Raw genomic sequence first — 132306 nt, forward strand, 5'->3', positions numbered from 1 at the left:
CGACAATTCCGAAGCACTGGAGGGGAGGAGACCTGGTGGTGAGGCTGAGCAATGTGTCATCAGTATACATGTGCAAACCAATGCCGTGTTTCTGGATGATGTTGGTATGGGGAAGCATGCAGATGAGAAATAGGAGAGGGCCATAGGTGTGGGTATCCAGAGAGTGCGGTGCAGGAAGATCTGACGATCCTCTGCACACGAGTGGAAATAAGCAAATGGATCAAGGCACGTGTACCCATCCAGAAGAGGCACTGGAAGAAAATGCCTTCTTCTCCATTATGGCACTACTTAAAGCTTATATTCTCAATGAACCTTGAAGTCATCGATCCTGTGGCTGGTTGTCAAATTTTGTTTATCAATACTTTTGTGAAGCATGTTGAGACATTTGACTGGAATAAAGACAATCCTTAAATGTAAGTTGCTTCTTAATTATCAATTTGTATTCATAGATGTTGCAGTTTGTATATCTTGGAATGTCATTTACAATAATGATAGACCTTTTCTCCTCACTTTGTAAATACACCCTTCTGTTAGTGCTGACTGGGTGCCAGTGCTGTTGTTCTGTAGCTTCCTCTTCAGCTTTTGAACACAGCAGTGGAAAAAGCCTTACTCCACAACAAGGGATACCAAGAGATCATTGCGTGCTGTTAGCTGTGGCCTGATTTCTTCTGGCTGTGGCCATAATTCTACTGGGACTTGTGGCTCTTTATAATAATTCCAACTTTCAGAAATCTACCGGAAATCATATGGCAAGCGTTGAAGGACGTTTTTGTTCTACTTCAAGGCTTCTCCACAAACCAGTTCCTTCTGGACACGGGTGCATTAATAGGTATAATCCTTGCCATATGGCATAACTGAGAGAATCAGTTAATGTTTTACTTGGGCAAACTTCTGAGTGAGAGTGGAGAGGGGCTCACAGCAGAAGCTTAACCTGCTCAGGGAGTTCAGAAAGTAGTTCTCTATCTTGGTTTTCATTGGGAAACAACGTATGAAATGCCTGCAGCTTATTCTCTTACGTTCACCCCCTGCTTCAGCCATTAACCCCAGGGCAAGCCAATGAACTTTGATGTGCCAGGCTCCTTCCAGATTGGAGTAGCAGGTAGAGAAGGGAAAAAAATAACAACTTGATTTTTCAAGAGCTCATAATTTATAAGATAAGATATCTTTATTAGTCACATGTACATCAAAACACAAAGTGAAGAGTGTTCTGGGGGCAGACTGCAAGTGTTGCCACACTTCCTGCACCAACATAGCATGCCCACAACTTCCTAACCTGTACGTCTTTGGAATGTGGGAGGAAACCGGAGCACCCGGAGGAAACCCATGCAGACATGGGGAGAACGTACAATCTCCTTACAGACAGTGGCCGGATTTGAACCCGGGTTGCTGGCACTGTAAAGCGTTACGCTAACCGCTACACTTTTCAAAACTCTGAGTAAATGTAACTATTTCTTAGGAGTAACTGATGCTTATAGGGGTATAATAATAAGAAACTTTCATCTCGTGTATCAGCTGCATGAAGTGTTAATGCTGGCACATTTAAGGATCCTGTGTTTCTTTTGTGTTATTTACTGCTTTGTCGTTGCATCGTAAGTGTGAGGTATGCTTTGAAAGTAAAATAAGGAGCTAACATATTAATAGGAAATAAAAAATCTAAATGGATGCAAGAATATAGGAATTTGAGAATACAGAAGCATTAATCACTGACTGTAGATACAAGTTTAACAGGATGATAAATAAGGAAGGTCAAGTGTGTTGATTTATTTCTAGAGAGATGGAATTGAAAAGTAGACGGATGTTATCTTAAATGTATCACAACTTAATTTGAGAGTCCTGGAACACTGTGTACAACTTTGGTCACCATGACATTTAAAAAGTACAGAGGCACTGGAAGGATGCAAAAATAATTATCAAGATAACATGAAAACTGGTAACTTAAAGCTGAAGAATGAACAAGCAAAACTGAGTGATGACTTATCAGAGGTCTTTAAAACTCTACAAAGTTTTCATTAATTGACACAAAGAGGTAATTTTGACGCAGGGAGGAACAAAATTAGAGGCCATCAAAGTAAGACAGACTCCAAGAAATCAAGTAGCAATCAAATCAAATCCAGGGAGAAGTGTGGAACTTGTTTCCTTGGTGGGGTGGAGGAGGAGGAGGGGATAGCTGTTATGGTGAATAGCATAGATTGGAAGCCAGGTAAGCATATGAGGAATGAGAGCTATGCTGACAGAGTTAGATGAGGATATGTGGAAGGAGGCTTGAACAGAGCATAAATTTTGGTATGGATTGGTTAAGCCAAATGCATCTGGCCTGTATGTTATATGTCATTCCATATGAATCCTGGCTCACCTTGACCAAAGGATCTTGCTGATTAATGTAGAACACAACATCAATAGTTCCCAGTCAGATACCTGGCATTAGTTAGCATCCACACTTTTCATATATTTCATGTCTGCAGAAGAATTAAAGAACAAATATGGGTTATTTATGTGAGCAGTAAAATAATATGATGGTGTAGCGGCTAGCTACACACTACAAAATGAAGACACAGAGTCGCTGGTTTGAAATCAGAAGTCGAATGAACGACAGGGGCGCGGTGCGCCTTTAATATCCCAAAACTTCCCGCGCTACAGTTCCCGCGCTGACGTCACGTGCGGGTCACCTGACCTTCCCGCGCGTGGGCTTTCCTAGCCCGACGATGGGGAAGAAGGAGGGCCCCGCGCCATCTTGGATCGGGGCCTCCAACGACGTTCGCGATGTTGGGAGCCGGTTCAATGCCGGTGCGGTGAGTCACTACATAACCTCCCCCCAGAATCGGCAATACCGTCGCGAAAACCAGAATTAAATAAACTATGACTTGGGTGGCCTGCCGCTGCGCTGCGCTCGCTGGACCACCATGGGTTGGTCCAAGTCTAAATGAGCCGGCTTCAGCCGGTCAATCGTAAACACCTCCTCACGCCCCCCAATGTCCAGCACGAATGTAGACCCATTGTTCCTGACGACCTGGAATGACCCTTCATACGGCCATTGCAGCGGTGATCGGTGCGCGCCCCTCCTGACGAAGACAAACTTACAGTCTTGGAGGGAAGTCGGCATATGGGTCAGGGCCTGTCCGTGTCGCGAGGTGGGAATTGGGGCCAGGTTTCCAAGCTGCTCGCGCAGCTGGTCGAGCGCCGTGGCAGGTTCTTCCTCTGGCCCCCGAGGGGCTGGTAGGGACTCGCCCGGGACGACTAAGGGTGTTCCGTAGACCATCTCCGCAGACAAGGCATGCAGGTCCTCTTTTGGCGCGGTGCATATCCCCAGCAGGACCCAGGGGAGTTCGTCTACCCAGTTGGGCCCCTTAAGGCGGGCCATGAGTGCCGACTTCAGGTGGCGATGGAACCTCTCCACCAGCCCATTGGATTGCGGGTGATAGGCAGTGGTGAGGTGGATCTGGGAACCCCACAAGTCGGCGACAGCAGACCACAGGCCGGAGGTGAATTGAGCTCCCCTGTCTGAGGTGATATGTGCCGGGACACTGAAACGGGCCACCCAAGTTGACAAAAGGGCCCGTGCGCAGGACTGGGCGGGGGTGTCTGCGAGGGGAATGGCTTCAGGCCAGCAGGTAAAACGGTCGACAATCGTGAGGAGGTACCACGCTCCTTGGGAGACTGCGAGGGGGCCGACCAGGTTGACATGGATATGGTCAAACCTCCAGCGGGTAGGTTGAAAATCCTGCAGGGGGGCCTTGACATGCTGCTGTACTTTTGAGGTCTGGCAGTGAGTGCAGGACCGGGCCCATTCAGAAACCTGTTTACGCAGGCCATGCCAGACGAACTTGTCTGACATCATCTGGACAGTAGTCCGGATGGATGGGTGTGCAAGGCTGTGGATGGTATCAAACACCTGTTGGCGCCAGGCAGCTGGGACGATGGGGTGGGGTCTACCTGTGGAGATATCGCAGAGTAGGCTGCACTCACCGGGGCCTACCAGTAGGTCTTGCAGTTGTAGGCCCGAGACTGCGGTGCGATAGCTGGGCATCTTCACGTCCGTTCGCTGTGCCTCCGCCAAGGCGCCGAAATCCACCCCCTGGGACAAAACTTGGATGGTGGGCCGTGACAGTGCATCCGCGACCACGTTCTCTTTCCCCGACAGATGAAGGACGTCAGTGGTGAACTCTGAGATGTATGACAAGTGCCCCTGCTGCCGTGCTGACCAGGGATCTGAGACCTTGTTGAAGGCGAAGGTCAACGGCTTGTGGTCGGTGAAAGCTGTAAACGGCCTGCCCTCCAAGAAGTATCGGAAGTGTCTGATGGCCAGGTACAACGCCAACAGCTCGCGGTCGAAGGCGCTATATTTGAGCTCTGGTGGTCGAAGGTGCCTGCTGAAGAACGCCAGCGGTTGCCAACACCCTTCGATAAGCTGCTCTAGAACGCCTCCGACTGCTGTGCTGGAGGCGTCGACCGTGAGGGCAGTCGGGACGTCCGTGCGAGGACGCACCAACATGACCGCGTCCACCAAGGCCTGCTTGGTTTCGACGAATGCGATGTGAGCCTCTTCTGACCAAATGATGCCCTTGCTTCCGCCTGACAGGAGAGCAAACAACGGGTGCATGATGCGGGCTGCGGATGGTATGAACCGGTGATAAAAGTTTACCATACAGAGGAATTCCTGAAGGCCCTTGATGGAGGTGGGTCTGGCGAAATGTCCAATGGCGTCGACTTTCGCAGGCAGGGACGTGGTGCTGTGTTTGTCGTTCTGATGGCCCAGGAAATTGATTGTCTCCAGCCCGAATTGGCATTTGGCTGGGTTGATGGTCAGACCGAAATCCCTCAGGTGAGAAAAGAGTTGGCGGAGGTGCATGAAATGTTCCTGGCGGTTGTTGCTGGCGATCAAGATGTCGTCAAGGTATATGAAGGCGAAGTCAAGGTCGCGCCCGACCGCGTCCATCAGTCGTTGGAAGGACTGAGCAGTGTCCTTGAGACCAAAGGGCATCTGGACGAATTCAAAGAGGCCAAAAGATGTGATCAGCGCCGTCTTCGGAATGTCGTCTGGATGCACCGGGATCTGGTGATACCTGCGGACAAGGTCAACCTTAGAAAAAATGGACCACCTGTGCAGGTTGGCAGCAAAGTCCTGAACGTGCGGCATGGGGTACCGGTCCGGGTAGTAATGTCGTTGAGGCGTCGGTAATCACCACAGGGTCGCCAGCCTTTGGCTGCCTTGGGAACCATGTGTAGCAGAGAGGCCCATGGGCTGTCTGACCTGCGGATGATCCCCAGCTCCTCCATTTTTTTGGAATTCCTCTTTCGCGAGGCAGAGCTTGTCTGGGGGTAGCCGCCGGGCGCGGGTGTGGAGGGCAGGGCCCTGGGTGGGGATGTGATGCTGGACGCCGTGCTTGGGCAAGGTGGTGGACAACTGGGGCGTTAGTACAGACGGGAACTCTGCCAGGACCCTGGCAAACCTGTTGGTCGACGTGGTGACGGAGTCGAGGGGTGGGGCTGGTAGCTTGGCCTCACCCGACGAGAACGTTTGGAAGGTCCTGGCGTGTACCAAACGCTTACCCTGCAGGTCAACCAGCAGACTGTTGACGCAAAGGAAGTCTGCCCTGAGGACTGGTTGTGCGACGGCGGCCAGGCTGAACCTCCAAGTAAAGTTACAGGTGCCAAACTGGAGGTGTAGCAAATGGGTGCCAAAGGTCCGAATGGCGCTGCTGTTGGTGGCTCTGAGGGCAGGTCCAGGTGTGCAGTTGCGAGTCTCGCGGCTGTTGGGAGGCATGACGTTGACTTCGGCTCCGATGTCTACTAGGAACCGACGTCCGGAACGCCTGTCCCACACAAGCAAGAGGTTATCCGGGTGGCCAGCCGCCGTAGCCATCAGTGGCGGCTGGCTCTGGCGTTTCCCGGACCTGCATGGTGGCCGGCATCTGCGGGCGTCAGCACCCCACCACTGGTGGTAGAAACACCATTGGTTGGTTCGTGTTTCAGACCTGGTGGCAGGTGGGGTGCATTCGATTGCCAGGTCTGGCCTGCTGGGCCACTGGATGCCTGGCGTGGCAATGAGCTCGACGGATGCCCCACTCTCCTTTCTCGCCCGCCAAAGGACATCCACCCAGGCAGCCACCTTCCGGGGGTCGCTGAAATCAGCATCCGCCAGGAGCAGGTGGATGTCGTCGGGTAACTGCTCCAGGAAGATCTGCTCAAACAGCAGGCAGGGTTTATGCCCATTTGCCAGGGCCAACATCTCGTTCATGAGCGCAGCGGGGGGTCTGTCGCCCAACCCATCGAGGTGGAGGAGGTGGGAGGCCCGTCCGCGTTGGGAAAGGCCGAAAGTCTCGATAAGGAGGGTCTTGAACTTATCATACTTCTCCTCCTCCGGGGGCGCCTGGTTGAAGTCCTCGACCTGGGCTGTGGTGTCTTGGTCGAGGGCGCTCACCACGTAATAGTACTAGGTGTCGTCCCTGGTGATCTGGCGAATCTGGAACTGGGCCTCGGCCTGGTCGAACCAGACACGGGGCTGGAGGGTCCAGAAGGTGGGCAGTTTAAGGGCTACTGCCTGAACCTCTTGCTGTGCAGACATCATGGGTCCAAAAATGTTTGGGCCCATCGGGGTCACCAATGTAGCAGCTAGCTACACACTACAAAGCGAAGACACAGAGTCGCTGGTTCAAAATCAGAAGACGAATGAACGACAGGGGCGCGGTGCGCCTTTAATATCCCAAAACTTCCCGCGCTACAGTTCCCGCGCTGACGTCACGCGTAGGTCACCTGACCTTCCCGCGCGCGGGCTTTCCTAGCCCGACGATGGGGAAGAAGGAGGGCCCTGTGCCATCCTGGATCAGGGCCTCCGACGACATTCGCGATGTCGGGAGCCAGTTTGATGCCAGTGCGGTGATCCGCTACAATGGCATCAGTATAACACTCCAACACAACAGAAGGGGGCAGCATCATCCTTAAACCCATTATAGCAATTGGCTGGAATATATTCATAAGATCCTTATGCAAGATGATTCATAGAATTATTATAAATGACATGAAAAATTATTGAAGGTACGAAGTGTGGATAATGAGTCGCTTTCATAATTTAGAATAGGATAAAGGCAGGCAGGATAATGTCAATAGCCAGGATTAAGGATTTCATTGGATAGAAAAAAGATACTATGGGAACATGGAAATGGACCAAGGTGAACATCAGAAATAAAAGCTATTGTCTCTCTGGAGAATATAGACCCTGTCTTCTACATATGGTCCTACCCCTCCCAGGAAATGAGGAACTTGCTCCCATCCACCCCAGGAGTTAATCTGGTGAATTTTACCAAACTCCATCTATAACACATACACTCTTCCTTTGTTTGGGAGACCAGATCTAGACAGAACATTCCAGTTGCAGTCTCACTTGGGCCTGGTATAATTGCAGCAAGATGTCTTTACTCTTGTACTTAAATACTCTTGTAATAAAGGCCAATATACCATTCGCTTTTTTAATTGCTTGCTGGACATTCAAATTGCCTTTCAGTACAAGGGTGCCCAGAGAGCTCTGAACACCAACACCTTTTGAATTATCAACCATTTGAAAATTATTCCCCTTTTCTATCATTTCTTCCAAACTGGATGATCTCACATTTTAGCACATCAAATTCCACATGCTACATTCCCCCCAAGTAGCCTGTCTATATCCCTCTGAAGCCTCTTGTATCTTTGTCACAACTCACTTTGCCACCCAATATTGAACCATCAGCAAACTTGGCCATAACACAGTTCATCTCTCTCTATAGAATATAGAACAATCTACCTGGAACATGCTGCCAGGGGAAGTGGTGGAAGTAGAGACGACAGCAATGTTTAAGAGGCATTTGGACAGGCACATGAACAGGCTGGGAATGGAGGGATATAGTCCATGTGCAAGCAGATGAAATTAGTTTAAATTGGCATCATGGTTGGCACAGACATCTTGGGCTGAAGGGCCTGTTCCTGTGCTGTACTGTTCTATTTTCTATGTTCTATGTAATCTATAAGAAAAATAATGACCCAATATTTCAAATGTTCATAATTTTCAAAGTTGTACCTATTACTTGGTTCTTATTACAATATGCTTAAAAAATTTAGTAATAAGAAACTTTCATCACAAGTTTCAACTGTATGAGTTGTTTCTGATGGCACAGCAGTACTGGCAAAATTCATGTTTCTATCTTTATTTTATATTTCTTTATAAACTTTTTTTATAGCATTTTATTTTTTCTGCTTTCTTTGCTGGCTTCTATTTTAAAATCAAATGTATTTCTGTATGTATTGAAAGATCTGTTTAGGAAATGCAAAAGCATCTTCACAGTATAATTCTGAGTCAATAATAACATGTGAACCAGATGTCAGATTTAAACTCTTGTCGAAAATAGAGTCCACTGTAAATACCTTCACAGGCATAATGATATTTAGTTGTGCTCATAAACAAGCTAGGCAATATACTTTGTGGAAGTTGACTTCACAGTCTGATTTTGTTACCCTAGACTAATCCCAATTTTCCCTAGTAACCTGAAACAGATATTTGTTCCTCTGTTCATATCTAACCTCCACCACTAGATTTACCATTTAGTCCAGCACCAGATGTAAATTCCCCGAGCTGAGGAACCAGGGGACTTGCATTATTAATCACACAAGCCCATCAATTTGAATAATTAGGTTAACAATTAAAGCATTTAGTAGTTTGTTTTCCTTTATTTTAGTTTATTTTTATATTGTTGATTAATTTTTAATAGAGTTTTTTCAAATGACTTTTTTGTTTTTTAAATCTATTTGAAAGGGTTTTAAATGTCTCTGATTAAAAGCGGTTAGAAAGGTCTATGCCATCAGGGCACTGCAGGGGCTGTCATTCTCAGGATCTGCCGGCTGAAGCCCAGTCACCACATGTAACCCACTCTGTCTCACACAGGGACCATGGCATCAAGGTCTCCGGGTCAATGACTCCACAGAGTCACAAAAGATACATGCAGCTGTGGGAGAAGTGTTGAGTGTGAGTACAGCAGTGGGCCAGATCAACACGATCAGGCTCATTATTCTGCTTTCTACCAATGCAGATGACCTCACATTTCTCCACAGCATTGTCCATCTTCCCTTTTTTGCCCACTCATTTAATCCACAAATAAGCCGCTGGCTGTTTGTATGCACCTCACAAATTGTTTGCCCATCCACCTTTGCATTGTCAGGTAGTTTGAATACAATTCATACAGTTCCTTCATTTAAATTTCAGGGTTTCAGTGTGAGAGCATTTTGGGACAGTGATCATAACTCCTTAAGTTTAAAGGTAGTTATGGATATGGATAAATCTGGACCTCGGAAGGTCCAATTGGGAAAAGGCAAATTACAACATTATTAGGCAGGAGCTGGGAACAATTGATTGGGATCAGCTATTACTGGGTAAGTCCACAACTGACATGAGGGAGTTATTTAAAGGACAGCTGATCAGAATTCAGGACTGGAATGTTCCAGTGAAGAAGAAAAACAAGGATGGCAAGGTTCAGGAATTTTGGATGATGAGAGATGTTGGAAATTTAGTCAAAAAGAAAAAGGAAGCATATCTAAGGTTTAGGAAACTGAAATCAGACAAAGTCCTTAAGAAATATAAAGAAAGCAGGAAAGGACTCAAACAGGGAATCAGAAGGGCCAAAAGGGACCATGAAATGCCCCTGATGAGTAGGATTAAGGAAAGTCCCAAAGTATTTTACACATACATTGAAAACAAGATGGTAGGACCACTCAAAGACAAAGGAGAAAGTACATGCCTGGAGCCAGAGGAAGTGGGCGAGGTACAAAATGAGTTCTTTGCATTAGTATTTACCAAGGAGAAGTACATGGAGGCCAGTGAGATCAGTGTTGGGTATGCTAATATTCTAGGGCATGTTGATATGAAGAAAGAGCTGGTATTGGGTCTCTTGAAGAACACCAAGGTGGATAAGTCCCCAGGGCCTGATGGGATCTCTCCCCAGGTTATTGAGAGAGGCATGAGAGGAAATTGCTGGGGCCTTGACAGAGATCTTTGTATCCTCTCTAGCCATAGGCAAGGAGAGTGGCCAATGTTGTTCCTTTGTTTAAGAAGGGCTATAGGGATAATCCAGCAAATTATAGGCTGGTGAACTTTAATCAGTGGTTGTGAAGCTATTGGAGAGGATTCTTAGGGATATGATTTACTTGCATTTGGAAAAGCAGGGGCTTATTTGGGACAGTCAGTATGGCTTTGTGTGGGGCAGGTCATATCTTACGAACTTGACTGAGTTTTTTGAAGAGGTGACAAAGATAAGGGTAGAACTATGATGTTGTCTATGTGGACTTTAGTAAGGCATTTGACAAGGTCCCTCATGGTAGGTTAATCCAAAACATTAAGACACATGAGATTCATGGTGACTTGGTAGATTGGGTTCAAAATTGACTTGGTCATAGAAGACAGAAGTAGGGAGGAGTGTTTCTCTGACTGGAAATCTCTGACCAGCGGTGTTCCACAGGTTTCAATGCTGGGACCTCTGTTGTTTGTGATATGTTTTGGATGAAAATGTGGATGGGCTGATTAATAACTTTGCAGACAACATGAAAATTGGTGGAGGTATGAATAGTGAAGAAAGTTATCAAAGGATACAGCAGAATATAGAATATTTGGAGATATAGGTGGAGACATTGCAGATGGTGTTTAATCCAGACAAGTGTGAGGTGTTGCACTTGGTGAGCTCAAATGTAAGAGGAAATTAAACAGTAAATGGCAGGACCCTTAACACCATTGATGTACAGAGGGATCTTGGCGTGTAAGTCCATAGCTCCCTGAAAGTGGCAACACAAGTAGATAGGGTGGTAAAGAAGGCATACAGTATGCTTGCCTTCATCAGTCAAGGCATTGAGTGTAAAAGTCAGGAAGTCACGTTGCAGGCATATAAGACTTTGGTTAGGCCACATTTAGAGTATTGTGTGCAGTTCTAGTCACCACATTATAGGAAGGATGTGGAGGCTCTGGAGAGGAGGTTCAAGAAGATGTTGCCTGGATTAGTATTAGTTTTGGTTTATTATTGTCACGTGTACAGAGGTGCAGTGAAAAGCTTTTATCTTGCATGCCACCCAGACAGATCATCCCATACATAATTACATCAAGGTATTACAGAATGCAGAATATAGTGTTGCAGATGCAGAGAAAGTGCATTGCAGATAGCCAAATAGAGTGCAATGGCCACTATGAGGTAGATTGGAAGATCAAGAGTTCAAGTTCATTTTTTAGCATATGAGAGGTCAGGGCAAGAGACTGATAACAGTGGGATTGAAGCTGTCCTTGAGTCTGGTGGTTTGTGCTCTCAGAAGAGGGAAGAAGAGAGAATGACTGGGGTGGGAGGGGTCCTTGATTAGAGACTATTAGCTAGGAGAGGTTGGACAAACTTGATTGTTTTTTCTAGAGTGCAGAGGTTGAGGGGAGACCTGATAGAAGTTTAGAAAATTATGAGAGGTGTAGATAGGATAGATAGTCTGAGACTTTTTCCCCGGGTGGAAATGTCAAATACTAGAGGGCGTAGTTTTAAGGTGAGAGGGGGAAAGTTTAAAGGAGATGCGCAAGGCAAGTTTCTTTACGTAAAGAATGGTAGGTGCCTGGAACTTGCTACCAGGAGGCATGGTGGAAGCAGATGCAATAGTGATGTTTAAGAGGTATTTAGGCAGGTACATGAAAATACAGGGAATGGAGAGATATGAATCATGTGTAGGCAGATTGGATTAATTTAACTTGGATTATGGTTGGCACAGGCATTGTGGGTTGAAGGACTTGTTCCTGTGTTGTACTGTTCCATGTTCTAAATAATTAATGCAGATTCTAACTGATTATAGACTTATAGAGTCATACAGCAATAGAAACGAGCCTATCGTGTCCATGCCGACCATTCTATACATCTGCACTAATCACATTTACCAACGCTTGGTCTGTGGCCTGGCATCGTGTTGGCATTTCAGTTGATTATCTAGATATCTACGTGCCTGTTATGCTGCTGCAAGTTTTTCATTCTACCTGTACCTCACCATACTGTAAACAATAGACTTGATTTCTTAAATGTTGTGAAATTATAACTTGAGGCCTCACTACTGATCCTTGGCACGCAGTCAGTACAATTGTCAACCTGAAAATGATCCGCTGTCCTAACTCTCTGCTTTCTGTAATTTAGCCAGCTCTCTATCCTTGCTAATATTTTACCCCCAGCACTGCCAGCTCTAATCTTGTATGGTAACCTTTTATGTGGCACCTCAACAAAGTTCTTTTGGAAATCCAGACACAGCACATCTACCACCTCTCCTTTATCCACACTGCTCAGCACCTGCTCAATGAACTCCAATGTATTTGTCAAAGTTCCCTTTCATAAATCCATGTTGAATCTGCTTAATTGTCCTGCTGCAACTTCATTTCAGCAATTTCCGACTTACAGTTGTTAGGCTAATTGGCCCAATTTTTTCTGCTTTCTGTCCATCTTTCCTTACTAGAGGTTTACAGTGACAGGAACGTTGTCCATCCAGCGGGCAGCTTAGTCCTGGATATGTCGAGATAGTTGCACTGTCAACAATAATTTAATTCCACTCTCTGACTGAAAAGAATAGCTCATAAGTGATGCTTTGGTAACTAACCACTATCTTTGTGGAGACTGAGTTTCCTGGGCTTGTTTCGCGTGTGGACCTTACGTTATGAGGGAGATGAAATCAACGATATTAGTCTGTGTTAAATTTCAGATTCTTGGATGGAAGAGCAATATATTGTTATTCCCACTGCAATGCCTAATCCACCCTAAATTAGGAGTTATTTTAAATTTCGTATTAATTCCACAATTGCAAACCCTATATGAAACCATGGAAACAATTTTCACTCATTCACCTTCTTCACTGTTGGTATATGTTGATATATTTCTATGTTAGTTTACTTGAACTTGTCCGAAAATCATCCCGTTACTGATTGATCTGAGATGGAAACCACCCCGGACAGACTACAAATCCCAGAGCCGCCTGCGGCTCTGGAAGAAACCATTGTATTCGGCAATTTCTTGCGAATTCAACGAGAACGAAACAAACAGTTGAACAGTGCTACAATTACAAAAGGGTGATATTGACCAGAGTATCCATTGCATTAAGGTGCCTTGTGCTTGGAGACAATGTACGGATCCTATGATTTGATTTAATGAGTACTTCCCTTCCCCCCCCCTTTCACTTGGGGGCGGGGGCAAGTGTCCATGTTGACCGAGCTGGAAAGGCGGCAGCCGGCGGAGACTAGCAGCGCGCATTCTCGTTCATTTATTGCACGGAAACGCAATGGAAACGGCAGAAACAGAACAGCGACCTGTGAGTAGCAAGCCATTCGTATTATGTCTGCATCTCTTTCAGCCTGCAGTTGTTTTTTTGAGGGGGGAAAGGGGTTTAATTGGCGGGGTGGTGGGTGCTGCTCCCCATGTTTTGAAGCTGTCAATCATCGGGCGGGCGTCCTTTGTTGTCTCCCCGGCGGATACATTGTTGCAAAAATAGTGTCAGATACAATTTGTTACAGTGGTTCGTTCATTCTTAAAAATGATTTTTTTTTGTAGATAGATTGATTCATCAAATATTTTAATGGTATTTCTGCGCGCCTTTCCCGTTCTCCTAAAGTCCTTGGGTGAATTAACTTCAAATTCGATGCGCACTCGGCTGTGTTAATCATCGCAGTGATACCCGTGTGCTTTAACACGCAGCGACCTGGAGGTTGAGCGCTGCGTATGCTACTCGCAGCAGGTGCCCGCTTTCCGGTTGCTCTCATTCAAGTGGCTGATCTTTTCCCTCCAGTTTCTTTGGGGGGTTGTAATTCTGCGGCAAAGGAGTATTTAAAGTTCCAGCATTTCTCAGCTCTTCTCCAGTTTGCACACAAATCTCTCTGCATCTCGTATTATTTTCTGCACGTTAAATGCTTTGTTGGGTCAGTTGTTGGACTTTAAAACTTTTCTCCTGCGAATGTCAGTAAATAAAAGGGTTTTATGCACGTCCTTGCTGGAGGGATCCGGTAGAGGCTGAGGCTGCGTCAGTATGAATGAAATAGAATGGATGTAACATCCATTTCAAAGTTGAACACCTCGTCATTCCCCTAGCGTTTGTGCCACAGTTTAATTTGCTACTGCAAATAATAAATAATGGTAATGGCACACCTTTGACCTTCTTATTACCTTAGCCATCTGTACTGCGTCTAAGACGGGTGTGATCTGTGATGAACTAACCGACGTGCCTTGCGTTTATATAGCGCCCTTTGCATAATTAAATGCTCAAAGCACTTCATGGTAGATTACCGAACCAAATGTGACACAGGGCCACGAAATAGTGGAGAGGTTGACTAAAGCTTGATATTAGAGGTAGGGGTTAAGGAACATTTTAGAGGATGTGAGACAGAGGTTTTAAGAGGGAGTTCTGTGAGGTGGTAACTTTTGGGGATGGCAAGGAAATGAGCATCAGACAAATTCGGACATCTCCGATGGTGGTATGGGTGGTGCAGACGAGAGACGGAAATCTGAGACCATAGAAGGATTGAAGACTAGGTCTGAATTTGACGTTGATAACGGCACTTTTGATACGCGTTTAAACTGCTGCAAGGAGACAATGCAAACATTGACACAGTGCCTCACCGTTCCAGTGACCTGACTCTGGTGCCCTGTTCTCTCTGACTACATGGGTTTCCTTCGGGTGCTCTGGTTTCCTCTCGCATCCCAAAGGTGTGAGGGTTTTGATAGAATTGCTACTGTAAATCGCCCCTTGTAAATAAATGATTGGTAGAATCTGGGGAAAGTTTACAGGAATGCAGGGGAAGCATTGGATTACTGTTGAATCAGTGTGGGAGGATATTTAACGGTTGGAACAGGCTCAGTGGGCCGAAGGGCCTATTCGTGGTCTCTGTCACACTACAGTCTTGTGGCAAGGCTTGGGCAACTGGCAGAGTTGGAGTCTTTCCTATTTTTAAGGTACTCTCTCAAAACTGACCCTTCAACCATACTTTGTAATCTGCCCTAATGCATTTTCATGAGGCTTAAGATGTTTGGGGGGGGGGGGGAGTTATCTTTCTTTGAAACACTTTGGGCTCTTTTGCTGTATTAAGGGTGTTTAAGTACAAGTTAGGATAATTTGGATCTGTTTGCTCATTGCCCTTCATCTTGCTGGAGCAACACACAAAATGCTGGAGCAACTGAGAGGGTCAGGCAGCATCTATTGGAGGGAAATGGACAGTCAAGGTTTCGGGTCAAGACCCTTCATCAGGACTGCCCATTTCTACTTCCAATCCTGATGAAGGGTCTCGACGTGAAACGCCGACTGTCCATTTCCCTCCAATAGATGCTGCCTGACCCGCTGAGTTCCTCAAGCATTTTGTGTTGCTCCAGATTTCCGGCATCTGCGGTCTCTCTTGTGTCTTCATCTTGCTGAGCTGTTCTGCACATGTTAAATTTTAAATTCTCTCTGTAGTTCTCTACATGGGCTTACTCTAACCAATTTCTGCGGTTTCTTCCATTTCATTTCTCTCCTCCCCAGAAAGCTGCATTTCTATGACTTTCCCAAATTTAACCACCTGTTCCACTTGCAGCCATGCCATTCAACTGATTCTTTCCTAACTTTTCCTCCCTAAATTTTTCCAGCTTTCTCCTTCAGGATAATCCTACATTGGTAACCATGCTATCTGACTCCTGTTTTGGCTTTGGATTTTTGGCAAATTGTGCCTTGTGAGGCATTCTCAGACATTTTATTAAGTTTAAAAATGGCATACAAGTACAAGCTGTTCCTGTATTTTGTGATTCCAGCAATGGAAGAGTGGTTGTAACTCAAATTACTGGGCACTTTGGCGCCTTGAGGCATGAGATTGCCTTAAGAAGACTGCCTTGAATTTAAAAATAGTGAAGTACAATTTCAGCAGCATATGTTGTATTTAGAATATTACATACCTGGGAATGAATTGTATACTGGGATATAACGTTGGCTTGTAAGTAAACTGGTGCAGACTTAAGTGTTTATTACTGGATATTTTAGCCATTGGACAGGTTTAGTATTGTAGACCAAGCACAATGCAGAAAAAGAATGGAGGAACAAAAGCATTAAAAGAACTTCTTTTCATTGAAAAAATGAGAAACATTTGCGTGTCTGAATGATGTTTCGAAGTAGATTGATGAACGTGATTTGGGCAAGCTTTTCATTAAGGCTTTCAAATACTTGGATCAGCATTTTTAAAATTTTTCTCTCCCTACACTTCAGTTATACTGAAATGTAGGAAAAGGAAAAAAAGTAAGGCAAGCATTTATTTAGTTTTTTTTGTTGCATCCCTTTTTCAGGCTTCCCAAAGTATTTTAAGCCAATGAAATGCATTTGAAAAGTTATCACTTTTCAAGTGTTGAGAATAGAGTGGACTCGATGTGCACAGCAAGTTCCCCCAAATAGCAATGTAATAACTACCAAATACTTAATTCAACATTACTAAAGTAAATTATTGGTCTAGGCACCCGGGATACTCTCTTGCTCTTCTTCAGCCAAGTGTCATGGAAATTTTTGCATCTCCACTATTCCCTTGCACAGCCCATCATGAGGGAAAGGAAATGGCACCTTCTGCTTAACATCTTGTCTAAAAGCAGATGTATTTGCCAGAACAACTTCCTTGTAGTGCACTAACCTATTTTTTCTTAGCTCAGATCTAGTGAGAATGGGAAGATTCAGTATTTTGTTCCCATCCAGACACATTTCACTAGAGCAAGGTTACAGACATTTGACCTCAGTCTCTGTATCAAGGAAGGATTGATCACTTCTGTTCTCTGTTTGGGGACTTCTGCCACTCATGCACATTAGATGAGGATAAATTATGTTTGACCATGATGACTAGCCTTTCAGCTCTTGTGTTGAGGTCTGTTTGTAAAGATTGGTTGTGAAACCAGAAGAGAATGGAGAGGTAGTTCAGTGGAACCATACTCCAAGAATTTTTTTCCCTTTCAAGTAGGGCAATAACAGGTTAAATGAAATGGAATAAAGACTGAAGACTGATTTGTTCCTTCAAAAATTTATAAACTGATGGGCATCAATTACCAAGCAAAACTACTTGAAATGCACAATAAAATTCTGTTTTGGGGACAGAGGGATTAAGAGATGCAACTAAAGCATGTTTTTGATCTTTTAAAAGTTTTTTTTTGTGAGTATCATATTGCGCTTTAAATTTTGCCCCAGAACTCTGGCCTTGTCACAGTGGTAGAAGCCTGCTGGATTCAAGTCCAGTGCCTTGCAGAAATGTTTTGCAACATCTTCCAATTTACTCACATTAGCAAAGATTTTACTTTGTATGTACATTTTGTGCTCTAGTGTTAGAAATACCCCACAATAAATCATAGGCATTTAAAAAAAATGTACAAGGAAACATTTCTGAATCCCTTTAACAGTCAACAGTTATGATTTACATAAAATATTTTGGAATGCTGACCTTTTTTCCTGTGGTGTCTGGCGTCACATCAAGCTCGGTCTGAGAGGATGAAAGTCTCTGCTGTGAAGATGGCCACTTGCTGTAAAGAGCTATTAATAAATTCTTGTTTTAACAATTGGTGGGAATTATGTTTTGCAGATGCCTCTGCTACTTGTGTGTCTTGTTCTTTTTTTTAAACCAGTTGCTTGAGATCTTTATTCAAGAGGATTTTCTCTTGAGTGTGAGATTGTGGAATTGCCCTATAATTTGTGAATCATTCCAGATAGCAAACCTTTCTTACTTAAGTGCTGTAAAAAATTTTAATTACAACTAGTTTTACCTCAATTTTCCTTGTGAATTCTAGATAATAGCATTTAAAGATTATGATTACCACAATGTGCATTAGCAATATTGACAGTCACATTAGTGGGTGAAACAAAAAATTGCCATAACACATTACAAGTGCATAATTCAGAGTGATTTTGTCATTTAAAAAAAATCAACATAGTCAACTCCATGCTTTATTAAGAATGAAATAGCTTAATATCCCTTGCATCGCAGTTTGTGATATGCCCATTATCACAATTGGTATTTGTTATGGACAAATTATTGTCATTTCCATAGGCCAGTAAGATTATTGCACCAATTTGGTAGTAATGTTTGTATTTAGGATACCCACAAAACAGTATATACTTTCTTCCAGCACTGTATAGGGGGAGGAAAATTTGGGGAGTACAACATTCATTCTTAATTTTGAAGAAAAAATATACATACAGATTATATTAGCATAAAGACCATAGAGTAAAGCAGTTCTTACTTTTTTTTCCACTGCTGGTAAGAATCTTTGTAAATCCTGGAAATGCTCCATAAAAAAGCATTGGGGACTGTAACTTCAGATGGCTGAGAGTTGTTAGATTCTGGAAAACCGCACAAAGGGCTGGGAAGTCTCCATCACCAGCTGTTTGTGTGGTTTCCAGGATCCAATGGCTCCCGAGCCTATTTAAATTGTTTTTTTCCTATGCATTTAGCATGCATCCATCTCTTGCACCTAGCAGGGAATGATACCAACTCGAGGATTTTTTTAAAAAATAAGCAATTAAAATTAACACTTTAAAATTCTTTCTTTAAAATCTAAAATGTATACTTTTAATAGCAGTATTCACTGTACTTTCACAAGATATTTGTAGATGAGACAATTTGACCCAAGTTAATGTATTCTTTGAGAAAGATTCTTTACTTGTATCTATTATGGATGTCTTCTTGGATTAATATCCGATCTGATGAGGAGGCCTCATTTGCAATGAAGAGTAATCATAAAAGAACCCATGCATGAAGTAAACCTGGTGTTCTGGTCAATACTGATTCTTCAACATAAAAGATTTTCCGGTCATCATCCTGTAGCTACTTTTGGGAGCTTCCCATGTACCAACTGGCTTCCATGTTACGACGATGATGACTCTTAAAAGTACTACCTTCATTGTAATGTGCTTTTAATGTTCTAAAAGGGGTGCATAAAAACAAGTTTCTTTTTCCTTTTAACTTCATCCAGACCCAGAATTATGCATTTTCCCCTATCAGTCCTTTACCATCCTGAAGAAGGGTCCTGACCCAAAATGTTGACCGCCTGCTTTTCTCCATGGATGTAACTGGTCTGCTGAGTTCCTCCAGCGTCATAGTGTCTTTCATCTAGATTCCAGCATCTGCAGTCCTTTGTTTCTCAAGTTGCATCATTACATGGTTCGCCTTGTTTCCTGCTCCAATGAATCTCATTGAAACTTGCAAAATGTTTACAAGGCTCCATGCGATGGATGCAGGGAGGACTTTTCCCCTGGTTGAAGGTCTAGGACAAGGAGTCAACATCTCAGAATAAGCGTCCATTTAGAAATGAAATGAGGTGAAATTTCTTCACACAGAGGTGGTGAATATTTAGAATTCTATTTAGAATAGCCTGTGGAGGCTAACTTCTTGAGTTCATTCAAAACAGATCAATAGACTCTTGGATATTGATGAGAGCAGAATATGTGGACATTGTGCAGAAAAATGGCACTGAGGTAGAAGATCAGCCATGACGGTGGATGGCAGAGCAGGCTTGAAGGGTCAAAGCCTACATCTACTCCTAATTTTTATGTCCTTAGCAGTATGAAGAGCACATAAAACACTTTGAACAGACAATATTCCTCTTATTTAGAGAGTGATTGATTTCTGCAAGTTCAGGGAAATGGGGAGAGGGCAGGAAAGCAGTGTTGAGTGAAAAGAATAGCCATGATCTTGTCGAATTTTGGAGCAGATTCGATGGGCCAGATGGTATATTCCTGTCATTTCTTATGTTTTTATGTTCAGGTTATTGCCAAAACAAAGGAACAGAGTGATTGTAGAATGGTTCCTGGAAATAATTAAAAGAGTAATCTGCCTCGAGTGATTATAGTGTACTGTGACATTTATTTTTAATAAAGTGTAATGATCAATTAGCCATGGTGATTTGGCAGATGGGGACTGGTGATCATTTCTGCAGTGAAGTGCTGCTCTGGTATTGTGTGATGATACCCACTGTAATTACTGGGAAGTGATCATTAAATGTATAAAAGTTTAGACTCCCAACAGGTTGTGTTGACTGTCTCACTATAATATTTCATGTAATGTTATGAATGCTATAAATAACATAGTTATCAAAACCCAAGCTAGATTTGACTTGAGTTTTCTCAGAACTCCTATGGTTTCTAATCTGTCAGTGGCAGATGTTCCAGTCTGACAGTACCAATCTGCACATACCAATTAATCAAGTTCCCTTGGCATTTGCTGCTAGCTTCTTGAAATTTAAACAATAGAATTTAGTTTTAACCCCTATGTGTTAATGTCTCCTATCATGACACAATAATGGAGCATTGTATTTGTTAAAGTAAAGATAATTTATTTTAAGATCTGCTTGGTGTATTTTCTTTTGCTTCTGTGAAGTATAGCTTCACTAACTTGGTTCGGAGGAACCTTATCATGGCCTTTGATGCGTTTAACCATGAAGAGTGGCAAATTTTAAATGATACTCCAATGATCAAAGTGAGATTTATCTTGTGTGTTACCTAATATGGCTCATGGGTTGCTGTGCAACTTTTGAAACTACCGGTAAAGGAATATAACATCAGTTACTTTGGCTTTATCAGGTTTGTTTGTGGTTAATTTTCTCAGTAAGAATTGGGTATGCAGGGAAGGCTGTAGAACCAGCAAGTATTTAAAATCTACACAACTGGTGATTCACTCCAAACCACTGATCTGCTAGTTCACTCAAAATGGAGGCTATTTAATGGGAAAGGAATACCACGTTTCTTGTGTTTCTGAAAGGAGAATTTCCCATTGAGTGAAATAAACATGTTACGGTTTTTCCCCAGCATGCTTTTTAAAAAACATTTCCAAGCAATGCCTGTTTGAAATTATTCTGCCGTTTGAGCTGCGTTCTAGGGTTGTGGACATGAAAGATGACAACCAATGTATCCGCTAAAAATCTTTAGATTTTAGAATGGTTCCCATAGATTGAAAAATAGCAAATATAAGTCCAGTATTCAGGAAAGAAAGGAAGGCCAGCATAAACAAAGAATCACTGGCTCAAAATTGCCACTCTTTTGCACAACAGCAATGCAAAACCTTACGAATAATTGATTTTGTACAAATAAATTCATTCAAAGATGCAGAACATGCAACTAAAAATGGGATGGGATACAACCCTAAAACCAAAACAAAATGTGGTGCTCAATCTCAGAAAATTAAAAATGCTGAAAATTCTGGGCAAGTCGGACATTGCTTGTGGAGAAGGAGACAGTTAACTTTCCGTATCATTGATCTTCTTCCAAGAGAACCGAAAGAAGGGACGCACGAGGTGAGACAAAGGGATGGGGAAGGAAAGAAGAAATAAATGGGCAATATCAGAGGTCTCTTTAAGATCTTGGCATGTCATATCTATGGTGCTACAGTTTAGTCCATCTAATTTTGCATGCACCTGAAATCTTTCAGAATTATGTCAGGAAAATATACCAACGCGCCAAAAATGTTAAGCCATTCACTGTACTCAAATTACTTTTTTTTGATAAGTGTTCTTATATCTTGTGTTTTCTTTCCTCCGTCACTACGCTGTATTCCTCCCCATCTTTCGCCATTACTCTCAGCCACTTGCACATACATTAAGGCATGAAATTTGTAGCTTTACTGAAATGTAAAAGCAGTTTCAACAAATTAGCTGACCCACAAGAAATGTTTTAGGTGTAATAAATTTGACTTGAGGCCTAAGCAATATTTGCAACTTGGCCTTTAATTTGGTTCTGAGGTTTTTGTCAATCTTGTATTTTTGGGGCTATCCTGAAAATAGCAGATTCTCTTTTTCTCTCCAGAGTTCCTGTCAGTTGCTGCCTTTGCCTTGTCCATATCTTTTTCACCATGCCTTTAGTCTTGCTTACGTTGATCTAGTTTGCTTTTGACCTGAAATGCTTTTGTTTTTGGCACACTTCTGTTTGAGTGACCTGAACTTGTTGAAACCATATCTGGCTGCTTGCTTGACTGAGCCTTTATTTGGTGTTACATAACATTCATAAGTTAATAGCCAAACCTGGGTTGTACAACTTTCACTACTTCATATAGGACCTTGATATATCTGTGGTGAACTTTGTATGTTCCTGGAGAACCCCCATGTCATGAATAATCCTTTCTGCATCTTTTTCCATTTTCTCTCCTACCACCTTTCCTAAGCACTCAAGTGTTGTACTATCTTTTCAGCTAGGTTGATCTTTCTGCATGCTAAGTAAAGGGACCTATAGTTATTAAAGCTAGTAATTTGCTATTTTTTTAATGGGAAGTGGAGATGGATGGTTGACCTCACAGTACTTGTTTAAAAAAAAATTCCCAGAGACTCGTGCAATAACATGTAAATTTACTTACTTAATCAGCATACATTGGGCATTGCATTACAAAAAGTCTTTTGTTTTGAAACAAGGTGTTCAAATTGCCATAACACAAACCCCAGGAGATAAACAGAATGCTGGTAATCAAACAAAGCAGAAAATGCTAGGAATTCTCAGCAGGTCAGACCAAATCTGTGTAAAGCAACCTTTCAAGTTGGAGACCCTTCTTCAACTCGACCTGAAACATCAACTCTGTTTTTCTTCCCACAGATGCAGCCCGAACTCCTGAGTATTTCCAGCATTTTCTGTCTTTGCTTTAAATTTCTAGCACCTACAGTTTTGTTTTGATTTGCAAATTCTGATAATCACCTGCAATTTATTCTAATGAACTTCACTGTTCGTTCCCACCAGCATTCTATTATACGTAAATTCTTGGGATATTATTGCAATTTTGTGAGGGGCAAAATCTTCCCAATTACTAGAGGTCCTAGGGAACAGGAAGTCCTCAATTATAAAGCTGCTAGTCAAGAAACAAGGGAGTCGGAAAGCAGGAAACTAACTGAATATCTGTCATTGGAGAATTGCTAGAGTCCATTGTTAATGAGGTAACACTATGGCATTTATAAAAGCATAAGACAGTTAAACAGAACTTTATACAAGAGAAAATATGTTTGACAAATTTGCTTGTTTTTTGAGAATATAATAAACAGGGTCGATGAATGAGAACCAGTAGATGTAGTGTATTTGGATTTGCAGAAGGCATTTGGTAACGTGCGCAAGACACAAGAGTGCAGAGAGTTGGGAATAATGTATCGATGTGGATTAGGGAGTGGCTAGTAAAAACAGCTTGAAATAAAGAGGTAATTTTCATACTACTCTGTACCTATGTGCATGAGATGCTGCTGCAAGCAAGTTTTTCATTGTACCTCACCATACCTGTGCACATGACAATAAACTAGACTTGACTCTATATTGGCAATCAGAAAATAATGGGGTGCCACAGGGATTGTTGCTATTTGTAATCTATATCAATGACTTGGGTAAAGGGACTGGGTGTACTCTAACCAACTTTGCTGATGATATAAGGATAGATGGGTTAACAAGTTGAGGAGGACACAAATCGCCCGCAAAGGGATAGAGATAGCTTAAATAAGTGGGCGAGAAGTTGGCAGATAGAATATAATGATCATCCATATAAGATAGTGATGACGTGGAATTTCTTCTCTTCGTGAGTCATGAATCTTTGGAATTCTCTACCTTAGAATTATGGAGGCAAAGGTTGAATGGATTCAGGATGGAGATTGACAGTCATTTAAACTAAATATAAGTCGGGGTGTATGGGCACAGAGCAGGAACGTGGTATTGAGGTCAAGATGGGATCAGTCACAATCCTATCAAATGGCTCAGCAGGCTCAAGCAGCCATTTGTCCTGCATTTGCTCTTATTTCTTACATTCCTATGTACTAATTATATCGAGGTCTTTTTCTGATGTAGGAAATGTGCTGCCAACTTTTCCACACAAAATTCCCGATGGAGTTTGGTGTGAACAGGAAGGTTGATAATGGCTACATCTTTTTTTTGCTAGTTAAAGGATTACTAGTGGGGGCACCAGGAAGAACTCCACTCTTCAAAATAATGACACACAATTTTTATTTGATTCCACCTGTTTCCAGGTGGATGCATTGGTATAGTGACAATATCTCCTTTGAAGATGTAGGATGTCCTCAGAACTGCACTGGAGTTCTACACTGGATCATATTCTGAATTTCCTAGGATGTGCTTTGAACCGATAACCTTGTGACTTGGATAAAGTGCCTGAGTTGTCCAGTTATTTTCTTCGCACTGTAATGGCTATCTTCATTACTATATTATTGGCAGTTCTGCAGTACTTGCATTGCAGTATCTTGGAAATTTGTGGGTTTTTTTGATGAGAAGAAACTTTGATTTCTTTTTTTACTGTACACTTTGGGAAGATTGTGGAAGTTATCACAGATTTTCTGATTATTATCACAGGCCTGATTGTAGGATATTATAGTAAATTGGTTGCCTTGTTTGCTATGTTCCTTCTGAAGTACTTCACAAGCTGGAGAAGTGCTTTGGAAATTCTTAAAGCCATAAAATGTGCTATAGGAATGCATATGTCAACCTGTCTGTCTTGATATGGGGAATTTAAGCAATATCAATTGATTAAATATTCGTGTGTTAAAAAGAGCAGCAGATTGAATTACTCCCGCAGGCTTGTATTGAGTTAACTACTGAACATCTAGCCAGCTAGCAGTTGTTGGAAACCATTTCAGATGAGTTGATAATTATTTGTTAGAGAAATCCAAGGGCAATGGAAGATAAAGAATTTTGGTTCCATTGATGAGTCAGTTGAACTTTAACCCTTGATGCTTGACTGTAAGATAGTATTCTTTGTTAATTAATATCCCCCCTTCAATGGACTACAGTAAATCTGTGCAGTATTTTTCCAGGAATTGTTGGGTAGATTTAAACACTGAAATATTTTGTTTGTCACACCTCTCTGATAATTTATCAAAAGAAATTACAAGAACATGATCTAAGTAGCTTTTCCCCTGATGCTCATCTATCCAGGACTCGAGTTCTCTGTTTAGCATCCAGCTGTAACCTGAATGTTATTGTAGTTTGCTGATCTACTGCTTTGAAAGGGGGATTCATCAGAGGCTGTGATTCTTCAGGGTTGGATGATGACTTCAAGATTTTTTATTTTGATGAGTCATTGGGTGACTGAAGAGTCTGATCCTTAAGCCACAGACACATTGGCAATTGTTGTCGTGTTAGACAGTAGAATTAGGCTCGGATTCCTTTGCAGCATTTATTTGCCTTTTCTGGCATTTGTCTGTAACCAGGGCAGGGCGATTTTTCCTCTAGTGATCATTCCAATCTGAGACAAGTCTACACCAAATTGTCTTGCTCTGGGCCACTGTCTTTCAGTTCATTATTACATTGTCTCATCTCTTAACTTTTGTCTTGAGGGCATCTTTAAAGTGTTTCTAAACACCCCCCCCCTCCCCCGTACTCTCCATTGGTGGATTGGGTGTGCAGCAATTGTTTTGGTGGGTGTGTATCAGGCACACGCTATTGATGTAGGTTATTCAGGGCCTCCTAATGAGGGTACTGATGTTACCATGACGACAATCTGTTTATGTTGCAAATCTTTCAAAGAAAGTGGTAGTGTTGCCATTCTGGGTTCCCCGAGTGTTGTCTGTAAGTCACTCAAGTCTTGCAACTACAGAGGAGCACTGGATTACCATTGCTTTGTCAATTTAAAATCTGCTATGCGTTCTACTATCGTTAGTGAACACCCAGTGAGACAGTCTGCCCAAGTCAAGGCTGGCACAACTGATTTGGTGCTGAATCTCAATGCCACTGGGAGAGTTTGCCACCAAGGCAGGCAAAGTTTTCCATATTCTGATCTCGCAGTCAGTGTAGAACTTATTAGCTGGATTCAATTAATTTGACGAGGTCTAGGTTAGTGTGATGTTGAGGGTTATCCCTCACCTGTTGTAAGCTTCAGAGAAGTAGTTAAGACCGGTTTGTAGATGCTCCTTTGTACAACTACAGCACAATCATTTGCGTACGGAGTTTGAGTACTGTTACTGATGATGCTTTAGTTCTTGCACCGAGTGAGAAAGAGTGAAGAGGTTGTCATCAGTCTAATATTGGTATCTAATACCCTGTTGTTGAATGTCTTGGATTAATGTTTACATAGTTGCCAGAAAAATGAAGGTGGTTGCCAGTGCACAACCCTGTTTCATAACAATTTGGATAGCAAATCCACTGGATAGAGGCAGTCATCTGATCGTGGAGGAGTCTTGCAACAGGTAAATTTATTTGGGTAAACAAATTTTGACATGATTTACCACAGCATTTCACAATTGAAGGCTCAATCACTGAAGGTCAAATCACTGAAGGCCAAATCAATGAAGGCCAGATATAGCTCCAGGGATTACTCTTGACACCTTTCCTGGATTTGTCTGGCTGCATAGCTAATACCAGTCGCATCATATGGTCTGTAGCTGTACTGGATTCAAGGAATACTTCCTCTGCAAGGTGGAGTAGGGAGTTTAGTAAAATTCTGGCATTGGTCTTCCCGGGGATGGAGGAGAGACCATGGTATCACAGGCGACTGTATGTCATTTTTAAAAAGGAAGAATATTAGCATTGTGTAAGTTAGTAGGGGTTTCTTCTGTGTAATATGTTAGATTTTAAAAAGCCACACATGGAGCTTGGTGTTTCTCCCTTCATTTTCAGTATTTCAATTGGAATGCCCTCAGGACCCACCAAATTCTCACTGGGCTTGATGGGGTAGCTGCAGGGAAGATGTTTGGGATATCTGCAGAGGCCGCAGTCTCAATGTAAAGGGTCAGCCATTCAGGACAGATGAGCAGAATTTCTTCATCTTGAGTCAAGTGAATCTTTGGAACTCTCTACCCTGGGCTGTGAAGGCTCAGTACTTCCAAGACGGAAATCAATAGGTTTTTGGATATTAAGGGAATTAAACAATATGGGGTTAGTACACAAAAGTGATGCTGAGGTAGAAAGTCAGCCATCTTATTGAATGACAGAACAAATGTGAGAGGCCGTATGGCCTCTTGCTCTTTTTATTTTGTGGGTTGGACCTGAAGTTTTGGTGTTTATTTGCGTAACTGTTATTTGGACTCCCTTAGATGTTGATGGCTTGGTGAGAGTTTCCTTATTGAGATGTTGAGGTATAGAGCTGATACCGACTGTGATGAATGGTGCTTATTAATTTTGAAGCTTTTGTAACTCTTTTTAATGTACTCTGATGGATTTAATGTCTTTAAGAAGGATTGTACTATCGAGGTTAGCACATAGGGTTTGCTTCACATAAAAATTCGTGTTCATCTTTGATTGAATTTCTTTTGTTCATCTGGAGATCACTTTTTTCTTTGTTTTTTCTTTTTTTTCGGATCCTCCAAGGCACAGTTTTCCGCTGATGGAAAGAGCTCTACTTCTGACTGGATAACTTTGCTGTTTGCCAAATGCTTTCCTTTTCTGGTGTAAGGGACCACTGATCTCAGTGTCATCGTCGTCAAAGTAGTCTGGATGATGGTGAATAGCAAGGCCAATGAGTTAAAAATATAAGAACTAGAAATGAGAGTAGCAATCCATCTATTAAGATCTGATCATAGCTGATTTTTGATACTGGGGCTATTTCCTGTACTATACCCATATCTCTTGAATTCTTCAGTATCCAGAGATCTAACATTCCCTGTTTTGAATGAATTCAATTACTGAGCATCTACAGTAGACCATTCCAAAGATGTAGAAATGTGTCCCGGTTTCAGTGGTAGACAGTACCTTATTCTGAGACAGTGACATCTGGTTCTCAACTCCTCAGCCAGGGGAAACATCCTGCTTGTAGTTAACATGTCAAAACTTGAAAGAATTTTGCAATGAGATCTTCTCTTATTCTTTGTGTGCCTCATAGATAGTCTGCTTTAATGTTTTCTAGTTGGCTTTCGCATTTGTATTGTTTCCAGGTGTACATGTGGGCAGTTTTTCACTGAGGTATGCTTGGAAGTTCTCTTGTTTCATTGAAGATTGAAATCTGTGGATGTTGCATTACTGTCTGTGTGATCTGGGTTTGTGTTTGCAATTTAGAGCAACCATGATGGACATGACTGATCCCATCAGACAGTCGCCAGTCCAACAATTATTGGTTCCTCTCTTGATGTGGGTGACTTCGACATCTCTTAATCTTGTCTTTTCCATTGTTTTCAGTGGAGTTGTTTCCAAGTTTTACGTTGGTTGTTTTGTCTGTAGATTGTTTACACAAGACAATGCAGTTTGCATTTCTTGAGAAGGAAAATGTGATAGGAATTTGTCTTGCCGTCATTTTCCTTCCCAATGGTCGCACTCCATACATTAGCATCTTGGCCAACTCTTGTAGTAGACTCCCTGAAGGGGAATGGATGTCAGAATTTTGTCAAGCTCAAAGGAAGATTCTTTCCATTCTTGTCTGAGTCTTGCTGCATATGCAGAAATGATGGTGGCAGATAACTTATTACCAGATGGATACAGAGGGCCGTGCAGTGCTCAGTCAGTCGATTGACTCAAAGAATCTTGATTGCAATGCCAGCACATTTGCCTGTTGCTTGCCAGTTTTCCTTTCCGTAAGAGGTTGAAGCCGCAACCTAAAATGCTGATGGCCTTCATCTCCATTCTGAGAGTAGGTGATGTTGAACCTCCAGTTCTGGGAAAACATTTGCTATTCTGCAACTTTTCCTTTTTGGGTCTAGTAGAGTATGGATGTTCCAAGTTGCAAAAATCATTTCTGTAAGAGGTTTTTCTGGATGTGCTTATCCTAAAGGTGATATTTGAACTTTTGTTTGGGGCATCTTTTCTTGATTATTCCTCACATGGCTGAGCAGAGGAATTCTAAAAGTCGCCTGCATAGTGGTGGCCACAGCTGCCAAAAAAAAAGTTTCCAAATCCTGTCCTGGGGCACATGATACACCCACCTTGTGCTCTCTGCCTGGCTGTGGATCTGTGCCCAGGTATCCAATCCCTGTTACCATACCCAACCTCCCACTTGTTGTTCTGTATCTGATAACAAAAAAGTACAAGATGACCAGGAGTCTTTTCTGCGCGGTCTTCACAGATGCTGAGGGATAACCCCACTTCATCCACCTGCTCTGTTTTGAGGTCATCGAGTTTGTCACCTTACCTGCAACCTTAGTGCCAGGAGTGACCCTATCAGAAATGCTAAATTCCAGATGGCATTGCATTTATGGTCTGTATTGGTTTATTATTGTCACTTGTACCGAGGTACAGTGAAAAGCTCGTCTTACAAACCAATCGTACAGGTCACTTCGTTACACAGTGCAGTTACATTGAGTTAGTACAGAGTTCATTGATGTAGTACAGGTAAAAACAATAACAGTACAGAGTAAAGTGTCACAGCTACAGAGAAAGTGCGATGCGAGATCTACCTTGTTGTGACCGTGAGGTCATAGTCCATCTCATTGTATAAGGGAACTGTTCAATAGTCTTATAACAGTGGGGTAGAAGCTGTCCTTGAGTCTGGTGGTACATGCCTTCAGGCTCCTGTATCTTCTACCCGATGGAAGAGGAGAGAATGTCCCGGGTGGGTGGGGTCTTTGATTATGCTGGCTGCTTCACCAAGACAATGAGAGGTAAAGACAGAGTCCAAGATGGCAGCTCAGGAAGTGGGGTGGTGGTGATATTCTCATATGTATCACCATGTTGTTATCCAACAGTCAGTTGCTTTCATGAGTTTGTAACTACAGGTTGTCTCCAGGTTACAGCAGGATTCCATTACTGAGAAACTGTTCATAAATCAAACAGATCCCAAGTCGTAAATGCAGTCTCACTGCCTCAGTAAAGCAGCCAGCATGAAGTCCCAACCCACCCCGGATATTCTCTCTGCTCCCCTCTCCCACCATGCAGAAGATACAAAAGCCTGAAAACGTACCACCAGGCTCAAGGACCGCTTCTATCCTGCTGTTATAAGACAATTGAACTGTTCCCTAGTATGATAAGATGGTAGATTGCAAGGTCAAGAATCCAAGTTATGACTTTGCGCCTTATTGTCTACCTGCACTGCACTTTCTCTGTAACTGTAACACTTTATTCTGCATTCTTTTATTGTTTTGCCTTGTACTGTGTAATGAATTGATCTGTATGAATGGTATGTAAGACAAGTTTTTCACTGTACCTCCGTATATGTGACAATAATAAACCAATTTACCAGCCGTGAACAGAGTTCCCACGTGGCAGAAGATGCTTGCGGCCTCGCAGCAGCTGGCAAATCCATCCTACTAATGCCAGTTCGAGTGTACAATTGTATGATCTTTGTAAACCCTTGTTTCAAAGAAATAATCATAATTTAATGATGATAAACTACTTGCATTTTTAAATACAGGTGCAGCCCCTTTCCCTCTTAACTGGCCTCTCTCCAGTTTCTACCAACTGAATTTTGTAATGTGAACTCATTTTCCCATAAGACTTGAATTAAGTCATTTTGTTCTTTAATGGGCCTTGTTAGCAGAAGTCTGCCTTTGCTCAGTAGTAAGTAGCACTCACACTTCTGAGTCAAAGGTTGAGCATTTTTCTCACTCCAAGGAACTGAGCATGTAGTCTGGGCTTGCACTTCAGTGCAGTTCTGAGGGAGACTTACGGAGACCAACTTTTGAATGAGATTTGACTGTTTGTCTGCTGGTCCAAGTTTCTTGGAGAACAGTGTTCATTCCTCAAGCAGCATCACCAAAAGAAATTAATTGGTCTTTTATCTCATTTGTGCTGTGGAAGATAGCTGCCTACTCCTATATCCCACTGCAACTTTATTGCATTTCAACAAAATGTCATTGGCTGTGAAGGGTCATTCTTGTGCGTGTGTTTCTTTGTAACGTGATGATCAGAAATACAAAATATGTAGTTGTGCACTGTGCAGGAACTCTTCAATGGTCTTAAACTACTTAGCTCAGATTACATGTTGCATGTTCTTATTTTTTTTAATTTTCCATACAACTAGAGCTTTAATGATGAAAAGTGTGATTCGATTCACAGATTGCTCCCAGTTTGCGCATTAATCTGTTATACACTGACATTGCACATTATTTTACCCATTGAGATTTTTATTTGCCATTTATCAATTCAGTTGGTTTGCAGTTTATTTTCCAATGTAAAATAGTGTGCAATTTACATAGACCAAAATGAGATCTGAAGACATGGTTCAGAATTGCAGCAAAATAATTCCCGTCTGTTCATAGTTAACCAATTCTCTCTCTGCTGTTGAATTATGAAATGGTAATCACCTTGTGAAGCAAGTTGGTTGCAGAAGTTGGAAAAGTCACTGGACGTGTCAGTTACTCGACCAGATTTAGCAGAAGGTTAAGGTAGGTGGGGGGAAAAATCTGAATTTTGAAGCGTCTTGTGTGGCCTCGTGTCAAAAAGTGCTTTGCAGGCAATGAAGTAGCATTGAAATATGATCAGTGTAGAAGACTTAAACCTACTATACTTGGTTATAACTGTATTTGCATATACCTCTGACTCTGTGAATAATGCCAGTATTTTGCAAGGGGATATGAATACAAGAGTAAAGACATCTTTCTGCTATTGCACAGGGCCCTAGAAGGGTGTGTATGTTGCTTTTCTACCTAAGGAAGGCTATACTTGTGAAAGAGGGAGTGCAACAAGGGTTCATCAGATTGATTACTGGGATGTGATTTTTGCCCAATGGGAAGAGGTTGAGTGGTTGGACTTGAACTCTCTAGAGTTTAGCAGAATGAGGAGTGATATTATTGAGAAATGCAACGTTTGAATAGGGATTGAGAGGGTAGATGCAGGGGTGATGTTTTCTCTAGTGGAAACAGGCAGTCTTAGTCCTGGAAACAAACCAGAAATCTGGGGAATGCCATATTAGAACAAAAGGGTGAGATGTTGGGGGAGAGAGAGTGACTGTGGCTGGTGACTGGAGTTTGTGACAGGGACAGGAGACAATGACTTTGTTCTTCCCAATACTTAAATGGAGAAAACTTCTACTCCTTCCGGCTCTGGTTGATGGAACAGAAAGGCAGGTGACCCTTGAACACAACCCATGGTTAGCATTATCTCTGATTCCTAGGATTAATATTTAGGGAAGAATGAAGACAAGATAAGAAAATAGGAGCAGGAGTTGGCCACCTGGCGCCTCAGGCTTGCTGCTAGATCCCCATAGCCCTCACTTCCGTGATCTTTCAAAAATTTATCAACCTCCACTTTAAATACTTCTAATGATCCAGCTTCAACTACCCTCTAGTGGAAGAAATTTCTACGCACCTCAGTTTTTAACTGACTAACCACTTATCATGTTGCTATTTCTCCTCATTCAAGACTCAGCTACTAGTGAAAACATCTCAACATCTACCCTGTCCTGTCCCCTTAGTATCTTGTATACTTCAATATGATCATCCCTCATTCTTCTGAACTCCAACGAATATAGACCCAACCTGTTTGATCTCTTGATAGTAAAATCCTCTCATCCCTGGAACAAGCCTGGTGAATCTTTTTGGATTACCTCCAATGCATCTATTTCCTGAAGTTATATTTAATGTAGCCTTGTATCACTTGAAAGGTCAATGTAACAAACAAATCTAGTGTGGGAAACATCGACCCATCAAGCCTACTCTGCCATTCAGTTAGAACATGGCTGATCTCCAGCACAACCTCATTTTCTATTTTCCTTGTTCCCAGTGCCTTGATATTCTTGCCCATAAAGAATCTGTTTTCAGTTTCGAAAATTGCATTTGACATTGAATCCACACCCCTTTGAAGGAGTAAATTGCCAGATTTCCACTATCCTTTTTAGTAAAATGTGCCTCTTGATTTTATTCCTAAATGGCCTGGCTCTATTTTTAAGATTAGGCTATCATCAGTTTTCTGATGCTGCTGATCCTTCATTGAAGTGGACCGGTAATGGATGTGATTGGCCTGTGGTATTTGTCATTATACTGCCTGCTGCTTAGAAAATGGGCACATGTGGTCTGATTTTTTTTTTCTTCAGTGTTTTGCCTGCAGATTAACAGCTTTTCTCCATCTCTGGTTATGTTATAAAGCTTGGGCAAACTGGGCAGATGCTATTGATCACAAGGAAATAACTAAAGAGCTTAATTTAGTAATAGTATTGGGGGAACCTAAAGGGGGAAGATGGATTTATTTTTGTGTTCAAGGTCCTCAGTCCACACAACAAACTTTCTTTCTTTTTCAATCTTTTTATTAATTTTCAAATTAATACAGATTAATATATAACATCAGTGTTTGTACATGTAATACAAAGAAATCAAGAGAACAATCATGGCATGGATAATCATAAAGAACAATAAAGTATAAAAAAAACTGTAGATCCAATGATCTCTTAGTGAATGAGTATAATATAAAAGGAAAGAAAAAGATTTATTATATAAATATAAAAGAAAAAAAAATCCCCAAAACAATAAGAAAAATTATAAACAATATATCAAACCAAACTAAGCTAAACAAACAGAAAACAAAACTGGACTAAAATTTCTCAGTAGAAACAGAGCAATATTATGTCATCAACTCCAACACACAACAAACTCTTAACCTTGGTTGCCAACTCCATCCCCTGACCTGGCAACAATATGAATCTAGACCAGATTGTCCATGGCCTTGTCATTCCATTTAACCCCAAGGTGAATTTCAGACCACATCCCTGTGGTATATATACTTCTCCCTCCTTCATACTGCACAGCCCTGCCCTGCCTTGCCTCACCTCCTCTGGTAGAACTCTGTTACCTCTAATCTTGATGAGTTCAAAGCACCTCTGTCTCTTGTTCTCCCTTTCAGACACACTGATACAACAAACAGCAATTGATGTTAGGTCACTTATTAATTTTAAATCTGTGTTTGATAGTCATAGAGCTATACAGTAGGGATACAGACCCTTAGGCCCAACAAATCCATGCTGACCACTGTGCCCACCCATCTAGTCCCAATTTCCTGTGTACGGCCCATATCCCTCTAAGCCCACCCCTACATGTACCTATCCACATGCTGCTTAAATTATACTTTTGTACCTGCCTCAACTACTTCCTCTGGCAGCTCGTTCCATATACTCATCACCCTTGGTGTGGAAAAAGTTGCCCCTCAGGACCCTTTTTAAATCTTTCCCCTCTCACCCTAAATCTGTGCCCCCCTAGTTTTGGACTCTCCTACCCAGGGGAAAAGACTGTTACCGTCCACCTTATCTATGCCTCTCATAATTTTAAACATTTCTATTAGGTCACCCCTCCTTCTCCTACATCCTTAGGAATAAAGACCTTGCCAACCTCTCCACATAACTCAGGCCCTCTTGTCCTGGCAACATCCTTGTAAATCTTTTCTGCACTCTGCAGTTTAACTACATCCTTCCTATAACGGGGTGACCAAAACTGTACGCAGTACTCCGAGTGCGGCCTCACCATTGACTTATACAACTGCAACATAATGTCCCAACTCCTACATTCAGTGCCCTGACTGATGAAGGCCAGTATGCTAAATGCCTTTTTCACCACCTTGTCTACCTGTGACACTGCTTTCAATGATCTATGCACTTGAACTTCTAGGTCTCTCTATTCCATTACGCTCCCTAGCGTTATCTGTATTGAAATCCATTTGCCACTTCTCAGCCCATCTCCCTAACTGATCAAGATCCTCCTGTAATCTATGATAACCTTCTTCACTATCAACAACACCTCCTAATTTTGTGTAATCCACAAACTTACTGATTGAGCCTTGTGCATTTGTGTCCAAATCATTCATATGAATAACAAATAACAAGGGCCCAACACTGACCCCTGCGGCACACCACTAGTCACCGGCCTCCATTCTGAGAAACAATCTTCAACTATCACCCTCTACTTCCTACCTCTAAGCCAATTTTGAATCCATCTAACTAGCTCTGCCTGGATTCCATGGGACCTAACCTTCCAGATCAGCCTACCATGAGGGACCTTGTCGAAGGCCTTGCATAAAGTCCAAATAGACAACATCCACTGCCCTACCCTCATCTACCCTTTTGGTTACCTCTTCAAAAAAAAACTGTAAAAGGTTCGTCAAGCACGACTTTCCAGGCACAAAGCCGTGCTGATTCCTTCTAATCAGACTCTGACTCTCCAAATGCTGGTAGATCCTGTCCCTCAGAATTCCCTCCAGTAACTTCCCCACCACTGATGTCAGGCTGATCGGCCTGTAGTTCCCTGGCTTGTCCTTGCTGCCTTTCTTAAACAACGGAACAACATACGCCACATTCCAGTCTTTGGGAACTTCACCAGTGGCTAATGATGAAGCGTGTAGCCCCCACAAGGGTCTCCTCAATTTCTTCTCTAGCCTCCCACAAAGTCCAAGGATGCACTCGGTCAGGCCCTGGGGATTTATCCACGTCAATGCACTGTAAGGCTGCAAATACCTCCTCCCTGGTAATATGAATGTCCTCCAAAACATCTCCACTTGTTTCTCTTGAGCAACCATGGTTTCTCGTCAGTAAACTCCAAGGAGAAATATTCATTTAAAAATCCAAGCCATCTCCAGTGGCTTGAGACATAGGTGGCTCTGCTGATCTCTAGGGACCTATTCTCTCTCTGGCTACCCTTTTACTCTTTATATAGCTATAGAACCTCTTGGGATTTACCTTGATCTTACTCGTCAGATCCATCTCATACCCTCTCTTCACCCTGCTGATTTCCCTCTTAAGAGTATTTTTTTTAATAGTCATCAAAGGATTCATTTGTTCCTGACCTCCTAAACCGGAAGTACACTTCCTATTTTATCTTGATCAGAGCCTCAACCTTTCTCGTCATCCAAGGTTTCCTAAACTTGCCAGGTTTATCCTTCACTGTAACAGGAACATGCTGCTCCTGGACTGTTGATATCACACTCTTAAAAAGCCTCCCACTTGCTATTCATTCCTTTTTCTTCATACGGGCTCACCCAATCGACCTCTGCTGGATCCTGACTAATTCCCTCAATATTAGCCCTGCTCCAGTTTAGGACCCTCAGCTGCGGACCTGTCCTATGCTTTTCCGTCACTATCTCAAAACTAATAGAGTCATGGTCACTAGGGCCAAAGTGCTCCCTGACTGTTACTTCAGTTACTTGCCCTGCATCGTTCCCTAAAAGGAGGTCCAGTATTGCACCCTCCTGAGTAGGGTCCTCTATATATTGACTCAGGAAACCTTCCTGGATACATTTCACAAATTCCACCCTGTCCAGGCTCTTAACACTCTGAGTGGCCCAGCAAAACTGGGGAAATTAAAATCTCCCACCAACACAATCCTATTATTCTTACAACTATGAGCAATTTCTCCATACACCTGTTCCTCATGTTCCCAGATGAGGAGCATGTGGGGTGTCTTTAATACAGCCCCATTAGAGTGACCCTCCCTTCTTGTTTTTAAGTTCTACCCATGTGGCCTCACTGGATGATCCCCCAAGAATGTCATCTCTAAATACTGCTGTTACATCCTCCCTTATTAAAAAGGCAACACCTCCTCCTTGGTTACCTATACCTCTGTCATGCCTGTAGCATTTGTATCCTGCCCTTCTCTCAGCCATGTTTCTGTTATGGCTATAACATCCAAGTCCTCAGAGCCAATCAGAGTGTAGATTGGCTGCCTTACCTGTTAAACCTCGTGCATTGAAATAAATGCAGTTTGAGTATTCCTTTCCCTGCCTTTACTCTGCCCCCTATCCTTATTACTAAACTTGCTCTCATTGGCTACTGCTTTATCCCATGACCTGCTCAGAGTCTCACCCCTCTGCCAATCTAGTTTAAACCCTCCCGTGTAGGATTAGCAAATTTCCCTGCAAGGATATTGGTCCCTCTCTGGTAAAGTGCAACCTGTCACTCTTATACAGGTCGCCTCTATCCCAGAAGAGATCCCAATGGTCTAAGAACCTGAATCCCTGCCCCCTGCACCAGCTCCTCAGCCACGACTTCATCTGGCCTATCCTTCTATTTCTGACCTCTCTAGCATGTGCCACCGTGAGTAATCCAGAAATCCCTACCCTCAAGGTTAACTTCTTACCTAACTCCCTACACTCATTCTGCAGGACCTTATTCCTTGTTCTACCTACAGTATGTTGTTTGTACCAACACGTAAAATGACCTCTGGCTGTTCGCCCTTCCTCTTGAGAATTTTCTGTAGCCACTCAGAGAGATCCTTGACCCTGGCACCTGGGAGGCAACACACCATCCTGGCCTCTCTTCTGTGGCCACAGAATCTCCTGTCTGTCCCTCTCACTATTGAGTCTCCTATCACTATTGCCCTGTCTGACTGCACCCTTTCCCTCTCAGCCTCAGAGCCAGTCACAGTGCCAGAGACCTGACGACTACTGCTAGCCCCTGAAAGAGCATCCCCTTGAACAGTATCCAAAGAGGTATACCTGTTGGTGAGGGGGATGGCCACATTATAGAATTTGATAACTGAAGTTATTACTTGTTACGGTGAAAAAGATCAGCCACCATCTCATTCAGTGGCAGAACAGGTTCAAAGGGCTAAAATTCTACTATTCCTATGCATAGACTCAATTTTCAACCATGCAATTTTATCATTAATTCAACGGCTTTTTTTGATTAGAATACTAATAGGATAAAATCTGATGTAATTTCTTCTTAAGACCTTTTTATAATGGAACATGGCTAATGAAAGATGTGCATTTCTCCCGCTGTGCAATATATATCTTCCATTGTTAAAGTCTATTGTAGATCCACACACGTGTAAAACAGGAACCCACAATACCATCGTTCATTGTGTTGCTCTGTAAAGCCCAATTTAAAAGTAAAATTTGGGTATCATGATGTATGCAATGCATATTCTTTCTTGTTCTGAAGGAAACAATCAAACTAGTTGGAAATGTTTTTATTTAAAATTAATTTGTTGACCTTAAATGATTGATGTCAGCAGTTGCTCCCAGCCATGCACCTGCTCCAATTAGTGAATTTATTATGATGTAAATTGGGTGATAAATAGATGGTATTTAAATGGCAGTCTCTCTAATCTGAAAATGTTCATGGAAGTGTATTGCTTTCTTAGAGAGAGAGAGAGAGAGAGTTTCTCATAGATTCCAATATGCTAGAGTTCTCAATTCAACTTGCCTGGACTTGGTGTGAAGCAAGTACTTGTGCAAAATTTCACAAGTACAATTATTTTCACCTTGCTATTATGGCTGTTCATTTTTCCAATGTGGCCATTCCTGATGTCAAGGGAACATCTGAATAGGCAAATACACAAAACACTGCCTTGCCAATTTGTCTCTTTCTCAGATGTATTTAGAATAGTTTTTTGTTTCAATTTAAATGCTTAATTTGCTGTCTTTTCCAAAATTAAGTTTGAAAAAATTTCCACTGAGAGGGAGGGTAAATAGAATTTTTAATCTTTCCTACAAATTTTAAGAGATCTGCCACGTCAGCTTTGAATGTTAAAAGCTGTCACAATGAAATTGATCTGTTTGAGGGTGGGTAGACTAAAATTCCATTACACCCAGGCATGTACTGGTTGAGAAACCTCGTACCAATAATCTACAGTGCATTTGAACTAGTGAATAGGACTTTGACAAAACAGTGCACCTTGAAAAAAGAGACCTGTTCACTTTCATAGTCTTTAACTAGATCCTGATAATAGAGTTTGCCATTATTGCATTTAGCAAGTCAGCAGTGATAAATGTCTTTTTAAAACCTACAATTACTTTTGGGTGTTCACAGCACCAGACAAAGGCTTGAAATAGACAAAGGCTTAAAATCTTAGAATGGGGAAATGGAAACCTTATGAACCATTTCCCATGTTGCTGACTGCCAATTATAAACATTCTGCAGCCAGCTGGTGATTATATAATAATAGCAATATTGGGCACAGCATGGTTAGAGTGTCTGACAATAAAAGGTACTTCATAACAAACCAAGGCCGAAACCATCTGGAAGGAAATAATGGCCATCAGTGGTATGGAATAAATGTAAAACCCAGGAAGCTCAGTCTCTTGCCAAAAGCAAAGGGGTTTAGCAATCATGTCTAGAAATGAAATCAGGCAAATAAAATAACACTCTCTTTGCAGATTTGCAGTGCTGGCATCAAATACTGTGGGTACAGACAGTTTAACCAGATGCACATTAAAGCTTCCTTTATCCTGGGAGAAGAGTCCAATTTCCATTTCTTAGGAAATGTTTCCATTTCATTCTGCCCTTTGGAGCAAACAAGTGGAGAGCATTGGATCTTTATCCAATGGTTATGATGTAGAAGGGTTTAAGATCAACAATACTTACTAAGATTTGCAGCTGTCAAAAAAAAGGTTTTTCTCATGAGATTTGATTTAATCAGAATATATATTTGAAAAGGCCAAGTTCTTCATGACTTTGCTTTCTAGTTTCACTTATTTATAATAATCAGATTTTCATTACATTTTTCTTTATGATCCGTTCATTTCAGGAACAATTATTTAAATAATTTTCCACTGTGAATTCTGCAAAGCATGTTAGAAGGAAGAATTTGCAAGTAGATAAAGCAATTCAGTAATAGATTTTGTTTACCTGAACTTCTGTTTAAGCTGAACACCAGAGATGTATTAATACTTGCTGTGCCATTACGAAGAGATACTGCTAGAATCAAACAGGATCAGGTTTATTATACGTTGACATATGTAGTGAAATTTGTTTTGTGGCAGCAGTACAATGCAAGACACAGACATAAAAATTACTATAAGTTACAGAAATAAATAGTGCAAAGGAGGAATAACGAGGTAATGTTCATGGACCATTCAAAAACCTGATGGTGAAGGGGAAGAAGCTGTTTCTGAAACATTGAGTGTGGGTCTTCGGGGTCCTGTACCACCTCCGCGTTCATAGTAACGTGAAGAGGGCATTTACCAGACAGTGAGGGTCCTTAATGATGGATGCTGCCGCCTTGAGGCACCGCCTCTTGAAGATATCCTAAATGGCAGGGAGGGTTGTGCCTGTAATGGAGCTGGCTGAGTCTACAACATTCTGCAGCCTTTTTCAGTTCTGCACATTGGAACCTTCACACCAGGTGGTGATTCAACCAGTCAGAATGCTCTCTACCGTACATCTGTAGAAATTTGTAAGAGTCTTTGGTGACATACCAATTAGAAGTGCAATGTAAATAGGCAGCACATTGGTTATATGATTTTTTTTGTTTAACCCTCAAACCTTTGACAAGACAATATTAATTATTGGTAGTCGGTGGATATGCAAGACAAGTGCATTATAATAAATGTCAGTGAAGTTTTCAATGCATGCAAGTTTGGACCTCCGGTTCTCAGGTTCCAATGAATTGTGTACAGAAGTGCAGTGAAGTATCTTGGCCGTTAAAGCCATTTTTGAACGTGGATTGAGAAGAGCAAAAAGGTTAAGCAGTCTTGAGTTAAAGAGAAGACCAGGAAGGGATAATAAATCATGGGCAATTAAGAGATCAATCAGAATGCACCGTCCCTTTCAACGTAGTGAGCAGGAGGTCTTTTTTGAAGTGTATGGTTGTAATTGATTTACTCTTGAAGTAAAATGCAGTCTGTTGATATGCCCCTGGTTAAGACCCAAAAGGACAGTATGCTGTATCCTAAATGAGGCATCTTCAGGTCAGAGGAAGCCTTGAAGCAGAAGTTCTTTTGATAGCATGCATTCTGATATCAGTTAAAAAAGGGTGATGGAAAATAACTGTGGCCTTCAGGTGAGTATACATGCATACAGTAGTAAATCTTGCTAACAAAACCATAAGCAACACACCAGATGCTGGAGGACTCAGTGGGTAAGGCAGCATCTATAGAGGGAAATAGTCAATGGTTCAGATTGGGACCCAGCATCTGGACTGGGCTACTGCTGCCAGATCCCACCTCTACCCCAGGGGGGTAAAAGCAGTCCTGAAACGTTGATAGTCCATTTCCCTCCATAGATGCTGCCTGACCCACTGAGTTCTTCTAGCATCTTGTATGTTGCTCCAGATTCCAGCATCTGCACACTTTTGTCTCCATTTTGATAACACAATCATAAAGTGGTTGTGCACCTCTAAAATGGTAGCAAAAGCAATAAGAACTTTATTTTCAGGGTTCAGGCACCAACCAATTGCATGTAAATTGTTAGCATAAGTTAAAAGTCATTAAGTGGCTCGAATAAAGCTAAACCGCTGCCAATTTGGTCAATTGAACTCATCTGGAGGAAACTGAAACAGGATTTGACACATGGGCACAGACTCGTTGTGGTTTGATGGTGATGCAATGTTTTTTTTAAAACAACAGAATCATTCTGGGAGAGTCACTGTCTTGTATTCATTCTTTGTTAGCTCTATAAGGACTAACGGTCTAGTTGCTTTTATATGTACCGTGTTGAATTAAATTATGGTGCATAAAGTACATTTTGCAAACTCTTTTGGAATGAAAAGTTTTCAAGAAATACTAGATGGTCCAAAGGCAAATCTTACTGTTTAAACAAAAGTTCTATGAATGAAGGCTTTAGTATTGTTGCTCTTTATTCTTGAAAACGAAAACTTGTTGAACTGTTACAATTCCACACTCATCTTTTAATTCCAATATTTTGACCTGTCAATGATGAAAGCTTAGTAATTATACTTTCAAGTTTGGATGATGGGTGACTGGGAGAGGAATTTGCAAATTGGGGACAGAATTGTATGTAGACACCATTTTTCTCAGCTGAGCCTTGGTTCAGACTGAAGCTAGTGCTCATTTGAAAACTCTGATGTAATGCTGTCTGTACACAGTCCTTTGGATCTTGTGGTTAGAAATTTGTACTTTTTTGCAAAGCAGTATTTCCTTGGGGCTATTGCAGATCAAATGAAGCTCTGTTTCAGGCAAAATAAATGGACATTTTGATTAAAACTTCAAATGACGGCATCCTTGGTTAAAGAATTTAAAAGAATGGAGATTTTGTTGAGGAAGAAAAGCATTTCAAATGATATTTCAGAATGATTTAAGGACAAGTTACTGAGAAAACATTAGTCTGCAATTATTTTGGTATTTCCACATAATAAAAATGCTATCTTCTGCTTTCGACAAAATCCTTTGATCTGTGCTTGCAATGTTGAATAAATTGCAAAAACAGGTTCTTGGGTGTGAGGGTAGTGTTCATTGAGTATATTTGGTGTTACATGTTGTGCAGCTTGCACCCCTTTTGGCTAGCAGCTGTTATAGAATGTCAAATCTCGAACCCCAAGGAGTCCAGCAGTGAAGACTAGACTTGGTGAGATTCCCCTGCATTATGCTGGAGAATTGTCTTGGGAAACTTGCAAGAGATTATACTGACCTCCAGCCTCTCTCTTGTTTCAGCCCCAGCTCTTGGCCTCTCCCTCTCTTAGCCCTGGCTTCTTGAAAAAGTGAAGGAGAGAGAAAATGGGAAACTGCAGGACATTTACCTTAATGTCAAAGAGAAAATATTAGAAGCTTTTATAAGAGACATGGAAAGGCTTTTTAAAAAATCAAGGTAATTAGACAAAGTCTGCATGGTTTTGTGAAGGAGAAATTATGTTTTACCAATTTATTGGAGGCAATATTGAAGACTGCTGGTGTTGTGGATAACAAGGAGCGTAGTTTTTGGCTATAGAACTGTTGGTAAGGTGGGTAGAACAAATGCAGATGGAATTTAATCCTGAAACGTGAGGTGATAAATTTTGGGAGGACAGATGGGGCAAGGGTATACACAGTGACTGATAAGATCATAGGACGTACTGAGGAACAGTGGGACGTTGTGTACATGTCCAAATAATATGATTGCATGGGAAAGTGAGCAGTTTCACCAGAATGTTATCTGGGTTGGAGTCTTTCAGCTATGAGCAGAAATTGAATAGGCTGGATTTACTTTCCTTGAAGCAGCGAAAGCTGAGAGGGTGACTGATTTGAGGTTTACATAATTATTAGGGGTTTAGATAGTGAGAAACTCTTCCCCTGAGCAGAGGTGTATATAAACAGAAGCAATAGATTTAAAGTAGGGGATATGAGATCTTGATGGGATTTAAGAATTTTTTTTTCACCCAAAGAGTAGTTGACATTGGAAGGCACTGCCTGATGGGCTGGAGATGGTGCGTACTCTCTCAATATTTTATAACAGACGATCACACGAAACGCCATGGCTTAGAAGGCTACAGGCAAGCTACTGGCAAATGGGGTTAGTATTGATAGGCACTTGATGGCCATTCTTAACATGGTGAGCTGGAAGGTCTGTTTCTCCACTATATGGCTCCTACACCTTAATCCACACCACACTTCTTCAAACGAAACCTGGTGAATTTGTTCCTCTTAAATTTTTAAGAGGATATTTGGTAAAGTGCCACATCAAGGGTTAGTGTGGAAAATAAAACCTCATGTCGAAGGAGGTAACATATTGGCATGGACAAAAGATTGGCTGACTAATAGGGAACTGAGCAGGCAGTAATGGGTCTTTTTCTGGTAGACATGATATAATGTATAGTGTGCCACGGAGACTGGTGCTGGGACCCTAACTTTTTCCAATTTATTTCAATGACTTGGATGAAGGCACCAAATAAGGAATGGTGGTAAATTTACTGGTGACACAAAAGGCTAATGCAAGATGTAGGACCAGGGGTAGGACATATGGCCCTTCACACCTACTTAACCATTCATCAGAATTATGGCAAATAATCTACCTCAGTGCCATATTTCTGCATCATCCCTGTATCCCTTGATTTCCCCAAAATATCCAGATAACTATCCATCTCTATTTTGAATGAACTCAATGATTCCACAGCACTCCTGAGGATTCCAAAGCTAAACCACCCTTTACATGAAGAAATCTCTTCTCATCTCAGTCCTAAATGGCCCATTCCTTATTCTTAGTTGTGACCACTGGTTCCAGACTCCTCAGTCAAGGGAAATGTCCTCCCTCTATTCTGTTTTTTGAGCCTGTAAGGACTTTGTAAGCTTCATAGAACATTACGGCACAGTACAGGCCCTTTGGCCCACGATGTTGTGCCAACATTTTATCCTGCTTTAAGATACATGGTACAGTAGTGTAGTGGTTAGCGTAACACTTCACAGTAACCTGGGTTCAAATCCTGCCACTGTCTGTAAGGAGATTGTACGTTCTCCCCGTGTCTGTGTGGGTTTTGTCCAGGTGCTCCGGTTTCCTCCCACATTCCAAAGACGTATGGGTCAGGAAGTTGTGGGCACGCTATGTTGGCGCCGGAAGCGTGGCGACACTTGCGGGCTGCCCCCAGAACACTCAACGCAAAAGGTGCATTTCACTGTGTGTTTTGATGTACATGTGACTAATAAAGATATCTTACCTTATCTATCCCTTCCCTCCCATATAGCCCTCCATTTTTCTATCATTCATGTGTCTATCTAAGAGTCTCTTAAATGTCCCTAATGTATCTGCCTCCACAACCTCTGCCAGCAGTGCGTTCCACGCACCCACCACTCTGTGTCAAAAAAAAGAAAAAAAAAATTGCCTCTGACATCCCCCTTGTACCTTCCTCCAATCACCTTCAAATTAAGCCCCCTCATGTTAGCCATTTTCTCCCTGGGAAAAAAGGTCTTTGACTATCCACTCGATCTATGCTGCTTATCATCTTGTACACCTCTATCAAGTCACCTCTCATCCTCCTTCGCTTCAAGGAGAAAAGCACTAGCTCACTCAACCTATCCTCTTAAGACATGCTCTCCATTCCACGCAGCATCCTGGTAAATCTCCTCTGCACCCTTTCTAAAGCTTCCACATCCTTCCTATAATGAGATGACCAGAACTGAACACAATACTCCAAGTGTGGTCTAACCAGAGTTTTGTAGAGCTGCAACATTACCTGGCAGCTCTTGAACTTAATACCCCAACTAATGAAGGCCAACATACCATACGCCTTCTTAACAACCCTATCGACCTGCACTGGAACCTTGAGGGATCTATGGACATGGACCCCAAGATCCCTCTGTTCCTCCACACTGCAAAGAGTCCTGCCATTAACCTTGTATTCTGTCTTCAAATTTGATCTTCCAAAGTGTATCACTTCACACTTTTCTGGGTTGAACTCCATCTGCCACTTCTCAGCCCAGCTCTGCATTCTATCAATGTCCTGTTGTAACCTACAACAACCTTCTACCCTATCCACAATGCCACTAACCTTCTTGTCATCTGTAGGTATTCTCAATGAAGAATGAGAGAGATGGGTAAGAAAGCAAGTTTTGAAGAGGACACAAGGGGGTCACGGTGGGATGTAGATAATTGAAGTGAGTGGGCAAAAATCTGACAAATGGTGTATAGAGTAGAAAAATGTGAAACTATCCATTTTGGCAGGAAAATGAAAAAAGCTTTTCATCTAACTGTTGAGAGAACACTGAGTGTCCTAGTACATGATTTACAAAAGGCTGGTACACAGGTACAGAAAGTAATTAGGAAAGCCAAAAGAATGTTGTTGCATTTTGAAGGGGAATTGAATACAAAAGTAGTGAGGTTACACTTCAACTATATAGAGTGCAAATGAGACCACATCTGGAGAACTCTGTACAATATAGGCCTCCTTTATTTAAGGAAGGATTTTAATGTGTTCAGGAAAAAATTTACGACATTAGTAAGCAGCTTGTGTTATGAGGAAATTTTGTACAGGTTAGGCTTGTGTTGGTTGGAGTTTCGATGTGTGAGAGGGGTCGATTGAAACGTTCAGGATCCTGAGGGGTCATGATCAGGAGGGTGTGGAGAGGATGTTTCCTCTTGTGGGAGGATCTAGAGCTAGGGATCACTGATTTAACAATAAGGGGCTGCTCATTAAGGACAGATGAGGCTTAATATTTGGCTGAGGGTCTTTGGAACTCTTCCATAATAGGTGATGGAACCGGAGTATTTGAATATTTTTGCTCTTTAACCTCTCAGACCTTGGCCTCTCACAGTCTTCCAACGAAGCTCAGTGTTACCCTGAGATGTAGCATATCATATGGTGACCAGACTTGGGAATGAATGTTGAATTCAACAACTTCAGATAACCAACCCTTTACTTTTGTGTCAGAACTAGCCGGCATCCTCATTTATTTCAAATTTCTTGCAAATGCTCTGTTTTATAAACTAAAGTTCCACCATAGTTTTGTTTTTGTTTGTGTTTTTCTCTCCTTTGTCCTCATTCATCTACTTACTCCTCTTCCAGAATTTCAGCTGATTAACAAGGCTTCACTGCTCTCTTTAAAAACTGTAACATTCAATGTCCTGTTCTCCAACCTATCATAGACCTCCCTTTTATTTTCATATTTGATTTTCTAACCTTTTTCCTTGTTCTGAAGGGAGGTCATTGAACTGAAGCATTAACTGTGTTTCCCTCTGCACTGATGCTATCTAACCAATTTTCCAGTATTTTTTTGTTTTTTATTTCAGATTTCCAACATCTGCAGGACATTGCTTTTCATTTATTGTGTTCTGTTGTACCAGGCCATGTAAGAGAAGCTTTTGTGATGTTTCGGTCACTAGGCTTGAAGTGACCATTGTTTAGGTTGTACACAATGCTCCATTAAAACTGCTGTTTCTATGCTAAGAAAAACAACATTCAGTTTTGAATATGGTTAGCTTGCCAATGCTACCTACTGGATTGGGAAGAAAGTCACTGTTGTAGTCTTCAAAAATATTTTATATCATTTAGTAGTCCCACTGTTCAGATATCAGTCTCCCAATTTTTTTGCATTAATTCCAGCCACTTTTATGTTCCTACCTGGCCATTTCCCTTTTACTACCATCTCTCTCCACACAGTGTGAGTTGATTCTTGTGCTGCAGGTATCAGAGCCTACATGTGCCACCTTATCTAAGGCTGAACACACTAAGTGACCTCACTTCAGTTTTTCACCAAGTAGGTGGTCAATTGGGCATAAATGAATGATTTAGAGCAGTAGATTGAATGAACTATTTCAGCCACCATCTCTGCAGGTGACTTAACTCTCTAATGTTAACAAGTGTGACCTGACTTAACTATCTAGTTAAACGCAGACCCTTGTTGTACTTTGGTTCATAATTTTTCCGTTTTCCTCTATACACTCCATCAGACTGAGATGCATACTATAAACTAAAGAATCAATTTACTTTACATTAACCAGATCAATTCTGTACAATTCATTTGCAGAATTATAAACAAATAACATAATGGCTGTCATGATCAAAAATCGATCCTTAGACACACAAATCACTTTTTTTCCGATGTTATTGCAGACTCTTTGTAAAGCCCATCAGCTCTATAGGCTTAACTTGAGCAATTTTGCTGCCTTCAATAATTCTAAAATTAGCTAGCTTCCAGATATTTGTCAAAGGAACCAGAAACAAAATCCCAAGTCATCTCTTCATGCTGCTGCGCAATGCATCCTCTCAGGCCTAACCAGATTGTTGTCCTAGATGTAGAGACATCACTAAAGATTGCTTGTTTCTCCTCCCCTGTTGGTAGTTTCCAGCTGGCACAGGTGTATGTTGTCAGCCTGCTACCAAGGAAACTTGACAGCTTTGACTCTGCATTTTACATATTAAGCCATCTGATTTGACAGGAAAGGGCCATAAATATGTTTAGTGCATCTAAAAATACCAGCATGCATAAAGTAAGTGTTAGCAATAACCATTATAAACCCCTATTTCAGTCAGCCTAAGGTTGATTGCCCACATTTGTTTTGCTTCATTGTAGTAATACCATTTTGCTACCTGCTGTAGTTTTGGCTAGAAGTTAACAATTAAAGCTAATGCTCCTCTTGAGATGTTATAAATTCCCTATTTCAAATGATCTTGGTGAACCTTTTTAAATTAGTTAAAAATTCATGTCGTTGGTTAGTTTTGAGCATTAATTAGTTCTGTTGCCTGGAGTATTCTGACAAATGACTATAAATAATATTGTAAGATTTAAATACTGTTAAAGCCATGTTTCTGCAAGGATTTGTGTGTTTCCAGGTATTCATCTTGTTGACCAGCAGCCCAAATTGTATAAAACAAAAATAGGGAAATACTAGACTTCAGTGAGGTTACAATTAGCCTGCCCTCTCAAGTGATGGCATGGACAGTGCAATAATGTGTAAATGTAAAGCAGATTATGCGTAAGCTTCTACCAAAACAATGTTGTGATGAATTACATGTTCTCTTTAAAAATCCACATCCATATTTACTATGTTGTTTATATTTTATGACATTTTATGTAACATTTATTATATAAGTTTGTTTCTGGTGCATCTACCATATAGTTCACAATTTTAAATCCTTTTATTGTCTGATACTCTAATGATGTTGGATTTTTAATTTCATGGTCTGTTACCTTTGTTACATTTTGTGTTTAATTTTGCATCTCATTCCTTCTACACTGGGTGAGCAGCTAATTTTTCTGTGGAATTTGGATGAATTTTTAATGGAAACTCCAATGGCCATTGGCACTTAGTACCAGCTGCCCAGTGAAAATTGAGTAAGATTCACTGTATAGTGATAAGCTCCAGATTGTGGTAAGAAATTGTTGTTCCTGTATAGATATTGACACAAACACAACAGTAACATGGCTGATAACCTATCACAACGTTTTAAAACTGAAGTTATTAACCTTTTTCTGTCCTAGTTGAATTGTTAGTAATTGCTCATCTTTATTCCAGACTTGATGGATAGGAAATCTCATCTCTTGTGGTGGCACCAAAATAGAAATGATGCTTCACGGTAGAGAGAATGTAATTGTTAAGGAAGAACTAAAAAGAGCAGATATCCCTCAAGGGATTCTCCAAGACTTGGGATTGAGTGGGTGGGTAGTGGTGGTGGGCATTGATTCTGGAAAAGTGCATAATTATTTCCATCCCTTGCCATCTAGGGTAGATGATTTTTCACTGGATGCACATTTTTAAAAAAAAAGGTTATTTGTTCTATGTTATGATCTATATCATGTTTTTCTCTTTTAAAACCAGGTCGCAGAGAAGCGGAACCTTAGCCTTAGTGGTCATGTCGGTTTTGACAGCCTTCCTGATCAATTAGTCAGCAAATCTGTATCACAAGGCTTCTGTTTCAACATTCTTTGTGTGGGTAGGTATATTCAATGCATTAAAACTCTTGTATGTGGCAGTCCTGTGTACCTAGTGACTGCCGTAGCCTATTACATTTCATTCAGGTGAAATAATTCAATTGTTTTTTTAAAGATGTAATTTTTGACATGTCTATTGATTGAATGGCTTAACATGCAATGGGTGGTTATCTTGGTTTGGTTTGAGTTAATTAGTGTCAGCAATGTCACGACAGTAGATTTGGTCAGACTTGGAGCCCCTGTTACTCATTATACTCTAATGACCCATAATGAAAGTGCAGATAATAAATAACTAATTACTATGAAGAACTTAATAGTATACTGTCACTCTTGATTACATGTGATCACTTGGGTGAAGTACTATAGGATGACAAGTGGGTATGAAATTGTAGCCAAGCATCAGTTTTCACTATTAACAGCAGAAAAGCAATTTATGATGCAATGTGTTTTGAGGTACTGTCCTCCTAATATTATTCTATATACTTATGTGAATGTGTGTGGTCAATGTAATTGTAAATCGTCCTTGACAGTTTTGGTTATCCATTAGGAGTTAAACTGTGCCTGGTGCCTTTAATTTGATTCAATGTTTTGAGTGTTTAAATTAATGTTCTTGCTTACACAGAGTTAATATAATCTCATTACATGCTTGATGTCCTCGATTTGTTTTAAAATGGGAGGCTTTAAAGTATAAATTGTTAAACTTGGGCTGTATTTTTCACCTTTTTATAATCAGCGTCTGTGTCTGTACACCCATAGTTACCCAGTCCAGATGTGGAAGCCACAGAGTTCCAGTCCAGAACATCACTGACTCTGGTCCAACGGACTATGTGGTAGCAGGATGTTCCATAACACAGGAAGCCCCATCCCTAGCTGGAAAAGCCACACCCCAGCTTTGCTTGCTATAGAGCTGATGAGCACGCTCAGAGACATTTTTTAAAAAAAACCTAAAGTTAAAATAAATAACATTAGAATTATTAAAAGTTTTAAAAAGCTAACTGAACACATTTAAAACACACAAATATAGCAGTTACAAATTGAAGAAAATACATTATAAAAAGAAAATTAGGAACTTCTGCTTTGATTCTTTTAAAGGCAGTCTTAAAATTCATATTGAAATCAATGAGGTCTTGAATCCAGCATCAAATTATTTTCTCCAAACTGCACCATCAAGCATAATGCTGGGAAATCTCAGTGAGATAGGGCAATAGAACAAACTGACAGTGTTCCATTTTTGAAGTCCCACTGTCACTGCTTGAATGTCAACCATCAGCAGTTGCATTTGGAGTTCCTGGCCTGATCTGGCACAGTGCTTCATGGTAAAATATTAACCAAGGAAGCTATGGTATTTCATTCCAGTGCAGTTTATCATGTGTTATAACATTCTTGTGAATGTGTTCCTTGGTCAACTAGCGCAACTTTATCTGCATTTTTTCACTTTTGAGCACTAACTGGTGGTTAATGATTCGCACAAGGGACCACAGCTAGTTGTTCATCCCCTCCCTGAAAAACTCAGTGTTATTGCTTTTATTTTATCTGAGGTTAGTAGTTTAATTGAAAATAAAAGGTCAAATTTCTGACTAAGGTTACGCCCTGTGATAAATTTATCCGTTTCAATTACGTTCATTTATCCCAGCCAAAAATAGTCACTTGATCCACAAGCATAAGAGACTGATTTTAAAGAATTAAAATGTATTGCATTAATCATACAGTACTGTTCATTGAGATAAAATGTTGACAACAAAGTGGGCCTCTGTTGTTCAATGCTAAGTATATCAATGTGCTGCATCACAGTATGGTGAGATGTGATTCTTCTTTGCCATGGCCCGGTTTCTATATATCTGAATCATCTACAATTGGGAGTGTGGTGCTGGCTTATGGCCAGGTACGAAAGGATTGATAGTGTAGTCAAAGCTGGCATTATGATGAAAGACTTCAGCACCTCAGTATAAAATTAGTTCCAATTCCCCTGCTTCTCGCACACTTGCCCTACTACCCAGCAAATCTATTCAATTGTTTTCAAATGTCTGACTGTTTTATTTTCTTCATACCATAGGGGAAACGGGTATAGGTAAATCGACATTAATGAACACATTGTTCAACACAATGTTTGAAAGTGATGAGGCCACCCACTATGAACCAGGTGTACGTTTAAAGCCACAAAGTTACTGTTTGAAGGAGACCAACGTGGACCTTAAATTGACTATCGTTAATACAGTAGGATTTGGTGACCAAGTTAATAAAGAGGAAAGGTAAGTTTTTCAAATAAGAATGCACAATTAACCTGGAATCCTTCATTTGTTTTTGACATATCAAGTTGCAAGTTCTGTTAGGCTCTTTGGAAATTCCCTTTTCCCTGGCATCTTCTGACTAAGTTAGTTGGCGTGTAATTTGCTCCCCATTTTTTTGACAGTGGTGATTCATGCTCTGCTGACCTTATTGACCTGTTTTCTTTTTCCCCTTGTCCCTCTGCTCTTATTGAAGTAGTTTGTACTTTGGGCTCAAAGTTAACTGACTAAGTGGATGTTGAAAATGCATCAATTCATCTACGTTATTAAGGGTTTAAGATAGGTTTTTCTCTGAAACAGACTTGTATTGTTTGATTTGCAGTTATTTGATGGAGGCAGCTGCACTATCAGCTGCTGGATATCCTTGTTTTGCACAACCTGCCTTCCTAAAAGTAACTTCCTGCCTTCCTAAAAGTAACTTACTGCCATCTTTTCCCATTCCCTTCAAAAGGTGTTCCTTGTGGAAGATGCTCTTGCTAACATTGGTCATTCTGATCATAACTCGCATGAGCCTTGACAATGAATGTTAACAAACTATTTAACCCTAGGTTAAATCACCATTTCACTCTACTTCCATCTAATCATAACATAATTTATGTATAATTTATGTTTAATTTATGTTTTTCTTGTGAATGCTGCTTATGCTATGCGCCTGTGATTCTGCTGCAAGTAAACTTTTTCATTGTACCTGTGCATATGACAATAAACTCGACTTTGACCTATGATGTTCAATGTTTTGTGGCTGGGATGAGCAATTGTGAGTGTGTTTAGCATCATAAACCTAGAATGCTGAATCAATTGAAGTGCCTCTGATTACAGTGCTTGATGACAGCAGTTAGCAATAAGAGTAATGATAACATGGAATTTTCCTAGCCTTTGTGGCCAGACAGTGCACTAAATAAAATTGGTATTGCCTTGTCAAAAATTTGGTTTATGAAGAATATGTATTTTTCCCCAAGTTGTATTTTGAACTCGTATGTTTCGTATTATGAATATTGAAGCAAAGACTCTCAGAATGAAGACTTTTTTTAAAAAAAGAAACTTCTTATAAATTTCACTTATAAACTAATAAACTTCTTGATTTTGAGGACAATTAATGTGTCAGCACAATCTTCAGCTTTGTTTACATGATATCAAGTAAGAATGACGGAAGATGCAACTGAGAAGAATACAAATTACTGTATTGTAAAGAAGTAAAAGTAATATTTATTTATATTGTACTAGAATATTGATTAATACAACCTGTAATTCTTTGGAAGATATTGAGGTGTTGACTTTAAAGAAATTTGGAATCTTGCACAATGTCTGTATTATCATGTTGTTTATTTTGTGCATCCACTCATGACCCCATTATAGTAAGTCACACCCCCTTCTTCATCACCCATTGTGGTGATATTGCAGGCTAGTGCTGTGTTTCTCATTCACACCCTGCCACCCCCCACCACCGTTCTAATCACACTACAGGGAATAATCTCTCAATTCCTGTGAAATAGATCATTTACCTTTGAATCTGTCCTATTCAATTAAATCATTCATAAACATAGAGATTGCAAAATGTTTCTTTCCTATTTCTGAGTAGAAGTAATTCTTGGGCATTGTAAGAAATTGTTCTGCTTTTATTCTTCAGCTATAAACCAGTTGTTGACTACATTGATGCACAGTTTGAGAATTACCTGCAGGAAGAGCTGAAGATCAGGCGTTCGCTGCATGATTTTCATGATTCAAGAATTCACGTCTGCCTTTACTTCATTGCTCCCACTGGTCATTGCCTTAAATCATTGGATTTAGTCACAATGAAAAAACTGGACAGCAAGGTACCTGCAAAATACTACAAGTGCAAGAAAAATGAGAATAAAAATACCTATATAGAGAGAAACAGTTAACCTCAAATTGTAATGAAAGCTTATTTGTCCGGAATGCTTATTCCATGGATGCTGCCCAGCCTCCTGAGTATTTCTGGGATTTTCTGTTTTTAAAGTATTGTATCAAAGATCAGTTTTTCCTTGGCTAAAGGGTTCTTGTTATCGCTTTGTATGATGTGAAATAATCTTCAATGTGTAGTTTTTTTCTTTAAAATAGTTTACAGATTGTATTTGTGATGCAAACTTCTATAAGGTTTTGTGGGTAGTTTGCAGTTTCGCCCATCTCCAACTGACAGGGTAATGGGTAGTATGTCTGTATTATCATGTTGTTTATTGCTTATTTTGTGCATCCACTATTGACCCCATTATAGTAAGTCACACCCCCTTCTTCATCACCCATAGTGGTGATGTTGCAGGCTAGTGCTGTGTTTCTCATTCACACCCTGCCACCCCCCACGCCCATTCTAATCACATTACAGGGAATAATCTCTCAATTCCTGTGAAACTAAGATTAGACAGTGGCAGCACATATAGATTTTGTATTAATGATATTTGTCAAAATTAGTACAGCAAACTGGTGAAACAGATTCAGACTTTTCCCTTTCCTCCCAAGTTATACTTACCTTCGTCCTGTAAGACATTTCTATGATGTTCATTTCGCAATTCCGTTTTTATTATTTAAGATAATGAATTCATATCTGTCTGACTCAAATTGTGAGTTTTGCATTGGAGGAGACTGACTGAGGTATTTTACCAAGTCCATGTGACATCAATATTGCTGTTCATGGATAAATTCCAATTGTTGTTATTTGTGATTTTGTAGATCTGAGTTTTGCCCAAGTTTTGGTGTCGTTGTTCACTGATGGAAATTCTAAAATGCACTTGGAGCCATTTCAGTTTAAGCTATGACCCTTATGTCAAATTCATCATTTACTTTCCTCCTTTTCCCATCTGGGGAAAACCAAACTAGTGGTACTTCCAGAGGTGTCAATTCTTCTACCATCTCGGCAATATGCTTTGCAAATAAATTTGCAGTTTTATTTTAAACAATGGTCACAATTTTCAGAGATGTTTGGGACCAGTATTTGTGAGTCAGAGAATTGGAGAACAAAACAATTATAAACCTATTAGGATTTTCGTGTTTTTTTTTTGCCAATAATATGTTGCTTAAAAAAAAGTCCTTTCTTCGAGGGGAGGTGATAGCCTAATGCAGCAGACATGTCATGGTGTCATGCTGTGAGCTTACACTTCGATTTCAGGTGAGTGGAACCACACTACAGCATCCTCTTAAAAAGTAATGGTGGCAATAAATATTGAGTGTTCTTAAATACCACTGACTGGTAGCATCAAATTGATAAAGAACTGCAGATACTGGAAATCTGAAATTTAAAAAAAATGCTGGAAATACTCAGTAGGTCAGTCAGCATCTCTAGAAAGAGAAATAGAATTAATGTTGTTTCCTTATTTCTCTTTCTGCAGAAGCCTGTTTGACTTGCTGAGTGTCGTGAGCATTTTTAGTATTTGGAGCTCAGAAGAAATCAGTTATAAAATTTTCCTGGCATTTTCTTTTTGTGGTTAATCTTGGAAAAAGTGAGAACGTCGTGTCTTTGCACTGTACTGCTGCCACAAAAAAACACATTTCACAACATACAAGTCAGTGATAATAAACCTGATTGTGATTCTGCACCACTATATTGGAAGGAAAATTATTGATTTCCAAGAGACCATAAGACATAGGAGCAGAATTAGGCCAGTCGGCCCAGCGAATCTGCTCTGCCATTCGATCATGGCTGATTTATTTTTCCCTCTCAACCCCATTCTCCTGTCTTCTCCCTGTAACCTTTGATGCCCTCACTAATCAAGAACCTATCAACCTCTGTCTTAAATATATCCAATGACTTGGCCTCCACAGCCGTCTGTGGCAATGAATTCCACAGATTCACCACGTCTGGCTAAAGATTTCTCCTCATCTCTGTTCTTAAGGGACTTCCTTCTATTCTGAGGCTGTGCCCTCTGGTCCAAGACACTCCCACTACTGGAAACATCCAGTCTGTTGAGGCTTTGCAATATTCAGTAGGTTTCAATGAGATCCCCCCTCATCCTTCTAAACTCCAGTGAGTACAGGCCCAGAGCCATCAAACGCTCTTCATATGTTATCCCTTTCATTCCTGGGATCATTTTCGTAAACTTCCTCTGGACCCTCTCCAATGCCAGCACATCCTTCCATAGATATGAGGCCCAAAACTGCTCACAATACTCCAAATGTGGTCTGACCAATGCCTTATAAAGTCTCAGCATTACATCCTTGCTTTTATATTCTAGTCCTCTCGAAATGAATGCTAACATTGCATTTGCCTTCCTTACTACAGATTCAACCTGCAAGTTACCCTTCAGTGAATCCTGCACAAGGACTCCCAAGTCCCTTTGCACCTCTGATGTCTGAATTTGCTCCCCATTTAGAAAATAGTCTAAGCTTTTATTCCTTCTACCAGAGTGCATGCCCATACAATTCCCTATGTTGTATTCCATCTGCCACTTCTTTGCCCATTCTCCCAACCTGTCCAAGTCCTTCTGCAGACTCCCTGCTTCCTCAACACTACCTGCCCCTCCACCTATCTTTGTATCATCTGCAAATTTGGCCACAAAGCCATTAATTCCATCATCCAGATCATTGACACATAACATGAAAAGCAGCCCTGTGGAACATCACTAGTCACCAGCAGCCAACCAGAAAAGGCTTCTCCCTCTCAAACTGCAGGGTGAATTCTATCATATTATGATCACTGCCTCCTAAGGGTTCCTTTACCTTTTAGCTCCCTAATCAAATCTGGTTCATTGCACAATACCAAATCCAGAATTGCCTTTTCCTAGTGGGCTCGACCACAAGCTGCTCTAAAAAGCCACCTTGTGGGTATTCTACAAATTCCCTCTCCCTCTCCTTGGGATCCAGTGCCAACCTGATTTTCCCAATCTGCCTCCATATTGAAATCCTCCATGACCACCATAACATTGCCCTTTTTACATGCCTTTTCTATCTCCTGTTGTAATTTGTACCCCATATCCTGGCTACTACTCAGAGGCCTGTATATAATTCCCATCAGAGTCTTTTTACCCTTGCAGTTTCTTAACTCTACCCACAAGGATTCTACATCTTCTGATCCTATGTCACTTCTTGCTAAGGATTTGATTTCATTTTTTTTTACCAACAGAGCCACCCCACCCCCTCTGCCCACCTGCCTACCTTTTGGATAGGATGTGTATCCTTGGATATTTAGCTCCCAGCTGTGATCTTCTTTCAACCACGACTCTGTGATGCCCACAACGTCATACCTGCCAATTTCTAACTGCGCTATGAGCTCATCTACCTTGTTTCGTATACTGCGTGCATTCAAATATAACACCTTCAGTCCTTTATTTACCATCCTTCTCAAATTTGTCTCCATATTGCCAGAGGTTAAATTCTTATCCCTTTCTAAACTTTGTCTTATTCTTTATTCCGGAGATTTCAGTAACCTCTCCTGCACTCTCCTTCCCTTGTACTTTAGCCATACATTTGAAGGAGGTCATTTGTATTTTTTCCTTGGTCTATATTTAGTGTTCCTACATCATTTTTCTGTTGATGCAGTGAGGGCTTGGTCTGAGGCTGCATTGTTTTCTGTCCTGATCACATTTGCAGGAAGATCGAGCAGTCTGAAAACAGAGAATTGGAAATGCTCAGTGTACCAAGCGGCATCTGTGGAAAGAGAAACAGCTAATGTTTTAGGCTGATGACCTTTCATCAGATCCAGACAAAATATATTAAAAAATCAACATATTTTAAGTTGCATAGAAGGGGAGGGTTAGAGAGGACAAAGGAATATTTGTAGACTGCACTGTTGTTTACCAAAGTGGCTGAATATATTGAATGCCAGGAATTGTGCACAAAAAGCCAGCTCAGTGGTAGCTGTCCCCAGCTGGTTCCCTTCTATTGTCACAAAATTGAAATGTAATTGCATTCCCACAAACAATATCATGGAGATTAAGGTGACAGTTGATAATGCTGTTTATCTATATTGAATACATGGCTCTTGTTCAATGATTATCCATAACTTGAAAATGGTAATTGTTTTATCTTAAATGGCTCTTTAAAGGCATTAATTGCAAATGTTGTATTTCTAACTTCTTTGCCTTGAGCTGAGACAATGTGGAGAATAATTTTTATTTAATCATATGGCAGTCAATAGTAATGGCTGTTTAATCTTTTCAAGTGCATGTTAGGGAAATTTATCAAAAGGAAAAGAGTGCTAATGTCAATAAGTGTGAGTATACTCAATGTTCATTCACTTACAGTTTGAATAAGATTTTCCAGCTACTTCATCTAGATTTTTCTTTTACAATTTTAGGTAAATATTATTCCCATTGTAGCCAAGGCAGATACAATTTCAAAAAGTGAGTTACATAAATTTAAGATAAAAATAATGAGTGAACTGGTCAGCAATGGTGTGCAGATATACCAGTTCCCAACGGATGATGATGCAGTGGCAGAGATCAACTCAACAATGAATGTAAGTACTGGAACCTCCTGCAGGAACGCATTGTCTTTGACTGGTCTCTGTTTTCTCTTTGCTGAAAGATGAGACTTACAAGGAGCATATGTTGCATGAGTAGAATGTCACTTTAATTTTATTTTTTGCTCTCAAATTGTCTCTCTGTGATGATTCTGAAGGGGTTTTGAGTAAATGTGTACTGGTCTTATTTAAGCTCGCACCACAAAATCTGAAGTTGTTCAGTATTTGTATTGTTGCCCAAAGGCTGCAGAAGCAGAACTGTCACCTGTTCATTAAGAAGCCAGCAGTTGCAAATGAGTGTAAAAGCAAATTAAATTGTCCGTTTCTATAAATACAACTGAAGTTGCAGAGCCATTTCCCTTATAGCTCAGCAACATGAAAACAAATTTTCAATTGCAATTAAAACTTTGCACATTGTTGATCATGTCAGAATGCTTTCCTATCAAAACAGTCCATCACGCCACCTGCCATTCCTTAAGGAAATTAGTTAATGAATTCAAGATATTTTGAGATACAATAGCAATGGGGGGGGGGAGGCTTGGTGCTTTGTTATATACAGATCTGTATTTTCTTCCTGTAGGCTCATCTCCCGTTTGCCGTCGTTGGCAGTATGGAAGAGGTGAAAGTGGGAAATAAACTGGTGAAAGCTCGGCAGTACCCATGGGGTGTTGTTCAGGGTAGGTGGAAGTTTCATAAAATTGATGCGAAGTTGCGCTTTGTAAGGTTTACATGATGCAATTCTCAGAAAAGAGCAATAAGGGACACTTGAAGGGAAGTTAGTGTTGGTAAGATTACTATTATATGTTAGTCTCTTTATATTTTTAGAAAATGGAGTTTTGCTATCAATATTTAAGGGAACATGCACTGTTTGCGTTTCTGTTGTGAAATCCTGTCATAAAGGTCTGGGGACAAATATTCTTTCCATTTTTGTTCTATTATGTAATGAGTATAATTTAAGTGTAAATGACTTGTTAGTTCAGTAGAGTGTCTTCATCCAATGGGTCATCACGTGTATTAAGTTGTTTTGTGTACTGCATGGTAAATGGGGATGCAAGATATTTTATTCCTTAATATTAGCTTCCTTAGCAAATAAAACAATTAAAGTAGTTACACGAGGAGGTATATTTAAATATATTCTTTTAACAGTTGAAAATGAAAATCATTGTGACTTTGTGAAGCTGCGTGAAATGCTGATTCGTGTTAATATGGAGGACCTGAGGGAGCAGACGCATACAAGACACTACGAGTTATATCGGCGATGCAAACTGGAGGAGATGGGATTCAAAGACACTGATCCTGACAGCAAACCATTCAGGTCAGAAAATCTCCTTCAATATTTGAAGAAAAATTATAAAATCATAATTTAATTCTGTATGGTGAAAGTTATATATTTATTGAACAGGACTGGAGGTCAGCAGAAACTCTTTATAAGTGCAAAAAGTAACCTATCCCATGCTGAATAAACAGGAGATTTGAACAAATGTAGAGTCCTTGGTGATGCCTCTTAAATATAAACTGCAGTTGATTTTCATTTCTTGAATTTGAGTGGATTACAGGAGAAATAAAAGACGACAGATGCTGGAATCTAGATGAAAAACACGGTGATGCTGGAGGAACTCAGCAGGCCAGGCAGCATATGGGGAGAAAAGCAGGCGGTCGACGTTTCGGGTCAGGACTGAAGACAGGAAAAGGGGAAGCCCAATAGAAAGGAGAGAAAAGCAGAGCAGTGATAGGTGGACGAGAGAGGAGGCGGGGTGGGCACAAGATCATGATAAGTAGATGCAGATAAGAGACAGTGATAGGCAGGTGTGGGGGAGGAGGGGAGAGCGGATCCACCGGGGGAAGAGTCAAAGGTAAGGAGGAGAAAAAGGGAGAAAAAAGAAAGAGAAGCTTGGTAAGGGAAGAAAATGGGCATTGTGTGGGGGTGGTGTTGTGGGGATTACTTAAAGTGGGAGAATTCAATATTAATGCCATTAGGCTGCAAGGTTCCAAGACAAAAAATGAGGTGCTGTTCCTCCAGTTTGCGCTTGGATTTCTCTTGGCAGTGGAGGAGGCCAAGGACTGACATATCTGTGATGGAGGGGGAGTTGAAGTGACTGGCAACTGGGAGATGCAGATCGCAGTTACGGACGGAGCACAGGCGTTCTGTGAAACGGTCACCAAGTCTGCGTTTGGTCTCGCAGATGTAGAGGAGGCCACACTTGGAGCACCGAATGCAGTGGATGATATTAAGGGAGGTGCAGGAGAATCTCTGTCTCACCTGAAAGGACTGTTTGGGTCCCTGGATGGAGGTGGTGTAGGGGCAGGTGTGGCACCTATGGCAGGGGCAATGGAAAGTCCCTGGGGTAGGAGCAGGATGAGTAGGGAGGGAGGAGTGAACTAGGGAGTCGCGGAGAGAGCGGTCCCTGCAAAAGGCAGAAAGGGGTGGGGAGGAGAAGATGTGCTTGGTGGTGGGGTCCCGTTGGAGGTGGCAGAGAATGATGTGTTGGATACATAGGCTGGTAGGATGAAATGTGAGGACAAGTGGGACCCTATCCATGTTGGATCTGGTAGGGGTGAGAGCAGATGTGCGGGAAATGACAGAGAGGCGGGTGCTAACTCTGTTAACCACGGTAGGGGGGAAGCCACTGTTAGTAAAGAAGTTGCACACCTCGGATGTCCTGGAGTGGAAAGCCTCATCATGGGAGCAGATGAGACGGAGAAATTGAGAGAAAGGGATAGCGTCCTTGCAAGAGACAGGTTGGGAGGAGCTGTAATCGAGGTAGCTGTGGGCATCAGTGGGTTTGTAGAAGATGTCAGTGGATGAGGAATCTCCTGAGATGGAGATGGAAAGATTGAGGAAGGAGAGAGTGATGTAAGAGATAGTCCATTCTCAATGTCCCTTTTTATCCCGTGTGCTTTAACTTTGCTGATAACCCTCTTGTAGTAATTTATCAAAACTTATACTAGAAGCTCATGTCCAGTACACTGACTGCACTACCCTCATCAACTCCATCAAAAAAAAACTATCAAAATGGCAAAACACAATTTGCCATTAACGTATTTGTGCCTTCACAAATGCTTTTTAAAAATCTGAAGGCAAAACTAGCAAGGGGTTTTAAATGTACAAAGAAACTGCTCAGATCTAAATCTAGGTACAACCTACTGGAAGAATTCAATCTTCAAATGGCTGTGGTTAGTGATCCTTGAAGTTGTGTTTACTTAGTTTCCTGCACATCTGCACAGAATTTCCTTTTTATTTAGCAAGGCAAAAGTATTGCACCTATTCAGATTCGGAAACCTATTCAGATTCTTTTTTTTAAAATCACCTGGCATGATTGTTCTCATAGATTTTAGTTCTTTGGAGAACTCCAGTTATTGCAGCAGCCCTGATACTGCACTGTGGTAAGACTGGGCTCAACAATTTAATAAACTAGAGTTGTGAAGCATTTTGCATAATGATTGGAGATACTAAGTCCAGACAAATATAAATGCAAATATTGAACACTGTGGGCTAAGCTTTGGAATTTGTTGAAGAAAATCAAATCCAATATGAAATTTACAGGCTTTGGTTTTTATATCTATAAGAAATGACTTTCATTATCATCTTTTTGACTGTCAACTTGGACTGAGGAGTAGCAGCGTTTATACTGATTTTACTACCTACTAGTGCTGAGATGTGATGTGGATACATTTGTGGACATAATATGTGGACAATGTTGGCCATTCTACTTGAGGGGTACAGGGTGTTTCCCTCTACAAATACAAGGCAATTCCCCAGAACTGCCTTGTACACTTTTCAGTAGCTATGCTAATAAAAGTGTAGAAGTAACTCAGCAGCCAATCTTCAAACCTACTGTTTAGTGGACAGCTGGGAAGGTTGCCTGTTAATGTTAAAGTTAATGTTACCTGGATTTTAATGTTGCAAGTTTATGGAAATTTGAAAATTTGTTGGTGCTGGAAAAACTTAGTAATTTCTTTGTTTAAATATGTGCTTAATTGTGAATGGCTTTTCAGAGTGAACAAGGCTGGGATATTGCCTTATTCTTTCATCACTGTTTAATTTCTAATATATTGAAAAGGTGGTGCCTAGAAATTTGATCATGGCTGATGATTTGAAAACTAAGTTGTGAAATGACCTGTGGTCATTTCTCTTGTGGGGTCAGATTTCAAATTTAGCCCAAGCACAGAAAAAATGTTTTCCATTCTGCACAAGTTTACTTTGGCTGGAGGTCTTGGGAACACAATAAAAATTGAAAATTTATTTCATGCATGTCACACAAACAGATAAAATGATTAATAGAAATGATTATGTTAGTTGTTGAATAGGGGTCTCTGAGGCTGAGATGAGCTGATGGGATAAAATAAAGACAGCTTAACTGTACATCTGCCACAATTAAGCTAGTTCTCAACTAAGTTTATTTTTAACTGATCTATACAATTTGCTGAGGACTGATTTAGCTGTTGATCAATAATTTGAAATATCTTGTTCTGTGTTTAGCCTGCAGGAAACCTATGAAGCCAAGAGGAATGAATTTATGAGTGAACTGCAGAAAAAGGAGGAGGAGATGAGGCAAATGTTTGTCATGCGAGTTAAAGAAACTGAGACAGATCTGAAAGAGAAGGAAAAGGAGGTGAGCCATTTTTCTAGGAAGTGGAAATTGGTCAAGTTTTATCGACTGCCTTGCTGAATCCATAAGTTCTGTGGGGTAGAAACTACTCTTTGGTGACTACAGCTAAATGGGTGCTAGTGTATCAGTCACCGCTAGTGCATTGTATTCATTTTTTTTAATATTGCACTCATTTTGTTTCACTGAAGAATGACTACAAATATTTAGTCGTATTTACTAAAGACATTTTTACCACTATTGAAAATCAAACAAAAATAACTGCGGATGCTGGAAATCTGAAAATAAAATGTTGGTCAGGCAGCATTTGTGAAAAGAGAAACAGAGCTAATGTTTCAGGTTGAAAATCCTTTAATCACTTCTGATGAAAGGTCATTGACCTGAAAAGATAAGTTTCTCTCTCCACAAGTGCTGTCCAAGCTGCTGAGTCTTTGCAGAATTTTTTCTGTTGTTATTTTTACCACAATTTCCTTTGGCTTCCTATTTATAGTCCACACAAAGTAATATCAAAAAGAAGAAAAAGATTATCTTACTTTGCATTAATACTTCGCACATAATGGAATTTCATATCTGAATCTGTAAGTACAGAACCTTCTGGAATTAAAGATTTGGATCCCCAGCACACTGTTCTATTATTTAACAAAGCAAAAAAGATTAATATTTAATAGTAAGCATCAAATATTTTGTGTGAATGACCTACCTGACTGTTTCATAGCAATGCTTAATGCATCAATTTTCCTTGTAACAAGGAAAGCATGTGTTGAAAGGAGCATCAAGGATTAAAATTTGAACTGAGTTCTTAGACTACCCATGTGTAAACTGAAGATAATTACAATTTTTGCACTCTGATACTTTGGAGGATCAGACAGTATCTTTGATACTGGAAGGACAAGTGTTGTTATAAATATAATTATCATCTTTCCTTTAAGAAATAAATGGATATTTAAGTGTTTGTTTGCCTCAGTCCACTTGACTTTGTGTTCCAGCTTCATGACCAGTTTGATCAATTGAAGAAAACACACCAGGAAGAGAAGAAAAAACTGGAGGAGAAGCGACGAGAATTGGAAGAAGAGATGAACGCATTCAACCGACGGAGAATGGCAGCCCAGACGCTGCAGGGACAAGGTTTCCAGGCTACAGGACAGCAGCCAGTCAAGAAAGACAAAGATAGAAAAAAGTAAGCTGGTTTAACTAGCTCTCAATGGCTAATTGTACATTAGAATATCAACTTGTTGCTGCTACGGTCATTGATTACTAAGGCTTCATCATGGCTGTCTTATAATTCATCTTATTCTGTGGCATGTACATCAAATATTAAGCTAATGAGCAAGTTCTCCTCTGTCAGACATCTCTTCCAAATCTGACTGAACTAACAGCCACACTCATTCTTCCCCTGAACTACTCGCTCTTTTGCTATCAGACCACTTTCCTGGCCAATGACAGTTGGAACTCAACAGATCAGCTGGTGTTATATAGTCTGTATTGCTCCACTACATGAGGTTAGTCATAGGACAGTGAAAGTGCAGAGATGTAGAAATGACGAACCACAGTCATTGGAGTAATAGGCAACACGCACCTAGAAGTTGGTTATGAAGCAAGTTGTCCATATAAATTGGTCCAAGTTGCCTCTGTGTAGACAAGTGAAGAAGAGATCAATTGCAGGTTCTATCCACCACATTCATAACTTGTAAGGTCAGACAAGTGTTACTGTATAAACCATGACCATTTGCTCCTCATGGTATGGAATTCCCTTGGGACTGTCAATTTAAAAGTTAAATTTTCACTGAACTTACAGCATACTCAAGTTCAGTTGTGCACAGATAAGTTGCAATCTTTTATGTAGCCCTAAATTTGCTTCTGTAATTACCGCACAAATGAAGTAGGGAGTAGATAGAAGATTTGGAACAATCTGATGATTGTAAGATCAATTCAAGTCGGCATCAACATTTTATTGCAGCTACAGTATATCTTTGATATAATAAGAAAGGAATACAAGTTCAAGACTTACTGATAGGCACAGAATTAATGGCAGTTGTCATAAAATGCTGCAGTTCTTTTGTTGTTGGCACTATCTACTCTTCCCCTATGTGTGTGTGTGTGTGTTTTTTTTTAACATCTCAAAATATCCAGGCTTTATTTTGCTGATGGTTTTAATGGATAGTGGCACTAGAAGAAGTGCTGCTTGAGGTTAATTACTCAGGCAGAGCTTACATAATGGGATATTTCGATTGGATGACTTTGTAATGTAGTCTCTGAGTTGATGCAGCCTTAAAATTAAACAAGCATTACTTTGCATTTCAAGTGACCTGAATCCATTTACACAAATATGGCTCAAAGTCATAGTATGTAGGTGGTAGCATTGTCTTGCATGGCCTTTTAAAGTACATTTCCAAAACAGGCTTTCTAGAACATAGAACAGTACAGCACAGGAACAAGCCTTCGGCCCACAGTGTTGTGCTGAATTAATTAAACACCTAACTAAATTAAAACCTTCTGCTGACATAATGCCCATTTTTCTCCATTCTCTGCACATTCATGTCCCTAAAGAGCCTCTTAAATGCCTCTATTGTATTTGCCTCTACTACCACCCCTGGCAGTGCATTCCCGGTACCCACCACTCTGTATTTTTAAAAAAAAACTTGCCCCACACATCTCCTTTGAATTTGCCCCCTTTCTCCTTAAATGCATGCCCTCTAGTATTAGACATTTCGACCCTGAAGAAAAAGATACCAACTGTCTACTCTATCTACATAATTTTATAAACTTCTATTAGGTCTCCCTTCGGCCTCTGGCGCTCCAGAAGAAACAACCCACATGCCCTCTATGCGGCCTAACCAGAGTTCTATAAAGCTGAAACGTAACTTCCCAACTCTTGAACTCAATGCCTCGACAAATAAAGGCAAGCATGCTATACGCTGCCTTTACCACCGGATCAACCTGTGCAGCCACTTTCAGGGAGCTATGGACTTAGACCCCAAGATCCCTCTGTACTTCAACACTGTTAAGGGTCTCGTCCCTTTACATTTGATCTCCCAAGATTCAATGCCTCAAATTTGGCTGGGTTAAACTCCATCTGCCATTTCTCTGCTCATATCTTCAACTAATCTATATCCCATTGTATCCTTTGGCAATCATCTATGCTATCCACAACACCACCAATCTTTGTATCATATATGTGTATGTATGTACAGTATGTATATGTGTGTGAGTGTGTGTATACACACATATATCTCACAAACAGCAGAGGTCTCAGTACAGATACCTGCAGAACACCACTAGTCACAGACCTCCAGCCAGAATAAGTCCCATTGACCATCACCCTCTGTCTTCCATGGGCAAGCTAATTCTGAATTCAAACAGCCAAGTCACTGGATCCCACATTTCTTAATCTTCTGGATGAGCCTACATGAAGAACCTTGTCAAACACCTTACCAAAATCCATGTAAACAATATCCACAGCTCTACCTTTCTGTTGGAAGGGAAGCAATAGCCCTGATGTGAAGGCAGCTCGACCTGTAACACATCTACGAAGCCTCTAGCCGTTATCTTAAACACAACCACATCAGCAGTATGTGAAGCACCCAGATGCTCAAGTTGTAAATGGTGGAGAGGGGCTGGAGAGCCACATTTATAAGAAACAAAGGGCTATATTGGCAAGAGAATGAGGAAAATGTGAGGATACATTGCTCAATCCCCCAAAAGTTTTGCTGTGCAAGGGAAGTATTATTGGATAACGGGGTGCCACATATTGTTATTGGAGGAGGTAAAAAGATGGCTTTTTCCACTACTCTCTTTCCAATTGCTCTAAGTGCCTCTGAGCTTTTCATATATTTTAATGTTTTCAAATGACTACATATGCAAAATTTGTTACATTAATCTTGTACATGAGCTGCCTTTGGAACTGGATTTTGTACTTAAATATTTCCTGAAGTGAGGCATTTGTATTTGTTCAAATCCAGTCAAGCTGCTGCTGTAAGGTTTTGGCTGATGGCACTTTCACAGTCTGGGCATTGGTCTTTGGAACTGAGCCTGCAGTCCTAGTCTACGAAAAGGCAGAGTAACTCCATGAGAAAACTGCATCTTTTACACCAATCTTACTTAAAATACATAGTAGACACAGCAACAGAACAGACCATTCAAGTCTGTGTATCACCCAGTTTCTCTTATCTTTCCTTGCCTCTATCAGCACAGCCTAAGTGCCTGTATATCTATCTTCTCTACCATTCCCTGTGATGGCAATTTTCATGTTCTTACCATCCTCTTGGATAAAGGTTATTCTTCTGAATTCCCTGATATAAAAAGAAAAAAAAAGCCAGACATACGCAACCGGTCAGGCAGCATCTGCAGAGAGAGAAACAGTTAACATGTTAGTTGATGAGCTTTCAACTAGTATTGATGAAAAGTCATCAATCAGTAATGTTAATTTTGTTTCTCTCTGCAGATGCTGCCTGATCTGTTGAGTATTTCTGGTAGTTTTTTCACTTTATTTCAGGTTTCCATTGTCTGTAGTCTTTTGCTTTTTGACTTCTGAATTTTCTTGGTATCAATCATGTCAGTGGCATCTAGTTTTACTCTCTCCACAGATGAAAAAATTGTCAACTTTATCAAAACTTCCATAATATCTAGACTCCTATTAAATCACCCCCCAGCTTTCTCTTTGTGTGAGAAAAGAAAACAAACCAATTTCAACCGTTGCTGGTATTGCAAGGCTAGAGGTCAGATATCCTCAGACTTGTCAGAGCCTTTCCGCTTTCTATACGTTGCAGTTCCATCAGACTCCTGAAGATTCTTCATTTTGCTGAAGGAATGCTGTTGCAGTGATACTCAAGGAGCTTGAGCCTCCAACCCAAAATAACCCACTTGTTCGACATCACATACACCATCCTAAAGATCCCCTTGTTCCACCAGTGCACTGTGTTGAAGTGAGTACCATCTACAATATGCACTGCAGCTACTCACCCAGATTTCTCTGCTAGCACCTCCTACATCTCAGATCTCTGCCATTGAAAAGAACCAGGGCACCAGATACAGTGGAAGCTCCACCCCTTGTGCAGGTTCTGACATGGAAATTATATCACCATTCCTTCATTGTTGGCAGGATTGCACCCTGGAACTTCTTGTCCAATGACACTATGGGGCTACCTATTACCAGAGAGTGGCTCAACACCACCTTCAGAAAATCACTTCCGAGTTCTTTGAGACATACTGCAGCTGCAAACAAAAGTCTATCACTTTCTGGTAAATTGACCTTTCTGGTGCTATCTTTGTAAATCTTTTGCATCCACTTCAGGGCCTCAGCATTCTGTTTATAATCTGACCACAGTTGTACGCACTGCTCCAAAGTGTTCTAACCAAGGTACAATACAAGGTTGCTGTTCTAACCAACATACAACATGAATTGCTCTTCTACTTTTCAATTCTGTCTCTACAAAAATGAACCCAACTGCTAGGGTTGCTTTTTTGTTAAAAGACACAGTAATCTGCATATCTTCTTTTTGCATGTTTTGTACTTGTATTCATTTCTTTCTTTTCTCTCCTTTATTATGATTCTGTCTGTCTGTCCCCCCTTCCCTCCACCACATTGCCCTTCTGTTCTATATTGCACCCCCAGATCACTACCTCCCTTTGGATTAATAGCTACTGTTAGGAATGTTATTGTTTATGTCACACAACATGACCATTTATGATTTGCTTCATTCTTTCAGTTCTCATTTTTGTGTTTCTTTTTCAGTTAAAACTTCCTGCACATTTAAACCTATCCATATGGGATTATTTCTTGTGACCTTAATAACATAATTATCACATAAAAAAAGCCTCTTGCCTCCTAACCTACCCATCTTTACTCTGCCACAACATGGACCACAAATGTTCCAAGTCAAAACCCGGACAGAAGAAGTCAACGCCAGGACCTGCGAAATGCTGAATTTGGATGGCCACCATGTGAATTCTGCTTACCCATCCCATTAAGTTTGACGTTATCTTTGATATGTTGAAACTTCATATGGATTTCACAGTTATCTTCAAATGGCCCTTTTTAAATGGACATAATATATATTTATACTATTTTTTGTATACATGTCTACAATAGTTTTAAAAAATAAGTATACAAACTGTTACTTGACAATTTATGAAATGTATATGAAGGAACCATAATTTGTTCTTCCAGCTTAAGATGTTAATGCTACACTGAAGAATATACACAAGATGGAAACCAAGTTAAGCTTTATTCATAATCTATTTATAGATTTATTTTTTTAATATAAATGAAGGATGTTTTTAAATCTTAAAGTCAGCTCTTGGAATGCTGCAGTGTGCAATTTGTGCCAATGTTTTCTGAATTCTAAGTTGAGCAGTAACATCATGGCTTTGTATTCTGAAATAAGATATTGAGGTAGAACATTTAAGTTCTTTATCTCCAGTTTGCAAGAAATGAAGCATGCATTGTTGGGTGTAATTCAAGTTGAAGTATATAAATGCACCATCAGCTGAGCTGATCTGTTATGATGCCGAGGTTTGTCCATATTTGGGGCATCCAAGGCAAGAGCAATATTGTTGTTGATTCCACAGGAAGCGCTAAGTTGAGAAGGCAGAGATGCATCTTCTAATGTTTAGTGCCTTTTATGCATCAACCCGTGGAAGAGGTGCTGGCCTCATCAGTTTAACATTGCACTCCCCTGAGCAAGTTCTTGTATTTTGCACATGCTTCAAAGGAGGATTAAATGGCCAGATCAGTGTGGTGAAGAATAATTGTGCATTTGATTTCTGGAAAAAAAGTTGAAAGAAATGTTATTCTAAATAGGTTGCTTTAAAGGCTCTTTGTTGAACGCGCTGTATACTTCAGCTCAACAGTGGAGTAGTTCACTGGGTGATGCAGGTGGTGGATGTAATTCATCTTCCGTTATTGATAGCACTCTTTGTTATTGATGGCTTCTGGAAATACCATAGTCTCAATCACATTCCTGAGAATTGTACACAAAAATCTAAGCTGACGTTTTGCTTCACTCTGAATTGTTGTCATTTGGATGAGAAATCTAAACAAAATTTTGAAGAGCAGGGAAATTAATCCTAGTCTCCTGGCCAAAATTTATCCATCAATAAAAATTCTCAAAAGCAGATTATCTGGTCCTTGGCACATCATTTTTTCTATGAGAACCTTTATATCCAAATTGTCTACTGTGTTTTCTGCATTGCAGTAGAGAATTACATTTCAGATATCTTTGCCTGTCAAGCGCTTTGAGATCCTGAGCCAAGAAAGGTACTATACAAGTGGATGTGTTTATCTCCATTATATATTTTTAACAAATTGAACTGATGTGCTTCAATTTTCCTAAATCCTGTCAAACTGTTGTGTTTCCTCCTGTTCCATTAAGGAAAAATATAGAAGGAATTATTTATAAGCAACATAAGTACAAAAAAACATTTCAGGAATGTGATGATTTACCAATGAAAAATGAATAATCTTCTTAAGAAATATTCACTGTAGCACATTCAACTTCAATGTATTTGTATGAAGGATTTACAGTTTTATGTTTGTTTCATAATTTGTATTTTTCCTCTGAAGAGTGAAACTTCTGGAATGCAATATTTTGAAGTTGTGTTAATGAATAGAGGGCACTTTTGAAACTAGTCGTAACATTTCCTTGCTCTGCAAGCATATCAAGACTGAAAAGATTCATTTGAAATGATTATAATGAATAGGGAACAGCATCTTTCAAACAATGACCTAAGATTTCCTGGCTGTTTGCCATTCTCCTCTTAGCTTATATACATTCCCCTGGAGAAGACTTCCTTGGAGCTATCCCAATCCTCCCTTCACATGGTGGTGTTAGTCCTGCTGACAAATGCCAAAAAAATCTTTGATAACCTGCTTGCCATGCATCTGTGTCACAAACTGTTGAAAATTCACTGAATTGTTTTAATTTCCCTTGAAATGGAGAAACATTTTTGCAAGTATTAAATATTATACTATTTCAGTTTTAGAGTCCGGAGTTATACAGCACAGAAACAGGCCATGCAGACCACCACTTCCATGCCAACCTATTTTCCCACAGTAGAGCCAGACAGCATGGAAACAGACCCTTTGGCCCAACTGGTCCATGCGAACCAAGATGCCCATCCAAGCTATTCCTATTTGCCAGCATTTGGCCCATAGTCTTCCATGTCTTGCCTATTTAAAACTGATTAAAAGTGATTAAACTCAACATAATCCAAATTGTCTTTATACTTCATTCTCTCACAGCAGTTCTTCTCCATTGTAATTAAAGGAGTTACTTTTCCTATGCCAGATCTAACCCAGATACAGATTCAACAGGCAGATTTCCCAATAGAGTCTAATCAGCAAAATTCACTCTTTGCTTGTTGGGAAGTTCAGGACTTGCCCATGTGAGTGTCCAGAATTTCCTGATGCTTCCAGGGAAAATGTGGAAATGAGTTGATTTCTGCCGACCAATATTTTGTTTGATCTTTAGTTCATTTTACAAAGTCTTCACACATTTCTTGAAAATAGCTCCCTTTGGGTGTTTTTTAATATGGGGATTTCGAGGGAAAACAAAACCCCTTCCGGTACTTAGAATGGTAGTATTTTCCTCAACAAACCAACCATGTTATTTTCCCACTAGTGAGACCAGTCATTCATCTACATTAGATGATAACGTGTGTGATTGGGAGGCATTGTTCTAAGTCTGAAAAGCTTTTTGGTTCCTTTCTTATTCCTGTGCTTTTACAAGTCGTGGTTTTATTTTAATGCAAAAGCAAGGTGGTGAATAATCTATTGTTTTCTTCTCCCTTCCTCAACTCCTTAACCTAAGACTTATTTTGTATCCTAAAAGATGGGATATAGGACTAGTACATGGTACTCTAACAAGTGCATTAATCAGGGACCTGGTGCAATGGAACATTCACTGGATGATTTCCTTCATGTGGAGAATGCAAATGGTATATGTGGCTTCCAGACAAGTGACTGAGCTGGGGTAAAGGATGGGCAGTGCCCTGATTGTGGACAGGAAAGCAGGGGATGGGGTGGTGGTGATTGAAATTTTGAGTTATAGCTGACCAGTAATTGGCACCTTGTGAGGAAAGGATGAAGGGAATGAGATAAATTGGGAATCCTGGAGACCCAGGCCCATTATGGGAAATTAAGGAGCAGGTTTGATTTGCATGGGTATAGTCCAATGGAGAGGAGCTGATTGAAGGGCTTTCCATGGAATTCCCAGCCCAGAGTAACAATGTGGAAGTGTGGTTGACTTGGACATTTTTAGCAGAAGGTGCTCCTAGGATAATGTCCCCATGACATGGAATGATGTCACGATACACCTCTGGTACCAAAATAATATTCTGGAGTGAAACTCAACTGGAAACGCAGTGGAATTAAGAAGTTGCATAATTTGACCTGAAAGTTAGAGCAATGATGTTCCATTCAGGAAAAAAGTGATTTTCTGATGTGCCATGGTAAATTTCTGAACATGATTGAATTTATAGACCCTTCAGGTTTTTAGATTCCCTAAAATTTTCTGATTTTAATTAAACAAAAGGTGGCAGAGTAAACATGCCTCATCCTGTGGTAGGAGGAGGAAGAAAGTCTTATTTTAAATTCCCCTCATGCTGATCTCTAACAATGGTGTTGGAGGCAGAAGGTCAGGTACACCTGCAGGTTGTGAAGAGAAAGTCAGTGAGTCACCCATGGCAGCTCCTACACCTCCTCATGGTTAATTGTGGAATGGTACTGATGGGGGTCTGGGTGTAGCTCATTCACTTGACTTTTTAAACTCAGGAATGCAGAAGTTGTGACATCTTGTTGCTGTAAATATATACTCTCCTTGCTCTTTTCAGTCATCCAATTGAACACTGAATACTTTGTGATTTCTTTTTTATTATTAAGCCCTCCTCTCAGCAGGTGAAGGTAGAATTGCACTCAACGGGACTGGCATCAGGAGTGAAAGTAATTTAAATCTTTTACCCAGGCAGTTGTATCACAGATGTAGCATCAGCCATTTTCTTACCAAGAAGTCATACTAGCCTATACTTTCACCCCTGGCTAGTCTTTCCCTAATAGTCAATAAAGTGTTCTGCCTTGCATTTAAGGAAGATCACTTGCTTTTTTTTTTACACACCATAAAGGTTTAGTTCTTTTGAACATTACTTTGCTCTCATGTAGTAGAGAAGGTGGAATTGAAAAAAAATTCAGAGCAGATTCAAAGGGGGGGAGGGAGAGAGAGAGAGTGATAATTAATAGTTGTCCAGCTTGTAATACCTTAAATTTGTCAGTGATTAACAGTGCAGTTCTGATTTTTGCTTCAAGCTAAGCCAAATATTTTATATCTTTTTTTGTTTTCAGCTTTGACATGGGAAATAACTTCCTCATGTATTTTCTCAGTTTATAGAGTATTGGAGTCTAAATGATCTGTAAACAATATAATGCTTTGAGAAAAAGGACATTGTAGCTTTATCATTAATTATAGAAGTGCACATTATGTATTATCTCTGGAGGCACAGAATTTTTCTTATTTTTAAAAAAAAAAGCATCAGGTTTATTTTAAGATGTAATTTCTTATCATTGGACCAAACTCTTCTAAAAAGTTGTAGAGCAACAATCTTTTAGTGCTTGCTTAAAGTCCATAAATTTTTATAAAATATATTTATGTAGACTATAGTTATGCATTGAATTGTTCTAAACATTTTGCATATAATACAAATGCTAATATTGTTACTTGAAACTGTATCACTCCATGTCATTCCAGTTCATTGTACTTTTTCCATCCTTTTTTACCTTGTGCTTTTGTAGTTTTTTTTTATTTCTGCCTCTGTAATTCTGTGAACCTGTTGGTTTGCTTAGGTCTTGTGCTTTATGAAATATTTGTATACTTGAACAATCCTTTTTATTGTTCAAGCATTTTGTGACAGTACTGCACTGACATCTACCATTGATTGTTGTTTTCAATTGTATTTTAGTATTTTGGTTAGTTATCCATTTTACTCCAATACATTGTGTCCATCTTTATGACAGTTAAAAACTGATGTGCAAAATTAAAATGGTTACTTCTATGCCAGCATAAATTGTTTTTAAATGTGCTTTTTTTAAATTTTCATTATTTGTTTGTTTCATATTGACTTTATCATTAAATGTTAATAAATCAGTTGATTTTTGAGATTTAGTTTGCTTGTCTCCATATCATGTTTGATGTCCACCCTGGAAAGAGTAAAATGAAGACGAGGAGAACTACTTTAAGGTATGAATCACATGCCTGTCTTATTCAGTAATTACACTGGAGACTGGCTAAGAGGGAATCATTTATAACTGGTTCAGTACACTGCGTAAAAAGCCTAGTCACTTTTATGGCATTGGGCAAATTGTAAGACCTGTCTTATTCCCTCTTTTCCAGCATAATAAAAATGGTATGGTACATAAGTTTTCCTGTCTATAAACCTTCCTGTTGCCACAATTTTGGTCCACAGTTTGCCACTGCAAAATGCTATGTTAACATTTTCTGTCTAGCTTTGTTCATTTCAAATAACACCATGTAGTTTCAGACCTTAACTATTGGCCTCTGTGGTCCCAAAATCTTCAACTTAGCATGTATAATAGATCAACTGACCATGGGGTAACACCATGGATGTTTGGAAGGGAGGGGGTGGTGGGGAGTGTGTGTGTGTGTATAAGTGTATGTGCATCCCTAAGTATTGACTTTTGTACTTGGGAGATTCAATTTTATATTTTATAATAATATATGGTATATTTGCATTTTTCTCAATATTTTATCCCCCCACCCTCCATTTCTATGTTGTTCATTACTAATGTGCTCTCTGCGCGCACACACAATAAAATTAATTAACAATTGTATAAATGAACTAAAACTTTTAATATTGCCTAATAATTTTCAAACATCAAACTCTCTGAAATGAATAATATTTTCCATTTTTGAGATTAGAGGGAGTGGATTGATGTTGCACTGAATAGAGAGTCACTGGAGAAGTACAAGTGGATCATCTTCAGAGGTTCTTGGAATTGTGCATCATTGTCCCTCTGTGTCTCTGTTCCCTGGGGCCTTACTATTCGTTGTGTATGTCCTGCCCTTATTAGTTCTCCCGAAGTACATCGGCTTGCACTTATCAGGATTAAGTTCCACCTGTCAAGCCTCTGCTCATCTTACCGAATGATCAATATCACCAATTTTCATGTGATCTGCAAACTTGCGAATCATACCTCCTACATTCACATCAGATTTGTTAAGGTATGTAACAAACAGCAGCAATAACTGTGGTCACAGCCTTCCAGTCACTAAAGTAACCCTCCACCATCATCCTTTCTACCCTTTTCAAATGAATTTATCGCCAAAACAAAATCTATATAGGGAATGTGGGTAAAACCATTAAACAAAATTCAGAATCACCCAAGATTTTCAGTCACAAACAGGCAAAAAGCAGACTTCCTTGATTTTTGCAACCTTTCACTTCCAGCTCTGATTGTATTCTTGGACAGCTAGAGTGGCTGCAATAAACTTCTATTGCCCGTGCCAACCAGAGCCTCGCTGGTCAAGCTGGTGGGGGTAATGGCTTCCAACTAAACAGCCTGTAAGAGGCACAGTAAGAACCCACTTATGGCACCCCCATTCATGTAACAGAGCATCTAACCCTTCCAAAGTGGCTTTTAACATATTTTGTTTAAATACTACAGCAGATCTAATTCTCAACTCTCATTCCAAGTATTAGTTGATTCATTAAAATAGGCCAGTTACTTTGCCTTCCGAATCACAATGGAGCTATTGCCAAAGATTGGAAGCAACACATGACTTGGGTGGACTATTCAATTGATACAGCATGTTGTTGAGCACTAGTCCCTGGAAAGGGGAGTGAGTTGGAGGATGGGTAACAGGCAGAGAACTGCAAACCCCACATCTGGGACAACATTAGGGTAAAGGGAATGGTAAAGGAGGAATATCTAAATTATGTTAAGGAGAATTTCCTTGTTCTGTATGTTCTCAATCCAATAAGGAAGAAATTATTGCTGAATCCAATACTGTGTGAGATATGGGCCAGTTTGGTACTTAAACTGAAAACAATGTGATGATCACTCTTTCTTAAGAACAAGGAACAATCTGAAGTAGCACTTCCCATTGAATTAAACCCTCTGACTTGGATCTAGCCAGGGAACACTGGAACCAAAGAATGACAGACAAACCTCACTTGACAATGGGAGCTCTTTTAATGAGATATTTCAGGCGCAGGCTGGATGTATTACCACAAGTGGGAAAAGTCGGGGAACCAAAGCCCAGGGCTTCTTGAATGACAAATGGGGAAAATGGACAGTGTATGATGCATGTTCAAAGTTTTACAAGTGTTTTAATCTAGGTATGCATCTCACAAGGGAAACATTACCAAATTTAATGCTCAATAGCAATTAAGAACAAAACAATTGCAAAGAGGGCACGGTTTATAAGTAGTCATTATTAGTAATGTGTGTTGAAGTATGAGGGAGAAAGGCAAAAACCTTTATTGATCTTGCAAATCATTGAAAGGACATTCATACCTTGTGAAAATCAAAAATGCATGGATGCTGGAAATCTGAAATAAAAATGAAATGCTTGAAACAGTCAGCCAATCAAGCAGCATCTAATGCAGTTAACGTTTTGGGTTGAAAACCCATTGTCAGAACAGAGAGAGAGAACTGATTTTGTCTTGAGTTGCAGGGCAGGGTGAGTGGTGGAGGGGGGGGGAGATGGTGGATGAGATAAAGGGAATGTCTCTGATAGGGTGAAGCCAGGGTTGCTCTGGGGATGTTATGGAAGGCATGATAAGTGGGTTACTGAGGGCAGTTGAAGAGTGGGAACACAAAGTAATGTAAAAGTTGTGGAATGCAGGTCTGGAGGAAAAGTCCAAAAGATCAGACTGATGAAGAGAGAAAAGCTGAGTTAATGTCATAGGTGGATGACTTGTAGCAGAGCGGCCAGTTCTGATACTGTCACAGAATGAGGGTTACCTGCAGTTGTGGAATTTGATATTGAGTCTGGAAAGCTGCAACATGCCCAGACAGAAAATGAGGTGCTGTCCTCAAGCTTACATTGGGCCTTGTTATAAAGGTGTAGGAAACAAAAGTTAGGTTAGAGTAGGAGTGGGATGGAAGACTGTTTTATTCACTTATTGCAATTCAATCTGTTATATTCTGTTTTTATGACAAATATTTATATCTACTCTATAAGTCTTCACTTGACATTCATGTGTTCCTCAGCAAACTGAGAACACTCAACCTTAGGAGAAGGATGAGCAAAATACAGACCAATACCATCCTATTACCACTTCTGCCAATCATTCTGAATCTGAATGCAAACATTTCAAAATCAACTAAAAATTATACCATTTCTTTAAACTATGACCAAGACTGCAGGAGATCCATTGGAATTTAATGAATCTGCTGCTATCCTCTGCAGCTAGAAAATGAGCACTAAATAAGCCTGTCTATTCCATTTATAATTTTTGATCCCTTCTCTGGAGCCCATTTACAATAGAGATTAGGAATAGTAAAGGGAAAAAAGATCACTGGTGGGAGTTGTCTATATGTCACTGAATAATAACATTACAGTGGCACAGGCAATAAACCAAGAAATATTTGATGCATGTAAGAATGTTGTCATGGGGGACTTTAACTTCCACATAGATTGGGCGAATCAAGTTGGTCAAGGCAACCTTGAGGAGAACTTCATAGAATGCATGTGTGATAGATTTCTTGAACAGCATGTTAGTGAACCTACAAGGAAAATGCTACCTTAGATCTGATCCTGTGCAATGAGATGATTTTGTAGTTAGGGATTCTCTTGGAAAGAGTGAACATAGTATGACTGAATTTCTCATACAAATGGAGGATGCAATAGTTCGATCTAAAACCAGTGTATTATGCCAAAACAAGGGACACTACAAAGGGATAAGGGAGGAGTTAGCTGGCGTAGTCTGGAAACAGGCTATATGGTAGGACAGTGGAAGACTTCCAAAGAGATTTTTCACTGCTCAACAAAAGAATATTCCAGTTAAAAGTAAAGGCAGTAAGGGTGTGGAGAGCCAGCCTTGGATAACTAAGGAAACAAAAGAAGGCATCAAGATAAAAGACCATGCATCCAAAGTCACCAAGAATAGTGGGAAACTGGAAGATTGGGAAGTTTTTTTTAAAAGGAACAAACCCACTAAGCAAGCAATAAGGGAAGATAGATTATGAAAGTAAACTAGTACAAAATATAAAAACAGATAGGAAAAGCTATTATATAAAGCAGAAAAGGGTGGTAAAAGTGAACATAGGTCTCTTGGAAGATGAGAAGGGGGAACTAATGTGGAAATGGCCGACACCTTGAATGACTGTTTTGTGTCGATCTTCGCGGTGAAGGACACGTCTAACGTGCCAAAGAGAGAGGTTATGGATGCAATGGGAGGTGAGGACCTCGATACAATCGCTGTCGCTAAAGAGGTAGTAATGTGCAAACGAGTGGGCCTAAAGGTTGACAAGTCCCCTGGACCTGATGGGATGCATCCCAGAGTACTGAAAGAAATGGTAGAAGTTATAGTAGAGGCATTTGTGATTATTTACCAAAATTTTCTGGACCCTGGGCTGGTCCTGGTGAATTGGAAGACAGCGAATATCACGCCACTGGTTAAAAAAGGATGTAGGCAAAAGGCAGGTAACTATAGGCCAGTTAGCTTAACTTCTGTAGTTGGGGAAAATGCTTGAAGCTATCATTAAGGAAGAAGTAGCAAGACATCTGGATAGAAGTGGTTCCATCAGGCAGATACAGCATGGATTCGGGAAGGGCAGGTCCAGTTTGACAAACTTACTGGAGTTCTTTGAGGATATAATGCGCAGTGGATAGAAGGGAACAGGTGGATGTTGAATACTTGGATTTCCAGAAGGCATTCGATAAGCTGCCGTATAAAAGCCTTATCTATAAGATAAGGATGCATGGAGTTGTGGGGTAATGTATTAGCTTGGATAGAGGATTAGTTAACCAATAGAAGGCAGAGAGTTGGGATAAGTGGGTGTTTCTCTGGTTGGCAATCAGTGGTGAGCGGGGTGCTGCAGGGGTTGGTGCTGGGCTGCAACTGTTCATGATGTACATTAACAATTTGGAAGAGGGGACTGAGTGTAGTGTATCTAGGTTTGCTGATGACACTAAATTGAGTGGAAAAGCAAATTGTGCAGAGGATGCAGAGAGGTATAGATAAATGAGTGGGCAAGGGTCTGGCAGATGGAGTACAATGTTGGTAAATGTGAGGTCATCCATTTTGGAAGGAAAAATAGAAGATCAAATTATTATTTAAATGGTGAAAGATTGCAGCATGCTGTTGTGCAGACGGACTTGGGAGTGCTTGGGCATGAATCGCAGAAGGTTGGTTTGCAGGTGCAAACGGTATCAAGAAGGCAAATGGAATGTTGGCCTTCATTGCTGGAGGGACTGAATTTAAGAGCAGGGAGGTTATGCTGCAACTGTTCAGGGTACTGCGTGCAGTTCTGGTCTCCTTACTTGAGGAAGGATATTACTGGCTTGGGAGGTGATACAGAGGAGGTTCACCAGGTTAATTCCGGAGATGAGGGGGTTAGCCTATGAGGAGAGATTGAGTCGTCTGGGACTATGCTTGCTGGAATTCAGAAAAATGAGATGTGGTCTTATAGAAATATATAAAACTATGAAAGGGATAAATAAGATAGAGGCAGGAAGGTTGTTTCCACTGGTAGGTGAGCCTAACAACTAGGGGACATAGCCTCAAGATTCGGGGGAATAGATTTAGGACAAAGATGAGGAGAAATTGCTTTTCCCAGAGAGTAGTGAATCTGTGGAATTCTCTACCCAGGGAAGCAGTAGAGGCTACCTCATTAAATATATTTAAGACACAGTTAGATAGATTTTTGCATAGTAGAGGAATTAAGGGTTATAGGGAAAAGACAGGTAGGGGGAGCAGAATCCATGGCCAGCTCAGCCATGATCTTATTGAATGGCAGAGCAGGCTCGATGGGCCAGATGACCAATTCCTGCTCCTATTTCTAATTACATTTAGCTATGAATTAAATTAACATCAGACCAAATGATTTTTCTAGACAGGAAATGTATTATTGCCACTTATATGTAGTGTAATACTTGCCGTAGAAAGATTCCTTATTTAAAAAGCAAGATGGCTTGAGATCAATTCATTGAATGGAGTCTGAAATGAATGTAATTTGCAGCAAAACCTATTCTAAGAGTTTAGAGTTTGCAGGGAGCTCTCCATTTGCTTGAGTAAATTGAATTTACGTGGAGTTGCAACCTTCCTTTATCTGTTGCTTTTTCAGGTTCGGCTGCTTTATTCTCTGTAGCTTCTTTAGCCTTCCCAATCCCTGCTCCTTCTGGAAGAAGTTGCAGTTGGAAGACTTTTTTGCAAGTCTGCTTGCTCTGCCTAGAAACGAAATAGCATACTGCTTTCAGGAAGCTGCTTTGATACTTGATCTGTTGTATGCAGATATAATTCCCTGGTATTGTTGAACTGTGCATGTTGAACACCTTACACCCCCGTAAGGATGGTCTGAAAGGTGATAGTGGAAGGTATACATGGTTCTCCTTATCACGCAAGCTCGGTCAGTGGCTGGATATTTTACTAATTTTCCAATAAAATAACAGTCATGGGCACTTATTCATATGCATTATGGTTTGGAGACTTGAACTTTAGTGTTTCATCACTTAGCAGCTCTCAACCTAATCTGCAATACCACTTTGGCATAGCTGCAATTCAAATATTTATTGGATTGGAACAGTACATCAGAAAGTTTGTAACTCCATTATGTTCTAAGATCTAGCAATAAATATTTTATGACTGTATCATGCAACACTATACATTTTCCAATTTTAAGTTTTCTTTCAAGGCTGTGTAGCTAAAACCTTTCTAATGTACATCCTTAAAAATGTCCTTAAAAGAGATTTAGTTTCCCTTTTAGAAGGGACCATTCTTTTAACTCCTCTGTTCTGCTGTAGATTACGATTGACATTTTAAATGATCTTTTCTGGAGGAAAATACATAAAGTAATAGCATCTTCATGTGGCTCTATATAAAATGAGAGATTTCAATTCTAAATTAACAGAACATATTATTGAATTGGGGATGAATAACCAGTGGTTTTGGACAGGATAGAGAGTTGGGGCATGGCTGGTGCAACCACCTATGAATTAAATATTGATCCTATTTAAAGGTTTAAACATATGAGAAATTGTAATTGGGAAGATTATTGACTTGAAAAAGTTGTTGCTTTCTTCATCTTGTGGATTAGTTGATGCTTTTGAATAATGATATTTAGTAGTACTGGTCAATAATAAGTCAAAAATCAAACTTACCCAAGATAGGCAGAAAAATCAGAAGTTTCAGGCAAAGTGCAGAATTGTCTGTTTCTGTAAATCACTGTCAAGTGTTTTTATTGTTGGTCTGTCATTCTTTTTGAGTTCCCTGTAGAAGAAACTGCTCAGTAAGACTGAGCGATATTTTACTGAGAAGGATGAGCAGTAGCAGGAAGAGGCATTTGCAGAATACTTGGGGCCTTTCTAAGTTCAAATTTTCATACCTGCTGCAGATCTGCAATGATGCCCAGGTGGTACATGCACAATTTATTGATTTTTATTTTAGTGCTTCACTTTTGATTTGTTTTTATCCATGAGCATCTCAGAAGTCCTGCGTCACTGTAGGACAGGCTGACTGCTCCTCCAAATGCACCAGCAGGATTCTGACTCTGGGAAGTATAAAATTAAAGGCTTTAACATTAGGTTATACTGCTGCCTTGGCTTCCATGGTGGTCCCTGTGGCTGTCATGAGAGAAAGTTCTTTTCCTGCAGCATTAAATTGTTTATTTTTCAGTTTTCTCCCCTCTGAGGATGCTCTGGAAATGTCTGCTCATTAGAAGTATTTAAAATGGAGGTAAGTACATTTTTGAAAGGGAGGGGTCTGGGGGAAAGGAAGTGAGGGCTGTGGGGATCTGACACACAGAAAAAGTTGAATGCTATGGTAATCAGCCATAATCAGACTGAATGGCAGGGCAGGCTTGAGGGAGGAGGTGACCTACCCCTGCTATTTTCTTGTGTTCCTTTCTCCTTAACTCTTAATGGGACATTCTCTTGTCGATGCAGTTATTTGATGGCAATAGCCTTCCCAACTTGATGTACAGGTTTAATGGCTTTATTCCCTAAGACATTGCAACCAATTACATTCCTTATCTAAAGGTACATGCAAATGTTGTGGTTTCCTCCCTCTCCTAACCCAAAGAGGCTGACGCTGACCATTGCTCCACGATAACATCAAGCAAAGGCCAACGAACTTGCAGGATATGATTGCACTGAGAGGGTGCACAAGAAATGTGATTGCACTGGACAAGGTCCAGAAGAGATTCACCAAAATGTTTCAGTTACGAGAGACTGGATTGACTTGGGCTTCTTGGAGCAGAGGAGGCTAAGATAGTACCTGATAAAGGTTTATAAAAGTATAGGAGGCAGAGGTGTTGAAGACCTGGGGGGGGGGGGGGGGGCTTAGGTTTAAGGTGAGGGGTAAGAGATTTAGAGGGGATCTGAGGAAGAATTTTTTCACCCAGAGGATGATTGCAATTTGTAAAGCAATGCCTGAGAAGCTGATGGAGGCAGGTACTCAAGATTTAAGAAGCATCTGGATGAGCATTTGAACTGCCAAGACATAGAAGGCTATGGACCAAGTGCTAGTAAATGGAATTAGTATAGGTAAGTACTTGATGGTCGGCACATACTTGGTGGGCTGAAAGACCTGTTTTTGTGCTGTGTGATTCTATGACAAACGAAGCTTTAAGTTGCATATCTGGTAATTTTTTTTTTCCATTGCTGTCCTTTCAGTTTCATGGTGTAGAGGTGTAATTCTAGGGTAAAGGAAAGAAACCAAGTACACTCTCAGTTTTCTTGCTCTTAAGTATCCCTTTGTGTCATCTTATAGTTAAAAGTTGTGAACAAACATGAGAACCAGTCTGAGTAATCTTTTCTGCTGTGTGGTGGAAAGATCACACCTCAGCTTCCTTCCTTCATAATGAACTTTAAGCAATTGTTAAGTATATGTTCAGGTATCACATCCTTCAACTTTACAAAAGTTATTACAATAAGAAATGTATATATTCTTTGGAATAATGCCTGGAATCTGACATGATGGGACATTAAGTTACATTAATGAGATGCAAGGTTCATCAAACTGAATGAATTGCAATACCTGGAACTGTATTGTAAGTGCACTATGCTGGAGAGAGCTGCTGGTTCAGCTCTTTTAGGTTTTCACTAAGATTTATTTTTGATATTAAAATGTATCTTGTAAGTTTAAGATAGAGTTTGTTTTGTTTTTAAAAGATTTATCTGCTGGTGGTTACTATTTTAAGCACAACTAATGAACTTTCAGCATTTCCAGCACCTGCAGTTTTTTTGATTTTCACCTAAATAACTTTCACTACAATGATTAAGAAAAACTATTTGAAAACTTATTGGTAATTGGCTGATAAATGTAGATTGTTCTTTTAATAAAAGTAATTGCAAAAGTGGTTGGAATTTGTCTAATTCTACTGACATAACTTAAAAAGCCAAGTTTCTTGTGTGCATTTTAAATATGGCTGATGTGCAGTCTTGGCGTTGGGTTTAATGTGTTCAGATTTCTTGAACTTGCAGAAGGTGTCTGCTAGTAAGTTGTCTTCTTGAGCATTCCCTTGGGGTAGAGGATGACGTTTCCACTCTCATCTAGAAGACTTTGAGGCAGCTAACAAAGCCATTGTAGGCACTACACTCTTCCACAGTTGGTGTAGGAGGCGGCAAGCAGATGGTAGTTTGAGAGATGGTGTGCACCTTCTGTTGCTTACGCAAGGCTTCTCTGTGCTCCCTACCATTCTCAACACCATTCTGAATGCTGCTTCCTCTGTTTTGAGTGGTGAAGGGCCAGAGGTTCCAAGGAGTAGGTGGGGATGTTCATTTCTTCAGGGAAGCTTTGAGCACGTTTTTCAATTATTTGTATGATTGATTAATTTGTCTTTAATTTGCAAAGTGTGATATGATTGTTGTAGTCAATGGAAAGTTAGAGAATGTTGCTCTGAATGGAAAAAATTGCATCACAGTGTTTTGAGGAGAGTAATTTATTCTGAGCAGAGTTGTTAAGATTGACATTCAAAGGCTCTGTTTGGAGGAGCATTCTTAAAGTATGGTTTTGACTGATGTTCCAATAAGAAGGAGTGTGAACAGAGATCCATCAACTATCTCTTCTGAAAAATCAGAATCAGGTTTATTATCACTGACATATCGTGAAATTTGTTTTGCAGCAGCAGTACAGTGCAAGACATTATTATAAGTTACAAAAATAAACAGTGCGAAAGAGGGATAATGAGGTAGTGTTCATGGACTGTTCAGCCCATTGTGTATAATAGTTTTTTTTCCTGTGTGATTGAGAGGCATGAGATGCAATGCCAGAAATCTGATGGCAGAGGGGAAGAAGCTGTTCCTAAAATGTTGAGTGTGGATCTTCAGGCTCCTGTACATCCTCCCCGATGGTAGTAACGAGAAGAGGGCATGTCCTGGGTGGTGAGGCTCCATAATGATGGATGCCTCACCACCTCTTGAAGATGTCCTCGATGGTGGGGACGGTTGTGCCCATGATGGAGCTGGCTGAGTCTACAACCCTGTGCAGCCTCTTTCAATCCTGCACATTGGAGCCTCCATACCAGGCGGTGATATAACTGATCAGAATGCTCTCCACCATACATCTGTACAAATTTGCAAGCGTCCACAATCAATTCTTTGGTCTTCCTGACGTTGAGTGCAAGGTTGTTGTTGCGACACCACTCAGCCAGCCGATCTATCTCACTCCTGTATCCCTCCTCATTGCCATCTGAGATTCTGCCATAATAGATTTTTTTTTTAAAAACCCATATACTATAGAGCAGCATTGTTTCCCATCTCATTTAAACACCTTCCTATAGATTTGCTGGTGGTGAGTTAATGGTTGCACACGGAATGTAATCTGCCCCAACTAAGGAGAATGGTTTTCAATGAGGCCCAAAAAATTAAGCGTCAGAACTTTAGTGGAGTGTAAGTGCTGGCATTAAAGTTTATACAATTAAGATTATATATTTTGCTGTAAATAGAACCTGTCCTTCACAAGATCTTGTATCTAACCATCCTAAAGACTAGCAAGGATCTCTTCAATTTCACTTTTTAAGCTAGCTGTTGCAAATGTTATCAGACCAATCATTAATGTAAAATGTTGTAAAGCTTAAAGTTTATCGTATCAATACAACTGAGTTCTGCCCATTATGTTTATTATCTGTTGCTGGTTTAAGATTTGTTTCTTTTAAATTAGCAATGTCATTTTTGTCCACAGCAAGGCTTCCTCTCTTGTTACAGTACATACTAAATGCAGTCGTAATGTTTCATTCCAATTTTCAACTAGTATTATATTGGCAGTCCTTTGAGAAAATGAAAAACAATGTTTTTCACTAATCAATTACCAGAAATGCTTGCAGTGGAAAAGATTGCTGAGAGTGGTAGCTTGAACACTAGGTGAGTCTTTCATCAATTTTAAATTGGGGGAATCACCTACAAGCATACTGTTGGCTTATCCACTTGTATTTTTCTACAACTGTTGTTCCCCAAACCCAGCTACACAAAAGTACAATTGGTTGTGGTAAATTAGACATCAATTTTACAGTTCTATTAATCGCCAACTGAAAGATTTTAGGTAATAGTAATAGGTCTGAAGCAGAGTGTGGCCACTGTAGTAAACAAAAATGAAAGTGATTGCATACTTTAGTTTCTAAATAAATTTGACAGAAAAGGTCAAATTCTGAAAATGTTGCCCAACTCTTTTCAGAAATGGGAACATTCAGTGACAGTTAAAGGGAAAGTTGTGTGTTAGTAAACTGTAGGAATTGTGGGCTCACTATATGAAAAGATTTGAAGATGGATATTCAAAGTAAACTGGAATGGACTTTTAAAACAAGCAAAAAGACAAGCATGACATTCTCAAAATATGTTTTATTTACTTCAAATAAATCTACTAACATCTTGTTCAAATTAGAAAAGAGCTCCTTAAGGAACAGTAAAGAACTTCCAGTATCTTGCTCAGTATCAACTGTTCAGTATTAACTTAGAAAATATGAATACAGAATAGGACATATTTACTAAAATGGAGAGTGCTGGGTCTTGTACCCTGAACAGTAAAATTAGTGCAGAAACTGTCAAGAATACAAAATACTTGTTCTGCTTAAATAGTATCAATATCACAGTATTTAAAGGATGCTAAAGCTTATTTTTTATTTATGTATAAAGTTTTTTGATCCTACTGCAGAAACATTGTATATTTTCCAATAAAATGTATTGCATTTATAACCAGCTAAATTCTGTTTCTCCCCACCTCACTATTTTTCTCACTACTGTGAGGTTTTGCTAGCAGGATGCTCCTTTGAAAGGGAACAATCAACCCAAGGCATGTTCTTGGTAATTTTACAGTTACAATTAGCTTGAAACACTTGTCTGCAATAGTAGGACCTTTATTAGCTGCCTTTAAAACATGTAAAGAATTAATCTTGCACACATCCTCATTATTGTACATGTTCCCTACCCAGTCATGAGGGTGACTAAACAATTCAAAGTGAGAAAGGAAACAGCTGTTTAATTTGTTTCAGCCCCTTGATGTTAGGTTACATGCTGGATAAATGAATTTTCTTACCGTGTTCAGAAAATTCTGTAAATAGTAATTACATCATGAGAAATTTCAAAATGCTATGTCAGATTAATGCTCTTTTACTAAAGCTTTGCAGAAGCACTTGAGCATTTTCTGTAAGCTTATAATTACATTTGAATAAAAATACTAGTTGAATGTGTCATAGATAGAAATTTAAGACCATTCCAACTGTTCATCAAAAAAAATTTAAAATACGAAAAAAAACATTTGCAACTATAAAGCAATTTGGGAAACAAAACCACAAGCTGCTACTGCAATATAGGCTGAGGAGCTCAAAAGTATTGAGATGTATTTCTCATGTTCAATTTACTTCAGAACACCTAGGAGCAAGAGTAGGCCATTTAGCACCACTGCGCCATATGATAAGGTCATGGTCAACATGATCTATGGTCTCCATTCTGTGACAGTTGTCATTATAAAATGAGGATGTCATAATATATAGCAGTACGTTATGGGAAATGCATTTTGATGCAAGATCTGTTATTTTTATATAAGTCTTACCATTATGTTCAGTAATTGGAGATTTCTGCAAAATGGCATTGCTGGCACTAATTGAAAGCAGTATTTATTAATGGCCAATAGTAATTTGACAGATTTTCCCCCAGACTTTTACAATAAATTTTAGATATTTTAATAACAGCTGGTGACTTTTAATAATATTCTGTAAATATTGTGCTTGCTACACTTCAGAAAATTTCTAAAACCTCTATTGCCAAGGTAAGAATTGCACATTTTATTAAGATTTTCAAAGTGATCTGATTTTATTTTTAAATGTCAATTGAATTGAAGATTATCCAATGTGTTTTCAGGACAAGTTGAGTCACTAAGTGCACATTTCATAATACATTTTTATTAAAGCAGTAGAATTTTCTCCTCTACTCATTAGTTCTAGTTATTTCTCACTATGATCAAATACAATGTAATATATCTCCTCTAAAAAGTTTAAATTCAGTTTTATATCTTGTGAATTTTTGTGCTTCAGGCAAATAACTTAAAAATATTTCTTTGGTTTACTTACTGTCATGAAAATTTTAAACTCTCAACTTCAAATGCCATGAGATTCTTGAAACACCTTGAAAAGCACAGACATAATTGATCTATAATGCTATAATGCAAATTACAGTGTACCAAAGGAGATGGGTACTTCTGATAGAACAATTGACAAGGTAAGTAGAAACCTAAGAGCCTTGGAGTGTTTTCAAACCATAGGGATCAGGTTCCAATCAAACCACTGACTTCTCTGGTCACACTGAAAACTATTCCATTCTAGCCACTGGGAGAAAGCACTAGCTGCATAGAATAGCAATTAACGATATTAGAGTTGTGATAGGAAAAAAATGGAATAGACTGGAATTCTTCAGCCTTTGAAGGAAAAATTTACATAAGTTTTCAAAAGTTAGTTGAATGGTTCCGATGAAAAGTCAAGGCTCAAAAGATAAATTTTGGACATAGCAAGAATTTCTTTAAAGGGTGATCAAAACACAGAAGGGAGACTATAAAGTTAGCACAGGTGAAAATCCTGCATTTAAGAACAGCCTGCACCACAGAAATTCAGAATTCTGTGGGTTTGTGAGCCAAGGTGGCCAAATAATGCTCCCCATCTTCTAGTTATGTTGCCAAAGGAAGAATGTCAATGCAGCCAGATGACATACATTTTCTGCAGACAATGGCCACCAGATGGAGGTAGCGCACTGTATCTTTTTAAAACAGTAGGCAGGAAATTTTGCTAATGAAAAACAAACTGCTGGAGGAACTTGGCGGGTCAAGCATCATAGGTGGGGAGGTGGGTAAGAGGAATTGTCAACTATTAAGGTTGAGACATTGCATCAGGATCTCGACTCACCAACAATTCCCTTCCTCCCACAGATGCTGTTCAACACGCTGAGTTCCTCCAATAGCTTTTCTTTTGCTCCACATTCCAGCATCTGCAGTCTGTCTCCGGGAGATTTTGTTAGTTTGTACTGGAGCCTTAACAGTGAAATTTTCCAATGTTGGCCAAAGCTATACAAAAGATGGAATACAAAGTAATCAACTGCACAAATGCAATTGCTGTGTTCTTTTGCACTAGCTTGAAGAACATTGTGTTCAAAGCTGGTCCTGCCACTAAAATTGCTCTATAGATTGAAGTTGTTATTGTAAGTTTAGCGGATTTTGCATCCAGATTTGCATCTTCATGGAAGCTCTGAAGTTATATTTTGATGCATGCTTGAAAAGCATTAAATATTTAAAGTTTATTAAAAACTATTAAGTGCACACTGTTGCTGGTAAATGGCTGTTTCCAAAAGATTCTTACTCAAAACTAAATTACTCAGAGGGAGAAAAAACAGATTGTATCCTATTTTTTGTGCTACCATCAAACCATACACTTTTACATATAGCAAGTAATGCTTTATAATGCAATTTAAAAATGTTCTGAAACATTGCTTGATTGTTCTGGTCTGTGGAGAATTTGCATTCAGCTAATATGCAGGAATGAGACTACACAATTGTGTAGTTGTGGAATGTGGGAAATGTATCAGTTGTAATGAGGGGATGAGGAGGGGAACGCCTGGTCATTTAAATTGATTGTGCATGGAGGGGCACGCTTCAACACGCAGATTCTAATGTACTTTTTGATTAATTGTGGGGACTGATCCTCCCAGTGCCCCCTGTGGAACCCATGATGTTCATAAACCATTGGTACTGAACAGCTTTAAGTATAAAGTCCAAATACCACCTTCACCCCAGAAATTGATGCAAAGCCCTCGTGAGCCACTAGAAAAACAAAGGAAATATTCTAAAATGTGCTGTTGTCTCTGGGAGTTGACATCAATTGATAATCTGCAGAAGACAAGCTTCCCATATTCCACTTTTAGGCATGGGACAGGCAGCCTAAAGATTAGTAAGAAACATGTTCTGTTTTTTTTGTTGCCACCTTGATGTTTTACATTTAATTTTTAGCTGATCATTTTCACTGGAGGGCTAGCTATTCTATGCAAGACGTATAAACTTGGCCCAAAGTTGTTGGTGGCACAGTAGTGTAGCAGTTAGTGTAACGCTATTACAGCACCAGCGACCTGGGTTCAATTCCGGCTGCTGTCTGTAAAGAGTTCTCCCCGTGTCTGCATAGGTTTCCTCCCACATTCCAAAGACGTACGGGTTAGGAAGTTTGTGGGCATGCTATGTTGGTGCCGGAAGCGTGGCCACACTTGTGGGCTGCCCCCAGAACACACTATGCAAAAAGATGCATTTCACTGTGTTTCGATGTACATGTGACTAATAAAGATATCTTAAAAATCTTTAGGGTGGAGGAGGAATTTGGCACTTTGTTACTACAGATCTGGTAATAGGAATTTTTTTTCCCCTCATTTCCAAACAGTCCTGAAGTGGAATGTGCCAGTTTGAGCACAGCTTTGTCATTGAGTGTGCACTCATTTACCCTTGTATTTATTACAACTTAAAATAAAAATGAACTATGATTTGGTAAACTCCAATTCTGGCCACTTACTCATCCACTGGCTGCAGCGGGGGACAGGGCGAAGGATTTTCCACCAGCTGTGAACTAGCTGTGCTGGAATCGATGTCCTTGCTATCACTAATCCCCTCTGCAGCTGCAGTGAGAGTATCTCTGGACAGACTCTGCATTCCATACATGGGACTTGCCTCTGCCTCATTTGGTTTAACTGGAGTGGCACTGTTGCTGATAGGAGCTCGTTGGCTGGACAATAGCTTCCCACTGGTGAGTGAATCAGACTTCAGATCACATTTCCCAGAATGAGTGTAAAACATTCTTCCCCACTGTTGCCTCTCAATGACTGAATTTGCAGGATCAAAGACATAGACCGCGTTGGGATCCCAGGCCAATGTGGGCAGTAATAATTGCTGCTCCACAATGTTTCTACAGCAGATAAAAGCTGAGCTGTGAATCTGAAAGAGAAAGCAAATAGTTTACGTCTTAAAATGAACTACTTATTGTTTACATTTTGTTCTAGACTGTTTGAGACCAACAAATCTTCTCTGCCCAAGTCTACTTTATAAATATTTTTGCATTGCACCAGCTCTCGTTACTTGATAATATGCTGTTCAAGTTATTACTATGTAATTAAAAGGGATATAGAAGCGAAGGAGTAATTGATATAAAAGTTTAGCTTGCAACATTAGCTAAATTTCTAATCAACAGGAGGCATGCATTTATTGACTGGAGTCTCAACTTGCATTTTTTCCGAAGATATTCTTAACCGTATTTTATAATCCATGTGGATTGTGCAAGCTGGTGGAATGCTTGACTGTAGGAGGACATCTCAAATATGAAGGCATTGGTGATAGTTAATTCCTTTGCTCCACTGAGTTTCAATGCATTTAATATTTTACTGACCAGAGTGTGTCTTTTCTTTGGCTTTTCTTCATGGGTGTGAAAGGGGGCTTGAATGTCAATGTTAATGTCAAGCTATCAGCTGCTATGTTACCCATTGGTTCTTAGAGAGTTACTGGTACTGTTGAGTTAGCAGGGCTTTGGTTTATTTTTAAAGGATCATTTTCCAGGAGGGCACTTTGTTTACCTATTCAAGTACTTTGACATTAACATATGGAGAAAAAGGGCATTCGTCAACCCTTTCGGTGTGAACCAGGGATATGTGGAGGGGAAGTCAGCTGCTGGTGAGCAGAAGTGACCTACCTGCCATTATCCTTTGTTTAGCTGTGTATATTCTGCTTATATGGAGATACAAGCCAAATGCATCTTCTCCAATGTATGATGTTTGGTTAAAGCTTTTACTAATGTAATGAATAATAAAATGATGCCTTGGGACTTAACACAAGTGTAGAAAGGCACTTCTACTTTGGACCTCCTGCTGAACAACTGTTAATGTACATGTGTAGATCAGTAATGTTGAGACTTGCTCCTACCTGTGCTTTCTTTAGCAGATCAGTTGTAACAGCGAACCAGTCAGGAGTCAGTCTTTCCACTTCCAAGCTGATGATCGCTAAGGCAAGCGTGGAGCCTCTGAATTGCAGTAACTGGTGGCAGGCCATGCAGTGCTGCAGCTGCCTGGTTAAGAGTGCAGCATGGAGAGAGGGCTTCATCTGAGGCCATTGGTCAAGGAGATGGGGCCGGCTGGACATCACCATGGCGTGGAACTGGACAATGGAAACAAAAGGTTTAGGTTAGACCCTGGGCGCAAACAAACAATAGCCTGAATCATCTACCCCTGGCAATCTGCAAGACAAATCTAACCAGGTTGTACCCAAGTTTCCCCCATGTGTAGAGGACGTCAACCAAACCGCTTCCATGGTGTCAAAAAAATGTTGAGACAAATCTGTGGAAATCTGGGAATTTGAATCCTCCACTAAAAACAGACAGGAACCTCCAGTATCCAACATGTGAAGAGGTTGCAATGAATAATGGGAAGTGATGGATAATTAAAGCTCCTCAGTACTTGGTACTTTGTGATGCAGTAATAAACCAGGCACAGGACTGAAGACCAGTGTATAAAGAGAAGTGAAAGAAACAATTTTGCCATTTTATTCATGAAGACTAGAAAGTTAAATAAGTAATGAAAGAATGATATCTCATGCAAGGAAGGGAAAAAGGTCTTGGCAGATAATAGGAATGTGGATAATGGAGGTTCCAACATACCTGTTTAATCATCAGAAATGATCTGATCTAGGTGTCCAAAATGTGTAATGAGTAAAATTGGCTCAAGGGCGCAAAGACATGCTGTTTGATTGTTTTCAATGGCAGTCTATCATCACTGTATTACATTGCCCAGTGCATGTGCAGAAGTTATGCCCTGCCCCCTTCCTAGTGCCTCTTCAGACTTTAAAAATGACAGCATGAATTGCAGCTCCAACACCATGAACAACTCTTTTACAGTGAACTGTAACCATGCCTATTGCTAGATATTCTTAAAAACCAGTATCCATGTAGATAATGCTTCTGCTTCACAGGTACTTGTGGCAATAGCACAAAAATACAAAATCTGATTTTAAAATGCTGATGCTCCTGTACCAGTCCGAACGCATCTCAATTCAAACATATTACTTCACAATCTGAAATCCCAACTGCTGAATGCTTACTATGTTCAAAAAGTCTGCCGGTGTGGCGGTGTAAAGGTCCCACTGCAGCTTCTCCAGTATGATCTTTTCCATCCTCACCACCTCACTAGAAGAACAGCCGCTGGCACTCTTTGCTGTGAGGTCCTTTACTAGCAGTGTGACCTATGAAATAATTAATAAATAAGTGCCATTTCTGCACAGAATGTCCTTTTTTTTTTGTAGATTTTATTTTGTTTAATGAACAGTTTTACAGATGTGGTGGCTGTACGAAACTTGCCCTTTGATTCAACATTTTTGCTTAAAATGTAAAACAAGCATTAAATGGAAGAGCGAGCCAGGGTAACACATTGCAGCAGCATGTTGGGCTATCACATGGTCTATTTGTCATTTGGATATGAAAATGCTTTTAGAAAATTATACTTTTGTCTTAAAGTGTTCTCATCTATTTATACAATCCTGCCAGCACATTACCCCAGAGTTTTATAGTTAAATTCTATCCAGAAATAAACTGATTGTTATCAAACATAACTCATCAATACCAGTGTGCCAATTCTCAATTGGGACTCTGCTACTCAAATTATTCCTCATTGTAACCCAGCAGTTAAATTCCAAAAATAAAGTAAGTGTGATTGCAGCTGGGCATCGAGGCAGTGTTTGACATTGTGTGACTGAGATGTACTGGACCATCAGGAAAATACTCCATTGGCTACTTGGAAAGCAAGATCCTTGTGTCTGTTCCAGAGAAATCATCTCACCCACTATGTTGCAAAGTAAAGTACCTGAGCCTCACCTCTCTTCAGCTGGTCTATCAATGCATTTTCTTCCATCATAGCTCAGAATTAGGAAGGTTAACTACATCGTGTTCTGTTCTGACTGCAATTCAGATACTGAAACAATACTTTGACTTATGAGGATAGGTTGAGTGAGCTAGGGCTTTTCTCTTTGGAGAGGAGGAGGATGAGAGGTGACTTGATAGAGGTCTACAAGAGGCATAGATCGAGTGGACAGTCAGACTTTTTCCCAGGGCGACAATGACTAACACGAGGGGACATAATTATAAGGTGATTGGAGGAAGTTATAAGGGGGATGTCAGGGGTAAGCTTTTTTTTTAAAAACAGAGTGTGGTGGGTGCGTGGAACGCACTGCCTACAAAGGTTGTGGGGGCAGATACATTAGGGACATTTGAGGCTCTTAGATAGACACATAAATGATAGAGAAATGGGGAGCTACGTGGGAGGGAAGGGTTAGATAGATCTTAGAGCAGGATAAAATGTCAGCACAATGTTGTGGGCCGAAGGGCCTGTACTGTGCTGTAGTGTTCTATGTCCTAATACATGCTTGGATCTAGACAACATCCAGACATGGGCTCATATGGTACTGATGTGTGGCATCAGCCATCTCTAACAGGACCCAAACAGCATTGCTTGACGTGGGCAAACTTTTTCCAACTATCCCTCTGAAGTGTTTGGGGATTACTATTGACTAGAAACAACAGAATCAGTCAAGTGTCATTGATTACCACAGCAGCTTGGAATTTGCTTGTACAATGACAAGAAGCTCACCTTCTCAATCCCTCAAGGTGCTCCACCTACAAGCCAAAAGTCACGAATGTGGGGAAAAATATTCTACACTTGTTCAAATGGGTGTAGCTGTAACAGGACAGCTCTACCCCATCCAGGCCAGCTTTAATTTGATTGGCAGCCCTGCTACCTTGGTCATCCACTCCTTCAATCATTGGTTGGTCATCGCTGCACAGCGACCTAGTTACAGGGTGCATTGGTGCATCTTGCCAAGGCTTCTCATTGGTACCTTCCCACACCAGTAACATTCACCACCTAGAAGGTCAATGACAGCTAATGAGTCCAGGAAAAACCACCATATTATCCATGGGTGCTCCTTTCAGCTCGTGTTCAGTCAAACCTTGGCATCGATTAATCTGTTCTCAATAATTCCATTATCTTTGTACCTAAATTTACAACCACGTCCCTTAATCAGCAATAATGCACCCAAGATACTGACGTATAAATATGATTCACATTAAATTTAAGCAAGTTTAAATACAGAGTTAATCTGAGGAGAGGGGAACCAAACCAAAAACAATGATCAACAACATTTGTAGCATATCTCATCCACACAGGCAAACTAATAAACACTATCGAAGGCAGTGACTGAGTAATTATCATCCGGTAAATGCAACAAAACTGTTTTAAGGGGCACATAGCCCCCAAAAATCTGATGTACTGTCCAATTTGCATTTATTTTCACTCCTTACATGGGAATGATAGTTGAAGAATTGACATGATTACAGTCCTCTAATTCCACAACTTTAGAGTGGTGCCAATAAGACTGGAGGTTCTAAAATGTGCAGTGTTTGAGGCATTTTATATGGATGCAACTTAACACAGGAACACCTAGATAAAACAATGCATTAAGTGGCATAACTAAGTAATATGTTACACACAAGTATAGTTATTAGGTAATGTAACAATGCAATACAAACTCATGGTTGCAAAACATCAACAAAAATGTTACATCAAGTGAAATAAAGCTAATATTAAATTGTATGAAGGAATATTGCACAATTAGGGGATTTTACAGCACATGAAATGGCCATTCTGTCCACTATATTAGTGTCAGCTCATTAATAGCTATTAAGAACAAAAAAAATCAAACCTCATCTTCCTCATTGATTTTGGCTGCGATGAACAAGCTGGAAATGGCAATGCAACGAAGATACTTTGGTTGTGCCTGGACAAATTACATATTAAAAGGTTGATGTAATTTAATAAAGATAGTGCCAAACTTTTCATTTACTTAAGAACATGATGTAAATAAGGAAATAGTTAGTGAATAGAAGTGGCTTTGTTAAAAAAAATTAAATACATAAACATAGAAAAACAGAAAAAAATTCAGCCCATTGAGCCTGCTCCATCATTCAGAACAATCATTGGTTGATCCTTTGGGTTGGTAATGTAGTCCGACTCTCTCCCCAAACACTTTGATGCCTTTCTGTCTGGAAATCTATCACCTTGCCTCCACAAGTTGAGAATTCCATGACCACCTTCTGAGTGAAGAAATTTCTCTTGTCTAAACATATATACTGAGGATGTGACCACTGGTTCTAGACCCAGAGCATGCCTCTTGGAATTGTGTCTGTTTCAGTGGGGTGCCTTTTCATTCTTCTAACCTCTAGTGGTTACAGGCCTGGTCAACCTATTCTCTCCTTACATAACAGTCCTGCATCCCAGGAATCAAAGTGGTGAACCTTTTATGGCAACTACTACCTTTCTTAGATCAAAACTGCACACAATATGCAAGTCTCTCCAAGGCTCCATTAAAAGTTTTTTCCTCCCATCCCCTGTATCACTTGCTCAAAACCTAAAATCTATGTCCCCTGATCCTTTTCCCCAACCTTATAAACAGTCTTGTGCATTTCTATCAAATTTCCCCTTAATCTCCTCTGCGAGGAGAATGACCTTGTTTCTCCAAGCTAACATTGTAGCTAAAATCCCTCACCCTAGACACCTTCTAATAAATTTCCTCCGCACTCTCTCCAGTGGTTTCATAGCTTCCGAAGTGTAGTGATGGGAACTCCATGCCAAATTCTAGTTATGGTCTGATGGGAGCTTTATAAAAGATTCAGCACAGCTTCCCTGCTTTAGCACTCAATATCTAATTTATGAAGCCCAAGATCCCACACATTTTTGCTAACTACTCTCTCTCAATATGTCCTGCCACCTTTAAAGATCTAAATACATGAACACCAAGTCCCATTAGAACACTGCACACATTAGAACTGTGCCATTAAACCTAGACTGCCTCTCTTCTGTCAAAACACACCTGCTCACATTTCTCTGCATTAAATACAATTTGCTCCTTCTCTATCCATTCTGCTAACCTATCTATGTCATATTTCAGTCAATTCATAAACTCAGTTTATAATGCCTCCAAGTTCAGTGTCATTGGCAAATTTTGAACCTTTACCCTATATTCCAATATCCAAGTCATTGATTTACTCTAAAATAAGCAGTGGATGTAATGCTGACTCTTCAAGAACACCACTGACCACCATCCTCTAATCTGAAAAAAAAATTATTATTGACCACTATGGAGGTTTCTATCCTTAAATCAATTTGCTTTAATCCAAGCTTTCACTAATTCTCCCTTTGTTGAACAAGGGTGTCACATTAGACACTGGAGGAACTCAGCAGGTCAGGCAGTATCTGTGGAGGGAAATCGACAGTTGACGTTTCGGGTCGAGACCCTTCAGACCTGAAACGTTGACTGTCCATTTCCCTCCAATAGAAGCTGCCTGATCTGCCGAGTTCCTCCAGCATCTTGTTGCTCCAGATTCCAACATCTACAGTCTCTTATGTCTCCATGTCACATTGGACACTTTGCAATCCTCTGGCACCTAACCACATCTAGGGAAGATTAGAACAATCCCTTCTGCTCCCACCACTTCCATTTCCCTTAGCAATCTAGAATGCAAGCTATCTAGGCCTGGCAACCTATCCACTAAGGACTGCCAGCCTTTCTCTAGCTTCCTGCCAATTAATTTTATCCCATCCAATATCTCAGTTTCTACCAAGATTTTGTCAGCATCATCATCTTAACAAACATCAATAAAAAGTACTCATTGAGTATTCTTATCTACCCTGCATCTCCAAGCACGTCACCTTCTTTGGCCTTAATAGGTCCTTCCTGCTAACTAATTATGTACCAGGAGCCAACTTTTGTTTTTTTTAGTAGGTTCCCTTATACGTTTACTACCATTTAACTGCAATATTCTTTTTACCAGCCTTAATTCAGTTTCATTTCCATTTTCCAGTTGTAATAGCCTGGGTCTCAGTTGAAGAATTCACTCAACTGCTTCATATACCCTTTTTGTTTCACCTCTATCATCCAAGTCAAAGGTACAGCATGAAAACAGGCTGTTGGCCCATGGAGTCCACACCGACCATCAAGAACCAATTTATACCAATACTCCCCACCTTCCCATCAACTTCCCCTACTCGCCCCCAGATTCTAATCACTCACCTACACACCAGAGGCAATTTACAGTGGCCAATTAACCTATCAATTTACATAGTTCTGGAATCTCTCAGGAAACCAGATTACTGAGAGGAATAGCATGCGGTCACAGGGAGAAAGTGCAAATTCCACACAGAAGGCCTCAGAGATCAGGATTGAAGATGGGTCGCTGGTGGCCACCATGCCTCCCTGGTTCTGACTCATTTACATTTTTTTTGTAGGAATGTACCTCATCAGGTCATGAGACCTTACCTCAAAGATCACCCATTATTCGGTCACTGTTTTTTCTATCAAATGTTTGGTTCCAATTTACCCTGGTTCAATCCCATCTCACCCTACAGAAGTTAGCCCTCTCCCAAGTTAGAAGTTCTGCTTTAGATAGTTTCTTCTGTTACTAATATAAAAATTATGCTACGATGCCCCCTTAGACCCTTGATCCAGATGTAGTCATGGAAAAGGAAGTTCTCCTGAACAATTTCAAAATTTCCTCCCATGTCTTTCCTTTTAACATTATTCCAATCAACATTTGGGTCATTAAAATCACTCAATATCACCACTCTGTAATCCTTGCACATTTGTCATTTCCCTGTAGATTAAGATAAGATCTTTATTAGTCACATGTACATTGAAACACACAGTGAAATACATCTTTTGTGTTGTGATTTTTTGGGGGGCAGCCCGCAAGTGTCACCATGCTTCCGGCGCCAACATAGTATGCCCACAACTTCCTAACCTGTACGTCTTTGGAATGTGGGAGAAAATCGGAGCACCCGGAGGAAACCCACACAGACACAGGAAGAATGTACAAAACTCCTTACAGACAGTAATTCTATCCATCTTTTTGTATTTCTTATAGTCCTTCCTATTCTGCTCCTATTTAATATGGTATGTTTTTCTATTGAATGCAATCATTTCTTGATAAATTATTATGAATGATTTTTTTTTTACCTCAACTACACTTGTTGCCCTGTGCCCATATTCTCAATTCCCTTGGTATCCAACATTCTACAGTTCTCCATCTTGAACATATTCAGTAACTGAGCATCCACAAACCCTGTAGTAGAGAATTACTCTGATGCAGCAGACTTTCTCTTCTGAAACAGGGGTTAATTCACATAATTGAGAGTTTTATTGCAAACTCTAAAGGATGTTATATCTGACTGTGAATTGATAATTGAAATAACAAATCTCAAATCACAATCTCAAATCACATTCTTCACCATACAAATATATTAAAGACTAAATTCACTGAATACATTTTAAAAAGGAATCATTTTAAGAATTTCAAGGTTACCTATGTTGTTCTAAATCAGGCCACTAGAAGGTGCACAAGAAATCTTCCCAATTTTAATTTGAGGAATATAACATCTGCCAAATCCTCTTACAACATATTAGAGATCACTACCGAGCCAAAATACAATTGGATCAGCCACAAATGCCATGGTTACTATCCTATTCCCATCAAAACACTTCAGTTTAGGAGGAAATGTATTGACAGCCCACTTGATAATCTAATTGGAAATTCAGTGGGGATGGTTTACCTTCAAGCAAGTGTAAAAGGAACATAAGCAAATCAGATACCTGTTAACTTGAAGGAGTTAGTAATGGATAACATAGATGAGTACATTTTAATTGAAGTAAAAAGCCACAAAGGAAATAATAAAGAAGGCAATTTGTAAAATTAATAACTCAGGTACATCTGGGTAAATAAATCTTACCTTGACAGATGCTAGGAGGCGATCAAGAATACTAACTGCAAAAAAGAAGGTCTCAGGGTAGTATCCAAACTTAGAGCACAAGTCTCTGAGCCACAGAACCACATTCTCCCGCTGCAGTGGATTTATAGTTGGATCCTGCTTAAAAAAAAGGATAATTATCAAATCGGAAACCCAAAAGACACCAACATACAAAAGAAAAATTGCTAAAATCAAAAGAAAGCAAAAACTGCTATTTTTATTTTGTAATACAGCATCATGAATGGCACTGAACATTTCATCTATCAGAGTTACTGATTATGATCGACACTGGACTACCGTTTTCTATGAGCCACGGCCAAAACCAGCTTTTTAAAAATACAAAGTTGCCAAGGAGAAAGAACAAGCAACATCAAGGAGGACTTGGCTGGACATGTGTCTGACTGGAGACATGACTGCAATCAGAATGAGGCCTGCAAGCATAGGACCAGTGGTACAGCTAGCAGAGTTGCTACTTCATAACCCCAGGTTCAACCCTGACCACTGGTTCTGTCTGTGTGGACTTAGGACTACCTCCCTGTGACCATGTTTCCTCTGGGTGCTCCAGTTTCTTCCCACATCTCAAAAGTCACCCCTGGTGTGCTGGTGAGTGGCAGAATCTGGGGGTTGGGGGGTTGTTGGGAATGTGGGGAGAATAGGCTAATAGCAAAAGTTAGTTAGGGGAAATGGAAATGCTTTGCGAGCTGGCAGATGTGCAGAATAGCTTCCTATGTCATCACGGAATATAACCACAACCAAATCTCCTTGAGACTGGCACAGGGATCAAAGCCCACCATCCAGGGAGGGAGATCAACCATTCCATGTCTGGTTTCCTCAGGAAAAGCTTTTACAAATTATCCTTTGGGAAATGGAACTATAAAATGCTGCCTTCAACCAAAAGGCACCTTTTGGGGAAAATTGTTCCTTTATGGCAGTTGCTTTCAAAATATTTTAGTTTTCTGCCATAAATAAAAAGAGGAATTCAGTTGCATTCAACAAAAATAGATTGCACAGTTCCCCATTAGCAGTTAACATTCAGTGAACGAAAAGTTAAATCTTTGTTTAAAGAAATACTTCCATAAAGGAGACTATTAGAAATATTTAGTAATAATTACTGCCATGGTGTTGTCCTATCTTGGATTTCCAATTTTTTTAGCCACTGTATTTGTTGCAAAAATATTTTAAGTATGTACTACTTTTCTTCCATTAAAGCATACAAAAAAAAGTACAATTTGTTGCTTGAATAAGTTTTTTTTCAGCGAAATGAACACACTGACCTAGATTTTGCTAGGTGGAACACCTAGTCATATTTGCTTTTGGTTAGGCTTAGCCTTACACCCTTCAGCTTAAACAATACTGCTCGATGATTTACTGAAGAATTTAGTTGATAATGTCACAAAAGAATTAGGGATTCTGTGACCTGAGTGAATGGGGCAATCTCTGAGTCAGACTGAGGAAGAAATATAGATTAGAGAGGGTAAATTCAATGCCAGATCAGATACAATTGATAACTAAAAGAGTGCAAATGTTTGTAATAAGAGAGAGAAAGAAAAATAAGTGAAGTTGTTGCTCTTAAAATCTCCATCAACACTTGGTAATAGTCAATTTTCAATGCTAGCGGGTTGATTGGCAGTAATTAATAATTTCATCATTGATAAAATTGATTGTACACTTACAACGATAAAACAACTTGCTGTGAGATTAGTTAGTACATATCATGTTGAACAGCGAGGTATAGTTTTTCATGATTTAAATGCATTGTGACGTAACTCGGACAGTAATTTTGCATTTAACCATCCATCTGCCCCTCAGCTGAAGCTGCAGTATCATTTAGGCGCAACCAGCTGAGTTTCTCATTCAATTTGCTACTACTGCCAGCAATACGTAACCATACCCTGTTTGAAAATTTGAATGGTAAAAAAAGCCAGAATTAAAATATAAAGCACTGTTAAGACAAGTTTAGAACTTAGCCTAAGTGAACAGAATTAAGGTATTAGTGAAAGAGGCAAGAGGGGCCGAGAAAGAGCCCATTGGATGGCCAGCTTCTGGTGCAGCTCTGCTGGAAGGGCAGAGATGCAGATTACAGAAGCCTAACCTTTTAAAAGATTTTGTGTACCAAGATCCAGGCCTTCAATTTACAAAGCAATATTTCATTTTTCAGAAAGTGCATTTATATGGAATACTTTAACATCTCAGGACATCGCAAAGTGGCTTATACGTTCATTGTTGTAACTTGGAAATGCAGCAGCCATATTGTGTGCAGCGTGATCCCATGAAGCACAATGTGGACTGACTATTTAATCCCATTTAGTGATACTGATTGAGGGATAAACCGAGAACTTCCACATTGCCTTTCCCTTCAAAATACTGCCAAGAAATCCACCTGAGAGTTACCTCTGGGTCTTACAGATGAGATTTAATCAATGATAGATTAATTGAGAAATATGTCCCAATTAAAACAAAAGCATTTTCAGTAACAATCCTCCAGGTAACCTGTCCAACATTCTTTCCATTTGGAACCATGAAAAGTTCTTCAAATAGGAGATAGTTTGTTTCCCTGCCACCAATCTGGTCAGGTCTGTCATCTAGATTCTAGCACAAATGGTTTGATTCTCAGCCCAGTTCCGGACATCAGTGTAGGAAACTGCAATTACAATTTTATAGATAACCAACATCCTGCTGAAAACCTTGCCCATGTCAAAATAAGATGACAAATGAAAAGCTATTTTTAAAATGGAGAAAAATAGCAATGTGATATCAGAGTTTTAAAATATAATGAACATGTCATGAAAGAGGCAAAATTGTAAAGAATTAAGTTGCATATTCTACAACAGCTGGGCTTCCAAGAAATATATGACAAGATCTTAAGTTTGACACAGAAATATGCCAAAATGCACGCTACCTGATTACCGCAAGTCCTGAAAAGAGGCACTTTCCATAATTTGGCCTCCTTGGAGAGTGCAACGTCAAGGAGGAAAGCAAGCCTCTGGCCATCCAAGGGCCCAAGACATTTCATGGCACCAACAGGGCAGGCCAGCTTGCCAGGCACAAGTACCTAGAACAGAAAGATTTATCTTGAAGCAGTCTGTACAAGGGTATCAATAACGAGAGACCAATTGTAAGAATGAACTGTCAGCTTCCACAGGCCTAAAGCCGCTATGAGTTGTGAGTACACAGACATGCAACTGAACAATTTAAGAATCTCACATACCCAGAAATGATGGCAGTGACAGAGATGGTGGTTCTTCAGTGGTTCACAATCATGATTCATTTGCTCAAGGCAAAACTAATTCACAATTCAAAGAAAAAAGTATGTGCTTTATCAGGTATGTGTATCCTATCCCAAGCATAAAGCACTGCCCACATTCAGGTCACTTTGACACCCACATTTAGAATCTTGTATAATTGGATTCTGATTAACAAATTGTTAATAAACGTTGAGGTCACTAGTTCCAGAGCAGAAATAAAGGCAGATACAGAGGATCATTGGCCACCCACCTCTAACATTCCTACTGCATCAACATGATTAGACAGTTTACCACCCATGGATATCAATCCACTAAATTCAGTGTCTTTATTGGCATATGGAGTTATCTAGAATCATTTAAATGCTCCTGTACTCTGCATTGGCAAAAATTCCCCTATTGCGAAAAAAAAAGTTTTCAAGATTGATTGCATTATTGCTTAATGCTGTCTGCTTAAAATCATGACTTTGCCCCCTTTCCCATTCTCGGCCCAACGGCCAACTAGAAATCTACACAAAAAAGTGAAATCAACAAGTTGGTTTCAAGAACAGGTCCAAAAAGAAATCAATATCTTAATACAAATACAAGATGGGAAGCAATCACTTTAATTTGCCAAGCATCAAAAAAAACTATTGCTTCTGGCAATGATAAGTTTGCCTTTTGCAGAGAGATTGCTGCCATTACAAGAGTTTAGATGAATGAAAAATAATAGAACATAGAACATTAAGCACAGTACAGGCCCTTCGGCCCACAATGTTGTGCTGACTATCTATCTAACCCTTCCCTCCCACATAGTCCCCCATTTCTCTATCATTCATGTGGCTATCTAAGAGTTTCTTAAATGTCCATAATGTATCTGCCCCCATAACCTCTGCTGGCTGTGTGTTCCATGCACCCACCACTCTCTGTATAAAGAACTTACCCCTGACATCCCCCTTATATCTTCCTCCAATCACCTTAAAATTATGTCCCCTTATGTTAGCCATTGTTGCCCTGGGGAAAAGTCTCTGACTGTTCGCTCGAAATAATCTCACTAATTCAAAGAAAATTCTGAGAAGGTTTTTACATGGTAGATCCAAAGAGGCTGCTTTGTCTATCTCAAGGAGTCTTAAGCTAGGAAGCAGAGTTTTGTGACAAGGGGTTAACCACTTAGGATTGAGATGAGCAGAAATTTGTACATTCAGTTATGGATGCTCAGTTGTTGAGTAAGTTCAAGACAGAGGCTGATAGTGTTTTAACCACTATCCCCAAATCCTCTGATTCCTTTAATATACTTTGGCTGCAGGATCGGCCAACGTTTTACTGATTGGCAGAGCAGGAGAATGGATCAGTGTGACTCCCAAATTTCTGATGCATCTCCAGATCATTTTAGGTATTTGCACAATGGCATTTCTCTCTTTAAATAGTTGAGAGGCAGCTGCTCCACTGGCAAGCCGTGGAGATGAATGACGCAGCAAACGTGACCCCAAGCTTCGAGTTAGGTTCTTTTCATTCTTAGCTTCACTCCCTACCTACCCCACCCCTCCCCTCCCCTCACCTCAAACACGTCCAATGAATTTCAAACACCACCTCTCCTTTAGCTTGCATATTCAACAATGTCACATCACAACCATTGCTCGCAATGTTTCATTCAGTGGCTGTTGGTGATTACTCTACCATTTAATGCTCTCTTCACTCATGTTTTGTTCCTTTACCCATCCCATTTTGCCCTGCATCGTTACCCCTTTCAATTACCCCCATCTTTCTCTTATCACAGGCCTTTCATTCTTGTTCTTTCCTGCCCTCCCCATTTTTGCAATTTCTCCCTCCAGCAGCTGTCTCCAGCCTTCACACTCCCTTCCTTGCTCTCTGCTTCATCATTTTGTGTCTGTCTATCTGCCTGCATCTATTATTCACCTCCTACTGCCTCCCAACTCCCACAACCACCACCCCCACCCCTCCTCCAAACCTGGCACAACCTGCCTAACATCTTTCGTCCCTCCTCGGACTCCAATTCCACCACTCCCCTTCTACTCTTTATACTGGCCATCTCCCTGCTCCACTCTCAGTCCTGAGGCAGGGTTTTGACCCAAAACATTGACAATCTCTTTCTTCCCACAGATGCTGCTCGACCCACTGAGATCCTCCAGCAGATCCATAGAGCAAAGAACATTACAGCACAGTACAGGCCCTACGGCCCACAATGTTGTGCCGACATTTTATTCTGCTCTAATAACTATCTAGCCCTTCCCTCCCACATAGCCCCCCATTTCTCTATCATTCATGTGTCTATCTAAGAGCCTCTTAAATGTCCCCAATGTATCTGCCCCCACCTCTGCAGGCAGTGCATTCCATGCACTCACCACTCTGTGTAAAAAATTTACCCCTGACATCCCCCTTATACCTTCCTCCAATCACCTTAAAATGATGCCCCCTCGTGTTAGCCATTGTCACCCTGGGAAAAAGTCTCTGACTGTCCATTCGATCTATGCCTCTTATTATCTTATACACCTCTATCAAGTCACCTCTCATCCTCCTCCTCTCCAAAGAGAAAAGTCCTAGCTCGCTCAAGCTATCCTCATAAGACATGCTCTCCAATCCAGGCAACATCCTGGTAAATATCCTCTGCATCCTCTCTAAAGCTTCCACATCCTTCCTATAATGAGGCCACCAGAACTGAACACAATACTCCAAGTGTGGTCTAACCAGAGTTTTGCAGAGCTGCAATATCACCTCGCGGCTCTTGAACTCAATACCCCGACTAATGAAGGCCAACACTCCATACACCTTCTTAACAACACTATCAACCTGTGTGGCAACCTTGAGGGATCTATGGACGTGGACCCCAAGATCCCTCTCTTCTTCCACACTGATAAGAGTCCTGCCATTAACCTTGTATTCTGCCTTCAAATTCGATCTCCCGAAGTGTATCACTTCACACTTATCCGGGTTGAATTCCATCTTCCACTTCTCAGCCCAGCTCTGCATTCTGTCCTGTTGTAATCTACAGCAACCTTCTACACTATCCACAACACCAATATTATCAGCAAACTTACTAACCCACCCTTCCACATCCTCATCCAAGTCATTTATGAAAATCACGAAGAGCAGGGTCCCAGAACAGATCCCTGCGGAACACCACTGGTCATCGACCTCCAGGCAGAACCTCCAACAGATTCTTTGTTGCTTTGTAATCTCTCTACTTGCTTCTGTACACTCTAATGAAAAATCATCACATTGATACACGAGTTCTATTTCTCCCTCCAGAGCCTGAGCTGCTGAGTGTTTCCAGCTTTTTCTGTTTTACTTCAGGACTTCCAGCTTCATCACTAGCAGAGCAGCACAGCAGTCGTAGCTATTGGGAAGGATACAGTTTGTGAACCAGAGCTCTCCGATTGAGGACTGCCTTCACAGGCTGTGGAGATCATTTCTATTATTGCAATTCACTGTACTGACAATGTGAAAGGAGGCCCCTGCGTATCTTCAAGGCAGTGGACAGGTTCCTTGCTACAGACCAATACACAAAAAGTGCTGGAGGAACTCAGCAGGTCAGGCAGCATCCATGGAGGGAAATAACCAGTCAACGTTCCGGGCCAAGACCCTTCATCTGGACGGGAAAGGAATAGGGCAGAAGCCAGAATAAGTAGGTGGGGGAGGATGCTACAGACCATCCTGTTTACTAACAGAAGAGGATAGCATGTCTTTAGCAGCACCCGACTTAACTTCCAAAGCCTTGGGAGGGGCAGGACATGAAGAACAGACATATCTCCAAATCATTTGCAGTGAGAACTGAGACTGAATTCTTTTTGCCTCAGTCTAACTCCTCACAGGTCATAGCTGACAGTGGATCTCATCCACTTCCTCAACTGATTCTCACCTTTCTGCTCTTTCTCCTTTGTCCTCCAATCCCACTCCCTGTCACCGCCCCCCCCCCCCCAATATCTAGTTCTTGTTTTAAAGCTGATATTGACTTCTAGCTTTGCAACCTTCAGTTTATGTACATGTCAACTCTGCTGCCCTCATCAATTCTCTTCATCTGCAGATATCATTCCAACTGGTTAAATGATATCCGGGGTCCAGAAAACTACTCACACACTCCTAAAAATATCTTCAGAGAGGATCCAAAGTAAAGACCACCTAAAAATTGTTTCTGAAAGCATTAGTAACAAATATAAAACAACCTCCTCTGCTACCTGAAGACAGCATTACATTATCATGGTACGATGATGTTCTCAGAGGTCTAATTGTGGGTGGTAAATAGGGTGAATTGTAAAGAAACCCAGCTCGGGCTCAGTTGCCCCCATTCACATGCAAAAAAGGATGGCAGGCATTACTGATAGATAGTCTTTAAGAAGAACTTTATTCCTTGGAATGTAGGAGACTGAGGGGTGACCTTATAGAGGTGTATAAAATCATGATGGGTATAGGTAGGGTGAACACACAGTCTTCAACCGGGGAGGCAGAACTAAAAACTAGAGGGCATAGTTTTAAGGTGAGAGGTGAAAGATTTAAAAGGTGAAAGGGTGAAAGGGGAAAGGTTTAGGGGGAACATTAGAGGGAACTTCTTCACTCAAAGATTGGTGGGAGTATGGAGTGGGCTGCCATCTGATGTGGTAAATGCGGGCTCGCTCTTAACTTTGAAGAGTAAATTGGATAGATACATGGACAAGAGAGGTCTGGAGGGGTATGGGCTGGTGGTAGGTAGATGGGGCTAGCAGAATAATGTTTCGGCACAGACTAGAAGGGCCAAATGGCCTGTTTTCTGTGCTGTAGTTTTCTATGATTTCTATGGAACATGAGGGGCAACTTCTTCACACAGAGGGTAGTGCATATATGGAATGAGCTGCCAGAGAAAGTGGTTGAGGCAGGTACAACAACAACATTTAAAAGACATTTGGATAGGAGGGGTTTAGAGGGACACGGGCCAAAAGCAGGCAAGTGGGACTAGCTTGATGGGCACCATGGTCAGCATGGACAATTTGGGCTGAAGGGCCTGTTTCCGTGCTTTGATACTCTGACTCTTTACCTGTGGTTCAATTTGATGTTGTGGTATTGTCCTTTTAGCAACAAAATCGATGAAAGAGGCAAACCCTAGCTAACATGCCTCTTCTGATTTCTCTGTTCAGGTAGCTACAGCCCAAGTTTATTCTGTGGGTTAAATTATTTGTAATGCGCCCATTGCCCAGTGGGAAGAATCAGCATGAGACACCAGAAAGTAGAAGGAGGCCGCCACCTGGTTCTCTAGCCAGCTTCACCATTCAATATGTTCATGGCTGATCTGTTCCAGGCCTCAACTCCTCTGCCAGATCCCCACAGCCCCCAATTCCCCAATCTTTCAAAAATGTATCTTCCTCCAATTTTAAATAGTTCTAATGAGTTCCAAGATCTCTCGACCTTACTTCTCCCCTCCAGCCATGTTAAGAAAAATGTTTAAGCACCTTTACAACCAACAGAATATGCATTGATAATAACGATATCCTGGTTTACTAGGAAGGACCAATTGTATTGTAAATAGTTTGACTAGCAGCTCAATTAATGTAGTGGTAGATTTAAATAGTTCCAGAGGTTCACCACCTCTGAGACAAAAAATCGACACGCATCTGTCTTAAATGACTGGCCCCATATCTTGTGTAATTACGTTCGACTCTTTCCCTACTGAAAACATCTCAACGTCGACCCTGTCACGGCCCCTCAGGATCTGGCATAGCTCAATAAAGTCACCCTCATTCTTCTAAAGTCCAAACTCCAACCTGTTTCGCCTCTCCCGATAGGACAACCGTCTCATCCCAGGCGGTAGTCTGCTGAATCTCTTTCGGACTGGATCAATACTCCAATGGAGCCAAGAAATTAAAACTTCTGTGGCTGACTTTCAAAGACTCCGACTCCTGACTAATTTCTCCAGTAATTCTGGCTCGTCTACTTCCGTCAACATTATCGGAAGTCACATTTACATACAAATGTGGATTTCCCCCAACTTCTCCAAAAAAAGAGACGTAACTTAAAAAAAATAGGGGTGCATTCGTCCTCCAGATCACAGCAGTGTTCCTTCCCCAGTTTGTTGGCTGTAAAGCGCTTTTGGACAAACTGAAGTAAGTTGCGAAGAGGAGCGTTTTTAAAAAACATGACGCAAGCTAATCTGTCACTATCGCTGCGACTTTACAATGTCTTGGTTGCAATCGAGAATAAGGAAACTAATTGCAAACAGTGTTCTGGTGTAACACATACAGTAACGCGATCTCCTTATCTACAGAGTGCACACAAGACCAACTGATAGGAACAAGTGGAACTTTTTGTGTGCCCCAGAGAGAGACTGCTATACAAATAGTCTAAGCCCGACCCCTATGAAGTCGAAGAATTACGTCGTAGTGCTTTGAATATTTTCATAATACGATTTAACTCTTACTGCGATTGATGAACTGCATTTTGAGCAACATGATATCCTAATGTAAAATATGTACGTAGGAGAATCACTGGTTTGGCGACGTGGGCTGCCGTCCCTAAAAAGTAACCAGCCATCCAATTAAAGTTTTCCCAAAGATATTGAAGGCCGTTTGAAGAAATGTCCAGTCTGTGAAGAGCTGAGTTCAGGCAAAACGCAGACACTCTACAGCAAAAGGGCTCCAAGATATCTCAACCCTACTTCTTCCCACCCCCCCCCCCCCAGCAATGTTAAGAAAAATGTTTAAACATCTTTAAAACCAACAGAATGTGCATTGATAACAACGATATCCTGGTTTACTAGGAAGGATCAATTGTATTGTAAATAGTTTTACTAGCAGCTCAATTAATGTAGTGGTAGATTTAAACAATAAAACAAAACGTATAACATGCAAAATATAGTCCTGCACACATTCAGACACAATAGCAACGGAAGGGGCGCTCGGGGGCCCTTGACCACTGCTGACTTCTGTCTCTTCCGTGGTAGTGTATGGGATGGAGTTCTGATCGGGCAACAGAAAGCTTCAGTAACTGACCTCTTTCCCAAGACGAAGCGGTCTTTTTCTCCGTCCCGCTCAAATCCATCAGTTCGGCATCTTTGTTCTTCCACTCAGAGTTTTCCAAAACAAAGGGAAAAAGTCGGACCCGTCCCCGCGGCGAAGAACTCCAGCTGTGGGTTAGTAAGAGGGAATAATATTTCCCCCAAAAAGGCGAGCATCGTCCGGGCGCGTTTAGAAGTGATAGACAAGGAGAAAGGTCAAAAAGCTCTCAAGATTCAATGCAATCGATCGAGGAAGCAAAGAATGATCGACTCTACAGGAACCGCCCTTTGTTACGGTATAGACGGCAGCTGAGCCTGTTTAAAGCCTTCGGCTCCTCCTCGTTTCTTCACGTAAGCAGTTACGTGCAGACTTTCACATCGGGAACATTAGCTTCAGGCTGCGATCCATTTTGTGAGATCGGTCGATGTCTCGTGTGAACGACATCTAGTTGTATTTTACTTCCTCTCCTTGGATAACTATCAGTCAATGGAAAATAATGAATTACAAGTTTGTGAATAATTAATTGCCCTGTCCAGAATGTGGTGCAGTTACAAGCAAAGCCTCCCTTTAATATTCTTACAATCTCACTTCTTTTCAGTGAGCCTTGATTGTTATGTGTGAGATCGGGGCCAGAAAAGAAATATTCTGTTCTGACCCCGATCTCACACATAACAATCAAGGCTCACCGAAAAGAAAAAAATATTTTTTTTCTGCGTTACGATATGTCAATGTTAAAATAAAATTCTCTTCGTTTAAATTGGTTTTCAGGCCATTTATAATCGTTTCGCTGCGCTCTTGTCAACGGTATATTTTTAATATGATAATAATTAATATATCATTATTTATTTTGATTGAGTTGCAATACAGTTTACTAATTTACATGAACAAATTCCAAGTAGTTAGATTCGTTACTTCTCTCATTGTAGTCAATCTGGGGCCACACTGATTTTGTTCTTACATTTAATCGTGCTGTAATAAGATCAAACTTTCACATTTCAATGGGTGCTGCAGTGTTTCATTGTAATGCATGGTTTGAAGTAATTTCAATGTGAATGAACATGTTTTGTTCTGCAGGAAATTGATCCACTTGGTTGATCTTTTTAAAAAAAACTCACCATAATCACCCCCCCCCACTCCCCCAACCGCTCCCCACACACACCTCCAAGTGAATGAATATAACAGGCTTTGCCCTCTTTCATAGTTTCTTTTTGTTTGTCATTCCATGTGAGCATCACCATCAAGGTCTGCATTTGCCCGTTAGAAGATGGTACTGAGTTGAATTCTTGCCCATGAGAAGATGGTACTGAGTTGAATTCTTGCCCATGAGAAGATGGTACTGAGTTGAATTCTTGCCCATGAGAAGATGGTATTGAGTTGAATTCTTGCCCATTAGAAGATGGTACTGAGTTGAATTGACCCTCTGCAGTTGTACATCCGCAGAGCTGTGAGGTAGAGAGCTATAGGATTTTGACATTGCAATAAGGATCGAACAGTGTTGGCTTTCCAAGTCAAGGTCGTTGTGTGCAATGTTTGGAATTTAAGAGACATTGGGGTTACATGAGCTTACAGTCCTTATCCTAGTATGTAGGAGAGATCAAGGGTTTGGGAGCTGATGCCAGTAAACATAGAACAGTTTAGCACAGGAAGAGGCTCTTCAGCCCACGACGTCTGTGCTGAACATGATGCCAAATTAAACTAATCCCTTCTGCCTGCACATGATTAATATCCCTCCATTCCCTGCAATACTCATGTACCAACACAGAAGCCTCTTAACTGCCACCTGCTTCCACCACTACCCTTGGCAGCACATTCCGGGCACCTACCACTCTCTGTGTAAAAAAACTTGCCCTGGACATCTCCTTTAAACTTTTCTCCTCTCACCTTAAAGCTATGCCCTCTGGTATTTAACACTTCTACCCTAGGAAAGATTTTGACTGTCTACCCTATCTGTTCCTCTCATAATTTTATAAACTTCTATCAGGTCTCCCCACAATAGGGAAAATAATCCAAGTTTGTCCAACCCCTCCTTAAAGCTAATCCAGGCAGCATCGTGGTAAACCTCTTCTGCACCCTCTCCAAGCCTTCATATCCTTCCTGTAATGGGGTGACCAGAACTGCACACAATACTCCAATTGTGGCCTAACCAAAATTTTATACAACTGCAACATGATTTCCTGACTCTTATACTCAATGCCCTGACTGATGAAGGCAAGCATGCCATATGCCTTCTTATCTATTTGCGTGGCCACTTTCAGGGAGCTATGGACTTGGACCCCAAGATCCTTCTGTACATCAATGCTGGAACGGGTCCTGCCATTAGCTGTACACTTTCCCCTTACATTTGATCTCCCAAAGTGCAACATTTCACACTTGCCCAGATTAAACTTCATCTGCAATTTCTCCACCATATCTGTAACTGGTCTATATCCTGCTAAATTCTTTGATGGCCTTCTTCACTGTCTGCAACTTCAATAATCTGTGTGTCACCTGCAAACTTACTAACCAACCCATCATTTAACTATATTTCCCTCACCTTGCACTAATGTCATTGTTTTTTTTGGTTATTGTGTTGAGTAAGTTATGCATAATTTATCTTTGTCATGTTTGCAATGTACCATGCTGCTGCTGCAAAAAGCTAATTTTCATGGCATTTGTACCGTGGATATGTAAGCCCATACAATATATATTACACTAACAAATATTGCTGAGTTGCTGCGGTGGATCTTGTGGATATTGGAAAGGAGTCAAGTAGTGAGTCATAAAATAATAGACATTTGAGCTGTTCATGTTGCCATGGTATTACTTAAGTGGCTGTACCAGTTTGTGGTTTTGGTATTCTGCTCACCCCCCGTCCCCAATCTCCTCTCACGCACGCACGCACGCACACACACGGATGACAAATGGGGAATTTAATAATGTTAAAGGTGGAGTGCTTAGATTTTCTTGTTGAAGGCATGGCATAGCCCTGAGGAACTCCTGCAGCAATGTCTGGTAGCAGAGATGATCAATATCCAATGGCTATAACCATTTTGCTAGCAATGATTTCACCAATGGAGATTTTTTAAATTAAATTTTTAAATTTTATTTACAGCGTGGTAACAGGCCCTTCCGGCCCAATGAGTCCACGCCACCCATTTTTTAAACCCAAATTAACCTACCCGTACATCTTTGGAATGTGGGAGGAAACCAGAGCACCTGGAGGAAACCCACGCAGACACGGGAGAACGTACAAACTCCTTACAGACAGCGATGGGAATCAAACCCCGATCGCTGACGCTGTAATAGCGTTGCGCTAACCGCTACACTACCATGCCGCCCTTGGTTACCGCGCCCTTGGCTACCGTGCTGCACCTTGGTCCCCATTAATTTCAATTTTATCAGGCATCCTTGATGCTACACTCTGTTAAAAAAAAGCTGCCTTCTTGACAATGACAGACCTCTAGAGTTTAACACTTTTGTCCAAGTTGGGACCAAGGCCATGTAAGTGTTGTAAATGTATTGGAACAGCTTAGCTGGAGATGCATTTAGTTCTGGGTTACAAGTCTTCAGCACCATTGGCAACATTGTTGGGGCCGATAGCCTTTGCACATGTGGAGTGAATCAAATTGGCTTAAGATTGTGTGCTGTGATGATGGGGACCTTAAGAGCAGGCCTAAGATTTATTGTCAAATTCTGGCTGAAGGTGGTTCAGTCTTGGCTTTCATACTCATGTGCTGAGTTCACTGAGGACGGGGATGTTCATGGAGCCACCTCCATCCATTAATTACCTAATTGCCCATTGCTATTCACAAATGGATATGGCAGGGGTTTGATCTGATCTGTTGTCTATAAGATGGCTAGCATGCTGCTTCCACTTTTCATTCTGTCCATATACCTGCCTTGTAGCATACTTAAGTTGGCACCTTATTTTTAGAGACCAAATGGTGCTGCTTCTGACATGCTCTTTTAGAGCACTTGTTGAACTAAACTTGGCCCCCCCTGGCCTGAAGGGAATGGTAGTGTGAGGAATGTGGCTGACTATAAACTCACAGATTGTGTTGAAGTGCAATTCTGCTGCAGCAGATGACCTACAACACCGTGGTTCAACATGGGTAACAAAGTAAGGACACAGGAAGGAGACAAAAGGATATAAATAGGTCAAGTGAGTGGGCAAAGATCTGGCAAATGGATGAAAATGTGGGAAAATGTAGAATTGTTCATTTTGGCAGGAAAAGAAATATCTAAATGGTGAGAAACTTTAGAGCTCTGAGATGCAGAAGGATCTGGGTATCCTACTGTTTGATTGCAAAAGGCTAGAATGCAGATACAGCAAAGTAATAGGGAGGATAACAGAATGTTATTGTATAATGCTAGGGCAATTGAATGCAAAAGTAGAGTGATTGTGCTTCATTATGTCAGGCATTAATGAGACCACAGCTGGAGTACTGTGTACAGTATCAGTCTATTATTTAGGGAAAAATGTAAGACTATGGGAGCAGTTCAGAGAAGGTTTACTCATCTGATATGCACGTTGTTTCTCATGTTGTTTAATAATAAAGATGCTATTTGCAACAACTGCTGGTTTCCTTCGTGTGACTGACAATATCTTTTGGCTATTCAGTCAGAATATCCCTTTGAGAGTATATGAGTATAATCTGAATATGGTCGAATATCTATAATCACATATGCTCTTGATAGTGGTGAGGTGTGATTTTTGTTGATTGTTCCTTCAACTCCACTCTCCCTCCAGGTGAGATTAGGTATTCCCTAAATTTTAGCCCAGACTTGAGATTGGCCTCAAGATTTTACTTGCAAGTTTTATACATTTCTTATCAAATATGCAGAAACGAAAGAGTTCAAATAGAGAAAAAAATCTTAAGAAAACATACAAAATGAAGTACGTGCGATCTGACTTGGATCAACAAGTACACCATTATTTGACTCCATCCATCTCCAATTATTTCAGTCACATAATGTAATGTTCCTGTTCACTATTAGGAAAATGAAATATATTTTTAATTTTAAAAATCTACATCAAAGCTAGGTACTGAAGGTGCTGCAAGGAAATTGTGGATCCTGAATCTGTTTAAATCAATGAACTATCAAAGAAACCAAGCCTATCAAAACTACAGAACTCCTTCCTTCTTCCATTTTACCATGCTTTTGTGATCTTCAGATTCCTAAATCCCAGATTAATATGCTAATTAAACATCTTGATTCATCTCATCTCCCTACTGTTTCCAGTCTTAAGTGTGAACCGCATTGTGGACTATAATTCTTTACCTTGGTATTCTTATTTTAAAAATCTAAATTTTAGTCAATGATTAAAACATTTAAACATCTATGTTTAATTGACATACTCATTAACCTTCCAATGGAATTAAGATGATTCACACTTTTTTAAGGGAATGAACATGCTAATTGAAGTGCTTGAAGTTGTTTATTGGAGGGGGGGGGGGAGAACTCTGAGTTTTTACCTAATATAGAAAAGAATCCTTGGTCCATTCACAAAAAGTTAACAAAATTAGAAAGGTAAGTGAAGAGTTTTTTGTAACAATAAAGCCTTGACGTCTCCAAAAAAAGTAAACAGACTACCAGTTTTGTTGAATAACAGTCAAAGGAATTTCATATGTTGAGTTAATGTGCGATTCTAAAGGATGAATGAGTAGCAAATCTCAGGCAAGAAATATCTGAAGTTCCATTAGTAACCTTCCGGGTGGCACAGCTGAGTTTCTTCAACTTAGGCAGTGCCTTGGGAGCGAGGATGACTTCCTTCTGTTCCATTTTTGTGTGTTCTGAGGTGGCTGTGGAAGGCAATGTGGGAACCACAGACCCTTCCATGGATGAGCAGAAGGTGCCTGATGGGGTAGTAGGTGAGTGTAAGGTAGTGCATTCCTTCTGCCCCCTGATGTGTGGACTCCAAGGTCTCAGTACCATCCCAAATGCTCCTCCTCCATTCTGGCCAGTTATGGTCAGAGATTCTCAGGAGGAAGGGTTACGTTTCTTCAAAGGAGCATTGGACACATTCTTGAATCTTACCTCTGTCCATCTGGTAACTTTTTTCCTCTGACAGAGCTCAGAATATTATATCAGTTTTGGGAGTATGGTGTTGGACATGCAAATGTGTAAGTAAAGTCTCAGTGATGGGGATGTTAGCCTGCTTGGGGACACTTATCCTTCTAGAGAATTTGGAGGTTATTAATGCCTTGAAAGTGAACACTTGGATCCTTCTCAACCACGCCCCTCCCTTAGTGACCAAAGAGCTCCTCCTCCAATTGCAGTATGGCTTCTGCTCCCCTTGAGATACTGTGGACATGTTTCTGACCATGCAACAACTCCAAGGGAAATGCAGGGAGCAGCACTATATGTCACCTTTCTCAACCTCACTAAAGCCTTTGACTCCATTAATCAGGAGGGACAGTAGAACATACTCCTCAAATTCAGCTGCCCACGGAAATGCATCTCCATAGCTGAGGGCCTGCCTTACAGACAACCACAGAAGATCTTCAAGCAAGCACCCTGTGCACAACCTATTAATGAAATCAAGCTCCTTCCTGATTTTAGAAAACTGGGTAGATGAATAAATTGCTGATTTTTTTTATGGGTAGCCTGTACCCAACATAAACAAGACCAGTAGTTTCTGATGAACTTGCTAGTGGGTTGAGTTGTCTAAAGCACTGTACCCGCAATAAAGGATTTAAACAATTCAGTTTTAAATCCGGCCGGCAATGGGATTCAGTTTGTTACTTTGGTTTCTCTGCCCTGATACTCCTGTACAGCTGGCAGACACCCATGCCCATTGAATGGATTTTTATTTGTTTGATACAGCTACCGTCATCATTTGCTGCGCAAACAATAGTAGCGTCTGATTTTTTTTGGTCAATGGAGTATTCCATTTAAAGCAGTTATATATGTTGTTCAGTTACCCCATTTGCTGTGGACCTGTTTTAAATTTCCCATTTATTTACATTCTTGCTAAGTTCAATAAATGCAAAATTGAACTGTTGTGTAATCTGCAAATATAAAAGGAAAGTGAAAATATTTCTAACTAATTAGCGACTTTAAATGTGGCAAAATTGAATAAAAGATAAGTACATTAAATGTATGAAACAGAAAGATTGCCGAAAATACTTGACAGGGGTCAGGCAAAATCTGTGGAGACAGAAACATAGTTACTGTTGCAGACCGATGAAGGATCCCAGGGGAAAAAAAACAACTAATTTAAAACGTTATGTCTGCCCTTTTCGCACCATTAAGTATTTTAAGCACATTGTGTTTTTAATTCAGATTTCCAGCATTTGCAGATTTTTTTTGTTTTTGTAATTATTAAAACTAGTTTTACAGTGCTATTGGGAGAAATTTAACCCCTTTCTCTCGGTTTCTGTGCATATACAGTGCAGACGGCACAAGTTTGACCGGTTGCAATAACTGCAGAAACGCTACTGTTGCAGATTCGAACTCACTGCAGGATGAGAGAACAGCGTCTGAATAGAGGCACATAACAAGAGGAACTTGGGTAGGGGTGAAGCAGTCGTTCACACTGGAATAACACTGGGTTTAGGTTTCCCCACGCTGTCTCCTCAGTTAGCAATGGGGATTTCGCTCCCTTCCCTCTCCCATTTTAAATTGATCTGGAACTGGAAGGCTCAAAGAGAGAAAAAAACCGGTTTGACTGACTTCGAATCTGACGAATGCAAGTGAAGGAACTGACGGCTGCGCTGATGTGAGGGAAAGAAAACCAATTGTTAGGGAGAAGGGGCGGGACATAGAGGAAGCTTTAAAAGATCGTGAGTGGCAGCTGGTATCCTGACGAACGGAACAAGGAGAGGAAGGTAATTGTGTTGTTAAAAAAAAGTTAAATAATTCAAGATCATTTCATTTTGTGTTTAAAATATCCTAGCAAGGGAAGAACATCTTTGCACTGGTGGTGTTAGAAAGATTAGTTCAAATGTCCGTTATGTGCAGAATTTGTGTGTCCTGTAAGTTTAGATCTGTTTATTTTATTCATTTTATTTATGTGTTTTGCAATTTTTTTGTCTGCAAGTATCACTGTCCGGCAACTGATGTGCTGGCTCTGGCTGCACTGTCTTTTCGTAGGTTGTTGGGAAAGGTAAATGTTACTGCAGATTCAAACTCAATGCATTGTAATTTCTGTCGGACACCGGGTGGCATTGCTGAACCGCACGGTGGTTGCCGATTCCGCCAGCTTGCCGTCTATTTGTGGGAAATAATTGGTAATTAAACTAGTTTTCGGGCTTAAAGATGGCAGGAGGGACAAGCCCGGGCATATCCCCCAGTGTGCGACTGATATTGAGCAGGGGCTGACCCTCAAACGGTGACTGGTGACGCTCGCAGAGGGGGAGGAGCAGAAATTGCAGACTCTCCAGTGGCCTGTTGTCAAAGTGGATTTCAGTGTAGTTTAGGCTGCTTTCTTTGCTGATCTAGCTGGAATTGAACAACCTAAATTGTTGGACTGCAGCACATGTGTAAATATAGAATAAGTCCAAACGTGTCTGCAGGTTGGGTTAATCCTTGTTCTTTGTCATAAGTGTGGGTGAATTGGATTATGCTCAAAATGCAAACCTGACCTCATCTGTTCTCGAATGTGGATGTATCTTCCAAAAGCAAAACTGTGCAGATGTTGAAAATCGGGGGTTGGGGGGAGAGAAACAAATTAGATACCGAGATAATATTTCAGGTCAATGGCTTTTCACCACTTCTGATGGAAAATGGTGAAACATTAACTCTTCCTTTCTTTACGAATGGCCTGTCCAGCTGAATATTTTCTGTACTTTGTTTTGCTTTTGTTGGTTTTTTTTTAAACTCAAATTTGGTTTATTTTCAATTTGTTCCGACTTAATCCCTGTTTTAAATGCATTGAAAGGAAAGAAAACGTGTATAATGGGGAGAGAAACAGCAAATGGTGGAAATCTGAAATGAAAACAGAAAATATTGGAAAAACCCAGAAGATTGGGCAGTGTGTGTAAAGGGGTGTGAGGGAAGTGTGTGTGTGTGTGTGGGGGGGGGGGGGAGGGGTAGAAGTTAACATTTCTATTGAAGGAGTCAGAACTGGAGAAGAGAGAAAGGAAGTTAATTTTAAGTTGCAGAAAGGATAAGGAAAGATGTATATGTCATTCATTTGATGGATTCATAGGGGCAGTTAGAGAATGAATGTTTGGAGGGTGAGAACACAACCAGAGGAATGTGAAAGTTCTGAAATGCGGGGCTGAAGAACATGCCCAGAAGGTCAGGCTGTGCTAATGGAGAGAGGAAAATCTGAGCCAATACCACCAATGGATGACTTGCACCATAAATACCCAGTTCTGATACGGACAGAGACTAAGTTAGCTGTAGTTTTAGAATTTCATAGTCTGCAAGGTGTCCTGATAATAGATGAGGTGTTGTTACTCAAACTTGCATTGGGCCTTGTTTTAACTGCAGGAGGCCATAGACAGTAAGATTGGGAATGGGATGAAGAATTAATGTGGCAAGGCAACAGGATTTCTAGGTTGCCCTTGTAGACTGAACGTAGGTGCTCTGCAAAGTGCACACCTAGTTGCTCCAATGTAGAGGAGATTGCTGTTGTGAGCACCAAATGCAGGACACTAGATTGGAAGCAGTGCAAGTGAATCACTTCCTCTTTGTATCAGAGATGGCCATTTCTGCTACAAGTCATTCCTCTGTAAAACTGACTTTTTGCTTTCACCATTAACACAACCTGACCTTCTGGGCACCTCCACTGCCCTGCATTTTGGAACTTGTGCATCCCTTTGGTGTTTTCCCTAACAGTCCTCATTTCATAATTTTTCATCTTTGTCCATTCTCTCCTCTAACTGCCCCCATTGACTCCAAGATCAGATGACAGCTACAACCGATCCCATGGCCCTGCTGGACTCTCCCTATCACAGATATTTCCATTGACCTATCCATCCATTTCCCCCATCCTTTCTGCCATTTAAAACCAACTTGTTTTCTCTCCCCAGTTCTGATTAATTAACATTTCTGGCTGAAGGTTCTTGTTTTTCTCTCTCCATATGTCTGAACTTATTCCAGTTTGTTAATTTTGTGTTTTCAGTGCCAATGTATTTTTAAGATATAATGTAGTTTTGACTAAAATTTGCTTAGGTGTGCTGTTTTATTCTTGTGCCACTAATTTGTGCTGGGAAGCTGGTGCAAAGCCACTTCTCTAACAGGTGTCTGCACATTCTTCATTGCCACACTGCATCCTGCATTACCATCTGGTCTCGTGTGCTGGGTGAATATTTTTTCAGTTGAAATTTCTTTGTTAAATGACTGAATGTATTCCCTTTCATAAAAACAAGTATGCCATAATTTCTCCACTGCCCTTGATGGCATTAATGGGGCAGAAATTCATTGTACATACCTAGAATGAGAGAAGTGATTTGCAACATGTGTTCCAAATATTTTCGTGTGGATATGCATAGTGAATGTGCAGTCTCAGACTGATGTGGGAAGCTTGGAATTTCAGTCCACGATCATGTAATATCCATGTTTAAAATCATTGATAAAATCAGAGCTTGTTATTCTGTTTTACGGTTTAATCACAAATTAGATAATGGTGTTAAGGGTAGTTCTTTTGAAAGATCCACACCCACAAAATTCAGTTGAAGAAAAATGAAACTACTGTAAACTTCAGACCATGGGTGGGCATCACACTTTTTTTAATCCTGTTGAGTGTGGAAGGTATTCTTAAATGTTGTGATAGTGAGCTTTTATTTACTCTTGATGATAAGGGTGCTTCTTTGTAAGAGAATAGACTAATAATAAATTGTGTTGAAGATCCTTTCATTTGTCAAGAAAGGTCGTTGGGCACCAATGTTTGTTTCTTTTGTCACATTTAGAATTAAATGGGTGTCAGTGTTCACTTGTCTGTTTAATCTGTTAAGTGATGTGATTTTTTTTTAAACTTTGCAATTTAAGATGATTGGAATTAAAACAGAAGGAGAGCACAGTGAAATCCTGGCACTCGTAAACCAGCTAAATGCACATTTAGAGCAAGAACCAAAATACCAGCCAAGGATCAGTGGTTTGAAGGTCATTGAATCAGCACATGAAAATGGAATCCGGATGACTGTACGACTGAGAGATTTTGAAGTCAAGGATCTTCTTAGTCTGTCCCAGTTCTTTGGATTTAGCACAGACACATTTGTCCTGTCTGTCTCTTTGCTTGATAGATTCTTGGGGCTAATGAAGGTAAGGCTGAGTATTCTACTGATGCATGAGCAAAATATTATTAAAATTTGCTATATAAAGGTGTTAAATCCTGTTCAGATGTTTTGAAATAGTTTCTATAATTGCATTATATTGGTACTATAAATCTGTTACCATCTTTCTAGTCACCATTTGCATTGAGACTCCCAGTAATGTAATCCAAGTACGGGGAATGAAATGGATAATGTGAGATGGCTGGAAACTTTTTATTTTGGGAACAGGGAATGAGCTTTCTTTTGATATAATTGGTATAGCTGTACAGAAGACTGAACTGCAGATTGTCTAGAAGTCCCACCAGTGTGACACGCGACTGGTCAGCTCTGCTTTTTATTTTCTATCTGGGTGCATGTGCAAAAATGTATCTTTCTGGAAGCATGCCTGGCTTTTTGGTAATAGCTGACCTATGTGTATGTGACTCATCTGGACTAGAATCCAAAAATTATATTGCTTTAATGTTTAAAAATAGTGGGACACTTGCTGTCTGTGCTGAGCTGCTGCTGTTTGCTGTGGACCTACAAACCCAAGTGTGATCTTCCTTTTATGGATCTTCTGGTGTTGACTTACTGCCCAAAGTTGCTGTACCAATCCTCAGTGGTGATGCCATGTGCAGCAGCAGCACCTGGTACAACAAAATCCCATCATATGGGTGGACCAGATCAAGCCCCACCTGCAAAACAGCTGGGGAAAAAAAATCTTTGCCACTCAGCTAAGTCATGCCCCAGACTTTGCCACTGTCAAACCTGTTAAGGGCTTCAAAAGTTTGTGAAACTTATTAAGGAACATTTAAACATGACTAAACAATCAATTAAACCATTAACATTATTGCTGCAAACAATTAAATGTTTAGCTAATTCCAAAAACATGTGAATGAACTAATACTTGCCATTCTTCCTCTTGCTAATCCTCCATCAGTACAGATGGGCTCCGTGTTCCCACACTAGTTCTAACCTGGTGCATGTTTCAGCAGTCGGGTTTATCGGTGAAAGTGTTGGGGAAGTGCAACAGGTTCTTGCTCAACAACTGGACTTGATGAATGGTCCAATGTTTGAGTGTGGTAGGGAAGCCGCAACACAAATGTTTCGCGTGACATTTGTGTGGAGAAGTGCCAGGAGTTTGGCACAGAACTACTGGCATTTCTCAATGTTCTTGTTACAGAACTTTCTGTGTTACCTTTGGTTCTCTTGTGGTATTCAGAATTAGTTTGAGGATATTTGTCAACAATAAAGTATGAGGGCAAGTGAAACCACTTTATTCACTCCTTCATTTATCCTTGTGATTTCATTCACAGGATGTGAGCATCAGTGGCCTCGCCAGCCCTGAGCACGTTCTAAAGTGAATAAAAAAAACACCTGCAGGTTAATGGATGAGACTTAATATTTAGATTTATCCACTTGATTTCTTAAATGTTAAAACGGGTTTATGTCATGTGTGTCACATTAAATAATTTGTAGTTGTGGTGTTGATATTGCAAGCTGCTCTCTGTAGATCTAGTCATTACTTCTATTATAATCGTTCTACTTTTTAAAAAAAAATCTAAATTCTGTCTAAGCACCTTATTGTCTTACTGCACTTTCTGTAGCGGTGACACTTTATTCTGCATTCTGTATTGCTTCACCTTGTGCTACCTCAATGCACCGTGTAATGAATTGATCTGTATGAACAGTATGCAAGGCAAGTTTTTTCACTACCTTGGTACAAGTGACAATAATATTCCAGTTCTGATACGGACTGCAATAAGATGCCTTGTGTCCACAACGGACTTTATTTCATGAAGTTGGTGGTATATTTAAGTTTAAATGCAAAGATGAGTTAGGAAGCCACTGATATTTTGTTCTCAATGCTTGTAGATTCTTGCGTGACCATATCCTGTTGAATTTTCTTTCAAATGTGCAGTTGAGTAGTAAAATTCTTTGGTTCCAGGTGCAGCCAAAGCACTTGTGCTGTGTTGGACTTTGCTGCATGTACCTTGCTGTGAAGGCGACCGAAGATGAACACATGATTCCACATGTCAGTGACCTGATTCGAATCAGTCAGTGCAGGTTCACTGTTTCAGATATGCTGAGAATGGAGAATATTATCCTAGAAAAGCTGCACTGGAGGGTGAAAGGTCCAACTGCTTTGAATTTTCTGCGACTATATCACAAGCTTATTCAGAACTGTTCTGCATCTGAAAGGTATGGTTAATAATTTTCAGCTTGTTTTGGGACACCATTCTCATTATATTAGTGCTAGATCTGTAAGCTTGGTGACTGTTTGTTACTTGGGGGAAGCAACTGAGTACATGCAGACTATACAGGCATCAGGATTTCTAATTAACCTATACATGAAGATTTTCCAGAAAATGTTTGGCTGTTCTTTACTGGAATCTGAGTGATGCCCATGTCTTATATTTCACTCTCTTCTTTAAAAAAAACCATCTAAGGTGCACTTGTCAAATTATCAAACCAAACACAAGTACAGAAGTATGAATGGAATGAAATGTGGAAGTTATGTAGTGCTGGTATCTTAATGCTGCAACAACATGATTTACTTGCAATCTTGAGCATGATATCTCCCACATATAGTTGCTAATCTTGTACTTATGACAATAGGTGTCAATGTAGTTTTAATATTTCCAAAGGATTGGCAGATTTTCTACAAGGTAATGTCCTCTGCCCAGCCCATCATGAATTTTGCACATATAATGAATTGGGAGTCAAGCTTTTGCTCTCATCTGCAGGTTCTCTGGGTTACTTCCACTGTACAAAAGGAGAAATGTTAATGAAAGGGTCAAGTCTCTTGTATGTAGCACTTATCTTTGTAATAAATGATGCAGAACACCCTTAATATGTGTACAATTTGTTTAGCATTACTGGATTACCTGACAAAACTTGTCCTTTTTTTAGGAAGGAGATACTGAATCTTGATCGACTTGAATCACAACTCAGAGCTTGTAGTTGTCGCTTTATCTTCTCCAAGACAAAAGTAAGTTTTGAAGCCAGTGAAAGAAATAAAGAAAATTTAATTATTCCATTTTACAAATAATCTACTTAATATTTTTCAGGGGTCCATCTTGGCACTGTCAGTCCTTGCTCTGGAGGTCCAAACTCAAAGGTTGCCTGAAGTAATGGAGACCATAGAGAGCCTGCAGTTGCATTCCAAAGTGAGTGGCATAGTACTAAATTTGTCTGCTGAGACTAGGTTTTACCTTGTGGTAAAAACTACAACAGCTGTAATAGATCCTTCTAAAGTAATGAACATAGAATCAGAAAGTATGAATAAATTCTGTTGTGTGTAGGTGGTTTTAAAGGCTATTCCTAGAGATTTTAAATGGGGGAGGGGGATTTGTTCTTTTCTCCCTGAGCATTTTCTCTACCTGCTGAGTTAATCAGATGGGGGTTATAAAACCAGCTTAGTTTTAAGTAAAGTCATGGTAAACAATGGGGATTGTAACACTTGGGGTGAAATTCATCTTGGCCAACAGAGTAAAACTAACAATGGCAACCAGACTGTAGCAACCTATACTATGGCTGCATGGAGGAGAGAAGTTGTAGGAAGGGAAAGTGATTCATATATTCACTCAAGGGATATGGAAGTTATCATAAGAGGGGTGCATGGCAAATGGAATCCCCTATGTGCAAAGGGGACCATGTGACTAGTGAGGGTCACCAAAGGAAGAGCCTGGCAGGATATGGTGCTAGCTATCTCCTACTCAACCAAGCTGTGCAGAAATAAGTTTCATGTCCTCACAAGAATTTGGGGTGAGCTGTGCTTCACTGAAAATGGTTGTAGCATGCCATTTCAATAAATTTAATCAAGGACACATAATCAATGCTGGTTGCACTCTAAAGGATGGTGTGGAGCTTGTTTTTGTTTTCTCAGCTGATTACTGGTGGTAAAGATTGGAGTGTGGTGGGGGTTGCTTTACCTTGATTGGGGCAATGATTTACCAATGCCAGTTGCATCACAAACTCCTTGTTACTTTGGCAATTAATGCCACTAACCTTTGCTCTGTTGGGAGAGGAGGCTGGGGATCTTCTGCTGGTATTCCCCCAGAGGTTGTCATTCAGCATCTCTTGCAGTTTCCATACTTGCTGGACGTGCACTGTGATGCATTTCCCAGACTGATACAAGCATTACAGATGCACTGTCAAAAGATCAATGGCACTTTGCACAATAATTCTGGCACTTGTGTGCCTCTCCATTTTAGTGGTATTCACTTAGTAGGGTAGAACTGCAATTTTTTTTAAGATGGCAGTGAAGCAGAAGTTGAGTATTGCCCCTTGGGATGTTGGAATTGTATATGGAAAAGGTCATCAACCATTTTTTTTGATTCTGGGCTCTTGCCTTTTTATTTTCCTGTATCATGATGAACACTTCCTTTCATTGTTGGTTCAGACTCTCATTGGTACTTTGTGCTGAATTGGTGGTAAGTTGTCCTTGGAAATAAACACCCTGGCAGACCCATTGATGCTTTCCACTTTTACATAGGGAAAAATTAAAGTTTGGCAATTTTGTTTTGGCCACAGATAAATGATCATGATTTATTCTACTGGAGAGAACTTGTTGCAAAATGTTTAGCAGAGTATTCATCATCCACTTGCTCCAGACCAAGTAACAAAAAACTCATGTGGATTGTTTCAAGGCGCACATCTAGGCAACTTCAAAGTTACCATCGTATAACTCCTCTTCCAACAATTCCTGAAGCTACCATGAGTACTGAACGAGGTATGACCTGGTATAATTTATTTGTGTTCTTGTAATCAATTAAACTTGCGACTTTTGTTTTATAAAGCATTGTTTTCTTTCCCCATCACTTATTTGAATTAATTTGTCCCTCTCCATAAAAACTGTACTAACTGCCTCAATTGTTGCACCATGTATTAATAATGGGTCTACAAAAATGTCCAAAGTAGAATTGGATTCTCTATTTACAATAGACCTAGAATCACAAATTTGTTATAGTACAGCACCCCAGAAGTCTATTGTCTCCACTAGCTCTTGACAGGAACAAACTGTATAGATTCCTCTACAATAATAACTTCCAACATTCCTCAATAGCTGAATGGTGCCTCTGAACATGAGGGCAAGATTGAAATTGATATTTTTTTTGGAGGGTTTTCTTAAATGTGAGTTTTCAGTGAGGGATATGTATTGGGCTAGTTGGAGCTGAATTCTCTTGCTATTCTTCCAATGCTTGAGATCTTACATTCCCAAATGTGTAGAAATAGCCTCGTTTTAATATTTCATCCCAATAAGGCATGGCTTACAGTGCAGTGCTCCCTCATTACTGCATTTTACTGTCAGGTTGAACTTGTGCTTCAGTCTCGAATGAGATTTGGACATGAACTTCTGCCTCTGAGGCAGAAAAGCTACATGTGACACTAATCAAGAGTGCTTTTTCCAACTTTGATCTTGAGTATTAGTAAGCTGTTGGATTGTAAGTAGTGTACTATGAAACAGTATCCATTCCATTCCAGTAATTGCTTATCCATTCCAGTAATTGTCATTGTATTAACTCAGCTGCATTTGGAGAATGTTTTTGTGCTTAGTGTAGTATGTTTGAATTTTCTGGTTAGTTGATAATATAAAGTGTCAGACACCCTGATGTCTGGACATGGAGATATTCAATGTATAACTTTAAACAGAAAAGTGTAACGTGGATTTGTTTTGTTTTTTCCTGCAGAACCTTAACACATTGCTCACCAAAATGGATCTGCTGTTGTCACTAAGTGCCACAACATTGAACTGATAATGTTCCAACTTCAAAAGAAGTGTCCTTTTCAAGTTCTGCAGCTTGCAGTGAAACATTGTGGGGTGTGGTTCTGAAAAATAACCCTGGTAGTTTTTTAACTATTAATCTTTTAAATTTTTTTCCAATGTGAAGCTCAACTATTTTGCCCCGTGATAATCAAGTTTTGAAAGCTGAATGCAGGGTTTATTCAAGTATTGACTTTATATCCCATCATCCTTTATTCAATGTACTAATCTAATTTAAACACCCAAATGAGCTTTTAACTTTTGCTCTTTTAGGGATCTAAATAGGCATTGCATTGGTGTGTAGTGGAAATGTATTGATTATCCCTGAGGGAATATCCATTAGCTTGGAGATCATGGGACAGTAATGACTTCCTTTTTACCTTCCATCCTCTTAGAATTGCAATGAGATGTAGATGTATCTGCAAATTGACTGGGGAGGGATTTATTTGCACTTAATCTGTTGAGGCTAATTTTAGAGATTTGCAAATACATGGTGTCTTTTTGATTTGAAAGATTTGCAGCTTTAGATATGCTGGTTTTAAAGGGACTTTGGATTTAAAAAAAACAATGATTGCCCCTATAAATGTATTTGCCCTTTTATTACCAGTTATGTATCCCTATCCAGCTATTGTCAGTAAGCAGCTGGGTTGTAAGGTGTGTTCCATAAATCTAGGTGGTACACCAGGAGTCTTGCATTTTATTATCCACTCACTAAATCATTGTCATCATGTTAGTAATTCACTTGCACTTGGAGTATGTTTCCTGGCATACATTCCTAACCTTTTGTAGTTTGAACTGATAAAGGAGGGTGTAACTAGATAATGATTCCAATCATTCAGATGACTTGTCTTGCAATTTAGGGGATTTACTAAATGTGTGTTACTTTTACTCAGATTTGAGCATTAGTTCCCCATTTTATAGAAAGCTTTTATTCAGGAAGTAGGCATCACTGTTATACATGTGTAAAAACTGATACATTGGCTATGCCTCAGCAGTATTCTACACTTTACACAGTTGTTGGTTAATCTACATTGAGGAATTGCAACACAGCAATAAAGTGGCATTAATTTCTGCCTGCAAATGATTCAACACATTTCTCAAAGTAGTGCTTCAGAATCTCTTTGTAGAGAACAGGGGAAATGGAGGGTTTTGATGTGACATTCTCAATATGTTGAGATATGAAGAACATTTTGCATATTGCCTGAACACTTAACAACTTGGGAGATTTTCTGACTACCTCCAAGAATGTTGTATTTTTGGCACTCTATTTTCATAGGAATTTTGTATTGTTATGGCCAACCGTTCATCTGATTTGTTGCATAGTAGACAGTTGCTGTGGTTTGCTTCACATAAAATTCAAGCATTGTTTAGGTTTTATTTTAATCTGCAAAATAATCCAGAGAAAGCTTAGTTTTAACAAGGATGGCCTTGTACAGTACAAGATTCTATGCAATCTGGAGAAAATATTGGACTGCAGTTTTGCCAATGGGGAATACTATACTTGTAATTTCTAAAAATATTTTGAGTAGAAATTCCCTTGGTCACATGTTAGTGAATGTTTGGATTTAGTATGTTGGCTGTTGTACCTAAACCATAAGTTATGCTATAAAATCAACCTTCATTTTTTTTAGTTAAAATGAAAGAAATGGTTGAAATACTTTTGAGCATCAGTATTGTTTACTTTTTATTAACAAGATCAAAAATACTGAAGTAGAAGTGCTGTACCTATTGTTTGCTGAAGGCTATCAACTTGGGAATTGATGTAGAAGGGCTTCATTTTATAAGTTTTAATAATAATGCCTATATGCTTCATATCTGAAGGGTTCTTAGTATCTTTTCTTATATTAAAGACTCAATGTTATTAAATTTAGTTTGCTGCACAAACCCAAGCTAATGTTTTGCCTCTGACCATGTTGCCATTGCATTTTGGGTCTGGGGATTTAAGCCAGCAGCAAATTCTTTTTTTATTGTAATCTGAGAAGAAATAAGTGTGCAGCAATCTTGGTATACTTATCTACAAGATTGGATGTTCCCAAATTGTGGTGAACATATGCCTAGGAGTATACAAATTGTCTAGAAGATGGTAGAGTTAATGTGGGAAAGTTGTTTAATGGAAGATTTTGGGGCTGTCTAGACCTCAATGTCCACAGAATGGACTGAGATCAGCCTCTTTTTTTTGAAATTATCCACTGCCTGTTTGCTTGCCTGCCTCTTGGGCTGCCCAGAGTTGGTCTATGAGCAAGGACAGGTGGTTGTTGGACAAAGCTGGGTGGATGGAGAACTAGCCCAGTCAGTAACATTGCTTCCAAGCCAATAGCAGCTTGGAGAGGCTTTCTGTAAGTGATCTGTGTCCATGCTGCTGGTGTGTTGCAACACCTCTTCTGCTTCAGTTTCTGTAGACTGATTGCTTTGTCCCAGATACTACTACTACTACTACTGATTTTTGGCTGATGGGTAGCCAGGGTTAAGGTCAGTGAGACTAGAGTTTAACTGTCATTGTTGCTGCTGCCCATCCTTGCAATTAACAGTCTGGTACAGCTACACAGGCAGTTGATAACTTTGGAAGGTGTTATGCAGCAAGAAAAACTGGAAACCTTTATACTGGGTATGTGATTCAGAATGTTTAAGAAAACATTGTTGTGAAATGAAATTTTCCACAGACTGGATTTGTTGTAAAGTCTCTGACCATGTGTATATAAGAGGAAAACAAAGATTGAGATCAAACTAGGTGGAAATCCTGATCTATTTAAAAAATTTTATAGAAAATCACTCAAACCCTGCAGGGGAAATGTCCTTTTCAGTCACTATTCATTTAAGTATCTTTTATTGATAGCCAATTTATTTAAGTTGAACATTTGTTTTAACCAATGAATTGATCAGTGCAATATGTTTGGTTACAATTACAAGGGGAAACAATTACAAACTGTGAACAATTTTTATTTTGGCTTGAACAATGGTTTGTATTCTGTAAAGATGTCTTTTCAATACTGGTTTAAAACTGTGCATTGTGATTAACCTTTTATTGGTGGAGATTAATACTTTAAACCTGTTGGTGCTGCAATAAGCTATAATACCAATGCTGGTTATCTCAGTGCAGTATATCCTGTCCTTATAAACAATTCTTATTATAGCTTGTACATAAAGTATTCACCTTAGAATTTTTAAATTCTGAAGTTTGACATGTTTATTGAATAAACACTTAAATTTCCATTAACAGCTTGTTTTGACCAGTTATTCCAAGTTAGTGGCTGAAGAACTGACTTTCATGTTTAGGAGAAACCTTTGTGGTTTCATTCAGATGGTATACCTGTCATGAGGCAAGGGAAGCAGAAAGTGGCATTAGCTGTGAGTGTTGCAAATTTAAAACTTGATTACTGGCTTGATCTTAAAGTTGATAGTTAAAGCCCAAGCCTGAATCACTGCTACTGTTCTGTGTGGACACAAGTGCAGCTGGTACCACTACACATGGGCTCACAGCACTACTGCCACACCTCTATCCTCATCCCTACCACACTGCTTTCTGACCTCCAGCAGCTGATGGTCTTAATTCCTGTTGTTTTTAGACAGGCATGGAACAGTACAGCACAGGAACAGGCCTTTCATGTCTGCTGATTTCAGATTCTTCCTTGAAAATATGCTCTTAATTTGGAAGCTGTATAGTTGGCACCTTTAATTTAAAAAAAAATTAAACTTGGCAAGCCTAATCTAATTCTTCCCTGTGGAATAGGGAAACATCATGACAGTGTCCAAAATTGTGTGGGGAGGGAAGAAATCAGGTATGGCATAAAGATTTCTTCTATAGGTTGTGTCAGAAATTCTCAACCAAGTGCTCAAAGTACAGATATGGAATTAAAGGCTTGTTAAAGAAAACCAATTTGATTTGAACTGTAGAAAACATTTAATTTCTGCTTGTTCTCCAAATGAATTGAGTGCATTCTAATGTGAGAATAGCCAAGGGGGAGGAGGAGAAGCAGTGCTGGCACTGAATTGAACTTTCACACTTTTAACTTTTGCAGATGCTTGTAAGAGAAAAATAACCTTGGGCCTGTGGAGGTGACAATGGGTTGAACAATTTCCTGTTTGTCTAGATCTTCTGAAAGGCTCAAGTCTAAGAAGTGAATTGCAGACCTTTGTCACTTCTGCTTCAGAACCAAGATCACAACCTCAAAACAGCAATTTACAGTATAAATAATGCTTATGTACACAGGTCCAAGTAGAGCTGGTCCTTTCACTGAAAAACTAGGGCCTTATTCCAAACATCCACAAAAGAAACCTCTTCACACTGGTCATGCTGCCCAACTTCACTTCTCCTCTTTCCACAGCTCAGCTATCATCTCAAAGCTATAGATAATTAACCTCACCACTGCCTCCAGACAATTGAGGAAGGATGTTTGAAGATAAAGACCTCTAACCTAGCATTGGTCATAATCTACCTACCCAAGTTGGAGATGGAACTTGCCTAGATACCTAAAAGCACCAATGCAAAAAAAACACAAATTTGTGGATTCTGCTTTTGGTCTGGGAGAGGACATTGACAATGTCCCCAGTGTCACCCAACTCCATCTTCCACATGTCTAATAGTATCCTCCCAAAGTGATCACTGAGCTCCATGACAAGATGGGATCAGACAAAGAAAATACTTCACAGGTATCAGACTCCTTGAAAGACCATTGCATCATCTCCAACTCATGCAAATCCTTGGTCCATGGCTCTTCAAAACAGATGAATATCTGGGTAGATACTGAGAAATGAGTCACTAATAAAGGAGCACAAGGTGACCATACACAAATAGATGAATGAGTTAATAATATTACAAACTATTCCCCCATCTTGTCAAAGCACCTCCTGGCCCAGCTATGGAAGAGTTTTATGATCCTACATAGGACTTTGCAGCCACCCCTCAAGCATGGAACTGGAGTTAATGGGTTCTGATGTGGCTGCAATCCTCAGAGGCTGCCCAGGAAGAGAAAGCAACATACAGTGCGAGAGGGGTAGGTAGGATGACATATGTTGGCTGAAACACTCAATTCAGCATATTTTCCTGTTCCCCACCCTCACTAGCCACAAATACACCCACATTTACAGCCATTGAAACTCAAGAGGCAAGGGAGAACTACACTTCAGAAAATTATCTGGTCAGCTATGCCAAAAACAACTGTTCCTGTACTGCCTGAGCATACACATTTCAAAATTTTTTCTTACCCTACTCCATAGTCCTAGTAACTTTCATACATTCCTGCTATGGATGACCAGACTTAAGACTCATCCTTAAGACTTGGCTGTCTTACTAATTCCCCATATTTTTTTGCTGAACCAGCTGAGGTCATTCAAAAGATAGCACTGCATCTGGAGAAGCGAAGCAAATTCTACAACATTTGCAACAATCAAACATCCTCATTCTTCACAAATCCAAAGACAACTCATCTTGATTAGCTTTTTGCCTAAGCATTCAGTTGCCAAATTGTGAATAATGCCAAGTTTGTTGTCCACTCTGTAATTGCATTCACAATTTTGTACTCTGGTTAACAACAGGCACTTCATATTACTGAGGCATGACAGCTAGGATTCCCAAAACCAGTTCATTTTTGTAAATGCAGATCGTTATTTAATCCAGCATTCAGTTAGCTGAAAGTAACTTGCATCCTCTCAGAGACAAGGAGGAATCTTTTTAGCCAGAGGGTGGTGAATCTGTGGACTTCATTGCCACAGATGGCTGGGGAGGCCAAGTCACTGGGTACATTTAAAGCGGAGGTTGATAGGTTCTTGATTAGTAAGGGCATCAGAGTTTACAGGGCAAGGCTCCAATGAGTTTGAGAAGGGAAAAATAAAATCAGCCACGATCAAATGGCAGAGCAGACTTGAAGGGCCGAATGGCCTAATTCTGCTCCTACATCTTATGGTCAATGTGGGCTGCCTTCTAATTTCTGGGAGGATTGTCATTTACCAAGGAGGTCATTGAAATGAGTTCTAATTCAACTTGAGGTAATGGCCTGGATTTTCTATTATCTCATACCAGAAAGTAGACTTCTCGTGTATCTGGAATGAATGGATACAGAATGCCACTCAGACTTACACTCCTTATTCCCACTTTGTACACACAAATATAAAACTAGAAGTTAAGCATTTGTCTCACTTACCACCATTTGATAAGTTGACCATCTTTGGGGAAAAGGAGTTATGGCAGATTGTTTTATAAATATCCTATTTTACAGCCAAAAGGCTGCTTGCTTGCCTACATTGCAACAGGCGTGCAGCCAAGTCTTCCCAGGGCCAGAACTTTACCCTTTTTTGGTGGTTACTTCCAATGACCTAAATGGTCCAAATAAAAAAAAGACTAAATCATTGACCTAAGTAACATTGCAGCAAGGATTGTAGGTGTCAACCTCTTGCAAATGAGGCCAATCAAGAAATGAATGGGGGGGTGAAAAACATCAATGAAAAATAATTGCTGCTTTCTTCCCTAAAAGACACGTGAAGGAACTCTGTTTGGATGGAAAGAGCAAGTGTGTTTCTTTAAATAATCATC

The 132306-nt window shown here is 40.2% G+C and overlaps 3 protein-coding genes across 8 annotated transcripts; 2 read left to right on the forward strand and 1 right to left on the reverse strand.

The window, feature by feature from the left end:
• The first annotated feature begins 13202 nt into the window (after positions 1-13202).
• Positions 13203-73377, forward strand: LOC127569791 (septin-8-B-like). Of its 2 annotated transcripts, none has more exons than XM_052014688.1 (10): positions 13203-13320; positions 48698-48812; positions 50864-51059; positions 52723-52909; positions 57340-57501; positions 58085-58181; positions 58651-58819; positions 61985-62117; positions 63098-63288; positions 67843-73377. In XM_052014688.1, the coding sequence occupies exons 1-10, from the start codon at positions 13291-13293 to the stop codon at positions 67844-67846; spliced, it is 1284 nt and encodes a 427-aa protein (XP_051870648.1). In that variant the 5' UTR covers positions 13203-13290; the 3' UTR covers positions 67847-73377. The 2 variants fall into 2 exon arrangements, with proteins under 2 accessions (XP_051870648.1, XP_051870649.1); XM_052014689.1 differs by lacking the exon at positions 67843-73377 and adding an exon at positions 66695-67224.
• An 11721-nt stretch (positions 73378-85098) lies between these two features.
• Positions 85099-109122, reverse strand: LOC127569792 (cyclin-I-like). 3 transcript variants are annotated; one of them, XM_052014692.1, is made up of 7 exons: positions 108825-109122; positions 101529-101681; positions 98612-98746; positions 94533-94607; positions 91881-92021; positions 90711-90941; positions 85099-89732 (listed from the first exon to the last, which is right to left on the reverse strand). In XM_052014692.1, the coding sequence occupies exons 2-7, from the start codon at positions 101640-101642 to the stop codon at positions 89310-89312; spliced, it is 1119 nt and encodes a 372-aa protein (XP_051870652.1). In that variant the 5' UTR covers positions 101643-101681; positions 108825-109122; the 3' UTR covers positions 85099-89309. The 3 variants fall into 3 exon arrangements, with proteins under 3 accessions (XP_051870652.1, XP_051870651.1, XP_051870650.1); XM_052014691.1 differs by lacking the exon at positions 108825-109122 and adding an exon at positions 107601-107787 and having other exon boundaries at positions 85105-89732; XM_052014690.1 differs by lacking the exons at positions 101529-101681; positions 108825-109122 and having other exon boundaries at positions 85105-89732; positions 98612-99830.
• On the forward strand, positions 109053-129420 carry ccng1 (cyclin G1). Of its 3 annotated transcripts, none has more exons than XM_052014693.1 (7): positions 109053-109180; positions 119751-120023; positions 121962-122215; positions 122927-123005; positions 123085-123183; positions 124550-124748; positions 125707-129420. In XM_052014693.1, the coding sequence occupies exons 1-7, from the start codon at positions 109067-109069 to the stop codon at positions 125712-125714; spliced, it is 1026 nt and encodes a 341-aa protein (XP_051870653.1). In that variant the 5' UTR covers positions 109053-109066; the 3' UTR covers positions 125715-129420. The 3 variants fall into 3 exon arrangements, with proteins under 3 accessions (XP_051870653.1, XP_051870655.1, XP_051870656.1); XM_052014695.1 differs by lacking the exon at positions 109053-109180 and adding an exon at positions 116593-116641; XM_052014696.1 differs by lacking the exon at positions 109053-109180 and adding an exon at positions 116618-116788.
• The last annotated feature ends 2886 nt before the right edge of the window (positions 129421-132306 follow it).

Source organism: Pristis pectinata, chromosome 4 (assembly GCF_009764475.1).
Source record: "Pristis pectinata isolate sPriPec2 chromosome 4, sPriPec2.1.pri, whole genome shotgun sequence".
Taxonomy (NCBI): Eukaryota; Metazoa; Chordata; class Chondrichthyes; order Rhinopristiformes; family Pristidae; genus Pristis; species Pristis pectinata.

What these genes read in the sequence shown, in the direction of transcription:
- LOC127569792 (XM_052014690.1), bottom strand. Translation starts at nt 98,884, where the DNA reads ATGTTCAGTGCCATTCATGATGCTGTATTACAAAATAAAAATAGCAGT. An exon ending in CGGCAGACTTTTTGAACATA is followed by an intron (nt 90,942 to 91,880) that starts GTAAGCATTCAG and finishes TCCATTGTCCAG; the next exon opens with TTCCACGCCATGGTGATGTC. An exon ending in ATCTGCTAAAGAAAGCACAG is followed by an intron (nt 89,733 to 90,710) that starts GTAGGAGCAAGT and finishes TTTCTCTTTCAG; the next exon opens with ATTCACAGCTCAGCTTTTAT.
- ccng1 (XM_052014693.1), top strand. Translation starts at nt 109,067, where the DNA reads ATGCAATCGATCGAGGAAGCAAAGAATGATCGACTCTACAGGAACCGC. An exon ending in AACTGTTCTGCATCTGAAAG is followed by an intron (nt 122,216 to 122,926) that starts GTATGGTTAATA and finishes TCCTTTTTTTAG; the next exon opens with GAAGGAGATACTGAATCTTG. An exon ending in TTATCTTCTCCAAGACAAAA is followed by an intron (nt 123,006 to 123,084) that starts GTAAGTTTTGAA and finishes AATATTTTTCAG; the next exon opens with GGGTCCATCTTGGCACTGTC.
- LOC127569791 (XM_052014688.1), top strand. Translation starts at nt 13,291, where the DNA reads ATGGAAACGGCAGAAACAGAACAGCGACCT. An exon ending in TTTCAACATTCTTTGTGTGG is followed by an intron (nt 48,813 to 50,863) that starts GTAGGTATATTC and finishes TTCATACCATAG; the next exon opens with GGGAAACGGGTATAGGTAAA. An exon ending in AGATCAACTCAACAATGAAT is followed by an intron (nt 57,502 to 58,084) that starts GTAAGTACTGGA and finishes TTCTTCCTGTAG; the next exon opens with GCTCATCTCCCGTTTGCCGT.